Consider the following 110,633-nt stretch of genomic DNA (forward strand, 5'->3'; position numbering starts at 1 on the left):
CCCCCCCCCCCCCCCCCAACTTACAGAGTTGGCATTGGGGTTCGGCCAGGGCCCACGGCCGCCGGGGCCCCTGGAAGGCAACGGAGAGAGGTGAGGGGGGGGTCCCGCCGGCCCCTGGGCCCCCCCACCCCATGTGGCCACCGGCTCCCCCTGCCCAGCCCCGGGGTGGGGGGGCGCGGGGGGGGGGGGGTGGGTGCCTTACATGTTCATGGCGGGCATGCCAGGGCCGGCCAGCGAGCTGGGGGGGGGCCGCATCCCGCTGCCGTAGGTCTGCGGGGAGAGCAGGGCGTCAGCGGGACCGGGATGCTCCGTCCCTGTCGCCAGCCCCGTCCCCACCCCATCATTGTCTCCCTGTCATCTCCCTGTCCTCGTCCCCAAAGCCATTCCCATCCCTGTCCCCAACCCCATCCTCATCCCTAGCCCTGCTCCCATCCCCGTCTGTCGCCAGCCCTGTCCCCAACCCCATTCCCATCCCCATCCCTGCATCCTTGACCCCAAACCTATCCCCATCCCTGTATCCCTGTCCCCAACCCCATCCCCATATCCCTGTCCCCATCCCTGCATCCCTGGCCCCCAAGCCCATGCCCATTCCTGTATCCCTGTCCCCAACCCTGTCCGTCTCCCTGTCCCCACCCCATCATTGTCTCTGTCATCTCCCTGTCCTCATCCCCAACACCATTCCCACCCCTGTCCCCAACCCCATCCTCATCCCTAGCCCTGCTCCCATCCCCGTTGCCAGCCCTGTCCCCAACCCCATTCCCACCCCCATCCCTGCATCCCTGACCACAAACCCATCCCCATATCCCTGACCCCATCCTTGTATCCCTGACTCCAAACCTATACCCATCCCTGTATCCCTGACCCCAAACCCATCCCCATCCCTGTATCCCTGATCCCAAACCCATCTCCATATCCCTGTCCCCATCCCCATCCCTGTATCCCTGACCCCAAACCCATCCCCACCCCTGTATTCCTATCCCCATCCCCGTAACCCCATCCCCATCCATGTTTCCATTCCCATCCGCATCCCCACCCTTGTATCCTTGTCCCCATCCCTGTATCCCTGACTCCAAACCCATCCCCATCCCTGTATCCCTGATCCCAAACCCATCTCCATATCCCTGTCCCCATCCCCATCCCTGTATCCCTGACCCTGAAGCCATCCCCATCCCCATATTCCTATCCCCATCCCCAACTCCATCCCCATATCCCCATCCCTGTATCCCTGTCCCCATCCCCATATCCCTGACCCCAGCTCCATCCCTGTCTCCATACTTCCCAGTGCCCGTGCCCCGTGCCCTCACCTGGGGGGCCATGCCGGCCATGCCTCGCGGGGGGTTCATGCGCTGCATCGGGCCCCCCATGCCGGGATGCCCTGTGCGAAGGGGAGGAGGAGGTGTGAGACCCCCCCCCCGCCGCACCCCCACCCCACCCCACCGTGGGCGGGGGGGGGGACACGGGGACAGGGACCCCCCCCCCCAACTCACCCTGCGACCGCGCGGCCGGATCCATGGCGTTGGGCAGCAGTGGCTGGGAGCCGGGGACGCCCACGGGAGGCTGAGGAGGGAGGGGGGGACAGGGGGTCAGGGTGCTGCGGGACCCCCCCACCCAGAGGGGTCTGCACTCGCTTCGGCGTGGGGGGGGGGGTCCCTGTCCGCGACCACCTCACCTGGTTCGGCATCCGGAGCGGGGGGCCGGGGGCCGCCGGGGTAGCGGGGGGACATGAAGGGCTGCAAGAGAGGGGGCGGGGGGGTGAGCCGGGGCTGGGGGGCTGCGGCGTCACCCTGGGGGGGCCGGGGGGGGCTGGGGCACTGCTGCGGGCGCTGGGGGGGGGCGGCCGGGGGCTGCCGGGCTGGGCCCAGCCTTACCTGGCTGTGCGGCCCCAGCATGGGGGCACCGGGGTTGTGGGGCGGAGGGTTGGGCGTGGGGCGATGGCTGAGAGCCCGCAGGTCCCTTCAAGAGAAATAAAACACGGTTACGGGCGGGGGGGGCCTGGGGGGGGGGCAGCGGCCCCCGGGGGGAGCACCCCGGTGGGGGGTGTGGGGGGGGACACGGGGCCGGCCCCAGCCCAGGGCGGTGCGGGGTGGGGTGGGGGGCATGGGGGGGGGGGTGGATCTGGCTGTGCCGCGGTGTGAGGGGGGGCCCCCGGCTCGTGTAAACCCCCCGGCTGCACGCACACGCGGGGCTCAGGCGTGCGCACACGCTAAGGTCACGCACACGCCTGCAGACAGCGTGGGAGCACAACCGGGTTCCTCAGCACTGTGTGCGCGGGCCCCGGCATGCACACGGGCTCGCACACGCACTCCCATGCATGTGCTCACACATGGGTGCTTGCACGCATGCACACACCCCAGCCCTCTGCGCGCACACATGCATCATGCGCACCCGTGCACCACGCGCACGCACGCGGTGGCTCACATGCACGCGTGGAGCTCTGCAAGGACACGTGTGCACGCCCACATGCGCTCGCGCCCCACGCCGTGGGCACAGACACGCGATGCTCGCGCGCACGTACACGTGCACGTACGGCCGCCGGCACATGCACGCTCATGCACGAGCAAGCTCACACGCATGCACGCGTGCCGTCTCGCGCACAGGCACGCTCACACGCGTGCAGGCAGACGTGCTCACGCGTGCGCGAGCACACGCAGCAGGACGACACCCCCGAGCCCCCCCCGTGGGGGCTGCCCCGCCGCAGGCAGCGCAGGCGGGGGGGCACGGCCGCAGGGCAGGGCGCAGGCAGGCCGGTACCTGAAAGAAGGCGGGGGGCATGGGCCCCCCCGGCATGCCCTCGCCGGGGGGCAGGTTCCCCATCACCGGGCTGGGAGCCGCCGCTGCGCTCTGCGGGGAGAGGAGAGCTCAGCACCGGGGGGTCCCCCCCGGCACCCCCCCCGGCACGCAGGCGGTGCCGGATCCGGCTTCCGCAGCTGGGCCCCATCGCCGGTACGGCTGCGGCACCGGGGGCCGCTGACCCGCACGCTCGGGGCCACCGGCGTGTCCCAGCCCCAGGCCCACCCTGGCCCCCAGGTCCCCAATTTGCCCCCGAGCCCCCGGGCCGAGGCGTCAGCGCCAAGCCAGCCGCCGAGCTCGGCCTGCGCGAGCGAGAGGGCAGCGCGGGGAGAACCCGGCACGCTCCCCCTGCCAGCCAAATTGGGGGGCTGGGGGGGGGCTGCGGCCGGCCCTGCGGGGACCCCGTGGGGGCCGGCTGGGCCGGGGGGCGCGGGCAGGGGGCCCTGGCCCCACTCGCCTGCCGGCCCAGTCCGAGGGGAGCTGTTAAGGGAAGGAATGTGCCGGCTTTCCGGCTCGGCCCCTCCGCCACAACTGGTTTCAATTTGTAGGGGAGGAGGAGAAGCAGGGGGGGGACGACCTCGCGCTGCCCCCTCCGCCCGGGGGGCCCCGCGCCGCCCCACGGCCCCCCCAGCCCGCTGCCAGCCCTGCGGGGAGAGCGGGGCCCCCGGCTGCATTTGGAGGGGGGGGGCAGCACCCACTGATGGGTGCCAGGCTGGGGGCACCCACGGGTGCTGCCGGAGTGGAAATGGGGATGGGGACGCCGGGCGGGGAGGGTGAGACCCCGGGGGCTCCCGCGGTGGGCACGCGGGGCACGCCACGCACACGGGTCACGCCACGCACACGGGTCACACCTGGGAGACCGCTGACACGCGGCACACGGGTGACACCAGGCACACGGGTGACAGGGGGTGCCCAGGGGCACCCAGCCGGGGGTCCCCGCCCCACGGCGTGGCCGCAGCAGGGCCTGGCGCCTGCTGGGGTCCGGGGGCTGGAGGGGGGGGGTCCCAGGGCCCCCAGCCTCATTTCCCAGCTGCAGGATGCGGCCCCAGGGATCATTTGCAAGACAATGGGAGCCTTCGCAGGCTGCCAAAACCAACAGTGCCCGGGGGGGGCACCGGGGGGGCCAGGCATGGCCCCCCCATCCTGAAACCTCCCCCAGCACCCTGCACCCCCCAGCACCCCTCCTCGTTAACCCCCTTGGCCCCCACTGTGGTAGGGGACGGTGCCCCCCCGCCCCCACTGAGCTCTGGGGTGCGGGAGGGTCACGGGGAGCTCCTGCGTGGGGCGGGGGGGGGACACCTGGGGGATGTTTGGGGTGATGGGGGTGGCACAGGGCTCGCGGTGCCCGGCGTGGTGCCCACCATGGAGCCCACCACGGTCCCACCACGGTCCCACCACAGAGCCCACCACGGAGCTCATCAGGGAGCCACCACGGAGCCCACCATGGTCCCACCACGGAGTCATCACAGAGCCCACCATGGTCCCACCATGGAGCTCATCAGGGAGCCACCACAGAGCCCACCATGGTCCCACCACGGAGCCATCACAGAGCCCACCACGGAGCCCACCATGGTCCCACCATGGAGCTCATCAGGGAGCCACCACGGAGCCCACCATGGTCCCACCACGGAGCCATCACAGAGCCCACCACGGAGCCCACCATGGAGCCCACCATGGTCCCACCATGGAGCCCACCACGGTCCTACCACGGAGCCCACCATGGTCCCACCACGGAGCCCACCATGGTCCCACCACGGAGCCATCACAGAGCCCACCATGGTCCCACGACGGTCCCACGACGGAGCCCACCACGGAGCTCATCAGGGAGCCACCACGGAGCCCACCATGGTCCCACCACGGAGCCATCACAGAGCCCACCATGGAGCTCAGCACGGTCCCACCGCAGTGCCGGTCATGGTGCCCAGCACAGAGCCATCATGGAGCTCACCACGGTCCCACCATGCAGCCCATCACGGTGCTGATCACGGAGCCATCATGGAGCCCATCACGGAGCCCACCCACCCTGGCCCACCCCGGCATGGCGCAGGGGACCGGTCCCCGGCCAGCAGCCGCCCTTCGGTGGTGGTGGGGGGTCTGTCCCCATGGCCTGGGGCGTGCCGGGAGCGGCGAAGGGTGCGACGGCCGCAGCGTCACCCCCGCGGCCACGGGGCCGGCACGGCGCCCACAGAGCCGCCCCACGGACGGCAGGGCAGCCTTTGGGTGGGGGGCAGGCCCTGTGTCCCCCACCCGGGGACAAAGCCAAGGCGGGGGGGGGGTGCAGGCCCTGTCCTCTCTTGGGGACACCCCCCCCACTCTCCTGCCCCCACAGCACGGGGATGGCGCTTGACCCCCAGCCCCATGAAGGGGTCGGTGCTGCCCCCCCCGCCATGGCGGGGGCTGAATCGGGCCCCCCCCCCGGCACGCGGTGATGCAAAGCGGAGTTGCCATGGCAACAGGTTGGGGAGTTCCCGCTCCTCCTTGCAGGCTCAAGGTCAGGAGGGAGAAAATGGGGGGGGGACACGGGGGGGGGGGGGGGAGCGCAGGCTGGGGGCTCCCCATATGCTGCACCCCGGGGGGAGACCCCAAACCGCTGCCGCCACTCGTCAGACCCCAGCGGACCCCCCGGGGATGCGGGGTCAGCACCCCCACGACGCTGATGGCGGGGGCCCGATGCACCCCGGGGTGCTTGACCGAGCAGCACCCATGGGAGGGCGAGGGGCACCCGCTCCACGCCGGGGAGCCCCAGTTCACCCCGTGGGTACCGGTTTGGCGGTGGCGGTCGGTGGGCACCGGGATGGGGCCGCGGCCGTGCCGGGCATCCCACGGGGTGCAGCGTGGGGGGCTGCGGGGGCTCCCCCCCAAGCCGTCCCCAGCGCCCCGGCTCTGCCTGCCAGGCAGCACTGCCATGGCAACGCGGCCTGACCCGCGCCGCGTCCCCGGCGTCACCGCACCGGCAGCCTCATTAATTCCAGCATGGAAATCAGCTCTGCGCCGCGCCGGGGGCCGGGGGCGGCGACGGGGGGGGGGCCCTGCTGCAGCCCCGGCAGCCCCCGCGGTGCTGGCGCAGGCACACGCGTGCCCACGGGGCCCCGCCGCGGTGATGGGCGTCCCGGAGGGCGGCGGGGTCGTGTGTGTCCCCCCCCAAAGCTGGGTGCTGCTGTGGGGTGCTGAGCACCCGGGGAGGGGCGGGGGGAGCGGCTGCGGCCCTGCTCCGGCGGGATGGGGAGAGCGTCGGGGGCAACGCGTGCCCCGTGGCCTCCTGCGTCCCCCAGCAGCCCGAACGCCTGGGCGCTGCGTATCCCGCAGCGTCCCCCGGTGCCACGGGCCCCGTGGCGTCCTGCATGCCCCAGTGCATGCCACGGTGCATGCCATCCTGCGCGCCATGGACCCCGCAGCGTCCTGCATCCCCCGGTGCCACGGACCCCACAGAGTCCTGCATCCCCTGGTGCCACGGACCCCGCAGTGTCCTGCATCCCACGGTGCCACGGATCCCGCAGCATCCTGCATGCCCCAGTGCATGCCACAGTGCATCCCATCCTGCGCGCCACGGACCCCGCAGCGTCCTGCATCCCCTGGTGCCACGGACCCCGCAGTGTCCTGCATCCCCCGGCGCCACGGACCCTGTGGCGTCCTGCATGCCCCAGTGCATGCCATGGTGCATGCCATCCTGTGCGCCACGGACCCCGCAGCGTCCTGCATCCCCCAGAGCATCATCCCGCATCGCACAGCACCACGCATCCCACCGCAGCCCACACGGCACGGCACCCTGTGTCCCGCAGCATCCCACAGCGCCGTATATCCCACGGCATCCCGCATCCCACGGCCGTCTGCATCCCACGGCATCCTGCGCGCCACGGCACCGTGTATCCTGCAGCACCCCGTATCCCACGGCACTGTGGACCCCACAGCGTCCCACAGCGCCACGGATCCCACATCCCATGGCACCATGGATCCCACATCCCACGGTGCCATGGATCCCACATCCCATGGCGCCACGGATCCCACATCCCACGGTGCCATGGATCCCACATCCCATGGCACCATGGATCCCACATCCCACGGTGCCATGGATCCCACATCCCATGGCACCATGGATCCCACATCCCACGGTGCCATGGATCCCACATCCCATGGCGCCACGGATCCCACATCCCACGGTGCCACGGATCCCGTGGCACCCCGCATCCCTTGGCACCTCAGATCCCGTGGCACCTCGGATCCCACGGCATCCCGCACCCCCGGCACTGTGTCCCGTGCCCCATCCCAGGACGCGGTGCCCCCCCTCGCAGCCCCCTCCCAGCACCCCAGGACCCGGTTCCCCCCCGCACCCCCCGTGCCCCCCCGCAGCCCCAGGAGCGGGCGCGAGGGCAGCGGGGCTGTGGACTCTGTGCCAATCATTAACCCGCCGAAGGCTGGCGCCGATAAGGAGCGGAGCTGCCGGTGGCGGGGGGGTCCCGGTGGTGGTTGGGGGGGTCCCACCGAGCCCCAGGACCGTGGTGATCCCCCGAGGACACCAGGCGAGGTGGGGGGGGACACCCCAACCCCGCTGGGGTGCTCCCCATTTGGGAAGCGAGGGCCCCTTACTTTGGCCACGCTGCGGGACGGGGTCCGTGGGGTGGGGCCGGATTGGGGGTCCCCGTCTCCCGTGGGGTTGGAGGTGGGGACGGGCACACCGGGGTCCCTGGGGCGGGGGGGGGGGGCGCTGAGCCAGGCCCCCAGGGATTACCCCCCCTCCCCGCGCCGCCCTGCAAAATAGGTCACCCCGGCTGGCAGAGCCGGCGTTAACCCCGGGGCCGCCGGCGTCCTCGACACGGGGGTCTCGCCGGCGGGGGGGGGCAGGGAGTGGGGCGCAGAGCCCCCCCAGCACCGCGGTACTCACGTAGTCGTGGAAGGCTTTGGCCTCGCTGGAGTGCTCACAGGTTTCCCGGCGGTCGGGAGCGGCACAGTACAGGTCCCAGAAGACGCTGGAGGGGGGGGGACAGCGGGTCAGGACCCCCCCCGAAATGCATCCCCGTCCCCCCCACCCTGCCCTCACCCACCGCACGTCCCCCACCCACGGCTGAGCCCGGCCACACTCGTGTCACCGATGGCCGGTGGGGTGGGGGGGCCGGTGCTGGGCTCGTGTCGCCCCCCCCCCCCCGGCATGGCGGGGGCCTCCCGGCTCCGGCGCTGCCGCCTGTTTTCCCTGGAAACGGTCGCTACGGCCGGAGCGCAAATTCCTGGGACTTTACATCAGGCTGCAGCATCCCGGGGCGGGATGGGGGGGGGTCTCCCGCTGCCTGCGCCCCCCGGCCCGGCTGCCGGGGTGGGAACAGGCCGGCGGAGGGGCTGGTGCTGCACGTGTGTGTCCCCCCCCCAGCACCGTTTGTGGGTTGCCCCCCAGATTTGGGGTGTGGTGGCCGGGTGCTGGCAGCGGGAGGGTTAAGGGCCTGGAAGGCGCTGTGCCCCCACCTTCGTTGTCCGCCCCCCCCCCCCCATAAATCACCGACTAATCGTTTATTGGAAATGGCTAAATGCGGTGGTGGCGACACCGCGGCGCCCGGCACGGGCCGCATCCTGCAACCCCGCTGAGCCCCCCCCTCGCCGGCACGGCCACGTCAGGGTGAGACCCCCCACCACGACACCCCCCCCCCCCCCCACCGCCCGGCATCACCATCACCCCCCGGGGTGCTCCGCTGGGGCCCCCCCCGGGTGCGGGGGGTCCAGGCCCTGGGCTGGGACCCCCCCCTGCCGCCGGGTGCCAAATTGGATCCATCTGGAGGGGCCGGGCGGGGGGGGCCGGGGCGTAGCCGGGATGGGGGGGCCCCGAAATCGCTGATGGGAAAAGCAGAGCGGCAGGTTTATGGGGTACGAGGTGATGTGGCGGCAGCGTGGGGAGGGGGGGGGCGGCCCCCAGCCCCAATCCCAGCCCCACCGCCGTGGGGAGGGGGGGGTCCAGCCGCGCTCCCGGCCCCCCCCCCCGCCCCCCGCCACCCCCAGACTCACCACCACCAGGAGTGCAGGAAGCCGGGGGGCTCGCCCAGCGTGATGTTCTTCTCCCATCGGATCTGCGGAGAGGGGCGCGAGGGCCGTCAGGGCCGCGCCAGGCCTGACGCCCCGGGGATGGGCTCGGGGGGCCTGCAGGCCCCGTGGGGGTGGGGGGGTCCAGGAGGTGCTGCCCGCCCCCCCCTTACCTCCGACAGGAAGGTCTGGGCCGATTTCTGGGCCCCCCACGTGCAGCAGGTACTCGTAGACGTACAATGCCAGCCTGCGGGGACGGGGACGGGGTGTCAGGGCCAGGCACGGACCCCCCACCCGGGACCCACCACCCTGCTGCGGGGACAGCGTCCCCACGGCCGTCAACCGCCGGAGCGGCACGGTGCCGTCCCCGTCCGACAGACCCCAAAAGGGGGGACCCCGGGGGAGGGTCAGGATGCAGCCCCCCGTTAATAAATGCAGAATTAAGGAGGGGGATTCCATGTCACCTCCCTGCAAGGGACCCCCACGGGCATCGCGGGTGACGCCGAGCCCCACCGGTGACACCGGGCACCTCTCCACGGCAACCGCCCCGGTTCCCGGTTCCTGTCATCGGTGGGATGCGACGGGTGACACGCAACGGGTGACACGTCCCACGCAGGATGTGGCCGAGGGGGCCGGTGCCACCGCCGGTGTCCCCTGGCCAGGGACCTTCCGGGGGACACCGGGGACCCATCCCGGTGCTCCATCACCCCCCGGCAGCGGGGAACGGGACCTGCGGGGACCCCACGGGGGTGGCCGGGCTCAGGGGCCGGGGGGGGTGCAGCCCCCGGTTCTGGCAGGTGCCCCGGGGGGCGGATGAAGCCCCCGCCGGGGACAGCGGTGGCCCCAGCACCGGGGCACAGCGGGGACGGACACAGCCGGGAGTGCCAGGACACGCTGCCGGTGCCCCGGGGGATGGCACAGCCGGGGGGAGCATCCCGGTTCCCAGTACCCCGGGGGATGGCACAGCCGGGGGGAGCATCCCGGTTCCCAGTACCCCGGGGGATGGCACGGCCGGGGGGAGCATCCCGGTTCCCAGTACCCCGGGGGATGGCACGGCCGGGGGGAGCATCCCGGTTCCCAGTACCCCGGGGGATGGCACGGCCGGGGGGAGCATCCCGGTTCCCAGTACCCCGGGGGATGGCACGGCCGGGGGGAGCATCCCGGTTCCCAGTACCCCCGGGGGATGGCACGGCCGGGGGGAGCATCCCGGTTCCCAGTACCCCGGGGGATGGCACGGCCGGGGGGAGCATCCCGGTTCCCGGCAGATGGCAATGCCCAGGGGGAGCATCCCGGCTCCCAGTGGCCCCGGGGCACATCCCGGTTCCCGGTGCCCTGGGGAATGGCAATGCCCAGGGCACATCCCGGTGGTCCCGGTGCCCATCCCGGTTCCCGGTGCCCCGGGGGATGGCAATGCCCAGGGCACATCCCGGTGGTCCCGGGGCACATCCCGGCCCCTGGTACCCCGGGGGATGGCACGGCCCAGGGCACATCCCGGCTCCCGGCGGCCCCGGGGGATGGCACGGCCCGGGGCACATCCCGGTTCCCGGTGGTCCCGGTGCCCATCCTGGTTCCCGGTACCCCGGGGGATGGCACGGCCCGGGGCACATCCCGGTGGCCCCGGGGCACATCCCGGCTCCCGGTGCCCCGGGGGATGGCAATGCCTGGAGCACATCCCGGTGGCCCCGGGGCACATCCCGGTTCCCGGTGGTCCCGAGGGATGGCAATGCCCAGGGCACATCCCGGCCCCCGGTGGTCCCGGTGCCCATCCCGGTTCCCGGTGGCCCGGGGGATGGCAATGCCTGGAGCACATCCCGGTGGTCCCGGGGCACATCCCGGTTCCCGGTACCCCGGGGGATGGCACGGCCCGGGGCACATCCCGGTGGCCCCGGGGCACATCCCAGTTCCCGGTGGCCCGGGGGATGGCAATGCCTGGACCACATCCCGGTGGCCCCGGGGCACATCCCGGCTCCCGGTGCCCCGGGGGATGGCAATGCCTGGAGCACATCCCGGTTCCCGGTGGTCCCGAGGCACATCCCGGCTCCCGGTGCCCCGGGGGATGGCAATGCCTGGAGCACATCCCGGTGGCCCCGGGGCACATCCCGGTTCCCGGTGGCCCCGGTGTCCGGCTGAACCCCGCCGGCTCCCACTGCCCCGCGCCGGCTGCCGGTGCACCCCGCCGGGGCGGGGCCGCGGGGGTCCGCCCGCCCCCCGATTCCCCCTCCGCCGTCCCCCCCCGTTACCGTCCCCGCTCCCCCGGCGGCCGCCCCGGCAAACTTCCGCGCCCCCGGCCCGCGCCCGCCCCCGCCGCACTCACTTCTCGCGGGCCTGGCCGTCCGAGGGCACGCCGGAGCCCTTGCCCTTGGCGTACATGCTGGGGCGGCGGCGCGGCACCGGCTGTCAGCGGCCCCGGCCCCGGCCCCGCGTCCCCGCCGCCATCCCGGCCCCGGCCCCGGCCCCGGCGGCTCCGGCCGCGCACCCGCGGGGGAGCTTGAAACCGCCGCGCCGGGCCGGGGGTCCCCGCGCCGCCGCCTCCCCCCGCCCGGCTGTTCCAGCAACACCGCCCCCCCCCCCCCCGCCCGCGCCCGCCGCTCTTAAAAGGGCGATGGCAGCGCGGCGGCGTGGGGGGGGGGGGGACGGGGGGACGGGGGTGCGCAGGGGAGGGAGGGGCAGGGAGGCGGCGGGGGGGGGCCACGGGGATGGTGGGCACGGGGGGGCGTGGAGGGGCGGTGATATGAGGGGGGGCGCGGTGGTCACAGAGGGACGCGGACACGAGGGGGTGGGCATGGGGGGGACGCAGAGGATGGGGGGGATGAGCCTGGGGGGCACGGACACGAGGGGGTGGGCATGGGGGGACAGGGGCATGAAGGGGGACACGGACACGGCGGTCACAGAGGGACACGGACACGAGGGGGTGGGCATGGGGGGACAGGGGCATGAAGGGGGACACGGACACGGCGGTCACAGAGGGACACGGACACGAGGGGGTGGGCATGGGGGGGACGCAGAGGATGGGGGGGGTGAGCCTGGGGGGCACGGACACGAGGGGGTGGGCATGGGGGGATGCAGAGGATGGGGGGTGAGCCTGGGGGGCAGGGACGCGAGGGGATGGGCATGGGGGGACAGGGGCATGAAGGGGGACACGGACACGAGGGGGTGGGCATAGGGGGGACAGGGGGGCGGGGTGGGTGGGCACAGACGCGGTGGACACAGGGACGTGGATGGGGGGGGGGGGGACATGGAGGGCCACGGACACCAGGGGGCGGGCGCGGCCGCGGCGGACAGACGGACACGGACGTGATGGGGGGGCGCAGAGGGCCGCGCAGACGAGGGGACGGACACTGACACGAGGGGAGGGACACGGACACAGGGACGTGGAGACGAGGGGGTGGGCATGGAGGCACACGGGCACGGGGGGGCCCGGACACGAGGGGGTGGACACGGGGCACAGGTGCACGGGGGGACACAGACACGGGGGGGGGGGGGCACGGACGTGGGGAGCACCGAGACAGGGACACGGACCCTGCCCACGGACGTGGGCGCTCCCCCACGCACACCCTGCACCGAGCCCTCCCGCCCAGCCCGGGGGTCCCCTCGCAAGCAGGGGGGGTGACCCCACGCAGAGCCCCCCGTGGGTGCCGAGGCCCCCAGGGAGGGCCCGATCCTGGCCGCACGCGCTCCCCAGGCCGCCATGTTCATTGCACCAGCACATCACGAAGACCCCGACACCCCGCTGTGCTGCGGCCGCTTCACCGGGCGCCGCGATTGTGCACGCGTGTGTATGGCAGCGCACGCCTGTGCGTGTGGCAGCGCACGCGTGTGCGCGCGGCAGTGCACGTGGCGGCGCACGCCTGTCCGTGCTGCCGGTGAGCGCGCGTGTGCGCGCAGGCACCCGCGAACGTACATGGGGTGCGTGCGTGAGCGCCCAGCACATGTGTACCTACATGCATGTGCAAGCGTGTAGCAGCATGTGCACATCCGTGTGCGCCCACGCGTGTGCCGGGGGGGGGCATTGGATCCCCCCGCTTGGGTGCTCCGGGGGCACCGGGGCCACAGGGCTGGGGTCCCCCAGTCGGTGCCAGCAGGCGAGGCCGCGGGGATGCCCAGCACCCAGCTGGCCCCCCCCAGCCCCGAGACCCCCGGGGACCCCCCGGGCCCCTGGGGCAGGGAGCAGCAACGCGGCGGCACCCAGGGGCAGAGCCCTGCAGCACCCCAGGAAAGGGTTAGGGGGGTCTGGTGGTGGCCGAGGGGTGCTGAGGTGGGGGGTGCTGCCCCCTGTCACCCCCCGGGGCAGGCTACGCCCTGGCAGGGTGACACGGACAGCGGGACCCGCCTGTTCCTCTTCCCGCGGCCCTGCCTGCGCCAGGCAGAGAGGCGACCGGAGCACAGGCGAGTTGGGGTGCTGGGGCTGGGGGGGGGGTGTGGGGGGGGGGTGTGGAAAACCCACCCGCTGGGACCCCCGGGTGCTGCCCTGCCTGGGGAGAGAGGCAGCGGGGTGGGTGCCAGACTGGGCTGCGCTGGTTTGCACTGGGAGGGGGAAACGGGGACGCTCAGCGGGAACGGGGGGATGCTCAGGCAGGTGTTGCTGACCCCCCCCCGTTTCCCACCCAGGCGCCCGGCGGGGTGGAGGGGCCATGGGGCACCCTGCAGCCCCCCTAATGCTGCTGCTGCTGCTGCGCCACGCAGCCCCCTCGTCCCCCTGCTTCACCGTACCGCCGGACGCCCCTGCCCAGCTGGATTTGACCAACAGCAGCCATGAGTGCGCCGAGCTGGACTGGGGCCTCTTCCAGCAGCAGACCCGGCTGCAGCTGAGCCATAACGGCATCGGCGCCCTGAGCCCCTCATCCCGCGTCAAGCCGGGGCTGGAGGAGCTGGACCTGTCGCACAACCGGCTGCGGGAGCTGCCGGCCGCCTTCCTGAGCCCAGCACGGGGGCTGCGGCACCTCCAGCTGCAGCACAACCAGCTGCGGCAGCTGCCTGCCGACTTCTTCGCCAACGCCACGGCTCTGCAGAGCCTGCGGCTGGAGGGCAACCCCCTGCCCGCCGTGCCCCGCACCGCCTTCCAGGCCAGCCTGCGCTTCCTGGCCGTGGCGTGCCGCTGCGACGTGGTGGGCAGCGTCCTGGAACGCTGCGCCTGCTCCCAGCCCAACTGCACGGCGCCCCAGTGCCGCTGCCTCACGCCCCACCGCGATTTCAACGCCCCCGATTTCTACGCCCAGGAATGCTGGAGCAACGTGGGGCTGGTAGCCGGCATGGCTGGGGCCGCCAGCGTGGTGGCCGTGCTGCTGCTGGTTGCTGCCGTGCTTTGCTACCGGCGGAGGAAAGCTGCTGCCTCTGTTGCCACCGTGGGATGGGGTAAGCGGGAGTCCACCGCAGCCCCTCGACAGCCCCGCTACATCAGCCGGGCCGCTGAGATCGGCACCACCGAAGCCGCTGCCTCCCCGGACTATGAAAACGTCTTCATGAGTCCCTGCATCGCCCCGGCCGCTGCGCAGGGCTGGACTCCGGGCTGGCAGGAGAAGCAGTACAGGTGAGGCTGCGGCGCGGGGACTGGCTGCTCAGGGCATCGCCTCCCCTGCTGTGCTGTACCGTGCCATGTCGTCCCATGCCATGCCATACCGTGCCGTGCCATCCCGTCCCATCCCATCCTGTGCCATGCTGTGCTGTGCCATGCTGTGCCATGCTGTGCCATGCCATGCTGTGCCATCCCATCCCATCTCATCTCATCCCATCCCATCCCATCCCATCCCATCCCATCCCATCCCATCCCATCCCATCCCATCCCATCTCATCTCATCCCATCTCATCTCATCCCATCCCATCCCATCTCATCCCATCCCATCCCATCTCATCCCATCCCATCTCATCCCATCCCATCCCATCCCATCCCATCTCATCCCATCCCATCCCATCTCATCTCATCCCATCTCATCCCATCTCATCTCATCTCATCTCATCTCATCTCATCCCATCTCATCTCATCTCATCATCTCATCTCATCCCATCCCATCTCATCCCATCCCATCCCATCTCATCTCATCTCATCTCATCATCCCATCCCATCCCATCCCATCCCATCTCATCCCATCCCATCTCATCTCATCTCATCTCATCCCATCCCATCCCATCCCATCTCATCCCATCTCATCTCATCTCATCTCATCCCATCCCATCCCATGCCATGCTGCCTGGTGCCACGCTGTCCAGTCCCATGCATGCCACCCCATGCCACCCCACCCCACCCCCCCACGCCATCCCGTGCTGTCCCATCCCACCACCCAAGGCCCAGGCGTTTGCAGGGGCCGAGCCCTTTCCCCCCCCGCACCCCCAGAGCCGCCCCATGGTGTTCGCCCCCCCGTCGGGGCCCAGCCCCCCCTGCCCACCCCACCTCCCGGGCAGGGTGCAGTGGGTGCCACCCCTCCGTGTTGCCCCCAGCCCCCAGGTCCCGGCGGATGACAACTATTTCCTGGAGGTCGAGGCCGTCGGCAGGGACCAGCCCATCTACGCCAACACGCAGTACCACGGCGAGGACAGCGTCTACGTCGTCCCTGACCAGTGAGGGGCCGGGGGGGCCGGGGGGGCCCTGGGGGGGAAGCTCTGGCTCCCACCATCGCTTCTCCCTGGGGTTTTCCCTGGTGGCCCCCCAGCCCGGAGGGGACGGGATGGACCCTCCCCATGGATGAGGGCTCCATGGGTCTCCCACGGCTGGGACGGGGACGCGTGTGGTCCCCACGCACACATCCTGCCGGGGACGCCTTTCTCGGGGGGAGGGAGGGGTATTTTTAACACCCCCGCCCCCCTCCTTCGCCCCAGTTCCCACCGCAGGGCGAGGGCTGAGGGCTGGCGTTTCCTCCCGGGGCTGGCGGCCACCGACCGCGGGGACGCCTCGGCGCAGCATCCGCCGGCAGCCGGCACGCCGGAGCCTTCCCGGCCGGGGACATGCATGGGCCCCCCCCCCCGGGGCCATCTGGTAGAGCGGGGGGCCGCGGGGTGACCGTGGCCTACGGTTCCTCTTCCCCTTTCAGCTGCCGATGGAGAGTGTCAGGGTGCACGTGCGCGTGGGGACGTGCTGACGGTTGGGGACATCCGGGCACCGGGACCGCTGCTGCCTGCACCCCCCCTTTTCCTGCTAAATCTGCCAGCAGCCCGGGGACACGGGGGCACCGCGGAATGGCCGGGTGCCCCCCCCGGCCCCGCGTGGCTCCCCTGAGCTCCAGCCCTTGCGATGCTCCACCGTGCCCCATTAAACAGTTTAATTATCTTAAATTACCTGTGTAGCTCATGGTCTGCTGGGAGCCCCAGGCAGGACACGGGGTGCTGCTCCCAGGCCGCATCCGTCCCTCCGGCAGCAGCGTGGTGGCACCAGCCGAGCAGAGCCATGGCTCGTTACCTTTAACGGCGCTGGCGGCCCCGATAAGCGGTGTCGGTAGCACAGGGGCGGCCGTAAACATTAACCCAAAGCAGCTGCTGGAGGCTGGAGGTCCCTGGGGAAAGTCCATGGAGCTCCCAGAGTCCCTGTCCCCAGAGCCGGGGGTCCCAAGGGAGCAGGACCCTCAAGGACAGGTCCCCAGAGCCCCAGTCCCCAGAGCGGGGGGTCCCAAGGGAGCAGGACCCTCAAGGACAGGTCCCCAGAGCCCCCGTCCCCAGAGCGGGGGGTCCCAAGGGAGCAGGACCCTCAAGGACAGGTCCCCAGAGCCCCAGTCCCCAGAGCGGGGGATCCCAAGGGAGCAGGACCCTCAAGGACAGGTCCCCAGAGCCCCCGTCCCCAGAGCGGGGGGTCCCAAGGGAGCAGGACCCTCAAGGACAGGTCCCCAGAGCCCCAGTCCCCAGAGCGGGGGGTCCCAAGGGAGCAGGACCCTCAAGGACAGGTCCCCAGAGCCCCCGTCCCCAGAGCGGGGGGTCCCAAGGGAGCAGGACCCTCAAGGACAGGTCCCCAGAGCCCCAGTCCCCAGAGCAGGGGGTCCCAAGGGAGCAGGACCCTCAAGGACAGGTCCCCAGAGCCCCAGTCCCCAGAGCGGGGGGTCCCAAGGGAGCAGGACCCTCAAGGACAGGTCCCCAGAGCCCCCGTCCCCAGAGCGGGGGGTCCCAAGGGAGCAGGACCCTCAAGGACAGGTCCCCAGAGCCCCAGTCCCCAGAGCGGGGGGTCCCAAGGGAGCAGGACCCTCAAGGACAGGTCCCCAGAGCCCCAGTCCCCAGAGCGGGGGGTCCCAAGGGAGCAGGACCCTCAAGGACAGGTCCCCAGAGCCCCAGTCCCCAGAGCGGGGGGTCCCAAGGGAGCAGGACCCTCAAGGACAGGTCCCCAGAGCCCCAGTCCCCAGAGCGGGGGATCCCAAGGGAGCAGGACCCTCAAGGACAGGTCCCCAGAGCCCCCGTCCCCAGAGCGGGGGGTCCCAAGGGAGCAGGACCCTCAAGGACAGGTCCCCAGAGCCCCCGTCCCCAGAGCGGGGGGTCCCAAGGGAGCAGGACCCTCAAGGACAGGTCCCCAGAGCCCCCGTCCCCAGAGCGGGGGGTCCCAAGGGAGCAGGACCCTCAAGGACAGGTCCCCAGAGCCCCCGTCCCCAGAGCGGGGGGTCCCAAGGGAGCAGGACCCTCAAGGACAGGTCCCCAGAGCCCCCGTCCCCAGAGCGGGGGGTCCCAAGGGAGCAGGACCCTCAAGGACAGGTCCCCGGAGCCCCAGTCCCCAGAGCGGGGGGTCCCAAGGGAGCAGGACCCTCAAGGACAGGTCCCCAGAGCCCCAGTCCCCAGAGCGGGGGGTCCCAAGGGAGCAGGACCCTCAAGGACAGGTCCCCGGAGCCCCCGTCCCCAGAGCAGGGGGTCCCAAGGGACCGGGACCCTCAAGGACAGGTCCCCAGAGCCCCAGTCCCCAGAGCGGGGGGTCCCAAGGGAGCAGGACCCTCAAGCCCTGGACCCCAAAGCCCCCGTCCCCAGAGTGAGGGTCCCCATATCCCGCATCCCTCAAGCCCCTGACCCCAAAGCCCATGTCCCCAGAGTGAGGGTCCCCATATCCCACGTCCCTCAAGCCCCAGTCCCCGCTGGGAGCTGCCGAGGGGCTGGGCAGCCCAGGACACCCCCGGGATGCGCTGGAAGAGGGGACGGAGCAGAGAGGAGCCATGGGCAGCAGAGCCGCCCCGTCCAGCTGTGGTGAGTCCCCTGGGACACGACGCGTGCCGCCCACCTCCGCGGTGGCACAGCCCGGGGGAGCCGGGGTTTTTCCCCACCCTTCGGTGTCCGCGGGGTCCCACGGCTGGGGGTACCTGGAAATCGGGCAGCATCCATGTCCTGGCGGACGTCCCGCCCAGGGGGTCAAGGCTGCGCCCAGCACCCATCTCAAGGACACAAACAACTCAAAGGTCTCCGGGAGCATCGCCCAGGCATTACTCACCCGCCGCGGCAGCCGCTGGCAGGGTGGGGATGGGGCCGGCCCAGCCCCGGAAAGCCGTAAGGATTTACCGGCAAATCCTTATGGAGTCAGCTCCCGGCCTGCGGAGGGGGGCCGAGGGTCCGCGCTGCGGGACCCCCGGCTGAAGGCGACCCGCTGCCAGGCTTCGGTGCCGGCTCACCCCGTGCCGTCGGAGACCCCCACTACTTGTGCGGGAAAAGCAGCCAGCATCCCCGTTCCCATCACTTTATTTACATTATTAGATTATTTCTGTTGTATAGAAATATATAAAATACAAATACACGAAAAAAAACCTTTCCCCAAAAGGCATCGTACTATAAAATACAATAAGTTAGCAATAAATAAGAGGGTTGTATAAATAAGTCTCTAAGCAGAGGAGAGACGATGCTCGGACGTGGCGGGGCTGCGGCCCCCCGGGGGCAGACCCCCCCTGGCCCCTTTGGGCTCTCTCGGGTGGGAAGGTTCCAGCTACCAAATAAAATACGGTTTTAAATAAGGGAAGAGAAGGGGGAATAAGTTATTATGGTATGCGGAGGGGGGGTTCGCAATCGGAGACCCCGGGGCCGAGCCGGATGGTGGAGCCGGGGCTGGCGTGGAGGCTTTTCGTGCCACAGGGTCTGGTTTTTGGGATGCTGGCGCTGCCGGAGGCGGGCAGGCTCTGCCCCGTGGGGCGGTGACGGGTCCAGCCGGAGCCGGAGGCGATGCCGTCAGGCGCAGTGGCACCTGGTGACCAGCATGTCCTCGAAGAGGGTGGAGACCAGCCTGCCCTCGCCATCGTAGTGCATCAGCACCATGGGGTCGTAGCCGGCAGGCACGCAGCAGGGCGGCGGGGTGGCTTTGGAGAGGGAGTGCATGCGGGCTTTGATCTGGGCGTGCATGCTGGCCGGCTTGTAGTTGTGGGGGCAGGAACCTTCGCAGAACCTCATGTAGTAGCTGTTGGGGGCGATGACCCAGTCCGACCAGCCGATGTCCTGGAAGGAGACCTTGAGAGACTTGAGGCAACACTTCCCATCACTCTTCCCGCACTCCTCCTCCAGCCCCCGGGCTCTCCTGGCCCCCCGTCCCGCGCTCTCCTGGCTTTCCACCTCCAGCACCAGGGTCTCGCCCCCCGAGGTGGCCAAGAGGGTTGAGACGTCGGCCGTGAAGGCCAGCTCCAGGTGCAGCGTGTCCTCCGGACCGGCAGCCCAGGGCCGGATGGCCGCTGTGAGGTCCAGGCTCGGGGCGTCGCGGTCCAGCTCTTGGCTACGCAGGAGCTGGGGGGGCCCGCGAGCCCCCCGCAGCGCGTAGATGCTGACGCGGAGGGGCACCGGGCTGTTGAGCGGGGATGCGCCGGGGGATGCCAGCGACTGCTTGAAGAGCTTCAGCTCCGCCTGTGCCACCCGGAGCTGCCGGTGGAAAGCCTCGGTGCGGGAGAGGATGAGATGGTAGCAGTAGGGGCCGTGGGGGTCCTGGTCTCCCTGGGGGTCCTGGTGTCCGTGGGGGACGTCCGGCCGGTGCAGCACTGCAGACACAGGGAGGACAGCTGATGTAAGAGCTGGCAATCCATCCTGCCGGCCAAGGCTCGTGACCACCGGCTCCTGTCGGGCAGCCAAACCGCCGCCTCCGGGGAATCACCTAAATCCCGAGGGATGCCGAGGCCGGGGACATCCGGCTCCATCCTCAACCCTGGATCACGCAGGACCCACCGTCCCCGGGGAGCCCAGCCTGAGGGTCTCGCCGTGGGACGGCAGCTGGTGCCGGAGCAGGTGCCCCCCCTGCCCTGGCTGTCCCCCCCAGGCCGAGCAGCAGGAGCTGAATCACCCCAGATCCACCCCTAAATCACCCCAGATCCAGATCCACCCCTAAATCACCCCAGATCCAGCTAAAACCCCAAACGCACGGAGCAGCCAGCCGGGGCTCGAGGGACAGCACCTCCCCTCCACCCACCCCCAACCTGGCTCAAACCCTGCCCCGAGCGCCCGCAGCCGCCACCCACGCTGGCCAAAGCTTTCATCCCACATTTACCAGTTTTTTGCATTTTTAAGCAAAACAGCTTGAAACGGTGGCTCCTCCCCACTGCCGGGGCAAGGGAAATGGCTGGGACGAGGATGACCGCGGCCACCACGATTCATGCCCGGTCATGTCCCGGCACATGCCGAGGCAGCCGGGCTGACGTGCCCAAGCGGGGACACGGCGGGGGACACATGCGTGTGTGCCCGGGGGTGACGAGGGTCACGCGTGGAGCCACGGCCACTTACGTGTGGGGGTCAGGCGATGCAGGCGCCTGGTCCTGGGCACGGCTCCCTCCTCCTCCTCCTCCTCCCGGCTCCGGTTTCCCGTCAGCTCAGCCACTTTCTGCTGGTACCCGCCGCTGCGCTCTCTGGATGCTCTCCTGGTCCAGCTGGTGCCGGACCACGGGGGGTGCGGGCATCCCCAACCGCTCCAGGATCCCCTTTTTGATGGCTTCCAGCTGGAGCCTGTCCTTATCCCACGCGTGGGGCCTCAGCTCCACGCCGGCGAGAAGCAGCAGGAGCTGGAGGCAGGTGAGGGCAGCCCCCACGTCCCTCGGCATCGCACAGGCAGCCGGCGCTCCGGGGGGGGATTTATTTGCAAAACCTCTCGCGCAAAAGCTGGCCGCACAGCTCCCCGCGATGCTGCCAGGGGAATGAATGAAGTGGACCAGACCTGACTTTATAGGAGCCGAACTTTGCCCGCCCTCCGTCCCCCCCTCCCCGTCCCGGGCTGCGGGCGGGTGACGCTGGAGTAAACACCCGGCAGGAATCTCTCCTCTCCGCCTGGGATTTCATACAGGAGCTCGGATGGTGCTGGAGTTGGGAGATCTGCAAGCTGGTTTGCAGCAAATGGAATACTTTTCTCGGACACACGCGCTTCCCTTCCGCCTCCCGTTTTCCCTGCGGATCGCCGTGCCAGCTCACGGCTGGGGGATCCCCTTCACCTCCCCTGCCCCATCGGTGAGGGGCAAGCGGCCGCGGGCGACATCCGACGGCCTCAGAGGTGGCAGAGCGGGTGGCAGGGGGTGATGGAGAGGTGATGTGGGGGCAGGCGAGCGCTGCGGGCAGCATCGTGGCACGGCTTGTCCGTCCCCGCATCCTTGGCTGCCTTCTCCATCCTTCGCCTTGCACCGGTGCCCGTCGGTACGCGGGGTCCCCGTTAGCACACAGGGCTGAGCTGGGCATGCAGCCCCTTCCCTAAAACCCCCCCAAAGAAGCAGCGGAGCAGGGAAGCTGTGGCTGGGCAGCCCGGCTCATGCCGGCACGTGGATGGAGGAGGGAGCGGATCAGCAGTGGACCTTGTCTCACCGAACCAGGTGACGACACCGCGTGCGGCCGGTGGCAGGTGTGGCCAGGGGACGGCTCTGCCCCGCGTCCGGTCCCTCCTGAAGTGACGGTGGCCGGGGTTACATCATCCCCGGGCAGCCCAAAGGTGGTCGGGATGGAGCCGGGCACGCCGGGGTGGCACGGATCCAGCGGGGCCACGTGCGGCGGAAAGCACCGTGCCAGCCCGGGGCTGCCCGTGCACCAGGGAAGTAAAAACCCATGGTGGGAACAAGCCACTGAGGCCGGCACAGGACAGCCCATCTCTTGCCTTCTCCCAAGGGATGCTTTGACCAAAAAAACGTGAGCAGAGGGATGAGAAACCCCCGGTTGGATGAGGCAACGGGCAGGACCCCCCCCCCGGCGCTGGCCGGGGCAGGCGAGGCCGTTCCCAAATGTCCTGAAGTCGAGCCAAGTGCCTGGTCCTTAACTGCGGTCCCGCCACGGGCTGAACGTGCTCACAGTAATCCCATGATTTATGGCTCTTCACCCTCTGCTCCTCCTCAGGAGCCGGCTCCGGCGTTGCTCCTGCCCTTCTCACTCAGTTTCTCAAGGGGTTGCCTGAGTCAAAACCGATACAAAACCGAGACCAAGCGTTTCACCCTAGAACGCACGAAATGAGAAGTTTGTCAGCACAAGCAGTGTCACATGCGGGGGATCGCCCCGGGCTCCGGCTCCTCTGGACCCGTCCTTGCAGAGGGGTGGGTGAAGGGGGGCAGGAGGAGCCCACCCGGAGACCTCGCACCATTGCACCCTGCCTTTCTCTGCCCGCAGCCTCCGGCTTGGGAAGAAACCCCCCTGCGCCGCTCCCAGGGAGACCTCGGGGCCAGGTTTATCTCCAGCGCTTTGTCCCATGCGGAGCTGGGCACGGTCCCGCGGCTGCCGTGGGGGCACGGCGCCCGTCCCTCCGGCAGCTGGGCAGGGAACGCGCTCGGGGGAGCCTGCCCCAAAACATTGCCCACGGGGAGCTGGGCCGGGCGCTGGCTCCTCAGCCGGTGCTTTTGTTCTAGCTGGAGCTGTGGGATCCTTCGGGAGCTCCCTAGAGCACCAAGCCCCTCTGCGAGCCCCTCTCCTGGGGGGTTTATCAGCTGGGACGATCGCAACCCCTCAGCCCCCCAGCTCGAGGAAGAAGGGAGCGGGAGCGTCACCCCAGGAGCAGCACAGAGCTGCGGGTAACACCCCAGGGTAGAACCGCCATGCCACCCCCTCCGCCCCAAGCATCTCCGGGTCCCTGGCAGGCGCCAGCCCCACCGCCAGCACCCTCAACCATCTGCAAGGTGCCAAACGCGCTCATCCAAAGCCAAATCAGAGCCGCGCAGCGTGTCCGGGCACAGGAAGAAGCCCTGACCCACCAGCAGTCACATTGCCCGGCCCTTGAGCAAGACCCAGCAAAACCCTAAATCCTGAAGTTCTGCTTTTGCAATTAATTTTCTAACTGTAGGCACGTTGCGTGGTACGAGCCCCATCCACGAGTGACGCACGGTGGCTCGTGCTCGGAGAGCATCAAAGTTTGCCGAAGCCGGATGTTTTCCCCCCGAAAGGCGCCAGCCATGGAAGTTGGAGATTTACAGTCCGCCAACAGCCATAAAACTTGTGTTTTAAGAGCAGCGGTTGTGAATGCTGAGCAACCTCTTATGAAATGTCCCGGCGTGTCCTCACCAGCCTGCAAGATGCGATTGCACAGCCTCAGACCCGTGTGTAAACAGCATCCCACGTTTCCTCCGGTCCTTGCTGGGCCATTAGCGCATCGTCTTTTGCATCAGAAGGGCAGATTTATCCAGCGCTCCTCCGCACATAGCGAACAGGAGAGAAACCGGGAATTTCTGGCGATTAAAACATCGCATGGGGGGGCCAGCAGCTGAAAAGGCCGCTAGAAAGTCTAGTGAAAGCTCAGAGCGTGCACTGCTGAGCTTGGAAAGAAGCAAATAATCTTTTCGCCTCCTCTCCCCCTCTAGACATGAGGCGGTCGGCAGGGAGCATGGTAGGGGACACAGCAGATGCTGCTGCCATCCCAAGCGTTCCCCAGAGCCTCCGGCAGCTCCCAGCTGAGCCAGCGCCGGGGAAAGAAGCCACGTTGCAATGCTGAGATTAAACACCAGAAGAAGCAAGAAGGGGAACGTGAACAGTAGCCACTTCCCCATGAAATGCAAGCTGGCCACAGCCTTGAACTTGAACCAACTCGAGCAGGGCTGCGAGCGGGACCGGAGAAGCTGCTGGCACCGTGCAGGACTGCGGGGCGAGCCCCAGAGCGGCCACGCGTAGCTGGGGCTTTGCAGCTCCTCGGATGCAGTTGCCTCCCCAGCCTGATGCAATGGTGCCGAGGGGACGGCCCCGCGCTGCTCCGCCACCGCTCCCCCCAGCCCAGGCGATGGCAGGCTGACGGGGGCGAGCGCAGACAAGGGAGCTTCGGAGGGCTTCCATTCCCCGAAAACTGCCAAACTTCCCCACAGCCGCTCGCCCACGCACGCTTGCAGAAACCCCAGTTATTTTTGTAGCGCTCGTTATCGCAAGCAGGAGGAGGGGAAGTGCTGCCCTCCAGATTTTGGGTCTATCGGTTCCTTGAGGCTGTTGAGCAAGCGGCTCCCAAAAAGGTGCCGAGAGCCTCCGATGAAAGGCAGCGCTCCCCGGGAACCGGCGCACATCAGCCCCGGGACCGACAGAGCAAGGTCGCAGCATCCCATCGTCCGGAGCACCCCTGTGCAAGGCAAACGGCGTGGGACTGGGCGCTGCCCGGCACCCGCGGGACCTCACGCGCTCCCTGAGACCCCTCGGGTCGAGCAAGTCGGGTGCTGGAGGGGGGATATTTCTTGCAAAGTGCCGCAAGCAAGGTAGATAATACTTTCCCACAGTGTATTTTTCAGGCAAGGGCTAAGAAGGGAAGAGCAGCACGGCTTTCCCTGTGTGCTGCCACCACGGGAAGATCCAAGCAGCCCTTAGGGCTCGGTCTCTCGGGAAATTGGTGGCTGGAGGCAGCTTCAGCGCTTCCAGGAGTAATTTGGGGTGAGAAAATCCTTGGTGGAGGGGAGAAACCCAGCCGGCCTCCTCCGAGGTGGCCCATCGGTCACATCATGGACAAGGTTTGTTCCATCCCGTCTCATTCCAGGTCTGGAAATGGGCACAGAGGGAGGGGAGAGGAGGGCTCTCGCTCTGCTGCCAGCGTGGGATGTTTGGGAAGCCGCATCCCGTGCTTTCCCAGCGCTGGCCACTGTCATGATGAATTGGCAGAGTGGAAGCTGTCTTGACCTTTAACCATTTCTAAATAAAAGACAAACAGGATGGGTCAGGTGAGCAAAAAGCAGCTTTTACCCCGTCACGGCAGGAATCACCTTTTTCTTCCTTTGCTGCGAGTTTACAGCATCTGCTAAAAAAGGGACTTCTGCTCCACTTGGACAAAGAAGTTTCTGCCTTGACTGCACCCGTGGTCAACGATTAACTTGAATTCCCAGCAGAGCAGGAAATTACTCCAATCCAACCACCAAAAATGGAAATCTTGCTTGAGAGATCCTCACTCGCTGCCCCAAACACCTTCCTTACAGCGATGCTTTCAGCATGAGGAAGTTCTCCGCTTGCAACGAGCACCTTTCCTGGAACAGGCTCGCTGGCCAGCTGGATTTACACGTGGGGGTAAGGTCTGTCCTCCGGCCAGGATGCTTTACAGCTTGCAATGGTATTTCCCCTTCAGCAGACATAAATATGGTATAATGCCTTGGGAGCATCACCTGCATGAGGAGCAGCTGACAAGCTCAGCCCAGGCAGGATTGAAGTGATGGTTCTTGAGAAGCAGCTTTGAAAAGAAGCGTTTCCATCCCGTGAGCTTCTTTCTGTTCAAAGGGGGACGCGTCTCGCCCCTCTGACGTGCCGAAGCAGCCCTTCGCCTCCATTTTTAGCGTAGATGCAGCAGGTACCCCCAAGCTGAGGCTTTCGGGAGCATCATGCTCCCACGGGACGGCGGCGCTGAGCCCAGGAGCGAAGCACGAGGCAGCGGCAGAGCGAAAGCTGCAGCTCCAACCGGGGACCTGCCTTCATCAGGCTCCAAGCCACGCTCAGGAGGGACCCCGATGAGCTCTAAATCCTTCCTCCAAAAAGCTTTCCAATCCAGAGCAGGGGGGTGGGAATAGATGAAGGAAATATCCAACCTAGGCACATCCCAGAGCAGCATCTCTTTTACCAAGGAAAGCCTCAGGAGATGGCACAAGGGAAGGACAACCCAGGAAGCTCCGTAAAACCATAGCATTTTAAGAGTCTGGATGGTTTTTGAAGTGCAAGGCACAGTTCTGGATGAGGCATGAGAATGAAAGCTGCTGAAGAATTAGGTGAGGTTGCTGTTAGTCTAACCTCCAACAGAAATAAATGTATTTATTTGTGAAGCCGGGCATGGAGCAGGCTTCACGTGCCTGTCAGGAGGGAATTAGTCACCGGAGCGTGACTCGGGGAAGGGCTGTGTACACAGGGCACGCTGCTCCCGCACCGGAGCACCCACCGCAGCGGGAAGGAGCTGGAGAGGAGCAGCAAAAAGAGATTTTCCCCCAGGCCTGAGCCGTGATGCTCGTTGGGAACCGGCCAAGAAAACCCCAGCCCGTAGCAGAGGTCGGTGGTGAATATCCATTTATACCTCCTGGAAGGCTGGAGCCAGGCGATGAGGTACCTCCGAGCAGCAGGGAAAGAAAAGCATGGTTGAAATGCCACGGTGAGGAGCCCCGACACGGGGAAATGCTAGGCCAGAGCATCATCCCTGGCATGGAAAGCTCATACCGGGAATTCTCCGCTGCGCCGGGAGCCTGTCCATCCCCAGCCACCCAGCCCTGGGTGCGAGAGGCAGCGAACCCTGACCGGGACCTGCCCGCACATGCCTCTGCCGAAGGCAGCCAGGGCTGCTCCGAGCGGGCAGGAAATTCCAGCCATTCCCCTCTACCAGATCCGCAGCTGCGAGTTTCTGATTGAAGCTCTGGGGAGCCGTTCAGCACCGGCTGCAAGAGAGGGTGGGCTCTCCAGCACCTTTGCTTGAGGTCAGCTTTGATTTGCAAGCCAGGAAAACACGGAGGGCGAGCAGCCTGCCAGATGGACGCTGCCCAAAAATCCCACCTCATTTACGAAGGGTTTGGAGGGCTTGAGGAGTAGGGGAGGAAGAAAAGCGGGGGAACAGACCAGGCTCTTACAAGAAAGAATTAAGATTAAGATCTATGAGGAGCCAGTCCACCAAAGAGATCTCCTCCCCAGCTCTCTGGATCTGCATCCAAGAAGCCCAAGCGGGATGCTCCACGATGAGCTTCCTCGCTGCCAACCAGCGAAAGCGTCGATCTCTCCCTCCAGAGAGGTCTGGTTGCAAAACGACCTCATTGACACAGGGCTTACCCAACAGCATGACATCACTCTGGAAACACCGCCTTGCAGGAAAAGCTTATCACCTTATAAAACAAATTAAAACGAGAGTGATTTCATCAGGGGTTGGCTCACGGGAGAGCCTGTGTCCCCCCTGGGGAGCACACGTCCTGGCTCACCTTTGAGGAAGATCTCAAACCTCCCTGGTGCCCATCGCACACTGGGAACCGGCGAGTGTAATAAAAGCAGGAGAATACCGCAGCGCTCCAGCTCCGGAGAAAAGGCTGGAGAACTCAACGAGATCACCACGGCAGCTCGGGGAAAAAACTGTTCCCAGAGCTAGGACATCAAAAAAAGACAGAAAGCAGCAGAGATTCAAAAAGAACCATAAAGTTTTCCTTTCTGACCCCCCCCCCCCCCCCCCCTCCAGTCACAAACCATCGTTAACTCTCCGGACCAGCAGCACGGTCAGTCCTCACAGCCCAGTTTTTGGGCCAGGAGCACTGCGTGACCTCCCCGAGCCCCGTCGCGCCTTGGTACGCTGGGCTGGCTGCGGGCTCTACCAGGGGCAGCCTTCAGCCCTCGGCTTTAGCAAAGCCGCGCCTTGCGGCGATAAATCCGACATCCAACCTGCTCCGGAGAGCGGCTGGCGAGGGGTAAACGCTGAATCACCACCAGCATCCTCGGTGCAATCTCCACTCGTGTTGCAGGGACCCGATGCTGTTCCCTCGCTGGCGACGCCTCGCCTCCTCCCGTCGCGGTAAGATCAGAGGTGATGCAAGGCAGGACCAGAGGAAGCCCCGAGGACCGCGCTGAAGCTGTCGAAGCGTTGTACCCGTGCCAGGCTGTCCCGGTCCGGCGCGCCGGGGCGAAGCCGAGCTCAGCGCGGCTGCATGGCAGCACCATCTGCTGGGCACTGGCCCTGCCCCAGTTCGCTCCCAGTCGGGACCAGTGGCAGCAGGAACAGGGCAGCAACCTGAAAGCAGCCAACGTGGGGCTTCTGCCCGTCCTCAGCCCAAGCCAGGTCGCATCGCATCCCAACATGAGCGAGCCGTGGCGGCAGCTGGCTTACAGCAGCACTCAGCCGAGAGTGACGAAGCAGCCGGGCGAGGCAAGAAAATGCTCTTGGGGAAGATGGGGAGGAAAGCGGCGCGCAACGGTGCTCGAGCTCGCTGCGCCCCAGCAGCTTCCAGACATGCTGCTCATCTTCCCGCAGTCCTCGAGGGAGCTCTTCCTCCAGAAAAGAAGCGTGGTGGAAGAAATCTGGCTAGGAAATGCCTTGCAGCCGGTTCCCAAGCGGCTTAGGGAGCCTGCGAGGGACTTGCAGCCCGTGCATCAAAGGCAGCTTCAGAATCACAGCGACTGCTGCTGCTGCCAGGGGGTCACCTGCTGCGTCCCACAAGGCTTTGATGCCGAAACCCCCTTTGGCCAAGACGATGCCTTCGGAGAGGGGGAGAACCGCTGCTGCTCTTCACGCCCATGCGAGAACAGCAAAGGGCGTGTAAAGCAGAAATACTTTATTAACTGACAGATCTGGAAAAGACCGGAAAGATTTATGGTTCACCGGGCAACGCAGACTTTGCATGACATGGCTACGAAACTCAAGCTAAAAAGGAAACTGCAGAAGTCAGCTCCTCATGCATCCAACATCAGCACACCCCAAAGTTTCACCAGACTTTAACACCTTCCCCCAGGAGAGCGACCGTGTCTGGCCCTGCAGTACACTAACATCGCCAAAGAAGTTTTCGGCAGCTCTTTGAACCCCGCCAGAGCACGCGATTACCCTTCTTGTCTTCTGAACGGACGGCTGCAGGCAGACCCGCTCGCGGGCAAGTCTCCCAAACCATTCAGCTCTTCACCCACGTGCAGAACGTCCCCGACGCTCATGCTCCAGCCGCTGTGGATCCTGGAGGCACAAGCAGCGCAGACTGGGCCATACAGATGGAATCTAGGAACGGAGAAGGAAGAGTTATTTTGTTTGTTTAAAGTAATGCCATGGAGGGGTAAAACCAGAGTTAAAGTCTTGTCCCAATTCCAGCTTGGGATTCACAGAGGCAACTCTGATGCGGAGGACCGCAGCTCCGAACTCCGCTCCCCAAGACTTTGCCTCGCGAATAACAAGAATTTAAAAAATCCGAGTAGAATTGGTGTTTTCAGTGTGAGAAATGTACAAGGGGGGGTTATTCATCAGATCCTTTCACCGCTGCCTCACGAATTATCCAGCTTGGAGTGAAATGGGTAAGTCTCAAACTCACAAAGAAAAATTGTTACGTAGCTTTTTCTCCCAAAAGCTTTCAGGATTAGAGGCTCTCCAGAACTAACCACGCTGTTGCGTGCTTTAAAGTCTTCATGGAATCAGGGGGAGAACACACTCCCTGGGTCTCTGTGTCTTAATTACCAATAATGCTGAAAAATTTTTGCATAAATATTTCAGTGCAGCGCTCTGTTCAGAAGGGTGTCTCTCGCTCCATTAGGCTACGTGGTCTAAGCGAGGACTGGAAAATTTACCTCAAAGTACAAAGAAAGAACATAAGAGATAAAAGAAACACACATACGTAATAGATGATGGCAAGATAAAACTTCCCAATATTCTTCTGAATAAAAGGACACAAACATCCAAGATATGCAGCTGAGGTCTAAGAGAACGAGCCCAGGCAGCACCTATTCCCGTTCCGGAAAACGGCCACGCGGGACAGTGCAGGGGATCCGTACGGCCCGAGGGCTCCAACAGCAGCAGGTGCTTAGGGAATGCTATAAAACCAAACACTGTTATCTGGTCAGTCCGCGATCACCGATACGCAATTACCGCCCCACAAAAGGCATCTTTAAAAATGACGTCTTCCGACGACCGTGAAAGAACACCAGGAGTCAGAGTTAAACTCTTTATTTACTTTGAAACATCGGTTTAAGTTTTCAGTTACAAAGTCCAGTCTAGCAATAGCAAGCTGAAAGTATGTTAACGGTTCTTTATTACACAGCCCTTTTGTGACACACTAGATTGTTTGGTTTTACAAGGCACTGCAAGAACACACTGAGAAAAACAGAAGCCCCAACAGATTTAGAATTGTAGCTCCAAGAGTCCTGATAAGCACGAGATTGGCAACACCTGAGGTACCCAGACAGACAACTGTTTATTTCACCACAATTAACGGAGGACCCGAGAGGCCGAGTGATGCTCTAACACGCACAACGGAGTCCGAACAAAACACCTAACCTTAAAGAAGAGACAGAATGACCTTCACGGATTCGGCCAACCTAACCAAGAGTGACAACGAAGTAGCAAATACGCTGGTTTTGCCTTTGTCAGGTCTGAGCGTGTGTCAGCAAACCTCGAGAACTCGATTCAGTGCAGTTTCTGAAGAGCGTCCTTGGGTAAAGGGGATACCGAACGAGTTCAGCAGTTTCTCCCAGTGCCGACAGCCCAGTCTTTCCACCCACCTTACGTGCAAATGGCTCATCTGTCCCCATCACCACCACTCCGCTTCCCAAAAGTGAGCCCAGCACAGGACAAGGCACTCCCTGTTTAATCAAAGTAAACATTTGCGATTTAAGAAGCTGGTGCAATAGAAAACCTGAACGTGTATTTAAGTAGCACAGAGTTTTATTTAAGGGCAGTGTAAAGTTTCATTTCCTATGTTTAATTCCTATCTATGGGGAGGCATTTTTTCTCTACTTCGTCTTAAAATAGACTGAGCAGAAGCGGATCTCAGGTTGCAATTAATACGATGAAGAATTAACAATATCCGCAGCTTTGGAGGTTTGGCAGAATATCACTTTCATCACATAAGACACTAATCAGACATGAATACACGTTTTTTAAGAAAAAGTGCACTTTATACTGCAAAACATCAGGGTTTCTGGTGCAAAGATAACAAATCCATCTACGTCAAGACGTGTACTGATGGTATCAACTAGGGGTATTTTATCCAAGCCAACAGATACAGTTTGAAAAAAGCCTTCGCAACTCCAAAATTTCTCTCATTAAAATATTATTGGATAGCGTATTAAAGTAAGTAAAGGAGACAACAGGAAGGAAGTTACTTTGTGAAAGTATGTACAAATTAATTGCTGACAATTTTATTACCTGCACTGCGGGATGAAATCTGAAAATCATAATTAAAAAAAAAAAAAACCAAACCAAACACCACACACAAGGGTACTTTCTACATCTAAACATACTGGTTTCCAGTCAGCTTTCAAACACTACCACTCACTCGTAAAGTAGTTTAGTGTCTGAGCATCGGCCGCGTGCATGAAAAGATGCATGAGTCACGACAAGTTAAACCATGAAATAACATGGTCAGACCATAATCGCTGCTTTAGCCTAGCGCTAGCTCTTGTGTTAGTGGGGAGTTACCAATTCAACTCATTTACACGGTTTTCCCATTTTTGGTTTTAAGCAGCTCTCTCTACTTTTACACATTTCACAAGAAAGCCCCCACACAAGGTCACCAAATCACACGCTCAATCAAATGAAGATTATTTGAGTATTAGAAGAAACCTCAGCGGACTGTAACTTTTTTAGCCTTTTCATTAACAAAGGCAACAACACTGGGAGTCTGTGCTGTCCGTTTGCGAGTCTGCAGGCCTGGAAGCTCTTGGGCTTTTATTCCAGGCATGGCACCGCATGACAGTGGCCCGGAATAATCCCCTTTGCCAGCTGACTGAGGCACTAAAAGGTTAAATATTGCCTGCACAGGCGGCAGAACAGTGAGAGACACACTGGAGTTTGAATGCTACATCTAAGCGTAACTGCCTAGGTAAGTAAATACAAATAGTACAGTTTCCTACCTGACTTACCACAGTACGTGCAGTACAAACCCTACGGAGATAAAGGTAAGTTGACATATTAGATCGCAGCCCTGGTTCAATGAGTCTGTTTTCCTGCTGCGGGCAGCGGGCAGTACCCAACGCATCAGGCTACGCTCTACAACGCGATGCTGCATGCAAACGTCTTCTCAATTTCTACAAGGAGTCAGCCAGGAAGCATTTACCTCGAATTTACTCTAGACACCTTGCCTTTGAATTTCCCTCCTCTTTGGGGTAAAAGCAGAGCAACCGGTTAGTTTTCGTGAAGTCTTATGCTTTTGAACACCCTCAGTCAGGTCGCTCCTGGAAGGACTCTTTGAAGCTCAGCAGTTCTCGGCTGCAGTCTCATGTCACAACCACACTCAACACCTCTAACCATCTTCATAACCTCTTCATCCTTTCCCACTACTACCACGTTTAGGAGGAAGCAATCAGGTTGGGGAATACTCCAGATAAGCGTGAACTGCTCTATATGATCTTACAGATTTTGATATCCTTTCCAAAAGCTGCCAAAAAACCCCCAAATGGTTTCTGTACAATGGGTGTTTACCTTCAACCACATCACAGAATCACAGAATATCTCAAGTCGGAAGGGACCCATAAGGATCAGCAAGTCCCCCACGAGTCTTTAAGGTAAAGAAGCTTTCAAGCTCACAGTTTCTTTTTGCTGTGTTTTATAAAGTAGATTACCGTGTTTGATTCAAAGGAAGTATCTCCCGACATCAGTGTCGCCAAATTATGAAGGAGTTTACAAGTATCTGGAGTTCCTCAAAATCCTCCGCAGCATTTAATAACTGAAACAATTAAATTGTCATCACCAAACTTCACCAACACCTTAGCCCGTTCCTACTCCATGCTGTTGGCAAGTAGATAAAATGACATCAGACCCGATACAGTGGAACCTCCCTAATTCTCTCTTCCACACAAAATATTCTCACCCCCGTTTCTCCGTGAAGCGTATCCCCAGAGACAATTTTGCAGTCAGAGGATTCTAAAACTTCATCAGCTTTTACATTTTACAGATTGCAGGCACAGTAATTATCACTAAGCCTGAACTTCCTACACTTACTGACTAGCATGAAATTTTTTGTGGTTGGCAACAGGTCTCCCAATCAGTGCAAATTAGCAAATTCTATTTATTGATGATCTGGAAGAGAAAGCAGATAGTAAGCATTACACAAAACATCAGCTTTTTGAAGCTCTGCATCAGTTTGAGTCCTATTTCCAAAGAAAATATGCACCTATAAAAAAGGCATTATGAATTATTGAATTTAACAAAAAACTTTCAAAAAACCCAAAAGTATTTAATTTAGGTCAGATTAAATAAAATTAGTTTAATGCCATTTTTAAAAGTTTCACTATATAAAATTTCTCTACTACTAAGACACCCTTTACAAATGCAATCTGTGAGGACTAATTCTCAAAACCCCCAAAAGATTATAAAATAAATTATGTTTTCTAAGAAACTGATCACATGGAAGCTTCACAACAACAGATTATGAGGAAACGCAGAGCTTGAAGTAATGCCCAAAGGGAAGTATTTCCAGAAAGGAGATTTTTAACACTGACATGTAGAAGGTCAACCACTGCAGTCCCTAGACAAACAGCAGTTGCAGAAATTGGCTCAAGATTTTCCCCTTGAACAGCAGAGAACACCCCAGAAAGAATATCCATAGGTGCCCAACAGGACACACTCCACATGGATAACCTAGCCCGGAAAGCTGTTGTCCCTGAGCAGCCGCCGCTGCCTACCTTCCCTGCTGATGAATTTGGAGCCAGCCACTGCTCCTCAGCCTCGTCCAGGGGGAATCTCCCAGGCTGCCTGCTCGTATGCTCAAAGGAAGCATAAACCTTCAGCGGACACAGGCAGGTAGGGCACGTCTCGCTTAGAGACATTTCTCATCAGCGACCCTCCTCCAAGCCTTCCCCGCGGCTCCCCGAGCATGGCATCCACAGGCATCGCCGGCCCAACCGGCCCTTCCTACGGCCACTTCGATTCCACGGTCATTTTTTTTTGTTATCGCCTCACTAAGCTGTTAATCGTCCACTCCCATTTTATTCACAACTACATTACACGTAAATTAAATAGCATTACTGAAAATTGCTTAAATCCATCGCAGAACTTAGCAGAATACGTGAATTACTCCTCTTTTAAAAGTTTAGCAGCTAAGAAACACTGATGACAAAAACTTCTTACCAGATAAAGGAATAAACCTACAAGATAAGTAGCTCAACTATTTGCAAAAATGTGTCAAACCACGAATATTTAAACAAAATATTAAATATAATAAATTACTAATCAGAAAGTCTGCCTGCCTGCTGACAATCTGACAAGTGCTACTTGGTATCTGAATGCAAAAGAGAATGTTTACTTTGAAGGCAAACTCTTTTGATCAGGAAAGCCTGTATAGTAAATACAGTGGTAATTTCCTCGGTAAACCAGAAGTCTATCCAAACACCTTCATGCACAGGTCCCCTTAGCAAAGTTATCACAACTGCAGAAGTCTTCGTCCTCTCTCAAGGGTTACAAGCAGTGGTATCTCCTTTGTCACTAGACTTCTACTGGAAAACAGCAAGTTAATGGCAGCTCTCACTGAGAGATACGATAGCAGAATCATTCATAATTAGAAAAATTAAAATAATGGGATTTTAAAACGGTTCAAAATGTTGGTTTTTTTATATATATCTCTCTATCTTTGTAAAAGTATTAGAATCAAATCACAGACCTCTTCATTTAAATGGCCCCTCAATGAGACCTACCAGTCACCAATTACCAATTCTGCGCCTGTTCCCACTGTAACATCATCTGTCTTTCGCTGGAGTCTTGTTATTTGGAAGCAAACCCACGCACACGACTAGCGTCAACCTCTTTGAAAGTCCTGCTTAGAACCTGCATGCACGCTTCCCCAAATTAATTACTGGGAAAGTTCACACAAGAAGCAGCACTTTGTACCCTCCCATTGGGAGGGGGACACTAATAAACAGCCCGGAATACTCATTCTAAGCAAAATTCCTCGTTTTCAAATAATTGCCTCCGGTTTACAGACGGTGAGCATAGGTCTAAGATTTTAGATTTGATTTGGCAGAACATCTTCGAATCTGCACATTTGCATATTTAAGCCTATAATAAATCAAGGTGGCAACTTAGAATTTAAGTTAAACATTATTCTTCTAACCTTTAACAAGAATAAAAATTTATAACTAAGGAAGTTATAAATTACTCAACCTTCACCTTAAAAATAACAGCTAGCACCAAGAGTCTAGGATAAAGATCTCCTGCGGAGAAAGTGGCCTTTAGCAAAGCTATTTAACCGCTAATGATTTGTTTTATACACATAGGAAACAATGTGTTTTGTACAGGAGGTATATGGTTGACTTGAGTGAGGAAGGTGGCATCGAGAGCATAATAAAACAAGACATTTGGAAATATTTGGCGCAAGTTAGGCTCATACTGTGTACAAGGGAAAAAAAAAAATGCTATCTCCTGCTCCACAACAAAAGGAAGCCAAAACACATCCCTTCTATCTGCAGCTACCAGTTAACCAGTACGTTACAGAGGACCCTATGAATATTTGGACGATGTGGGGTGAGAAATCAGTGCCTAAAATATTTTTCCATTTCAGCAAAGCAATTTCGAAGACTCCTCGTCTCCACCAAGCGCTGTTTTACAACAGACAAGCCCACACCATTCCAACTTTTTTCAGTTGTACTTTTACATTATAAATTATAATTTGGGCCAACGAGGGAAAAAACCAAAACAAAACGAAAGCAAACCTTTCAACTTAAGAACTAGTCATTAGAAGACTGGGTTATCAATGCCCTGCACCTGAACACCAAGTCCAGATGAGAAACTTTCCATCTGCGCGGTATTAGCCTGGTCAGTAGCTGTCACTTGGCCGACAGATAAGCTCTGGATAAAGCACAGCATGCACACTTCAGTCACTTCAGGAATGAGTAGTTGCAGGTGTTTTAAAGAAGAGATTTTGAATCCTTTGTTGCCTAGGCTGAAATGCACACACTTGACAAAAAAAGTCCATTTCTAGAAGTGGAATTTTCCTTTTTGAAGTCTCCAATTCTGGGTCTGTACGTTTCAGACCGTTTTCCCCAGTACTTCGGTAGCAGGGAAAATATTGGAAGTGCAATTCTAGGATAGCTTCTGCCCACTTTCAGTGTTCATGCTGACAATTGATTTTGTCTTCAGAATGCTCCAAAACATCAAGCATTTCTTCTATTATAGCCTGTAGCGCCCGACCCAGCTGTTCTGCAGTATATGGTTTTCCCAGCGGAGGCACGTGAACAAAAGCTGACCTCCCGCGGCTCTGGTACAAGGAAGTGTAGTAAGTGAAGTCACAGAGGTATCTGGAATACAAGAATAGAGCTTATTTAGCAACAAGTGACAAATACAGCGCACAAACTGCAGGACAGGAGGGACTGTATATTCTTATCATTCAGCGTTGCAGCAACATCTTGCAATAAAGACTGGAATACAAGCCAGGTATCACGAGTCTGACTGCTTTAATCAAATCTAGGACAAAGAAACATAAAGATCTCTCTTTTTCCCCTGATGATTGGGTGACCACTGAAAAACAGATGGTACTGCCAGCCCCACGAGAAGTGAAAAGCGTACGAATCGTACGGGCCTCACGAGTTGAGCAGGAAGGGAGCATGCACTGCGGTAGGAGCCTATTTTCCTCCATCGATCACTGGCATCCCGTACCTGCCGGCATCCTTAGATATGGTGACCGTGACATCCAGCCCCAGCGCCGAGACTCTCCTGCAAACCGTGTCCATGTCAATAATGGAATCGATGCATTCTGGGCCACCTTCTACGCAACACTGAGAGCCTGGGCAGAACCGGCAGTTGTCTAAGCCTTTGTAACCTACGTTATGGCCACACTTCTCCAGAGTTACAGTTGTAGCCATACCCGAAACACCTACATGAACCACCAACTGCAAGAGAAAAGAAACGAGTTAGATCAGCCAAAATACAAACGGTGGAGCATCAACATCCCACCAGTCCTGGTTAAAGACTGATGGCGTTGTTACAGGAGTTCTTGCATGAGTACCACGGTAACAAGTCATTTTATCACTGAACTCGTGGTCCAGTACAGAACAATTCTTCTTGTTTCACCCCCTCCTGGCCTAAACTGGAATTTACTCAGGGTAGAAACGAACGCTGGCACGTTCAGAGCCAAGCCCACCGCTGGAAGGGCCCAGGTGGCACAGACTAACCGCGAGCTGTCTAGACAGCCCTTTGCAGCGGCCTCTTCACACCGACTGCTCCCATTAATTGGAGCACTCTATTCTGAGCTGTAAAATTCTACAAATTCACGCGTTCTCACGACAACAGAGGAAAAGATCTAGTGAGGGACTACCAGGGCGAACATACATTAAAAATGGGACTTCACATTATGCTCGTTGCTGTAAGCATGACCGATTTCAACGATTTGCCCTGTCTGTTCTCCTCCTGCCTTTACTCACTCACTTGTGGACTGTGCTTTTTCCATAATGCAGGAATGAGCCTTTGCACTGTCTGGTATTCAACTGGGACTTCATAGACGTGCAGATCCACGTCATCTCGCAGTCCTAGCTTCTCCAGCTCCTAAGAACATAAGGAAATAAACAAAACCAAGATGGTCAGATGCAAGCTCGGCAGAGGATATACTTCCGGAAGGTTTAATGGCAGAGTGAGTCTGCTGTGAGGGACTAACATCAGCTGACGTTACAGGCTGTGTAACCTTGTAAACAGCAGTGTAAAAAGAAAAAAAATCATAATGGGGAACAACAACAGCATCTCACCACCTGCGTTAACAGTCTTCACCCACAGGACCGTTTGTTTTGCTCTGATGTGTGTATAACAAAGAAATCAACATTTAACTGCCAACAGTTATCAGCAACACCTACACTCAGAAGAAGGGTTGGCTACATTATTTATAGAGGTGTATAGTCACGTTCACTTCCTGAAAGAACTAAGTATTATGTAGAGAAAGCAGAATTGGGAGGATTATATTCATCGTCTAATCTGTCCTCTCTCAGGACTGCTGGCCTGGAGAGTAAATTCACATTTGTTTCCAGATAAAGAGCTCTCGGGGTTAGGTGACAGTACCACCAGGCTGCGATCCTACGTTTGTGAGTCTCCACAAACACCAGCAAACACTCCTCGTACGAGAAACTGAAGCAACATTGGCACATCCTCCTCAACATATTTGTCTTATTTTGGCAGAATCTGGAATACAATACAGCCTGCTTCCAAAATGGAAACCAGGTTTCCATTGCTAGCTTTACCTATACCTAATATATTGTACTTAATTTTGCAACATGAGCTGTTACCATTGTAGTGATTCAACTAATGCAGTAAATTATTTCTCCCTCTCTAACGTTAACTAAAGCCATGCCTTGAAAACATCCCAAATATCCAGGCAATAAACTTAGCCAATTTCCTTTAAACCTTTTAAAACAGAAAGTGTCGGTTAAATACCTTGCAAAGACTTCTTTAAAACCAGAGGGAAGAGGAAAGATCTTTTTTTTTCCCCCCAGTATACCTGACTGGAAAGCACAGTTTCATCCCAACGCTGTGAGCTCCCTCTACACACAGCCCATGGTCCTGGGCACCTCTCCCTTGCTCTTCTTTGGTCTCTGTTTCAACAAACTCCAGTCTCACCAGTAAGGCTTCAGCTCGAGGCTCATTTGGTGCTTCAGACTTTACCAGCCTAGCCCCAAACAGGACCTCCTCAGAAGTGAAACCTTTCAAAGCCATCAAACCCAAACTTTCAAGAACTCAAGGAAAGGATACACCCACCATGGTCTGAAGCCTCTGGAAAAAAAAAAATGTTCTTAAACAAAATCATCAGCTGAGCTCAAAGCTAGGAGCCTTGTGCAAGTCTACACTGGGAAGCATTTTTCCAGTGGCTGAAGTGGCTTCAGCTACGGTGTTTAATGAGTTCCAAGAGCACCTAACTCAGATCAAGTCTCCCTCTGATGAAGACGTTTTTTGGCACTTTACAGCTGCTTTTCAAGACTGTTAAGTGACTGTACATGCCATAAAGCTAACAGCCTTAGTCAGAGTCCTCCCATAGCGCTCTCTCCTCTGGAAGGAAGCTGCAAGTGCATCCTTCCTTCTGAAGACAGAAGGAGCCGTGCGCTCTTGCATCTCTGTCACCAGACCTGTGTTTCAGTTAGAAGAACCAACTCCAGCTTTCCACAAGTTAATACACAGCAGAAGCTGGTCGTCTGGTGCTGCTCTTCTCCTCCGAGATACATGTCGGTGGAAAAATGCAAGCTTACTCATGCCAAAAGCTTGAAATGATTACTTGTGCTAACATCAAAGGGGCTGCATGCACAGCAAGAAAATAACCTGCAACTCTCACATCCATAAACCGCCGTAGTTGTTCTCATGGATCTGAGCTAGAAACAGCAATGTAAGAAGCCATCAAACTATCAAAGGACATTTCAAAATATTCTTGAATGATTAAGTTATCTCAATTTCAGGTTCGAATTCGGTGATCAGAGCCGAGAACTGCTCTTTCATGCAATTCTTAGGCTTTACGTTCCTGTGCACAGAGATCGTACTTGCAAACCACAGGCTAAGGAGTGCAGATTAGCTGTTTTCAACAAAGCTAACTCAATTTCAAATCTTATATTTCTCTAGGTTTAAAAGGAGAGGACAAGTTGAGGTTTTTGGACTCCCCCATTACAATCCTACCTCCTCTATATAAACATGAGCAGTATCTTGGTATCCTTCTTTTCTGTAGTTATCAGTACGAGTCGTTTCTTTACTGAGAAAAAAAAAAAAAACCAACCTTTCACACTTGTACGGACAGACCACAGACAGTGTAACAAGATTTAAGATAACTAAAACACGCAGCAAAGGCAAGAGTAAGACTTTCACGGACCAGCAGATATGAGCAACAACAATGATAAATCACTTGCTCTGGCTCTGAGGGCAAGTCTGATATTAAAGGCTTGCTGTATTGATTAGTGTCTGGCACACACAGACATTCATTACCAGAGATGGATGCTAAGTGATGTTTCATCACATCTTCTTTACACAAATCTGCCTTCAAAATGTTAGCTGGTTTATGTGGTGCGTTAATAAAGTAAGTAGTTTACAAATGAGAGTATTCAAATACAAGTCAGTCTCTTTAGGAAGATCTCCAGAACGTTAATTGGTAGGAATTCATCATCACTTCTCTAAAGAGTGTGAAACAGCTCCTAAAGATGAATTTGATCGTGGAAAGTTTTACCAGCTGTGCAGAACGAGCATCTACAGAGAGCAAGAAACCTCGGGCCGTATGAGCCGCACCGTCTCAGTGACAGCTACCTTCTCCAAACGCAAGCACACTAAACCTTACTTAACTTTACAAATTCACAACTTTCTTTTAACCAAACGCAGCATTCGCGCGCTTCCATTCAATAATAAAGATGTACGCTGGCCCCCAGACAATTACCCACAGCCTTGTATACCTGACAAATATAGAAAAACGAACATGTTTGACCGATTCCCTGACCCCTCAACAATGGTCGTCTTTGTGAGCCTTTAATATCCTTATCAGGTCTGTCTAGACACCCTGACAGCAATTGTCCTTAGTAATGTCAAAACGCACTCTGACCTCTCTCCTCCTCCTCCTCCTCCGGCTCAGCCAGAAGCACTTCAGGGGGATGAAGGCAGGAGCCCATCAGCTTCACAGTCCACGGGGCACACCTGTGTCTACACCTAAGACACACTGGGGAGGCCAGAAAATGCACTGAACAGAAAGCCCATTTCAGTAACTTCTCTTGAAAGGAAGGTCCCTCCCAAGCAAAAACTGCAGCTGAAAAAATTCCTCAAATGACATTAAAATGATGAAAAAAATGAAGCAAATCCACATTAATGCAGAATATTTGTACTGTAAGCCTTAAAAAAGAAAGCAGAAAGAAGTTATTCTTCACTCGGAATTTATAGGAAATCTCTCCCCCATGCGTAAAAATCTCCAAACATTTCATCTTCGCATTATTAGATCGCTAGCGCCACTATTTAAGGTACCCACGTGTAAAAATCGTTCAGCTTTCAAAAACAAACAGCTGTACTAGAAATTCACTGCAGTCAGAGGGAAAAGACACTCCGTACCCGTGTTCTATGTAAGAAGCCAAATAAAACCAAAAAGAAGACTGGAAAGAAAAGCAGAGAATTTTATCCTCGGGATGCAGGATAATAAAAGATGTAATAAACCAGAACTAGCTTAGCCCTAAAGCTAGGGAGGATTTACAAAGATTGTTTAATTGATTTTTCTTCTATTAAAATGCAGATCACACCGTCTGGGATTCAGAAACTCAGACACGCCTTTGTGTCCACTCAGCTCCATGAAGTCCCCTGTCTGAAACTTGCACAATGCCCAACTCGCATGTGCTCAAAGACATGCTGTTCCTTTTTGTCTGGGCCTCTCAGGGCTGAGACAGGGTAAGGAAAGGCAAATCCTCCCCGCTGCCTCAAAGTTTATGTTTTTTAGTTAGAAGCTAGCGCGAGCTATTAAACAGGACTCGGGAGGAAGACGGGCTCCGACGCAGCAGATCGCGCACCACCAACTCGAGTTTTATACTCTCAAAATACCCCCAAGCCCATAAAATGAATTTAAAATGCACGTGATTACTTCATCTATCAGCCGCACAGCTGAGCGGCCATCAGTGCCTCGAGCTGCCGGGCTGAAGGAATGACACGCCATTTCTCTTTACAGGAATTATACATTAGGTTTGTTTTTGTAAGCAACATCAGAACACCCACCACTCTTCCTGTCCCAGAAGCACAATACCCTTTTGTCTGTCTCCTCTAGAATAAAAGTAGCTTGTTTACAATAACTGACATTACACGAGTTAAGAACAAACCAAATCAATTAGCCTCACTACTGAATTTCAGTAACGTGCAATTTTTTTTCCACGTTACAAGTTTGCGTTTTTCCCCAAACTTAAGCTGAGCAAACCCTAACTCAAATATATTCATGTCCAAAAGGCTCTTGGAGGCAAAGGTTTCATCTTCTCATACCAGCCAACACATTAGACATCTGGACATTAGTTGGCTGTAATTGATTAGAGTTTGTGATTTAATTTAAAAGCATTCTGAAGAAGATATTAATCTCAGAGCTCTGAAGGGAAGAGAGATGTGTTGGGGAGAAAAATAGATTTAATTCCCTGGGCAACTGTACTAAAAGGTACCCTTGAATTCCCAGTAGCTTTGTCATAAACCACATCCAGAAGTGACAAACAAGGAAGAAGCGGGACAATGTGGCAGGACTGTCCCTAGTGTTTTGACAGCAAGCAACCCTAATTCCTTAGTTTAGCTGGGCATCTAGAAAGAGTTTGATTTCTTCTTCTTGCATCGTTTGTGAATATATCAGTGTTACACAGACGAACACGTTCATGCAGATATGCAACTACTAGTGGCATAAACTTGATTTGTTCGAGCACGTACGATCTGCTCGAGCAATGATCCTCCAACGAGCACTCCTGTCTCCAGCAAGGTCCAACTCCATCAATCAAGCATCACTCGCTGCGGTTTCTCAGCAGAGAGGAGGCTGGCCCCGGAGCAACGAACGCTGCCCGATCGCCCCACGCCTCCGGCTTCACCCACCGCAGCCCACCGCTGAAAGCAGGCGGCCGCAAAAGGAAGCAAGGGGAAAGGAGGCAGTGGCGACTGCTTTGCTTTGGAGTCAGAGTCCTGACATTCAGACCCACGTTGGACAACTCTGCAGTACACTTGACTCCGCAAGACTACCAGGTGGAAGCCTCATTACGGATGAGACTTGGCTTAAAGGTTAACCAACTTGCCCAGATTCAAGCTAGAGCTGAGAGAAAAACATAAAAATTCCCCTGGGTTTGTTTGCTTATTTATTTTGAATTCTCTACAACAGAGGAAGATTCCAGGCTCCCTGCCCCATTTAACATCTTTCAAACCTAGGGAGTTAGCCTATGAATTCCTTACTTGCCTTAGCTACGTTAACTCAATCTCATTAAATTCTACTAGCTAAGGGATTGTTCTCCGAGAAGTGAATAAAACATTATCCAGCTGACCATCTGGATATCTGGAGCGAGCTGGTCTCAGTTAATAAACCGGGAAGACGAGTTATAAAAGAGCTGCAAACTAAAATTTGTACGGGTGTGTTATCAGCACGGCTCTCTGTTTTAACTTGCTCGGAACGGAGTTATAGCATTACCTGAACTGCAATCCAACTGGCGTTAACAGCGTGCTCTCCAAACGGACCAAACCCTGGAAGAGAAGCAAAAATCCACACTGATGAAGTCATCCTTACAGGTTTGACTAAGCTTAAAGTTGCAAAGCAGTCTGCGCTTTCCTGGTTTATAAATCCTGCGAGAAACCCCACTTCTAATGCCCAATCCTTATTTACTTTACATCCAAGTACTAAATAAGAGACCTTCACAGAAATATTTGAACTACACACCTTTTACTGTGAAGGAAAACAATAGCTTGCCTCAAAAGAAACTCTTTTTTCCCAGCAGACACTGGGGAAGCGTATTTTTTTCCTTCCTGACCAGGTCAGAAAAGCTTGTTATTAACAGATAAGTTGACCGATGTCACGGAATCGTTATTGGATTTTCTATTCCTGATTGTTTTAGCCCACAGCAGATGCTTCCACAAATGCGGACAAGCCTGCCTTGAATATTTCTTCTCTGCTCAGGTCTTCACCAAGATCTCTGTTAGGATTAGTTACGCCTTACAAGGAAATAAACAAAATGCCGCTGACAACCCACCTACGGCAAGCAGCAAAGGTTATGATAGCATTATCAAAAATACTTACTCACCACGTTTAAATTTCCTAATGAATAACTTAGAGTTAACTAGTAATCCATAACATCTTTTCCTGAGCAAGCACACAAAGGTTAGGCAATTTATCTGGGTGCAACGTCAATATGCTTTAATTTAAAATGTCAGAGTTACCCTATGCACCTAATGCAATTAGGAGACATAAATTTTGTCTAACTCGTGAAAGGATTTGAGAAGGACTACAAATATTATATGACACGTTAATGGAAACATTCTATTTGCTATCAACAGTAAGCCTGAGGTTATACGGCACACGACGATGGAAGGAATTTGCACAGCGTGGGCTCGGCCACGCTGATGGATCTCTTACAGTCTAACCAATGTCGATATCTCCCCAAAATAAATCTTCCGAAGGTTTCCACAAAATCAAAATGTAGGTGTGTTTTCCTGTGAGCAAACCTCCAATGTTACTAAGGCAATCTACAACTGCAGCACGGGTGAACAAGTCAAATAATCGAACGCCCTTCCAGTTATTTCTGCAAGTCAGGGATGTCCTACACGACTCTCTGGAAACAAACAATCACGACCTGCTAGGTTTCATTCCTAAAGAAACCACGATAGTCTTACAAAAGAAATAAAATACATCTATTTCTTTTTAACAATTCAGCCACTGGAAGGCTGCAATTCTACAGGTGCCCACGCACATAACGTAGCCCTCTTACTGTGAAGCCAAAGGCAAACTGGCACAAATACGACAGTGGGCTATCGCTCCTCTGACTCATCTCCCACACAGATCCCTCGTGTTATCTCTTTCGCAGAAGATAAGCAACTTTGTCAGCAGCATCAAACTCCACCGAGCATGCCCAGGAGTTCCTCCGCATCCACAATAGGGCCCTCCAAGGCTCATTAGCAGTAAACCAGCTGCAGAGATCTTTATGGGATTATCTCCTTAAAGAGTTCTAAAAAAGAAATTGCACACAGATACTACTTATCCTCAGCGAACACATGCTCGTAACTGAGCAGGAACACAATGCCATTCCTGACTTTAAAACGGAATTTAGCGTGACATCAATGACAGATTATCCATATGGGTAGACCTGACAAGATAACCACTGTATTTTAGAAACAGACTTCCCCGAAAACAGGGAAAAAAGAGAGAGGAGAAATATTGCAAGCAGCGGAGTATTTACTGACGCAAGTTTTCTGTTTAGTCACTGCCAAGTGCAGCCACTCAGCAATAGATATGGGTTTGGGAAAGCCAGAATTTGCCACCTGCTTCTTCGTTCTCCGCAACTGTTCTCTGCAAAGACACTTGCCTCCAATTAAAACCGCTCCAGCGCATCGACGACAACGAACCCCTCGCCCCCGCGCTCGCTATTCAAACAGCTTCAACTTCAGCTGCTGGGGGGGGAGACCTGAATAGTTTCACCGAGTTCCCCATTTGTCACAGAACTGCCTTCCCCACAAATCAAGCCGGCCGTCCTTTGTACCCCAGGGAAAGGAGCCTGACAAGCTCTCGCCTGCGACGCCGGGGCCTTTCATTCCCTCGCTTATTCTTCCCCGAGGCGCTTCTGCCGCGCTGCGTGGGTTATTTTGATAACAGCTTGGACACCTTGACGGCTCGGGATGGGGCGGTCAGCCAGCAAATGTTGTGTGTCCCCCTCGGCATGCTCTAACTGCTTTTTCCAGCTCCTTGGGAGATTCAGCCCCCTCCTTTCCCCAGCCAGCAAACCCTTGGGGAGGATCAGGGCTGGAAGAAGGGGATCCCAAAGGCCCCCCCCCCCCCCCAAGCGTTAGGAAAGCCGCTGCAAAGCCCCTCACCAAACAACGTCCCCCCCCAGCTCCTGGTACCCCTCATGCACAGCAGACACCCCCCCCCCCCCAGGTCCCCCAAAGCCCCCCAGCCCCTGCCCTCCATCCCCAGGGCTCCCGCCTATCCCCCCCAACAGGGGACAGCCCCCCCAGCAGCCCCCAGGGTACAGCCCCCCCCCCCTCTATCCCCTCCTTAGTCACCCCCTGACAGGACAACACCCCCCGCGCCAGCTCCTGGCCATGCACCCCCTCAGTCCCCTCAGGGAAGGGGTCCCCCACCCACCCCCCCCAGCCCCATTTACCCCCAGACAGCCCCCCCCCCCCCCCTCCCGGGCAGCCCCCCCAGCTGCTCCCCTCAGGATCCCCCCCAGGACACCTCCCCGGCCGCCCCCGCCGCCCCGTACCCGTCACCACCACCGCCCGCCGCGGCTTCTCCATCGCGGCTCCGTCCCGTCCCGTCCCGTCCCGCCGCCGCCGCCCCGCACTGAGCGCGCCCCGCCCCGCCACCGAGCGCGCCCCGCCCCGCCGCCGCCGCCACCACCGAGCGCGCCCCGCCAAGCCGCCTAGAGAGGCCCGGGCGAGCCGCTTCCGCCGCCGGGGCGGAAGTCGCTCAAGCGGGAGCGACTGAGCGGCGGGGCCGGGCCCGGAGCCGCTTCACCGTAGAGCGGCGCCCTCCGGGGCCTGGGGGGGGGGGGGGAAGCCTGTGAGGGGCACGGCCCGGCCGCCTCAGCGCGGGCCCCGGCGGGAGTTGGTTAAACCGTTACAAAACGCTCAGCCTGACCCGCAGTGGGGGGGGACGGGAGACCCGGGGGAAAGCACGAACCGGGGCCTGGATCCGCGGGTACCGGGAGGGGCCGCAGAGGACGCCGGGAAGCCGGCGCGTGCCCCGCGGGGCACTGTGGGCGCGCTGCTGACTTCCCGCCCCGCTCCTCAATTACGGCGCTGTCGTAAAGGCGCGGACCGGGTGCTGCGGTGCCGCTTTACGGCCGAAGCCGGGTTCCGGGCTGTGATTGGCTCCGCCGGGGCCGCGCCGCGCACTGATTGGCCCCGCGCGGGGCCGGGGGCGGTTTGAGCGGCAGCGCCCGGCGCGGCGGCGGCTCCGCGGCTCAGGCACGATGGTGAGTAGCGGCGGGAGCGGCCCGGGGCCCGTGGGGCCGAAGCCTTGGGGCGGTGGGGTCGGGGCCGCGGTACCGGTCTCCGGCGGTGCCTGAGGCCTCTCTTCTCTCTTCCTCTCGCAGCTGCCCCTGTCCCTGCTGAAGACGGCGCAGAACCACCCCATGGTGAGTAGCGGCAGCCCGGCCCAGCCCCGGTCCCGCAGCCCGGCCTCAGGCTCACCAGTGCTGTGCGGGTGACACCGGGGCAGGACCCCGTACCGGGACTGGGCCGGCACGCCGTGACTCCCGTCTCTTGCAGCTGGTGGAGCTGAAGAACGGGGAGACGTACAACGGGCACCTGGTGAGCTGTGACAACTGGATGAACATCAACCTGCGGGAGGTCATCTGCACGTCCCGGGTAAGGCCGGACCCCCGCCCCGGGCAGCCGCTCGGGGTCACCCGCGCTCCGTGCCCCCGGGGAGCGTCCCCGAGGGTGCCCACCCTCCGGCCCTGCAGCCGGGCCAGCTCTGCCATAGCTCAGGCCATCAATCCTGCAGAAGTGTGACTTCTGCCTGAAATGCAAATTTAATCTAGTCATTGAGAATATCCACGGCGAAGGAACGCGCTCGGGCGCGCGCTCCAGCCGGGTGGCTTTCTGCACCGCACAGAAACGCCGTGCGAGCGTTTCCCCCGTGAGCGGGTTCTCGGTGTGGGGCTGGGGGCCACGGGACGGGGCGTGATAGCCCGTGCCGCGATGCTGATCTGGGTCTCCCAAAAACGGAGCCTTCATCTGTCACGTGCTGTCCGAGAAGCGAGGTCTGCTTCAAATGCTGCGCTAACTCTTATTAACTTTCTCGTCTCTCACCATCTTAACTCTCCACATCAAAATGGAGGAACCTGTTGTTTACTCGTGCTGGGGCTTTGCGCTGTCTGGTACTTTTGCCCTTGGCCAAAGGCGCTCCAGAAGATTGTGATCTGTGTTTTGGGCTTTGACCTCAGTCAGAAATGTCTGGTCTTGTCCCTAGCAGCCCTGTGCTGTGGGAAGCGGCAGCCGGATGGATGTCGGCTGTTGCTGCTCTTTCCCTGCCCCGGAACATCAGAGCTCCGTGGGAGAGACTGGCAGAGATCCTCATTCTTCTGAAAATCTCTCTGCAAACCCTCATACCTGTTGTCTCCACAACGGGAAAGTTTTGAGTGATATTGCTGGGGCACAGAGGCACGCTTTCATGTCAATATGACAGAGTAAACATCTCGAGCGAGGTTTGAGAGGGACCAGCGGGGCTTAGAAATTTGTGGGCGCACCTTGGCAGCTGGTGGGACAAACAGGGAGGAACCGCTGTCGAATTTAGCAGGAGGGGGACTAAAGAGGAGGTAGCAGACAGCAAAGCCTTACCCGTGCCTGCAACATGGGTGGCATTATCCTTTTCCTTGGGAAGTCGCTTCCTACAGCTCCGGTGCTTTGTCATGGAAGAGCAGTAGCTTACCTTTTTATTCCCTCCGAGCGATCTAGAGGGATCCCATCACGCAAGCAAAGCAGCCTGACTCATCAGCTCTGCCTCTGCCCACTTGAAAACACCGAAACGCCTCCACAGCCCGGCTGACGGCGGAGCTGGAGCCGCTGCTGGGGCCGTACTGGTGGCACTGGTGGGGACCGGCCGCTAGATGGCACGGGGCGGCGGCGGACCGGGCCCGGGCCCGGGAGGCGGTTGTTTACTCCGGGGAGGCCGGAACGAGGAAGCCAGGGAGCCTGGCTCCATCCCTTCCTGCATCCCGAGCCAAGGAGCAGCTAGGCAGATCCAAGGCAGGGTGGGGTTTGCTGGGTGTCTTTTGGAAGAGGGCTGTTTCTGTCTGTCTTGTCTTGCGCGCGAAGGGCTTGCCTGTACAGGCAGAGCCGCCCCAAATAACTCCCGGGGTGTGTGTGTTGGGGGGGGGGGGGGCGGAAACCGGCTATTTTATCCCAGGAGAGGAGGAATGAGGCGTTCTTGTTTAACCCACTCTTCTGGGATGTTACAGATGCCTCGTCCGCATGCTCCCACTTGAGAATCGCTGGGCTCGAGCCATCCCATCTGCAGCCAAACCCTGACGGAGCCGCCGCCGAGCTGGGGCTGTGGTGGCGGAGCGGGACGAGGCGGGTCCCCGTCCCTCCTCCCAGTTACATCATGGGCAGCCGAGTTGTTGTTCAGCTTCGACGCTCGATTCCTATTCCCACAGCCGCCCTCGATACGCGGGAGGCGAAGCCCTGATAGGTTGCGTCCTAGAAAAGCCCCGAAACCGCATTAAACAACTAACAAACAAAATACAGAGACGGCTGCTCCGTAACTGGGCACCTGAAGGCTTTCTTTTTTATATATATACGTATATATAATCTGTAAGCTCCTTATTTTCCACAGCTGCAGTTGCTGTGCTCTGGTGGCACACACCCCGCAGCCAGCTGGCTCCGGACCTGCCTCACTGCTCCATCCACACCCCAGAGCGAGGTGACTCCCAGCTGAGGCCGCTGGAGAAGAAACCTGGCCGCGCATACGCCTTTGCTGCAGCTGCGTTTTTCTTGCCAGAGCTGGTTGTTCGTAGCCGTTGTGTGTAACTTACCGCCCTTGCCTCTCTACTCCCGCTTTCGATTCCCTTCTTACACGAGAAGGGAAGGTGCCTGTTTCCTCAGCCTCTTCTTCCTTCATTTTTCTGCGAGTGTTTAGAGGCAGTTGTGGAACAAATTGAAACCACAGTTGTTCGTGGCTGAGTGCCCTCCCTGCCCCCAGGTTGTAGGGGTTTGCAGGAAAAAACCCACCCTTTTTCGCAGCTAGTTAGAGATAATGCTTTCAGAAAAGCTTGGCGGAACTGTCACACTCTCCAGAAGTGATGGAAATATTCAAAGGCCCCAAAAGTGACACAAAAGCACCAGGTTTATGTTCATAGCCTAACACGTTGCTCCCCAATAGGATGGAGACAAGTTCTGGAGAATGCCAGAGTGCTACATTCGTGGCAGCACGATTAAATACCTGCGTATCCCCGATGAAATAATTGACATGGTGAAGGAAGAGGTGGTGTCCAAGGGCAGAGGCCGTGGCGGGATGCAACAGCAGAAGCAACAGAAGGGCCGTGGTGTTGGAGGTGCTGGACGAGGTAATGATCCTGTTTGTTTTTTCAGCTCGGAGAGGGGTGAGCGGGATCCCTGCCTTTAAATTTCACCTCTTGTGCAAGGAATGGCTCTTGCTTCCCAGCTTTAAACGCGGGGCTGTGTGTCTGGGAGAAGCTGGGGCTGCTCCTGTGCAAGATCTAGCCGAGCAAGCGTGTTGCCTCGCTTGTAAGGCAGCCTCTGCCAAAGAATAGAAAGGATTCGTGCCAGGGATGTGCCTCCCTCGTTACTGGGGTTGGGCAGAAGCTTAAGAGAGTCTGAACTTGACTGTTTCTACCCCTCCTGGCTAGTTTAGGAGCGTGGCCCTGCAAAACTGCTGTCTGTTAGCTTAGCAAGTCAGGGAGGGAAACAAATGGCTATTTTGTTTGAAAATAGACTGTGCTCTGACCGTGGCAGTGGTAGAAAAACATCATCTTTTCTGCCATTATAATGGGCCTTTTGATCTCCTGACTTGTTCATCTATTTATTTATTTATTTTTAAATATCTGAGTGTTTGCGTTACTCCTGCTCGACGTGAATAATTCGTGTTTCTGATAAAAGGGGAGGTTGCCACTTACAAAGAAATAGGTCACCCAAACAACTCTTCCTTCCTTGTCCCACTTTGCGTGGCTAGGTGATCTCGGAGCACTTCAGCTTGGGGATATATTCGTTCTTTTCTCCCCAAACCGTCCTGCTGGAAGCCCGAGAGCCGTTTCTCTCCTTTCCTGCTCACCCCTCCCGCCACGTCTTTGCGATGCACTTTGTGGTCACCTGGCTCGGCCCCAGGGTTGCTCTCAGTACGGGCTTAGCCTGCAGTAGGAGCTGAAAATCCTGAGTGCGCTCACTTGCTACAGCAAAATTGGGTTTCGCCGGTGAAATCTTAGGTTTTAAAAGGAGCCCTGGGGACTGAGACACCGACGGGCAAAGACTCTCTGCGGAGCACCCTTAACGAGCTGCCTGCTTTTTGACTATGCAAGGAATCCTGGTAGGACGGCTGGGATCTACCTGGGGCCATCACGCCACGCTGGGACGCGCGACGTGCGGCGTCTCTGAATCCCAGGGACTTCTGGAGGAAAAACCCCTGCGATTTTTGCTGCCTGTGCTACCGCTTGGAAGCCCCGAGCATGCAGAAGTGACCTTTACAAATCTGAAGGCGCCTTTATTTTTCCTCCTTCCCTTTTCAGTGTCCAAAGCACTTGGCATAACAGCTTTTCTGGATATGGTTATTTGGACAAACATTTTAGCTGAAATATTTTCTCTGCTGTGGAAATATCCACCTTGCGGAGAGCAGAGCTGAGCTCTCTTTGAGGTGGAGTTCCCTGCTGTTTTGATGTGCAGCTTAAATTCGCTGATGGAATATTTTGAAGGGAAGCTTCGGCATTTGCTAATTAGCTAAAAGGTTTGGCTCTCATTACTGAGACATGAAGGAAGGAGAGAAAAAAAAAAAAAAAGGCAGGACAATTTTGTTGAGAGGCCAGCAGGCAGATGTAAAGCTATAATTGTGCACACAGTTGAAAGGATTATTGTTTCTGACACTGGTAATCCTTCATCTTTTACTTCTCGGCTTGCCAAATTCACAAGTACGGCAGTCTTTGCTCGGCTTTGCTGGGAGCAGCCGGAGCCCCTCGAGCATCCCGAGGACTGCAGGGTTAGGAGCAATTTTCTTTTGCCTCTGGCTTAGGCACGTCTCCTCAGCGAAGCACACAGAGCAGAGGGCTCTGGAGAAGCTCTTCTGCCTGTTCCCCAGACTGCATCTGCTTTGGGTTCTGCCCTTTTTGTGGACAGCTGGCAGGGTAAATCCACCGTCCCTTTATCGCTTGCATGCCACGATAAAAATGACTGCCTGCAATTGCTTTCTGTTTGTTTGGGGTGAATCTGAGCAGCGAGGGAAGGACGAGGGTGGGCTCAGCAGCTCCCAACGACAACGAAGGTCGCAGCTCTCGGGCACGAGGATGCTCGTACGTCTGCAGCAGGGCTCATGGCAGCCTCCCGGTTCCCGCTGCCTTCTGGCAGCATGCTGTACCCAGTGCCCGCTCTGGAACGGTGGATCACTCCATCCAGCAGCGGGGCCGGGACAGAGGGATGTATTTTTTTCTGGTTTTGTAGCAGTCTTCAAAACGAGTCGCTCTCTTCATTTTGGTTTGCCCTTACAGCTTTCAGGGGACGTAGTACAACCCGCTCATCCCACTGGATTTGAAATATGGTACCTCTCCCTCGGTTCCATTTTTTCAGAAGAATTTAACTTCAATTTACACCAGTAGCACAGCTAGCTAGAGGGCACGTTAACACACCGGGGAGGTACTGCTGAATGTGCCGGTGAGGGGGGATGAGTTTATGCACCCCATGAATCTGGAACTGGCAAGGGAGAAGTCTAAAGGTCCTGTCTCTGCAAAGACTAGAAAATAGGCTGGAGTTTGGGTAAAAGATAAATAACTGAAAAGCTCTGAGTGGTTGGGAGACGTTGCTAGCTTACAGTGATGCTCTTACCTCTGTGCTCTTCCTTTCTGCCCCGTAGGTGTGTTTGGTGGCCGTGGCCGAGGAATACCGGGCAGTGGAAGAGGCCAGCAGGAAAAAAAGCCAGGCAGACAATCAGCAAAGCAATGAGAGGCTGTCTGCGCCCTGGCCGGGGACAGTGCTGCGATGCCGTTTGGTTTTTATCACCTCAGGATTGCCATGTGTTCAAAAGCGTTACCTTTCTACTCTTCCGTCGGTTGATCAGTGCCCAAATCATGTAGTTTTGGAAGCCCCTCGCAATTTAATCTGGTAAAGTGGAGCTATTCGCTCCTTGTAGTCAGCAGGTCATTGGAAAGATTTTAAAAAATCATTCATGGTTAAGGACCTAAGTTCTGCCTTCCTCTGAGAGTGAAAGCACTATTTAATTTTTCAGGGTCACCGGGTTTAATTTCAAAGATTAGCCACGTACAGTGGTATAAGAACGAAGGCAAACACTTTCTGGATTGTTTGGATTTTTTTTTTTAATACTTGAAACTTGGGAAACTTGTTGCATTTGTAACAGATGTGAGTGTTTTGGTTTAAAAACACTGAACTTGAGGATATTGTATCTTAAGGGTTTGGAGGGTTTTTTTAAAACAACAAACTTTTAAGCTATTGCTTGTCTCCTGTTTCTGGCCGGTCAGTTCTGTCTCTCTCCTACAGCTTAAAGGAGAACTTGGGACGAACATTGCATTGGCCTTCAAGTGTTATTTCCAAGAGAGCTTTTGTGATAAATGACGGTTTCCCAATTAGTGTATTACTAATTTGACTTCGGAGTAGAAGTTTCCTTTAAAGGAAAGGGTTTTCCCTGTTTTTCTTGTGGAAGGCTGGTGTGCCCCTTACTCTTTGTGTTTGGGTTTGTTGGGGTTTTTTTTTGAGAAGCAACCGAGCTGTTCAGTTGATTTATTTCCCACTTTGAAAACTCTCTCCCTTGTGCCTGTGACACAAAGTCCTGAACATTCAACAGTATTTCTCAAGCTTATTTCTTCTGGTACCTAGCGATTGACTTCACTGTAAGTACTTGTCACGTCCTTTCCTACTCTCCGATTATCTTTCCTGGGGGACATAGAGCAGCGTGTGAGCGCGTCCCTCCTGTAGGTTAAGAAAGCTCCTGTGAATTCCCAGGTGGGGTTGCTCCAGTCTTCCATCCCACGGGGTGCAGGGTCCCACAAGCAAAATGCACCCGCAAAATATCCTGGCTGATCTGAATTGAATGTCTGCATGGGGGCACCGGGGGAAGAAAGAGGCTCTGGCTGTGCCTCAACCCCCTGAATGGATGAAATAGGTTAATTGTAGGGGAAAAGCTGATATTGTGACTTGTTCTGAACAGGTTTTTTGGTTTGGTTTTGTTTTGTTTTTTTACAACCGATTCCCATATTGAAACCTACTCTCTGCCATCACCACTGTATTGAGAACACGCGTAAAGAACATGCTTTTATATATACTTATTTTTTTAATGTTTCTAGAACTCGTGCGCAGTGGTGAGTAGGAATAAATCGCCAACCTCTACAAAACGACTCACTCTCTCTGTCTGCAGCGGCGCTGAGCCCTGCCTGACCCCGCGCGCTCCCGCAGCCGGCCAGCTTTGCCTAAACCCTTGCTTGAGCCCTGGTGTAAGTAATAAATCCCCAAGCAGACGAGCTAAACCTTTGGTTCCTAACAGCAGCCACGTGTTCTCCGTGGCCGCTGTTCCTCGGCAAGGCATTAACCGGCAGTGCCAGCACTCGGTCCCCATCCTGGGCAAGCCGGCTTCTGCCAAGGAGCCAATTCCAGGCGATGGGAACGGGGCACACGTGTCCTCCCTCCTGGAAACTCGGTCTCGACGTAAACACCCGTGTGGCATTTTAACAAAGCCTGGGCTGAGCCCTGTGTCAGACTTTCCCTTCCCAACCTGCTCCCTCCCTTTCGAGTCCCTCCAGCCACAGAAACTCCGTGTGCTACAGCTGCCCTGGTGAAAAAGGAAACGACTGCAGCGCTGTCTGGATTTAAGGTCTGTTCTGGCCAGATAAATCTTCACCACAACAATGGGACCTTTGGCTTCAGCTCAGGGTAGAGTCCTCCAAGTACGCCTTATCTCCTGGCAAAGCTCTGGGGTCAGGCGTTGCAGCTCGTTAAGTTCTGCTTTCGTTTAATTACAAGCACGAGCTTCAGCAGCCTTCCCTGCTTGCCTCCCCCCTTCCTTTTTCCACCTCTGTAGGAATATTTTTGTCCCGAGCCATGGCGCAGCCCCTGCGAGGGCAATTGGCCCCACGCGGCAGCAGGTTGGGGGGAAGATGGCTCTGCATAAGAGCGGCATCAAGCCTGGGCGATGATGCGACGCTCATCTGCGGCTTTGGGCCTTTTTGCCCCAAAAACAGGTGTCTGGGGCCATTGTGTGCTCCGACCCTGCCCCGTGGCAGCGCGGGGAGGCGAGCCACGGCTAGGAAAAAAAAAAAAAAAAAACCAAAACAAAAAAAAACAAACAGGGAGGAGCAAGATAAAAGCAACAAACAGAGAGGAGGAAAAAGGTCTGAGCCTCGCTGCTGGCGTGGGTGGGTGCGCGCAGCCTGGCAGGGCTGGAAAGACGGGGCTGGGTCATGGGGGACCCAGCAAAAGCTACCCTGGAAACCCTCCCTGCTCCCTTCCCCTGACATTTTTGTGGCGACCGGGCCCATGGCAGCTCCAGCAGCCGTGGGGCCATGTCGCTGGCGCTGCGGCACGGCGCTGCCGGCCGCCCCGCGGTGAGTCATAACTTCTGTGCCTCGCTGGGGAGGCAGCACAGGAATAGTTACACACCAGCCGCCTGCGACGCGGAGGGAGTGGCTGCCGAAATATTTCAGGGCTGCGCTAAGCAACTAAAAATACACGTCAAACCCTCCTCCTTCTTTTTCCTTTTTAAATGTGTTTTTCTTTTCTTTCTATTTTTTTTTTTTTTTTTAAATTCTTGGTTTTGCTTGTTGGAGGCCCCTGGGGGCAGCACGGCCCCTCGGGGCTTCCTCGGGGACCGGCACAGGTTTGGGGGCAGGCGCTGGCAGCCGGCGACTTCTTGTTTTCCCGGCTCAGTTCCTCTCTCCCTCTCTGCGACGATGACTAAGAGGCGGCTTCCCCTGTGCGCCCGGTGCCCGCGGTGCAAATCCCGTGGCGGCAAACGTTTTCCTGCTCGTTCCCTTTTTGGGCGGCGGCTCGGCGTGCCAGGAGGGCAGGGGGATGCAGGTGCATCCACGGTAGCTCGTGGGCATCTCGGCATCTTGCTTTGGGTCCAGCCCGCGTCCTCGGTGGGAACTGTGGGTGTCGAGCGGTGGCACGGCACCTTGTCCCGGCTCCTGTCCGGAGTGGGATCAGGCAGCACCGGTGTAACGGAGCTGGTTGTGCGCAGGGAATGGCCCTGCCGGGGCCAGGGAAATGGGGAGAGCGGGAGCCGTGCGGGGACCCGCCGCGCTCGGAGGGGCGAGGGTGCTCCGGCAAACGCGGTCCCACTCGAGGCTCGTCACGCCTCGCCGAGGTCTGGCGGTGGCGTGGATTCATCAGAAATCCTCACCGCCTGCTCCAGGGTAAATATAGCCCGGCTGGCAGGTGGCAAGGCGCAGCGTGACTCAGTGGGCGCTTGCGGGGCCGAGCCGGGCTCCGACGCCTCCGGGAACGGCAGCTTCGGCCCCCAGCCGAGGTGATGGTGGCACTGCCACCGGCTCTGTGGACGGGGATAGCCCCGCTCGTGCTCCCCACGGGTCTGCCCTCCCGGGAGGCGGAAGGGGCCACTGAATCATGACCCTCATTAAATGCTCATTAGGAAAATGAAGCTGCCGGCTTGCCGCAGGCATCGGGCTGCCACGGGCAAGACAACCTGCGGTGTCTCCGGTTTGGGGACAAGGGACACGTGGGACCAGCACCAGTGGTGACAGGCTGGGAGCATGTGGCGGGGGGGGGGACAGGGACACAGCAGGACGAGACCTGGGGTGCTGCGACCCTCGGGGAGGGATGCCGGGGGGGGTGCCGGGGTTTTGCTGGCGGGTGCCGGTGGCCGGGCCCGGCTGGAGCACGGCTCGTGGCTCACATCCCTGGCCGCCGGCCAGCCGCTCTTCCAGGGAGGCCCCGGGGCCGGTTCGTTCCTCCCTGCAACTGATTAAAGCACCTACAGCCAAAGCTGGTTCTCATTTCGTCCCGCTGCAGCCCGCGTTGCGATGGGGGGGAGGGAGGCGGGGGTGCAGGCAGGGTGCAGGCAGAAGCACATATGTGGATGCCCGCGGAGCGCACGCCGATGCCCGTGGGGTGCAGGCAGCCGTGCCCATGGGCGCGTCCCCAGCCGGCGGGTCCCTGTGCGGTGCCGGGGCGGGGGGGAGCTGCCCTCCCCAGTCCCTGTGTCCCCCCCCCCACCCCGGTCCCTGTCCCTCGCCGGCCCGGTTTCGTCAGGACGGAAAGTCTGAACCTGCCGGTCCGGCCGCCGGCCGCACCCCTGATGACGGGTTTGCAGCGGAAACGCGGACGGCGGCTTCACCTGCGAGCTCCGTGCCGGCCCTGGGGACGCCGGCGCTGGCACCGCCGCTCCCACCGCCCTCCCTGGGCCAGGGATGGGAGGACCCCAGGCACGGGGCTCGGTCACGCTCTGGTTTATCTGAGGTTTAATCAACCGGGTTTATTTGGGATTTAATTAACTGCAGCTGTGGGGGGAGGGTGGGTCCCCATTGGTCCCAGCCCCCCTTGTGCCTTGGTTTCCCCAGTGCCGGCACTGCGTGTCCCGGCTGGTGGTCACCCAGCCCTGGTTGTCACCCGTGTCCCCCCTGCAGCCAGGGCCGTGCCGTGGCCTGTGCCGCGCTGTCCCCACGCCCCGCGCCATGCCACGCCACGCCAGTCGGCTGCGGTCGGGCAGGCAGGACGGGCGCGCCGTGACAGGGCCTCCTCGCCGCCCTCGGCCACGCCGGGAGGGCAGAGGGCACGGGGGCCGGCGTGGCACCGGCACAGCTGGCACCGCGTCCCACTGGGCCCCCCGCGCTCCCCGGGGCCGACGTCGCTGATTTATCGCCCTCGTTAGCGTAGGCCCGGGACCATCTGGCTGCAATTAGGGGCAGCTCAGCGTCACCGCCGCGTCCCCACGGCCCCGCCGTGCTCCGGGCGAGCGATGCCGGGATCCCTGGGCCCACGCCGCGGGGGCCGCATCCTGCGGGCACGGGGGGTTATCATCGGCCATCGGCGCTGCCTTCCCCCCCGCGTGGCGGCTCCACGCGGGGACGGGTGACGTCAACCGCTGACGCCGATCCACCCCCTCAGCCGCCCGCGGGCTTGGCCGGCCGTGACGTGCGCCACCGCCGCCGCCACCGCTTAACTCCTTCCCCGCTGCCGGTGGAGCGGGGGCAACGGGGCTGGGGGGGGGCCAGGGCCGGTTCACACCACGGCGCTGGGCCTGGCCGGCGCAGGCCGGAGCCGCCATGGCGCGACGCCACGGTGGTTGGCCGCCCCGCCATGCGCCGGCGCGCACCGGTGCTGGCCAAGCAAACCCCGCCGTCCCCGGTGCCAGCGGGGACGCACGGGCGGCAAGGAATCGGTGACGGGGGGCGTGACGACGGAGGCGCAGGGCGTGACGGCGGTGGCACCGGGCGTGACGACGGTGGCACCGGGCGTGACGACGGTTCCCGTCCCACCGGGGCAGGGGGCGGGCGGGCAGGTCCCGGTGTGCCCGGGCACCCTCCGGTGCGGCCCCCGGCCCGCTTCAGCCCGCGCGGGTCCCGGCCCGGCCGCCCCCGCCGCCTTTATTCGCTCACGGCGCCCTTCGGCAGCCGCTGCCCGGTACCGGTACCGGTGCCCGCCCCGCCCCGCCCCTCCCTTTGTGCCCATCAGCCCCGGCGGGGCGCGCGCGCGCGCGGCGCGGGGGCCACGTGACCGCCCCTCCCCCCCCCCCCCGCCCTGACGTCAGCCCAGGGGCCCTCGCGCTGTTGTCCCGTTTACCCCCCGGTCGCCCCGGCGACGGCGCGGGCCAGGAGTGGGCGTGGCGCCGCCTTCCTCCCCCCCCCTCCCCGCCACCGCCCCGCCCCGCCCCGCGGCGGAGGCCACGCCCCCCCATGCAAACGAAGGCGGGCGAGGACGTCATCTGCAGCCAATGGGGGCGCGGCGCGGTGAGGTCACCGCGGCGGCGCCGCCGATTTAAGGGGGCGCGGGGGCCGCGGCGGCGGCAGACGCGTGTGTGCGCGCGCGCGAGAGCGGGGCCCGCGGCCGGTGCCACCGGCGCCTCCCCCGCCCTCCCCTCCCCCGGCCCGAGCGCTTCGCCCCGCTCCCTTCTTCCCGCCTTCCCCCCCCGCCCCGGCCCCGTTCCCCCGCAGCCGGGCGGGGGAGGAGGATGGAAACACCCTTCTACCATGATGATGTGTTGAGCGGCCTCGGCAGCGGCTTCGCCCCGTCCTCCGGCAGCAGCGGGCTCCTCCTGCCCTTCCCCGGCGGCAGCATGATGAAGAAGGACGCGCTCGGGATGGCGTTACCGGAGCAGGTGGCGGCGGCCCTGAAAGCGCCGGGCGCGGCGAGCGGCGAAGCGGCGGGGCTGCTGGGCTCGGCCGAGCTGGGCATGCTGAAGCTGGCGTCCCCCGAGCTGGAGCGGCTCATCATCCAGTCCAACGGGCTGGTGACCACCACGCCGACCAGCGGGCAGTTCCTCTACTCCAAAGCGGCCGCCTCCGAGGAGCAGGAGTTCGCCGAGGGTTTCGTTAAAGCGCTGGAGGACTTGCACAAGCAGAACCAGCTGGGCGGCGGCGCGGCGGGCGGCGGCGGCGGCGCGGGAGGAGGCGGCGGCGGAGGAGGAGGAGGCGGCGGCGGAGGCGCGGGCGAGCTGCCCGCCGCCGGCCTGGCCCCGGAGCCGCCGGTGTACGCCAACCTCAGCAGCTACCCGGCCGTCAGCTACGCCGCCGACCCCGGCCCCTTCGCGGCGCCGCCGCCGCGGCTCCCCCCGCCGCCGCCGCCGCCGCCGCTAAAGGACGAACCTCAGATCGTCCCGGAGGTGCCGAGCTTCGGGGAGAGCCCGCCGCTCTCCCCCATCGACATGGACACGCAGGAGCGTATCAAGGCGGAACGAAAGCGGCTGAGGAACCGCATCGCCGCCTCCAAGTGCCGCAAGAGGAAGCTGGAGCGGATCTCCCGCCTGGAGGAGAAGGTGAAGAGCCTCAAGAGCCAGAACACGGAGCTGGCCTCCACCGCCAGCCTGCTCCGCGAGCAGGTCGCCCAGCTCAAGCAGAAAGTCCTCAGCCACGTCAACAGCGGCTGCCAGCTCCTGCCGCAGCACCAGCACCAGGTGCCGGCCTACTGAGCCCCGGGGACCAGCGGCCTGCCCCGGGCACGGACTTGACTTCGGGGGGACCCCCGCCGCCGGGCAGGGGGCCCCGCGGGGGTGGGGGAGGGAGCGCAGGGCCCGCCTCGGGGGGCCGGGGGGGCCGTGGGGCCGCCCTCCCGCCCCGCAAACGGACTGAGCTCGGCGGCGGGGGGCGGCGGAGGGGGGGGGGGGGGGGAAGCTCGGGGCGCTCCCGCCGGGACTGACAGACCCCCTCCCCAGCGCCCGAGACATTCCAGTCAGGCCCCAGTAAAACCCCGCCATCCCGAGACCCGCCTCCGGCTGTCTGCTGCGCCGGGGGAGCGCGGGGGGGACGGGGCCCGGCGCGGGCAGGAAGCGGCGCGGCCGGCTGCCATCTTGGGGCGGGGGGGGGGGGGGGAGCGGGGACGGGGGCTGAGGGGCGACGGGGGGTGCTGGGGGGGAGTTTGGGGGGTCCCCGGGGCTGGGGGGCACTCGCACGCACACGCTCTAGGGGTCCCTGGGGGGTGAGGAGGGTGCTGGGGGGCTCCGGGGGTGTCGCGGGGGGGTCTCGCCGGGTGATCGTGGAGGGGTTGGGTGTTGGGGAGGGGGGCTCCCTTAGGCTGGGGAGGGGGTGTTTTGGGGTCACTGGGGCTCCCTGGGGGGGGGGGTGGCCGGGGTCACTGGGGGTCCCTTGGGGTGTGGGGGGGGGTCCCTGTGTGTGTGTGGGGGGACCGGGCTGCTGGTCCCGGCTGTGGCTCTGTCCTGGCCCTTGTCCTGCCAGGCTGCTGGTGGGGAATGGGGGGGGGGGGTCACCAACACCCCCCCAAACACCGTGCTGGCCCCCGGGGTCACCCCACAGCACCTGGCTGGGCCCCACCGCGGTGGACGGCGAGGCTGGGCCTCCGTGGCTCCTCCCTGGGCTTCGGCAACTGGCCTTCGCTTCCCGGCAGCACCATCGCTGCTCCTCCTCCTCCTCGGTGTCCCCCACCTGCAAGGCCTGGTCCCGGCTCCATCCCATGGAGCAGCACCCAAGGGACCCACTTTCCCAAGAGCATTTGGGGACGGTGGCCCCGACGGCAGGAAGGTCAGCCCGGCTGCCATTGGGCTGCTCTGGCCTCTTCCAGCCGTGGCATGCCGAGCTGTGCCGTGCCAACGCCGAGAATGGCCTGGCACCCGAGGGCTGGCAGGGAGCCCGGCGCGCTGTGTCCCTGCCGTAGGCGGTGGCGGGGGGAGCGTGGCCTCCCCGGGGACCCAGCGCGGTGCCAGGCCAGCTGCGGTTTGCCGGGAGGAAGCGGCCCCGTCCTGGCGTGGCCATGCTGCACCCCGGATGTGCCGCCTCGGCACGGAGACGGATGGGGCGTCCCCCGGTCCCCGCGGCGGAGCCAGTGCAGCCCCACGGTTGCCGCCAGCAGTGGGTGCGGTGTCGCTGTGTCCCCACATCCGTGTGCTCGGATCCCTTTGTCCCTGCATCCACAAGTCCTTGTGTCTCCGTGTCCCCAGGTCCCTTTGTCCCCAGGTCCCCACATCCCTACGTGCCCAGCTCCCTGTATCCTAACATCTCTGTGTCCCCAAGTCCCCACATTGCCATGTCCCCAGACCCCTTTGTCCCCACATCCCTGTGTCCCCACCCAGACCCTTGCCCTCCCCGGGGTGATGCAAGCCAGGGCCGGCTCCCGGTGCCCGGGGTGGTCTCATGGTCCAGGGGGGCTCAGGGGAAACTGAGGCATGGGGTGGGTGGGGAGGATCCTCCCGGGGTCCTGGGGATGTGGCGTGGCCCCCGCATCCTCCGGGGCGGATAAAGGTGATGGCGTGGCCCAGGGTGTGCTTGCTGCAGGTGCTGGGGAGCCGGGATGGGGGGCATGTGCGGGGCAGGTGGGGTCCTGGGGGCACTTGGGGTCTGTGCACCCTGCAGCACTGGGGCAGGGGGGTGTCTGGGGCCTTCCCCTGCCCAGCCCTGCAGCACTGGGTGGGGGTCCCGGGGGTATGGGGTCCATGTGCTCTGGAGCAACTGGGCGCTGGGGGGGGGTGGTCCATGTGCCCCCCGCACTGGGGAGCACCGGGGGGGGCCCTGCCCACTGAGCCCAGCCCCGGGGATTGCAGCGGGGCTGGATCCAGCCCTGCCTGGGGGGACCTGTGGCACGGGGGTGGGCTGCACCCACTCCCCGAGGGTCCCAGGATGGTCTCGCCGGGCTGGAGGCGAGCACCCTGCCCCTCCTGTGGCTGGCAGCACCATGGGGCAGGATGTGGCCCCGGTGCTGCCAAACCGTCCGGGCCAGCTGGCGCTCGCAGTGGTGTGGGTGATCCGGCAGCGCCTCAGCACTCTGGGGGCAAAGGGCCCCAGCACCCGGTGCTGCCGTGGGCTGTGCCGCACCGTGGTCTGCCGCCCTGGTTCCAGCCTGGGCCCCCAGCAGCCCCCCTGCACCCTGGGGTGCCTCGGATCGCCCGTCTCGGCCCTGGGCTCAGCACCATCCCGACATGGGGTGGCAGCAGGGTGGGAATGGCCCATCCCGGTGGGCCCAGCGGCTGTGGGGACCCCCAGCACCCAGCCATGCCGCCCCCACGGATGCTGGCACTGGGTGCCGGCTCTGCCATGGGGCATTTTGCCCCGGTGTCCTCCGTGGGGCCGGGCTGGACCTGCTCCTCTTGTGTGAACAGGACTGTGGTGGATGAGGGCACTGCTGTTGCTGCCCGGCAAACGCTGCCGCATCCCACATGTCCATGGCGGAGCCCCCCATCATGGGCCGGCCTGGGGGTGTCCGGTGGGTGCCATGAAGGCCGGGCTGGCACGTGCCCCTGTGCCATGGCACATGCCCACGCTGCTCTGCTCATCCCCGTGGCACTGTGCCCATGCCACGACGGCTTGAGGCGCTCTTCCCGACCCTGGATTTCTGGGATCTGATATTGGCTAAACCCCAGTTCTCTGGTGCTCTGCGTATGGTGAAACCACCTGGAAAATGAGCACCGTGACACCGGGAGCCGGGACAGGCACCGCTGCCCTTCCCGGGGCCCTGCCTGCCCCTGCCAGGGCCCTGCCGTGTCCGTGCTGACCAGCGCTCTCCTCCACGCTTTAGCTACAGGCCACGGCATCGATGCCAGCACCACAGGGCCTCTAGGCAGCTCGGGGACAGCTGTGTCACCGGCTCCATCCAGCACAGCCGCCAGCTCGGGGACACCCAACGTGTCCCCATCCGGCTCCAACTCGGGGACAGCCAATGCACCTCCATCCAGCCCGGCCGCGGCGGCGTCTCTGTCCAGCAAAGTGAGCGCAACGGCAGCTATCCCACGTCCTCCTGACTCAGCCACAGCAGCACCTCCATCCAGGACGCCAGGCTCAGTGGTGCCTACGACAGCTTTACCTGACACAGGTGCGACATCGGCTCCAGCAGCACCTACACCTTCATCTGACCCAGCCACGGCATCATCTCCCTCCGGGATAAGAGGCTCAGCAGCACCTACACCACCTCCGACATCTCCATCCGACAGGACCGTGGCACCGGCTCCGTCCCACCCAGCCATGCCCAGCCACAGGGCACCCATCCAGCTCGACGGCAGCGCCAGCCCCGTCCTCGCCCGGGCCCCCCCATCCCACTCCTGCTCCCAGCTCCCGCTGTGAGCCCGGGGCCCAGCAGCACCTTGGCCACCAGCTCCAGAACGACACTGGCCGGCAGCACCGGCACCGCAGCCGGCAGCTCAGGTGAGAGCTGGGCTGGGGCGGGGGGAACCGTGCGGGCAAGGAGCCCCCCGGACCTGCCCGCAGCCATGGGCACGGCAGCAGCCCCCATTTCCCCCAGACGCCTCACCCGGGGGCTGTGCTCGCAGGATGGGGCAGGGGGGCTCAGGGGTGCAGGTCCCCAGGTGAGCCCAGAGCCCCCCCGGGGGTCCCCATCCTCCTTGGGGGGCTGTTGAGAGCTCCCCCCTCTCTCCCGCAGCCCTTGTGTTGTGGGACCCCTGCCAGGGGGGGTGGGAGGGCCCCGGGCTGATCCCGGGTGGGTGGAGGTGACGCAGGAGCCGGTGCCAGGTCTGCGAGGGGTGGGATGGCAGTGGGGGGGGGGCAGCTGGAGCCGGTCTTGAGCCCCCCCCTTGCCCCGAGAGCCACCGTGATGCTCGGAGGCTGGGCACGAGGCTGAGGCTCGGCGGTGCCGGGGGCCAGTAATGGGGAGCAGCCCCCCCCCGCCAAACCCAACCCCAGCCTGGTCATCGTCATCTGCCTCTGCGTGCCGGCGGGGGGGCAGCGGTGCTGCTGGTGCGGCTGTGCCGGCGCGGGACCCCCCGATTCCACCGCCTGGACGAGGTGCCCGTGGTGTGTGGGGGGCCGGGGGGGCAGCGGGGCTGGGCTGCAGGTGCCCACCCTGCGCTCTTCCCTACAGCAAGGTGACGGAGGGGTCCCCCGTCTCCCACTACCCACCCAGGCGACCCCCCCACGCTGCTGCCTTGGCTCTGGTTTCCCGTCTGCCGCGCACTCTGCACCCTGCCTGGGGAAAAACCCCGGTCCCGGGGGAGGCCCCGGTTGCATTTTGGGGTCCCCCGCACCGGGCTGGAGGCCCCCAGGCTGGGCAGGGTGGGTGCGATGGTTGCACAGGGTGCTGGGGGCCGCGCAGCCCCCCCGGCGGGGTGGGATGGGAGGGAGCGCGCGGCCAGGCACGCACGTCGCCTTCCTTCTGCTCCGCTGCACTTGGCCAGGGCCGCGGCACGCCGCGAGGACCGGGGCTCGCTGCGAAGACTGGGGTTCACCGCGAGGCCCGGGTGCCGGTAAGGGGCTGCGGGCGAAGGCGGGGGGCTGGCGGCAGCGTGGGCCCTGGTGCTGGGGCTCGGTGTCCCCCGGGCTCGGGCTGAGGCTGCTCCCGGTGCCGGCCGCGGCGTGGGGGGCTCAGCCCCGGGGGACAGGGGGGTTCCACGGGTGCAACCCGCTGAGCCGCCCCCGGTGCCCCCCGGTTCCCTGGGGACGGCGGGTGACGGGCGCTCGTGGTTGATCATTAACGTGGCGCCGGCGGGATCCCGGCTTGGCGGGTGCTGCAGGCGGGGGCCATCCCCGTGGCCTCGGGCCCACGTCCCCCGGGGTCCCCCGTCCTCACCCAGCCCTCGGGGGCACCGGAGCGGGAGGGGGGGGCTTGGCACCCGAGGCGGGGGCTGAGCCGGGGTAGCCGCCACGGCCGAGACCCGGCGCCGGTAAATCACGGGCGGGAGGAACCCGCGTGTCTGTCCCGCTGGGGGGGGTCCCGCCGCCGAGCCCCCACCGGCCGCGGCTCCCGGAGCTCCCCCCCGCCCCGCAGGGACGGCGATGCGACGGAGCCGAACGGCGCTGCCCTTCCTCGGCGCGGAGGTGAGACCGGTACCGGTACCGGGGGGCACCGGGGGGGGGGGGGCGAGGGGGTGACCCCGACGGGGGGGGGGGTGTCCCCGGTACAAGCGTCCCAGCGCCGGGCCCCCGGGCAGCAATAACCGGGATGGCGACGCTCAGCAGAGTTAATTATCCCCTTAATGGGCGGTTAATTATTATTCACCTCGCCGTAATTGCGCGCCGGCTCCGGGGGTTTTTCCGGGGGGGGGGGGCCCGGGGGGGGGTCCCTCCGGTGGCGGGGGGGGCCCAGCGGCTCCGTGCGCTGCGGGCCGAGCCGCTCCCGCTGTAACCGGCTGCGCCCTTCGTCCCGCCCCCCCCCCCCCCCCCCCGCCGCCGCCGCGCGCGCCTCCGGTGCCCCCGGGCTGCAGTGCGGCACCGTGCCCAGCAGGGGGCGCCCGCGCGCTACCGGCGCCCGGTGATGGCGGGGGGGGGGGGCTGCCCCGAGGGAGGGACCCCCGGGGGGGAGGGGGGACACAGACGGACACCGGGCAGCGCCCCGGGAGCAGCACCCTTGCAGAGCTCGCCGGTACCGGTACCCGCGCCCCTCACCGCCGCCCCGTTTCCCCTCAGCGCTACCGCGACGCTCCCGAAGCCGCCCCGTCGGGAGCGGGGGGGGCGGTGGGCGCCGTCCGCCGCCGTTCCTCCGGGACCCCGCTGCTGCTGCCGCCGCTGGGCTGCCGGTGGGCGGAGGCGGCCGGCGGCCCCGAGCCCGAGGGCGCCCGGGTGGTCTTCACCATCGAGGAGAGCGGCCCCGGCAGCGGCGACGAGGCCGAGCCCCCCCGGTAAGAGCGAAACCGGGGTAAGGAGGCGTGGTGGCGGTGGTGGGGGGGTGTTTGCCGGCCCCGGTGGCATCGGGATGGGGTTACCGGGCAGGGCGCTGCCGCCGGTGCCGCTCCCGGTTTCAGCACCGGCGGGCGGACAGCGGCCCCGGGGAGCGGCCCCGGGGCACCGGCACCGGCGGAGCGCCCGGTGCCAGCGGCCGCTGCAGCCCCGCTGGGCTGGGGACAAACCCCTCTGTCACCGGCCCCGGGATGTCCGTGCCGACCACCGTCTGTCCCCGTCACCCCCGTCCCTGTGCCCCCATCCCCACCACCCCGTCCCCATCCCTGTCCCCATCCCCACCCTCGTCACCCCCTCCTTGTCCCCATCCCCTGTCCCCACCTCCTCACCCCTTCCCTGTCCCCATCCCCTGTCCCCACCTCCTCACCCCCTCCTTGTCCCCATCCCCATCCCCACCCTCCTCACCCCCTCCTTGTCCCCATCCCCTGTCCCCCACCTCCTCACCCCCTCCCTGTCCCCAACCCCTGTCCCCGCCAGTGCCACCGCAGGCCCAGGCCTGGCCCTGCCCGGAGGTGACCCTGCTCCCGCCCGCCGTGGCCCGTTCCCGCTGCCCAGGGTTATTTTTGGGCCATTCCCCCGCCCGTGCCTGTCCCCAGCTCAGGGACAGCATGGGGCTGGCACGGCCGAGGGACCTGGCTCCGGTGTCACTCGCCGTCCACCCCCTGCACAGACACGTGTCCGGCGGGGACAGCCGCAGCCAGGAGGGGACGGGGACGGGGACCGGCTGTCCTGGGGACGGGGACCGGCTGTCCTGGGGATGGGGACCGGCTGTTCTGGGGACAGGGACCAGCTGTCCTGGGGACGGGCACCGGCTGTCCCATGGCCCGTCCAGCTCTGGTGTCCCAGGGGCTGCCGGCTGCCAGGCAGCCAGGGGGGGAGCTCTGCCCCCACCCCAGTGTCCCCCGATGTCCCCGATGTCCCTCTGTCCCAGCGTCCCTCTGCCCTGATGTCCCCATGCTTGTGCTTGCAGTCCCTTAGAAGTGAGGGGGGACCCCTCCACCCGGTCCCCACGCCAGTGGGTTTCGGGGTCCCTGCAGGCGCTGCCGGGTGGGTGCCATCTCCCATGGCCGGGCCAGCGGCTCCCACACGGGTGCCACCCGCCACCGGCTGGGCCTCATCCTGCTCCTCCCTGTCCCTGAGCACAGCCCCGCACCGGGGCTGGGGGCTGTGAGCCCTGGGGCGGCTCTGGCTCTCACAGGTCCCTGGGTGGCACCGTGGCACGGCCACACCGCGTGTCCGGGGTGCTCCAGGCTCAGACATGTCACTCGGTGGCACCGTGGCATGGCCACACCGCATGCCCAGGATGCTCCAGGCTTGGCTGTGTCCCTCAGTGGCACCGTGGCATGGCCACACCGTGTGCCCAGGATGCTCCAGGCTTGGCTGTGTCCCTCGGTGGCACCGTGGCACGGCCACACCATGGGCTCAGGATGCTCCAGGCTCAGACATGTCCCTCAGTGGCACCGTGGCACAGCCACACCGCATGCCCAGGATGCTCCAGGCTCAGCTGTGTCCCTTGGTGGCACTGTGGCATGGCCACGCCACATGCCCAGGATGCTCCAGGCTCAGACATGTCCCTCGGTGGCACCGTAGCACGGCCACACCGCATGTCCAGGATGCTCCAGGCTCGGCCGCATCCCTCGGTGGCACATCTGTGCTGTACGTGCAGGATGCTCCGTGTTTGGCTGTGTCCTTCAGTGGCACCGTGGCAACTCCGCACCGTGTCTCCGGGATGCTCCGGGCTCAGTCACGTCCCTCGGTGGCACCGCGGCTCCCATACGCCGCGGCCGCTCGGGGCTCAGCACGGCGCTTTGCCGTGCGTCCGGGCAGAAGCACCCCTGCCCTTGTGGGAGCAGCTGCTGCCTTGGGGACAGCAGCGTGGCCGGTGGCACGGGGCCAGCGAGGGGGCACATGGCCGGGCAGCCGGGCGCACACCGGGCCAACGCAGCCGGGGGGGGACCCGCTCCATGCGCCGGAGGCCGGAGCCAGGCAGTTGTTTAATTTCCCAGGCTCGGGCGGGAGGGGGATGGAAAGTTTCCCGGGGCCGCCGGGGCCAGGGCTGGGACAGCCGCACGCTTCCTGCTCCACACCGGCGGGCAGCGTGGCCTCGCCGTCACCGCCACCTCGGTGCCGGGGGTCCCTGAGCTGTGCCATGCTGCCCACCGCGCGCTGCTCGCCAGGGGCTTCGCCGGCAGCGTCCCCCTGCCATTCCCCCCGCAATTCCCCCGTCCTCTTCAGGAAGCTCCTGATGAACCAAAGCATCCGCCTGCAGCGGCGCTTCACCGTGGCGCATCCCCTCTGGTAAGGGGGGGACGCTGGCGGCTCCCGGCGAGGGGCCGTGCTCGGGCCTGGGGGGCGGGAGGAGGCACCGGGCTGCGCTGCTGGGACGGGGTCAGCGTGGACCCCCCCAGTGCTGCGGCACATCCCCAGGGCTGTGGGCCCACGGGGACATGGGGGACGAGCGGGGGACGGGGGGGGTCACCACACAGCCGGGGGGCTGAGGCAGATGGCCGGGGAGCTGCCGGCCGAGCGTGGCTGAGCACGGGCGCACTCATTGCAGCCACGGCTGGGCAGGGACCCGGTGGGTGCGACGGGGGCCTGCCCCACGGCGGGGGGCCGTGGTGGGGAGAGGAGGGGGGCTTTTCCCAGCACCAAAGCACCCACTGTGGCACAGCCGGGCACTCACCACCCCCCGCATTGGAGCTACATAGGGTTTGTTTTGGGGTCCCCCCTGCCCACGCCTTGGGGTGCCGGTGGGTGCCGGCCCCACCTGCGCGGGAGCCGTGGGGATCGGCAGATCCCTCCTCAGCAGCAACAGCATCTATTTATAGCGGCCCCCGGCCCCCCCGCCAGCCGGCACGGCTCGGCGGTTATTAATGCCGACAGCCCGTCACCGAAACGAGGGGCTTTAACTGGGCACCAGCCCCACGGCGGGGGCTCGTGTCCCCCCTGCCCGCCCCGGGGGCTCGGGGCTGTCCCCTGGGGTGGCAGCGGGGTCAGAGGTGGCGGCACGGGGCTGGGAATAGACGCGGGCATCACCGGCGGGGCTGGCGGAGCCACAATGCGGCTTTGTGTCCCCGGTACCATTGGGGACACGAAGCAGAGGCAGGAAAACAAGGGGCTGCGGGACGGCATGACGCGGTGCCTGGCCGGCACTGCCGCTGCCGGGGACAGCCACGCCGCGGGGACCGGGGCTGCCGGCGGCGTTGCCGAAGCGGGGAGATGCTGCCAGGCAGCCGGTGCCCATCCCGGAGGCACTCCTGCATCGGGTAGGTGCCGAGCTCCCAGCGCCGCGGAGGGGACGGGGTGGCCCCAGTGGCACCCGCACTTTCCCAGTTCACCCAGTGCTCCGGGGTGGCTCGTCCCCGTCCCCGCAGCGGTGGCGGTTGCGGGAGGGGGACAGGCTCCAGGTCGCCCTCGCCGCGGCCCCACGCGCAGCCTTTCCCATGACCCCGGGGCCGGCGGAGCAGGAGGGGGGGTGAGGTGGCCGCGGCCACTGCGGGGACACCGCAGGGTCACCGTCCCTGTTGCCATGCCCCTGTCGTCGTCCCCCCCATGGACCTGCATGGCTGCCGGGTGGCTCTGGTTGGGGTGTCCCCAGGCCACCACCAGCGTGTCCCCAAGGGCCAGGACTTGACTTCCCCGGCAGTTTCTGTCCTTCAGCGTCCCCTGGCTCCGTGCCGTGGCCGGGACGCTGTCCCCCCCATGGGACACGGCACCCCGAGCCGGCGCTGATGGATGCTTTGGGGCTTTCGAGGACTTGGGGCAGTCGGGGACCATAGCACTGGGGACAGGGACAGGGCGGGCAGGGGCCGGCGCTTCCTGGGGTCTCTGGAGCTGGGGGCTTCAGGGCAGGGGGGGTCTTGTCCCACCTGGGTGACACAGGACAACCCGCCTTCGCTAGCCGGCGTCCCCAGCCCCAGCCCCAGCCGCGCTGGCAGGGTGCTGAGCGGCTCCAGGTGCACCAAGTTGTGCCCATTCTTGGCATCGGGGTTTAGGAGCCGGTGGGGCCAGGCTGGGCGGGGGCCGGTGTCACCACGGGGGCCGCCGAGCCGGGGCGTGCTGGGCTGAGCAGGACGGTGGCACGGAGAGCCCAGCAAACCTGGCGGCATCGCCCGGGCTGTGCCCCCGCAGCCATGGGCCGAGGTCCCTCTGGCCACCCCCCCCCCGTGCCACCCTTGTCCCCTCTCTGCTTGCAGCTTCGACCTGGAGAATGGCCCCCCGGGCCGGGGCGCGCTGGACCCCCAGGCCAGCCCGGGCGCGGGGCTGGTCCTGCAAGGCACCTTCCCCCACGGCCAGCGCCGCGAGTCCTTCCTCTACCGCTCCGACAGCGACTACGACCTGTCCCCAAAAGCCATGTCCCGCAACTCCTCCATCGCCAGCGACCTGTGAGTGTGTCCCCCCCCGAGCCCCCTGCGACCCCCGGTCCCCTCCCCAAGGCTGACGCTCCCTTTGCTCCTACAGGCATGGAGAAGACATGATCGTCACGCCGTTCGCCCAGGTAGGTGCCGTCCCCGAGCCCCGGCGAGGAGGGGACGGGGCCCTGCACCCAGCGCCGGGGTGGGTGTCCTGGGGGGGTCTGCCTGGCCCCAGCCCGCTCTCGCCCCCCAGGTCCTGGCCAGCCTCCGCACCGTCCGGAGCAACCTGACCCACCTCCAGGACCGCGCCGGCATGAAGTGAGTTGGCCGTGGGATGGAGAGGGCGAGGGTCTCGCCTGGGTGGGGGACTCCGACCCATGGCAAGGCGGGGGGGCACCGCCCTGGGGGTCCCGGCCGCTCAGCCCCCCCGTGTTTTGCAGGCGAGCGTCGAGCAGCAGCCTACCCTCCGGGAGCAAGGCCAGCCTCGCCGGTGAGTGCCGGGGGGGACGAGGAGGGGGGGATGCTTTTGGAGCCCAGCTGGCTGCCGCTGTATCCCCAGGGATAGGTCCCCCTGGGCCCTGGGGGGTGCAGCAAGGCCCCCCCCGCCGGGACAGAGCCGCAGCTTTGCCCTTTGGGATCCATGTCTGGTTTTCAGCAGCTCCTCCCGCCTGGCTGCCCTTCGTGCGCGGCGGCGGCAGTGGAAAGGCTCCCATTGACGTCAAACCTTCCATTAATAAAACCCCGGCAGCGAGTGGGGCCCCGCGGGAGCCTGGCTGCCCCAGGGCTGGCTGTCACCCCACGGGGACAGCGTGGCACGCTGCGTGCCGGGGCTGCCGTGCGACGGGGATGGTGTCACGGGGCTGAGCCCCGCTGCCCAGGGATGCTCGACCCCGGTCCCCGGCCGGTTCCCCGCATCCCCCTGTGCCCCCGGCCGCCCCGCTCAGGGGGTGATGTGAGCGGCCAAGCCGGCGAGCCCCGGGGCTTGGTGCGGCACAGCCACCGGCCAGGGCTCAGGGGGCCGCAGCCGGGACCCTGTGTGTGCCCCCGTGCCGGGTGGCCGTGCCGTCGGCAGGCCCCTTGCCGAGCCAGTGGGTGCCCCCAGCAGAAGATGCCCACCAAAAACTCTCCCGGGAGACCCTGGAGGAGCTGGACTGGTGCCTGGACCAGCTGGAGACACTGCAGACCAGGCACTCGGTCAGCGAGATGGCCTCCAACAAGGTAAGGGGCCCTGGCACGGAGCACCCCCCCATCACCCCAGGGGGCACGGAGACCCCTGCACCGCAGAGTCCCCCGGGACGGGCAGCCAGGGCTCCTGCCTGCGCCCTGCACCGCTGAGCCCTGCCCGCTGCCCGCAGTTCAAACGGATGCTGAACCGGGAGCTGACGCACCTCTCAGAGACCAGCCGCTCGGGGAACCAGGTCTCCGAGTACATCTCCAGCACCTTCCTGGGTGAGGAACCCCCCGGGGACACCGCCTGCGGTCACCTCTGTGCCGGTGGCAGGGCGGGCTTGGCGCCCGCGGGGACCCGGGCCCAAATCCTGCGGCACCTCGTGGCACCGGCTGCCCACAGGGACGGGGACGGTGGCTGGTCCTGCTTGCTTCTTGCAAAGAAATTAAATACGGGGAGCAGGGCGGGGGGGCTTTCCCAGGTGTCCCCATGGGATTTGCTGCCTTGGGGGTGTCACAGCCTTCGTCCTGACCGGGAGCACTGGTGTATACTGGTGCATGCTCGTGCATGCCAGTGCGCTGGGGCCGTCCCTGTGGCCCCGGGGGTGCCCAGGGCAGGGTCTGGGTCCCACGGCAGGCGGGTGGCCCCGTGCGGGGGGTGAGGGAAAGCGCTGGGCATCCCCCATGCAGCCCCCCCGTTGCCATGGCATCGAGGCGTTATCCGCGCCTGCTGATGTCATCGGCGTGACCGGGAAGGATGCTGGGGGAGGGGGATGGGGCTCCCCCACTGCTCACGGCCCCCCCGTGCCGGCCCAGACAAGCAGCATGAGGTGGAGATCCCCTCGGCGCTGGCCAAGGACAAGGAGAAGGAGCGGAGGAAGCGCCCCATGTCCCAGATCAGCGGTGTCAGGAAGCTCACGCACGGCTCCAGCCTCGCCACTGCCGGCATCCCCCGCTTCGGGGTGCGGACGGACCAGGAGGAGCTGCTGGCCAAGGTGGGGCCCAGCGTGGGTGGCCCGGCCGGCCGTGGGGTCCCCGGTGCTGGCCCCTCATGGCCTTCTGTCCCTCTGGTCCCCAGGAGCTGGAGGACACCAATAAGTGGGGTCTCAACGTGTTTAAAGTCGCTGAGTACTCAGGCAACCGCCCGCTGACGGTCATCATGTACAGCATCTTCCAGGTGAGCATCCCAACGGGATGTCCCCGTCCCCATGCCCGGATGGGGACAAGCCACCTCCCGCTTCTCCGCAGGAGCGCGACCTGATGAAGACCTTCCGCATCCCCGTCAACACCTTCATCACCTACATGCTGACGCTGGAGGACCACTACCATGCTGACGTGGCCTACCACAACAACATCCACGCTGCCGACGTGGCTCAGTCCACCCATGTCCTCCTCTCCACGCCCGCGTTGGAGGTGAGCCCAGGTCATCCAAGGCCACCAAGTGTGTCTGGTGGGGCCATAACACATCTGCGATGCCTTTTGCCACCATTCCTAGGCTGTCTTCACAGACCTGGAGATCATGGCTGCCATCTTTGCCAGCGCCATCCACGATGTTGACCACCCCGGTGTCTCCAATCAGTTCCTCATCAACACCAGTGAGCCGGGGTGCAAGGATGGAGCTGGGGGGGCATGAGGACCCCGGTGTCCAGGAGCCACCCCGGGGTGACCGGTGCCATCTCGCAGACTCGGAGCTGGCGCTGATGTACAATGATGCCTCGGTGCTGGAGAACCACCACCTGGCCGTGGGCTTCAAGCTGCTCCAGGAGGAGAACTGCGACATCTTCCAAAATCTGAGCAAGAAGCAGAGGCAGTCACTCCGCAAAATGGCCATCGACATGGTACGGGGCGGGCCTGGACCAGCTCAGGGTGGGGGGTCGGGGCTGGGGGGCTTTGTGGTGGGGTCAGGCTGAGCCCCGTTCCCGGCTTGCCCTGCCCAGGTGCTGGCCACAGACATGTCCAAGCACATGAATCTGCTGGCGGATTTGAAAACCATGGTGGAGACCAAGAAGGTGACCAGCCTGGGGGTGCTGCTGCTGGACAACTACTCCGACCGTATCCAGGTGGGTGGGGAAACCTTCCTGGCCTTGCAGGCGTTGGTCCTGGCTTGGGCCAGGGCTGCCGGCACGTCCTGTCTGGTGCCACCACCCCTCCCAACCCCAGTTGGCCATGGCCAAGGGGGTTTGGGGCACAGGGGTGGTGGCCCTGGGGGACAAAGGACTTTGGGTAAGCGACACCATGGCTGCGTCTGCAGGTCCTGCAGAACATGGTGCACTGCGCCGACCTCAGCAACCCCACGAAGCCCCTGGAGCTGTACCGGCAATGGACCGACCGCATCATGGTGGAGTTCTTCCGCCAAGGCGACCGGGAGCGGGAGAAGGGGATGGAGATCAGCCCCATGTGCGACAAGCACACCGCCTCCATTGAGAAGTCCCAGGTGGGGCAACGGCGCAGGGCCAGGGCGGGGGTCACAGGGCCGGGCTCGGGGCTCAGCTCTGCCTTTCCCCAGGTGGGCTTCATAGACTTCATCGCCCACCCGCTGTGGGAGACGTGGGCCGACCTGGTGCACCCCGATGCCCAGGAGATCCTGGACACGCTGGAGGACAACCGGGAATGGTACCAGAGCATGATCCCGCGCAGCCCATCCCCACCGCCCGAGGGGCCCAGAGCGTCCCCTGCCACCACCGACAAGTTCCAGTTCGAGCTGACGCTGGAGGAGGAGGAGGAAGGTGAGTTGGACACGGAGCCGGAGGGGGCCGAGAGCCCCTTGGACGAGGACAACAGCGGCTCCAAGACGCCAGCCACAGATGACTCGGAGCTGGCTGACACCGAGCACCTGTCACCGGGCCCTGGGGACCGGGACTTGCCTGTCACCCACCCCAGGGACGTGGACAACCAGCGGGCGCTGGAGGGGACGCTGCCGAAGAACCGCAGTGGCGGCGGGCACTCGGTGCTGGGGCCCGAGGGCAGCCAGGGGCTGTGCCTGGACACGGAGGGCAACGTCACATTCCTGCCCCTGGGCACGTAGTGACGCCGGCCGGTGGGTCCCCTCGCTGCCACGGGGATGTGGGACCAGGCGCTGCCCCAGCAAAGTGCTCCCTGCCCGTGGGATCCGTGGCTGCCGGGATGCGGAGGGACCCAAAGCATGTCCCCGTGCGGGAGCTGGGCAGGTCCTGATGGGTGCGAGGACGCTGCTCGCCCTCTCCCAGCGACTGTCCCCTGCTCCCACCCAGCGTCCCTGTGTACAGCTGCCGGGAACAGTCCCTGTCCCCTTCAGACAGGGCCTGGGGATGCTGTGCTCCTGCCCCATCCCAGCCCTGGGGACATCACGCCCCGCAGGGCTCCGGGGAGAGGTCCCCCACGGGGCCAGGCACAGCCGAAAGCATTTCAGCGTCTCTGCGGGCAGCCCCTTGCAGAACAGCAGCCCCACGGCGGGACGGCGAGGTGGGCGAAGGCTGCTGGTGACAGCCCCCGGCACGAGGGACCTCAGGGTGGCCAGGCACCGGGGCACGGCACGGGCACAAGTCAGTGATTTATTTATTTGGAGACAGGTTCACTTTTTAAAGCCTTTTCTAGCTCACTTTTTAATATGAGCCTCACCTAGGTGCACTCACACGCGTTCCTGTGGCAGAAAGACAAGTTTCTGCTCTGCGATCCGCACTCAAAATGCTGCGTTTGTACTTTGCACTTTGGGCCCCGGTGGGTGCCATGACCCCCCCCCAACATCTCCGCAGGGGCCGGGGCAGCCCCCAGGGTCCTTTTGGTTTCTTCTTTCACCTTCCAGAGATTAAACCTGGTTTGTTCCCTCCCAAATGCGAGCCTTGCAAGTACCTTTTTACCGTGCCGCTGCCGCGGGAGCCATGGTCACGCCGGTCGGGACAATGTCCCCAGGGACTGGCATGGTTGGTGGCTCCATCTCCTGCTGGGTACCGGGGAGGGCCCTGCTCTGTGTTTGAACAAAAGCGAGCTCCTCCCTGGAAACGCCGATCCATCACTGGCAAACACAACCGGCTAAGGTAAATATTTAATCGCCGGCTTGACGCGGCACAGAGCCCATTCCCCCGCTCTTCCGCATTGCTCCCAACGGTGATTTATATCTGCAAACACGTCCCCACCCGTGGCACTGCTCTGGCACGCAGGGCCCCGCCGGCTCTCACCCGCTGCCGGCCCCGTGCTCCCCCCTCGGCGGTGGGGCTGCAGGAGCCGGATGCTCCTTTCCCAGCCCAGCTGGTTTCCAGGGCTTGGCCGGGAGTGCCGGGTGCCGCACGGGCTGGCGGGCGGCTCTGTGCCACCCCTGCCTCACAGGCGGGTGCTCGGCATCACCCCGAATCTCCCAATGGAGAAACAGGGACCAGACAAGGCTCCGTGCTCCCAGAGCTCCCCGAATGGCCTCATGCTGCCCTCAGATCTGGGGCTGGGAGCAGGCCACGAGCTGGTTGAAAAAACCCTTTTCACCCCTTGCTTGGCTGAGGGGCTGCGGCACCCATGCACCAAGGAGGGTGGTGGAGCCCGGAGGAGGTGGGGAGCAGCACCCAATGGTGGCCGCATCCATTGCTGCATGCCTTGACGGACTGCCTGTGCCGCCCCGCTGCTGTGGGTGCTGCTCCGGGCCATGCCCCTGCTGTGGGTGCTGCTCTGGGCCATACCCCTGCCATGCCCCTGCGGTGGGTGCTGCTCCAGGCCATGCTCCTGCTGTGGGTGCTGCTCTGGGCCATACCCCTGCCATGCCCCTGCAGTGGGTGCTGCTCCAGGCCATGTCCCTGCTGTGGGTGCTGCTCCGGGCCATGCCCCTGCTGTGGGTACTGCTCTGGGCATTGCCCCTGCGGTGGGTGCTGCTCCGGGTGGCTCCAGCGCCCACCCGGAGGGTGCCCGCCCGTGGCCAGTGGGCTCCAGGCAGAGCCCCAGCAAGCCAGGGGTGCCCGGCTCCGTCCTCCCATGGGCCACGGCGTCCTCGGTGAGGCCCCGCGGCAGCGAGGAGCTGCACAACGACAGAGGCCCTGAGTGCCTCAGGCCCCAGGCGCTGCCGCGGGCAGGGCCGGCCTCGGAGGCCCCCGGGGCCTGCGGGGCTCCGGGCAGGGCCCGGGCAGGCCCGGGCGAGGGCAAGGCCGGCGGGCAGGGCAGCGCCGCTGCCCCGGGGCCTGCGGAGCCCCCGGCCGGGCCCCCGCCACCCTCCCGCGGGGCCGCCATATGCTGCCTGCCCCTAATCCCCGCGATCGCCTCAGGGCGAGGGAGGACGCGGGGGCCCGGGCAGGACATGGCCGCCTACCTTCGCCCCCCGCCCCAGCTGGGCCGGGCGCTGCGGGCAGCGGGAGCACCGGGCCTCCGCTCATGCCCCTGTCAGGGGATGGGGGCAGGCTGCCCGCGACTGCAGGCCTGAGGAGGGCCGCGCTGGCCGTCGCGATAGGGGGTCATATCGTGACAGGGGAAGCTGTCCCTTGAGCGGAGATGGCTTCCCCCCCCCCCCCCCCCCGAGTGGGAATGGTTCGTCCCGCGCCCCCCGCCCGGGGAGGCGGTGGTTCAGCCCCCGGCCCTCGGGGCGCCGCCGGCCCGCACCACTGCGCGCTGCGGGGGGGGGGGGGGACGGCGCCCACCACCGCGCCGGGAGGGGGGGGTCTGCTCCCCCCTCCCCGCCCCACCGGCGCGGCACCCGCCGGCCGCCCGTCACAGCGCGCTGCCGCCCAATCAGCGCTTCCCCCTGGGGCCCGTCCGCTGACGTCACGCTACATTTACATACCGCGCCCCGCCTTCCCACCCCCTCCCTCCACCCCCCCCCGCCACCCCCCCCCCGCGGCGACGTCATCCGGGCTCTGCAACCGGCGGGGCGGCGCGCGCCGCTGCTGCAGTTGCTGCAGGAGGAGGCGGCGGCGCGAGCGCGGGCTGGAGGTGAGCGCGCGCCCCCGCGCCCCCCCCCCCCCCCGCCCCCCTCCGCACCGGGCACCCCCCGGGGCACCCCCCCGGTACCGGCTGCAGCGCGGCGGGCGGGGTTGCAGGCTGCAGCGGGGGGGGGGGGGGCGGCTGCAGCGGGGGGAGATGCAGCGGGGGAGCTGCAGGGTGGGCGGGGGGGGCTTCTCTCGGTGCACCGGGGTGCGATGGGGACCGGCCGGGGGCACCGGGCTGGGGCCTGCGGGGAGGGGTGGGGGCTGAGCCCCCTCCCTGCAGCACCCTGCACCCCCTCCCTGCAGCACCCTGCGCACCCCCGCCCCCGCAGCACCCTGCAGCACCCTGTGCAGCCCCCCCAGCAGCAGCACCCTGCGCTCCGCAGCGCCTGCAGCACCGGGCGAGCACCCTCTGTGCAGCCCCTGCCCGGCATCACCCCCCCCGCCCCGAACGCTGAGCACCCACCCCGCAGCACCCCGCAGCACCCCCGAAGCGGTGGCCGGGCTGGGCACGGCATGCGGGGGCACCGCTGCAGGTGCCATTTTGCAGGGGAGATGCAGGAGAGGCTGCATCGCCCCAGCTGCACCCCTGCCAGGCTGGCAGCCCCCGCCCCGTGACGGCAACCGCAGGGTCCGTGCACCCCGCGTTGGCTGCGGGCGCCTTCCCGGGGTCCCTGCGCCGGGGGGTGACAGGAGCCGGCCCGGCAAAGCCCTTCGGGGACAATCCCGGGGCCGAGCGGCCCCGCTGACGGCAGCGTGCCTCGCCCTCGGCGTTGTTCACCCGCCCCAAATCAAAATGTGATTCAACCGTGCCTGCGCCGGTGGGAAACAGCTCCGGACCACGGCACCGGTGCCAGCCGGAGCCCGGCGTCGCGCGAGTTTGCAGCCGCCACCCCGGCTGTTGCCGCGCCGTCCCCGTCACGGCCTCTCCTCCGCCTTGCAGATGGCGTCCGCTACCGATTCCCGCTATGGGCAGAAGGAATCCTCGGACCAGAACTTCGACTACATGTTCAAGATCCTGATCATCGGCAACAGCAGCGTGGGGAAAACCTCCTTCCTCTTCCGGTACGCCGACGATTCCTTCACGCCCGCCTTTGTCAGCACCGTTGGCATCGACTTCAAGGTCAAGACCATCTACAGGAACGACAAGCGCATCAAGCTGCAGATCTGGGTGAGACCCCCTGGGGGTCCCTGCCGGTCCCCGCGCCAGCACGGGGGTGCGCGGCACGGGGAGGATGGCTGGCGTGGGGCTGCTCCGCCGTTTGCCGGGGCTGGAAGCGCCGGGGGTGATGCCGGGGGTGCCCCCAGCCTCGGCTGGGCTGTGGTGCTGGGGGGTGGGGACGACGACGTGTCCCTGGGGACCCCGCTGTGGCCTGGAGCGCCCCGAGGGGTGGCTGGACCCTGCAAGCCGCCGGTGTCCCCGCGTCCCCGGGGGTGACGTGCTGCTCTCCCCCCGCCCCAGGACACGGCCGGCCAGGAGCGGTACCGCACCATCACCACCGCCTACTACCGTGGCGCCATGGGCTTCATCCTGATGTACGACATCACCAACGAGGAGTCCTTCAACGCCGTGCAGGACTGGTGAGCGCCTGGGCAGGGGTCCGGGGACACCCCCCCCACCCAAAACCATCCCCCACCCCACCCGGCATCCCCCCGGCGCCGTGCTCTGCCCCCCGGCGTGATTTCCCTCTTTGCCTTCCCCGAAGGTCCACCCAGATCAAGACCTACTCCTGGGACAACGCCCAGGTCCTGCTGGTGGGGAACAAGTGTGACATGGAGGACGAGCGCGTCGTCTCCTCGGAGAAGGGCCGCCAGCTCGCCGAGCACCTGGGTGAGTCGTGGGGGCCAGCCCGGCGCAGCCATCTTCCCCCAAATAATTTAATTAGGGGCTGAAGTCCCTCGCTCTAATTCTTCTGCTTCAATAGCAGCGGTGACTTGTCACCTAAGGAGAAAATAAAAAAAAAAAAGGTGTAATTAAGCCGTGAGCTCCAGGGTGTGATGCTGGTTTTTATTACAGCCCCGCTGCCCAGAGGGGCCGGGCGAGGAAAATTGGGCGTCCCCGGGTGGGTGCAGGGCAGGTTGGAGCCGGGTGGTCCGGGCGTGCGGCGCACACAGCCCTTCAATATTTAACGAGGGGAGGAGGAGCTGGGAGAGGTTTCTGACGGTGGCTGGGTGCAGGGCTGCAGCGGGGCGGGGGTTTGCAGCCCTGATGTGTGTCCCCCCCCACCCCTTCCCCTTGCCAGGTTTTGAGTTTTTCGAGGCCAGCGCCAAGGACAACATCAACGTCAAGCAGACCTTCGAGCGGCTGGTGGACATCATCTGCGAGAAGATGTCGGAGTCGCTGGACACGGCCGACCCGGCGGTCACCGGCGCCAAGCAGGGTCCCCAGCTCACGGACCAGCAGGCCCCCCCGCACCAGGACTGCGCCTGCTAGGGCCAGCCCCCCCCATACCCCCAAAAATCGGTCAGTGCACCCCCTACCCCCCCCCCCGAGCCCCTCTTCTTGGGGGTCCCGCGGGGGCTTTTGCTGCTGATACTCCGAAAGGGCTGCGGCCCCTCTAGGAGCCTCCCCCCCGTTCAGTTAGGCTGTGCCCCCCCCCCTTAATTTATTTTTAAGCCTGGGCTGGTAGAAAACTCCCCCCGTTCTGCTTTTAATCGCTCCACGAGCCCCACTCTCCAAGAAATATTATTTTCTCTCTCTGCTCGCTGCTGCCAGCTCCCGTTGCCCCCGGTGCCGTCCCTCCCTGGGGTCCCCGGGGAGCAGGGATGGGCCCTGCCCGGGGTGGGGGGGCTGCGCTGGGACCCCAAACCCTCAGGTCCCGCTGGGGCTCCCCGTGTCCCCCTCCCCAGCCCGGCGGAGATCCCGCCCGCCCGGAGAGCTCCTGGGGGCTCTTTGCACCCGGCTCTCCCCCCCCGCCCCCCCCGCAGATGGATGGATATTTCCTAACTTGTTTATTTGTATAAATAGATGCTAATTTATGCTCCCGCCGTCTTCCTCCTTGTACATAAGAAAATCTCCTTGTAAATAGGCGTAGGAAGTGACGCTGTGCGCGTGACCTGCTGTGCTGTGGCTGTGTTGGTGCATTTAGGGGTTGTTTTTTTTTTTTTTTTTTGTGGTTTTTTTTTGGTTTTTTTTTTTTTCTTCTCAGTGTGGTAACCTTGCTTGTGAATATCACTTTTAAAAAAAAAAAAAAAAATCTCTTATTTAAAGTTTAAAAAAAAAAAAAAACCACGAAACAAAACAAAAACAAAAAAAAACCACGAGCGAGGCCAGCCAAGCACACTGTAGCAAATTAGCCCCGGTTCAGGGACGGGGACCTTTGCAGAGCCCCCGCTTTTGGCTCGTGGGGGGCGAGCGGGGCTCGGAGGAGCGTTGCTAATTTGCTGCAGAGCCTTTGGCTCCTCGTGTGTTCCTGTAGTACCGTGCTTCTGTGGAGACTGTGAATAAGTGGATATTCCTGTAGCGATGACGGACCCGGAGATCTTGCTGCCCTCTATTTATTTTTCTTGGAGCGCTGTGTCTTTATTTTACAGATTTTTTTTTTCCCTGCTCCCCAACCATGATAGCCCCCCCCCTCCCCCCCCTTCCCCTTTCCTATTTTTTGTGAAGTTTACTTATGGAAGAGTTACACTGTACTGTACAAATGTCAAAAGTGTCAAAAGAGTACAATTTCCTAAAAATCACTGTATTAAAGAAATGTTGTGAAGAAATAAATCAATGCTGATCACCGGTTCCTTGGGGTCATTGCAGGCCCTCTGCTCGGTGTCGATAATCTCAGCTCTGCTCCGCCCTGCACTGGCGCGCTCGTTGCCGGAGAGGCGCAGAAATGATCTGGTTTCTTAATTAGCATTCACCAAATGGCTCCTGCTGTGGCTCGGCAGCTTGGCTTGCTGCGGTGGGAGGGCTGGCATCCCCCAGGGATGTGTGGCAGGAGGGATGAGGAAAGAGCTGTAAGGCACGGCTTTAGAAAAAAGGAAAGAAAAAAAAAGATCACTTTTAGGCAATTTTCATCGCTGCTGGAAATAAATAAGTTCCCAGGTTATGGAGCGAGCATCCAGCTTGCCTGGGGAGCTGCAGGGCTGAGAGGAGAGGGGAGCTGTGGTCCAAATCCTGCAAAAACTTGGCCTTAAAAACCCCCAACCACCTCCATGGTGACTCTGCCACCGTCAAACACGGCGGCGAGCAGGCGGCAGCGATCACGCCGCTATTTTTATAAACCTCGGGTGGCTGCAGAGCCCACGCGCGGCGCCGGGGAGGTGGGTGCAAAGCGGAGCGAAGGGGAGATGAGGCGGAGGCTGGGGGGAGCCGAATGACTTCTCCCTTTGGCTGGAAGACAAAAGCAGCGGGGAAAGGGCTGAGGAGCTGCGCTGGGAGCAGAGGGGCAGCACCCCCCTGCCCAGCAGCCGAAGCAAGGCAGGGACAGCGGTGCTGGCTCTGCAGAAGAGCAGAGGAGGGCATTGGAGGGGAGCAAGGGGCCAGCCTTGCCCTGGAGAAGGGGAAAAAACCCAAAACCCTGGCTGCAGCGGAGGGGAGAGCACTGGGGACCTTCCCCAGGGTGCTGAAGGCAAAGCGTAGCTGCAGCAGCTCCTCCCCGCCCCGGCAGCGCGGGCTCTGTGGAAGAATACAAAAAAGAAATCGCTTTACAGGCTAGCCCGTGACACGCGACTCGTTAAAAATACCCAAGCCCACGACTGCAATCAGTAGATGAGCTGATCAGCAAGAGCCGCAGAGGGCGGTTGCGGTGGTCTCCGGCTAGCGCAGTCCTTGGGTGGATTGAGCCGCGTCCGCCGCGATGCCCAGAAAAACCGCTCACCGCGGGCAGGAGCCTCCGAAACCGTTGCAGCCGCCGAGAGCAGCTGCCTCTTTACGTCCCGGCATCGCGCTGGTTCTCACGCGGCGAGTTGTGCTCGGCGCCCGGGGGGCTGCCAGGCTAGAAAAGAAGAGAAACACGGCACATTCGGCACGCGCCCGGCTGGCCGCAGCGGCGAGGCGTTGCTGCCGTGTGGCACCGCGGTGCCGGCACTCACCCTGTGTTTGAGGTAGGAGAGGTAGGTGTCCCAGCCCAGCGTGATCACGTTGATGTAAACCACCCGGTACTTGGGCAGGACGAAGAGGAAATTCACGAGCTGCGCCACCGGCCAGACGCACCAGTCGGCCTGCCGGGAGCAAAGAGCAGCCAGGCACTCCCCGCCGGAGCCTGGTCCCCACCGGGATGGGAGGGAGAGCTCGGCGGGGGGGGGATATTTACCTTGTAAAACTCCCAAAATTTCTCCTTCAGCTCCTCCCAGCTGTGCTCTAGAGACTGGCCCTCCAGTGTGCCCATGCCTGCAGGGATAGACGGACGTCAGTGGGGATGGGAACGCTCACACGGCTCCCCGTGGGGGAGCGTGGCTGGGAATTGCCATCTCAGCTGTGCTGGACACCGAAAAATGCCAAAAAAAAACCCCCACGGTGGGAGGGAAGGGCAGCGCCGGCACCAGCCGGAGGGAGGGAGCCCCGGGAAACCCACATCCACCCCACCAAGGGAGGGTGACGGGTGTCATGCCGGTGCCCACGCGCCGTAACACGTCACCGGCAGCGTGGGCCACGCTCAGTTCTTGGCGCTGCTGACACAGGGCGGGTGCCGTTGCGTACCAAGGAAGTACCAGGCGCCCAGGGCGGGCGATGCCACCAGCTGGTCGATGAGGACTTTCTTCAGGACGGTTTTCAGCCCCCGCACGCCCCGCGCTGGGAAGGCAGCGTCCAGCCAGAGGTACCAGTAGTGCATCAGCGGGCCCATGCTGCAGCCGACGGCAAACATGCGCCCTGCAACACAACACCGCCCCGGCGACCGATGAATTATTTATGGGACAACCCCGCCGGGCCCCCCCACCGAAAGCGGATCCGGCTCTGGGGAAGGCACAAAGGGAGTGTGGCTTCGCGTAGTGCCAGGGAATGCGGCCCCAGTTCATAGAATCATTGAGTCATCGAATCATTGAGGTTCGAAAAGACCTTTAAGATCATCCAGTCCAACCATAACCTAACACTACCAAGTCCACCACTAAACCTATTAAGGGGAGAGTAATTAATTTCATGTTTCCTGGCTTGGTGGCTGGATTTTTTTTTTTTAATGAAAGTAAAACTAGAAATCACTAAGGTTGGAAAGGACCTCTAAGATCACCAGTCCAACCATCAACCCAACACCCCCATGCCCACTAAACCATGTCCCCAAGTGCCACCTCTGCCCATTTTTGGAACCCCTCCAGGGATGGGGACTCCCCCACCTCTCTGGGCAGCCTGTTCCAATGCTTGACCACTCTTTCCATGAAGAATTTTCTCCTAATATCCAATCTAAGCCTCCCCTGGCACAACTTGAGCCCATTTCCTCTCGTCCTATCACTTGTTCCTTGGGAGAAGAGCCCGACCCCCCCTCCCTGCCCCCTCCTGTCAGGAGCTGCAGAGCGATCAGGTCTCCCCTCAGCCTCCTCTTCTCCAGGCTGAACACCCCCAGCTCCCCCAGCCGCTCCCCACCAGCCCTGTGCTCCAGACCCTGCCCCAGCTCCATCGCCCTTCTCTGACCACGCTCTAGCACCCCAATGTTCTTGTAGTGAAGGGCCCAAAACAGGACACAGTATTCCAGGTGCGGCTTCCCCATTGCCGAGTACAGGGGACAATCCCTGCCCTGCTCCCGCTGGCCACACTGCTCCTGACACAAGCCAGGACGCTGCTGGCCACCTTGGCCACCCGGGCACACTGCTGGCTCATGTTCGGCCGCTGTCGACCAGCTCCCCCGTGACACCGAGCATGGGTTAATCGCTGTGCGAGGCTGCCCTGCGTCACCCCCCAGCTCATGCATGTCCCCCCCGGGTTGTCACCTGTGCGGGCCCACTGGGGCTCAGCGTCCGGGTGCCGCCGGCGGTGCCAGGCCTGCTGCAGCGTGTCGCCAGCGGCCAGCAGCGTGCCGGAGCTCGCCGTGTTGGTCAGCAGCAGCAGGCGACTGGTGAAGAGTGGCTTCCAGCAGCGCAGGAGCTGCCGGCCCCATGCCGGCATCCTGGGGGCAGCTCCCCCCGGCCCCCTGCCATGGGCATCAGTGGGGATGGAGCTCCCCCCAGCCCCCCAGGTACCCTGGGTATAACCCCCCCCAGTGCCCCCAGTCACTCCTGTGCCCCCCAGTCCATGCCGAGCTCCCCAGTCCCCCCAGTTCGCACTGCTGTACCCTCCCAGTTCCCCCAGTCCCCCCAGTTAGCACTGCTGTACCCTCCCAGTTCCCCCAGTCCCCCCAGTTCGCACTGCTGTACCCTCCCAGTCCCACTGTGCCCCCCAGTTACCCGTGCTGTCCCCTCCCAGTCCCCCCAGTCCCCCCGCTACCCTTGCAGTGCCCCCCCAGTCTCCCCGCTGCCCCCCGTCTCCCTTAGGCCCCCCGGTGCCCCCGCCGGACGCCCGCCACTCACTCCCGTTATTCCTGCACCGCCACGACTCCCCCAGTGCCCCCCGGTCCCCCCATGGACCCCCCCGGGAACCCCCCCGGCTCACCGACGCGCGCTTCCGCCACCGGCACGCGGAAGAGGGGTCGCGTCCCGTAACGGGGCGCCTTCCGCTTCCGGGTCCGCCATGACACCTACCGAGGCATAGGCGGCCGCCATGACACCAAACGAGGTATAGGCGGCCGCCATGACACCTACCGAGGTCTAGGCGGCCGCCATGACAGCTACCGAGGCGCAGGCGGCCGCCATGACACCCACCGGGGCAGCAGCGGCTCCCCGGGGCCCAGCTCCCGCTCTCCCCCCGCACCGCGGCGGGGCAGGGCCGCCCCCTCCCCACTGCCCCCCCCCCCGCCCCATCAATCCGGAGCCTCTTGTTTTTCCACAAAACCATCCTTTTTATTCGCTGCTCGCTCGGTGCTCCCACGCCGTTGTCCCTCAGCGCCTGCAGCTGGCTGGGGCCTTCCGGGCCCCCGAGCCCCCACAGGCTTCGGGCTTCTCCCCCTGCCAGAGAGCGGCTGATGGAGCCCCGGCGGGGACGGGGACAGGGACGGGGACGCGTCCCCCAGTCCCCCCGGCCCCCCTGTCCCACCTGGTAGAGGCGGCAGATCAGCCCCAGCAGCGAGGCCTGCGCCTGCGCCTGCAGCTCGTCCGTGTGCTTCTGCGGTGGGGGGGGAGATGGGGCTGCTCAGGGGGGTCCCTGCGGTGCCGCGGCACTGCCTGGCACCCTGGCACCCCCCGGCACCCCCCTCTCCCCCCCGCCGTACCCCGTTGACGACGATCCAGGGCACGTATTGGTGCGGGGGGTCGAGCGCCTGGGTCAGCTGGGCGTTGCGGTGCATCAGGGCGGCCCCCGCATCCCCCTGCACGCAGGCGGCGATGCGGCCCCCGTCCAGCTGCGGGGCGTAGACCTGCAGGCACTGCCGGGGAGAGGCGGGGGGGACACAGCGGGGAGCTCAGGGGGACGGGGACAACCCCGTGGCGGGCGCGTGGGGGGATGGGAGGGGCACGTACGGCCTCCAGGTTCTTGGTGACGGAGCTGCCCGACTCCAGGCAGAAGATGACGGGGAAGTAGGTGCTGAAGTTCTGGGCCTCGTGCATCAGGCAGGCCTGTGGGGACGGGGTGGGTGGTGAGGGGCTGCCGGACCCCTGCCCCATGCCGGCACCGTGGGGACAGGGACCGTTGCCGTCACCTCGATCATGTTGCCCAAACACTCCTCTGGGCCGTGCTGGCACTGGAAGTGCCACTTCCCGCTGACGTTCCTCTCCTGCAGGACCAACCGGTCTGAGCGGGGCCGGCGGCGCCGGGGCGGGCGCCCACAGCACTGGCTCGGGCCAGCTCCTACCTCGGCGTTGCCGTAGGGCACCAGGGTGATGGTCATGGCCTCGGCGGGCAGCAGCAGCCAGGTGGTGAAGAGCTCCTGGACCAGGAACTCACGGCACGCCGGGCACAGGCTCTCGTAGTAGAGGCTCAGCTCCACAGGCGCAGCCGCCGGGCGCGAGAGGTTGGCGCAGCGGCTCTCTGCCTGCATGCGGGAAGGTTTTTTTGGGGGGGGGGGTGTACGGCTGCAGCCCCCCTCCCCATATTTGCAGGGGCTGGGGCAAAGCTCCTGGGATGTGGGGCAGGAGCGGGACGAGGGTGTGGAGGGCTGGGAGGGAAGTGAGAGCGGCCAGGGGCCTCCTGCAGCTTCAAGATCTTGTGTGCTGCTGGTACGCAGCGGTGGGGCTTTCCGCAGGAACTTCCCCAAAATATTTTGGGGGAAAACATATCCGGTGGGGCCGGGACATGCCTGAGTGGGGATACAGCCCGGCACCCACTGCTGGGTGGTGGCTGCAGCCCCGCGGGGCTCACAGGGCGCTGGTGGACGCCCCCATCACAGCGGTGTCACCATCCGGGGATGTTCAGGGCGGAATAAGCTGAAAAGCTGTTTTATGCTGAAAAAGCAGAAGTGCCAGCAGTGCCCGGGGAAGGGCTGGGGTCCGGCTGTGGCATGGCGCTTCGCCGGGGATGCCAGGGAGCGCCACGGTGCCAGCGCGGCACAGGGGCTCTGCGCATCCCTGTGGCGTGCCAGCCCGTGCCGCAGGGATGCTCAGAGCTGGCGCTCGCACCAGATACCGCGACCGGGCGATGCCCTGACATCGTCCCCGCGCACCCCAGCCCCGCTCACCGGGCGGGTACCCGGTCCCGCGCGTGCCGTTTCGGCGGGACGTGTCCCCACGTGCCGGGCAGCCCTGCCCTTGCATGGGCTGCCAGCACGGGTGGGCGGCCGCGGCAGCCCTGGCACCGGCGGCTCTGACCTGGCAGGCGACGGCGATCTCCCGCGAGCTGCACCAGAGGTGGGCTGGGTAGTCACAGCCGGGGAAGGCCACCCCGAGCCCGGGGGCCGGCAGAGCCACCAGCGCCAGGAGAGCCAGCAGCACCGCGTGGGCCATGGGGACGGTGGGGTGGCACAGAGGCGAACCCGTCCCCGCGAGGACTTTTAAAGCTCGGCTGCGCCCGCCTCCGCGCGCCCTTCCTGCCCAGCTCGACCGACCTCCTCATGTGACGCCGACGCTGCTGACTCACACGGGGCCGCCCGGCTCTGGCCACTCTGTCCCCGCTGCCCCGAATCGGGGCTTTGGGGTCGCAGCCCCTCACCCCGGCCGCTGCCGCTTCCCTACAGGTTGCGACAGGTCAGGGACAGAAACCCAACCCTGAGCAGCCCGCGCTCGGCCTCTCCCAAACGGGCAGGGGGGCAGCCCCGTGTCGGCCCCTCGCCGCTGTCGGCCGAGCCCCCCGGGGCTGGGTGCAGGCACTGAAGCACCCCCAGGCCGGCAGCACCGGGTGCGGGCAGGGGGTGCTGCCTAAAACAGCCCCTGGGCTCATTTCTGGGGCCGAGCGTGGAGGAACCTCGTACTTTCCCCACTGTTTATAGCCGCCGTTTCCGGCTGTTTCTTGCCCCTTCGGGCTCAGCTGCTGCCTGCTCGCCCAGCCGGCGAGCCCGGGGCTGGCCCCCATGCACCCCAGCCCTGCAAGAGCCTGGGGAGCAGAGCCCTGGCACAGCCTGGTGCCAGCCGAGCGATGGGTCACATCCTGCACCCAGCCCAGGAGATGGGGCACAGCCCCACCACCCTCCCGCCTCCGCTCCCCCGGCGTAACACCCTCCACAGAAATCCCCGCAGCCATTTCATTAATTCTGTTTATTTCTTCCTTTTTTTTGTTGTTTTTGTGGGTTTTTTTGAAGTACCGTACAAAAAAAAAATCCTCTTACAGTAACAAATACTGGGTTTACATTAGTAAACATCGACAGAAAGAGCATAGAGAACTACTGCTGGTAACGAACAGCTGAAGTGGCAAGTTATTTATTATTGCATATACCTAGGAACTAAAATCTCAGGAGCGCTCAGGCAGCCGCCACGTCCTCTCCGAGCACAAAGCCGCCGGTGATGAGAGCCCTCGGGGGGGTTACACCGGGGAGCAGGGAGCATCCTGAGCTGGGGCACGGAGGGACAAGATCCGAGCTGTGCCCCGAGGAGCGGGAACGGCCACGTTGCACCCACGGGACGTGGGTGCGTGGCTGGGTTTGGGGACACGGGGTGGGGAGGGGAGGGAGGTCACAAGCAGCAAAGCACAGCCCAGGGCCTCAAAACACATCGTTACCGGGTTCATCCGGCGGCGCAAACAGCACGAGCGAAAGCATCAAAGGACAAATCACAACTAGCTTATTCTGGAGGAGCTGCGCTGCAGGCAGGGAGCTCGGGGCTTGGGCTGCCGCCCCAGGGAGGGACGAGGGCAAAGCTGCGTTTCGGGGAGCCAGGACAAGCACCGTCGGGGAAAGGCAGCCCTGGGGAAGGGCATTTTCCTCCTCATTGCACACAGGACCTGCGAGCAGAGCCCCGTCGGGGATGGGCCACGGTGATGGGTGCCAGCAGGCAGGAACGGCGGTGCTGGAGGATGCAGAGGGGCGACCGTGGCCCCGCGTGCCCACGCCGAGCTGCCCACGCTGCTGGGGAGGAAGAGGCTGCAGCTGGGCGGCAGGAAGGGACAGTGCGGGGAGAGCAACAGAAATTCAGCAGAAAGGGTAAAAATAACGCTGTCACGAGAAGCTGGAATTTCCCCGGCTAGCAGAGCCGGGGCGAGCACCAAGCGAAGTGTCAACCGGTGACGGCTTGAAGCCGAGACTCTCCCAGACGCTCGGCAGGCCCTGGCACGAGCCGGGAGCAAACCCCCCCGGCAGGAGCGGTCCCGAGCTCACGTTGGTGGGGCGGTGGGGGGACATGGCCCCCGTGGGGTGAGCGGCTGGAGGATCCTACCCGCCTGCAGCCTGCCCTGTGGGGCAGGGACGTGCTGGGAACACAGGGACGAGCACGGGACCCGGGCAGGACCAGCACAGAGTCCCCAGGCTGGAAATGTGCCGCTGCAACTGGTTCAGGAGCCTGGCAGAAAGCTTTGGGGTGTTGGCGGGGCCCCCCCGGCCACCCCACAGACGCCGGGAGGCCTCTGCAGAGAGGGCTATGAGCACCAGACCTCCCTGCCCCATTCCACGTGCTCTCATCTCTCACATGCCCGAGCCCAAACTATTTCCTTAATTATCCCCGACAGCTTTTGCCAAGCAATCCCCAAAGCCAAACGCAGCCTCTCCCGGGCTGCGTGCCCCACAGTTTCCCCGAGCCATCGCCTGCCCCTTCCGGGGCACTTCGGCACCCGAGCGCACTCCTGGGCTGCGATGGGTCAGGGACGGCACCGCTGCCCTGCGTCCTCAGAGCGCCAAACGCCGAGAAACCGGAACCAAAAAACACGGCCGGGACCCGGAGAGGGCATGCAGAGCAGGGAATGGGGTCTGTACAGCCAGGCATAGGAGAGCTGCCACAAGCAACGGGAATGGGACGTTTGCTCCAGCAATTCCAGATCCAAAAGGATCTGGGGACCGGCCCGGAGCAAGGCGAGCAGCAGAGCTGACCAGGAGAGGAGGGACAGCGCGGTCCCCGACGCAGATAGCCTGTCGAGGGCAGCACGCAGGCAGAGCACGAGCACACAGCACCCCGCAGATCAGGCGCAGCCCGAGTCACAACACAAAACAGAAGCGTCAAAGCCTACAGCATCCACCAGCCCGTCCTGAGGACGCGGCCTCCAAAAGGGAAAGGAGCCTCTCCAGCAAATCAGGAGGACAATTAATGCTTTCTTCAAGCCGGGCAGGCAGGATAACCCAGTAAAGCAAATGCCACCATGGCCTCAACTTTTAAAGCTCTTCCAGGGCCACCTCCGTTGCCCTCGAGCTCTCTGAACTCAGCATTATCCGAAAAGACGCAATGAGCCCTGCCCGTGCCAGCCAGCTGCGATGGGCAGCACTACAGCAACCCCGGCTCTTTCACCCCAAGTCCCCATACAGTACTCATGATTATAAGTGCTTTGCATACATAGTTTGACATCATGCATATACATTTCTAGGTGCTAAGGCCCTTCCTTGGCCCAGCGGAGACACTGTCCTCCTGCAGCGGAGAGGTCCTTCATTTTGTGTAGGGCTCGTAGTGTGCGTCGGATTCCGGCCCCCTCCTGCTTCAGCTGGTGGGACCCGAGCCTGCAGCAGCCCGGCCAGCTGCCGCCCACGCGCTTGCGTATCGTAGTGGGAGTTCAGCAAACACCAGTACTAGGGAAGCAGCCGATTACGAAAAGAACCGTATTTACAGAGCTACAGTTAGCTTCAAGGGGTTACGTCTGCAGAGATTCACCGAAGACAGACGGAAACAACGAGCTGTGCATCCCACATATTCTGCTGGGAAAAACACGGGTACCAACACGGATTTCACAGCTTAGTTGGCACAACTAAGGCGAGAGATTCATCACTAACCAGATCCTCCCTCCCCAGACAGCAACACTCGAGAGGTGGTTATGACACCAGGGAACAAGACGGTGAGGCGGGGCACGGCACGGAGCAGAGACCTCGGCCGAGAAGCCCCATGGCAGGTGGGGTTTCTCCTGTCTAAATGAGTCTCTGCACGGAACAGCAGCACCCCTCGTACCAGACACCACTGCAGCCTGCAAGATCGCCGAGGGAAGTGAGAGTGGAGGATGCACACGCTCAGCTGCTCAGCAGAGCCTCCTCCTCTGCCTCCTCCGGCATCCAGGCCGGGAGCCCCTCACTCAGAGCAGCGCTCGCGGCCGCTCGGCCGGGGCAGTGACCGACGCCGTAGCGCACCGAGGAATCGGAAATCTAGCTCTACAGTGATGCGTAGCGGGGCGACTTGCCAGCAAGAAGGGGATCTGATCTGCTTATCGGGGAAGGGGAAGGGGCTGTGCTCGCCCACGGTAATTCAATCACAACTGGATCCCACCTCCTAGAGGCTGGAGCCCACTGGGAGTCAACAGCCCCAGCCTTTTTGTCCCATCAGCCAACACGGGTTTCAGCTACAGACCAAAAGGGACACCAGGAACGGTCACAGACATCTCAGAGGCTCTGGAGGGGCAGGAGCACGGAGACTCAACTATACAGGGTGCAAGAGTCCAGAGCCAGAAAGCAGCGCCCTGGGGAGAAGCTGAAGGCAGCTGTTGTGTTGTGTACGGGCTGCTCATCTGGCTGGTGGCTGGGAAAGGACCGGGTGAGCGAGCGTGACATTCAGGGAGTCATTGTGCTGCACCAGGGATGTGTGCTTGTAGTGCAAGACCAGGTCCTTGAGGGAGGCGTAGAGGTTGTAGGGTTCGGCAAACCCATAGCCGGTCGCTGTTTTGTAGATCACGCAGTGCTTGGTGTCACCGTCCACCCTGCCAGGAAGACAAGGGAGCACAGGTCAGCGGCAACGCCAGTGCCCCGCGGCACGAGGGAGCCCCGCTGGGACAGGGACAGGGACAGCACAGTACAAGCGGGCGTCACCGAGGCAGCCCAAAGATACATCTGGCGCTGGCAGGAGGAGCCAAGGCAGATGGGAGACCTTGGAGAAGCCCAGCCTGCCAGCTGACGCCTCCGCCAGCCTCCAGCATCTGGCAAGAGAAGGGCAGAGCGATGCGGGAGCACACAGCCCATGCCAGCTCCGTCCCGCCACGTCTGCTTGGGGGTACTCACACCACGGAGCAGGCGTAGCATCCCTTCTGGCTGCTCTCGCGGATCAGGAAGGTGCCGTCCCGCTTGCCGCACAGCATCTCTTCCGCCTGCAAGCGGTTGATCTTCCCCACGTACCACGTCCGCTCCTCGTGGTGGGGCAGCTCCTCCTCGTCATCCATCATGGAGTACTGGCTGCAGTCGAGCACGGGAAGGGTCAGAGCCCCTCGGTTTGGGCATGCGGCCCCCACACCTCCCCTCCCACTGCTAACTGCCGCCACCCCACCCGGCAGGGAAGGCGTCCTCAGCTCCCAGGCAGGCAGCTGGGACTTGCCTGCGGCCCCGGAGCAGGCAGAACCGGCTGCGCAGCCTGCGCTCCTGCAGCCCCCCCCCCACCCCACAACGCGCGAGCAGGGACACTCACTCCTCCGTCTCGTTCTTGATGCCCAACCACTCGTTGATTTTCTTCTGCCGGGCACCCTTCTGCGTCAACCACCTGGGGAAGGAGAGGCAGAGCTCAGCGCAGGCGGTGTGCCCGGCCTGCGGCATCTGGGCCAGACGCCGCTTGTGCAGCCATCACCAGAGGGCAGCAGCCGTCCCCTTTGAGGGACTGCTGCGCGCCGAGGCTGCATGCCGCAGGGCTCGCTCCTGCACAGAGCAGCCCGCAAGCCCGGTCGGACAAGCCCCAAAGCCCTCAAGGAGCCAGCTAGATGGCTCCCAGGCCGGGCTGGAGGGGCAGCAGGGCCCACTCCCAGCCCTCTGCAGAGGCAGGCACTACGTACACCAAATACTGGTCCCGCAGTTTGCGCAGCTGCATGAGGTCTGGCTTGAGGCTGTTCATGCGCTTGTCGATCTCCCGGTTCTCCGAGGCTTGTTTCTTCAGGTCCTGCTCCAGCTTCATCTTGCTGTCGTGGATCTCTGTGATGCGAGACTTGAGCTTCTCCGAGTTCATGAGGATCCTGGGAGAAGGAGGGGGGTTTAGGCTGCGAGCCAGAGTGGGGGAGGCAGAGGAGGCAGCGGGCCAGCTCCAGCCACAGCACGCTGCTGGAGAGGCGAGGATTGCGCACGCCTCGGCTCTGCGCTGGGCCGGGATGATCCTTCCAGTCCCCAGAGCCCTTCCCCAGGCAGGGCAGGTCACCGTCACCCCCTCTCCTCACCGTTGCACCTCCTTCTCGTTGCCCTCCCGCCGGAAGCGCTCGATGTACTCCTTGCTGCATTTCTCCTGCGTCTGACACTGCTCCTCAAAGATCTTGATTGTCTCGTTGAAGGCCTCGATTGCCGTCCTCTTCATCTGCAGCTCCTGAGTAGAAGGGAGGGGAGAGCTGAGGAAGGGGGAGCATCTGGGCAGGTTTCTGCCCATTCGTATCCTCTCCTCCTCCTTCCCCAAAGCAGCACTGTCCTTGCTGCACCCAAAATATCCCCCCCTTCAAAGCGTGTTCTCTGGGGAGTCCCTCAAGTCTGGGAGCAGACAAATGGGGCAGCGGGTGCCGGATCTCTGCTCTCCTCTGCGCAGAGCAGCGTGGCTGCCAGCGATCAGAGGATGCCAGGGCAGCCCAGGGGGAAGGCAGCGCCCGCATACCTGGGAAGTGCGCGTGTACTCCTCATACAGCAGGTCGTACTCCCAGCTCTTGTCCTGGTACTGCTGGTGATAGACCTTCAGCTGCTCCCCGACGGCTTCCACACTGTCCTCTTTCACCACTTGGTCCTGCCATATGCACAGCCTCAGTGAGGACTTGCTCCTGCCCTACAGCAGCCCCCCCAGCAAGGCAGCTGGTCCCACAAACCCCCCCCCCCCATCGCCCCACAAAGCAGTGTCCCAGCACGGGGGAAGGGGTGGGACATTGACATCTACCAAAGGGCTGGGGATGGACGAGCAAATGCCCCCGGTTCAGGCTGTGCCAGCCAGCCGCATCCCTGTGGCACAGGCCTCACCTGCTGGTACTTGGAGATGGGGTAGAGCAGCCTGGTGTCCAGCTTGGCGTTGTACTGGGCAAGCGACTCGTGCCGGTAATGGGTGATGAGCTCCACCACTGAGCCAAAAGTCAGGGGCTCCGAGAAGCCGTACTTCCCATCCCGGTGAAAGATCTTGATCAGCTTGTTATTGCCTCCCTTCCTGTAGCGGGGAGGGGAGAGAGGGCACTTACCACCACCCCAGCACCCTACACCAGCCTGACGTCTGGGCGTGCGGGCAGCCGCAGTCACTGGTGCCGGCAGCTCCAGACCAGAGCAGCGGGGGCTCTCGGGGGACCCCAGCGCCCTACCTGAGCGTGAGTGTGTACTCCCCTTGGATCTTGCTGGAGGCATCGCGCACCAAGAAAGTACCATCTGGAGTGTCCCGTAGCTTCTCGTTCACCTCCTCCCTGCAAGGAACATGATTGTCATGGCCTGTGAGGTGCAACCAGAGCTCCCTTAGATAACTTAGAATCAGAATCACAGAATTGTTGAGGTTGGAAAAGACCTTTAAGACCATCCAGTCCAACTGTTAACCTAACACTACCAAGTCCACCACTAAACCAATTAAGGGGAGAGGAATAATGAATTTCATGTTTCCTGGCTTGGTGGCTGGATTATTTTTAATGAAAGTAAATTAAAAACTAGGAATCACTAAGGTTGGAAAGGACCTCTAAGGTCATCAGTCCAACCATCAACCCAACACCCCCGTGCCCACTAAACCATGTCCCAAAGTGCCACCTCTGCCCGTTTTTTGAACACCTCCAGGGATGGGGACTCCCCCACCTCTCTGGGCAGTCTGTTCCAATGCTCGCCTGCTCTTTCCGTGAAGACATTTTTCCCAATATCCAATCTAAACTTCCCCTGACACAACTTGAGGCCACTTGATGGACAGGGCACCCAGGACGTGAGCTGCCAGCCACCCCCTTACCGAGAAATGTCACCCCAGTACCACTCGGCGTCCTGCAAGGGCATGCTGTTCCCGTTGGCCAAGCTGGCAGCACTGGGCTTTGGCTTAGGTGGTTTTGGAGGCAAGGCTGTAAGAGACAGAGTGTTGAAGCAGGGTGAGCCCAAGTCCCAGCTCCCCGTGGGTAATCCCTTGGAGCACTGAGTCCCTCTCCCTGCAGGGACCATCCTGGGAAGCCCCCCTCGGCCACCGTGATGCCAGAAGCTGCTGCAGGCACGTCTACAGCAGCAGATGGGTGCCTCAAGCCAGCCTCCAGGCACAGCTGAGCTGCAGAAAAAGTCCTCGGCAACGCGCTCACAAGGGCAGAGACTCTGCACCCACGGAGCACAAACACCAGCGCCTCGAGCCCCAAGGCAGGGGCATCTCAGTACCTGGAGGCAACTGTTCCGGCTCCAACTCCTTTGTCTGCAGAAGCATCTCCAGAAACAGCACGGAGAAGTCAGGGCTCAGCTCTGGGCTGCAGGGAAAGAGGAGCCAAGATCAGCGGTTGCGGGGGAGATCTTGGCACTGCTCCCGTGCCCGCCGGGCAAAGGGGCAGCCAGGGTCGGGCTGGTTCATCGCAGCGTGCGGCCCAGCTGCCAGATCCCAGGCTGACACAAGCAAGAGCTCTGCCCTGGCTTTGAGTCCCACCGCTGTGCGCTGCCAGCAGTTTAATCCCACGCACAGCGAGGCAGGGGCTGCGGGCAGCCCTGCTGTTATAGGCTGGGCTCCTTGTCCTGGCACGCACAGCGGCTGACACTTGGTACGCGGCCGGAGCCCGAGAGCCTCACGTACCTGGCGCCAGGCAGCCGGAGGAGAAGGGGGCCGAAGATCTCTCCCAGGGCCCGAGGGTGGAGGCTGTTGCTCTCGGCCTGCTGCGATACCTTCCCCAGATGCCGGAGCAGGAACTGCAGGGTGAGCGTGTTCTGGAGTGGGACCGCAGGCGACTCCAGGGCCAGCAGCAGCTGCTTCCGGCAATTCTCCGACTGGGGGATCTCTGGGGAGAGAGCAAGACACGATGGAAGGGCTGGGACAGCCGGCACCGCTCTCCACGCTCTGGCTATGTCACAGCGTGGGAGCGCTGTCGGCAGCAGGGGCCACGTGCCAGACCCCATAGGGACAGGTCTTATTTTAAGACCCCAAACGCGTCTGTCCCGCCCAGCCACCCATTCCCGAGTGCAGCCAGGGGAAGCCCTTACCCTGCAGGACGCGAAGGATGTCTCCGTGCACGGACACCGGCACCACGGGGGAGGGCAGGTCCTGCAGGTAGCCTCGCAGCGCCTCGCCCAGGGAGTGCACGTCGAAGGGCTCCAGGTCACCCAGGGTCCAATCTGCCAGGACACAGATTTCCCTGGATGGTGGGCACAGCACTGGGCACCCAGAGACCATCGCGCAGCACCTGGCCAGCTATCATGGGACATGGCAGCCCGGCACCACGAGGGAGCTCAGGCAGCCTCAGGCAGCTGAGCAGCCTGCACGAGGGAGGATGCCTGGAAGTGCCCACTGCATCCCAGAAATAAGCTGGCTCTGGAAACCCAGGCAGGTCCCCCCTGGAAGGGGGTAGAGGTCATTTTGGGTGCCCACACCCTTTTCCCTGAGCCCTGCCACAGGAATCCTGGGCACGCATGACTCGTGTCACAATCTTGTTCCCTGCTGCTGGTAGAGACAAGTGCAGACTGACCAGCCACACACTGAACCCAACGGGGAAAACGTCTCCCTCGAACCATGTCGTCCCACGAATGCAAGGCGTAGGTTGTCGGGACGGCACATAAAGCCTGTCCCAAAAGCAGCGCGGCCAGAGCTGACGGCACCGCGTAGTTGGGGTTTGCAAGAACGTCTGTGGAAGGGGACAAGCCAGCGCGGTGCTGGATGAGGCCCAAACCCAGACGAGAGGCAGACAGTTCCGAAGGCTCCCCGGCAGAGACATCAGCTGTCGGCACAGCGGAGCCAAGGCTCCGGCCACCAAGCTGAGCTGAAAGATCCTCCCCTGCTTATTAGCGGTGTGACAGAGCCAGAGAAGCCTCCGCCAGCCCATCGACAGAGCACCCTGAGAACGGGGCACCCCAAAGAGACAAGCGCAGGGGTTCATTTGTCAGCCTGTGATTCTCCAAGCCGGCACTGCATCCCTTTGCTCCAGCCCACGGATGGTGGCAGGAATCCCCACCTCTCCTGTCCCTTCCACGCGAGAGGGGAACGTGTCGGGACGGGGACGGCCCAGCCCCACAGGCAGCGTGCCGGGAGTCAGGAACTGCCGGGGACAGGCGAGCCTGGCCTGGATTGCATTACTGCTGGCGCTGTCACATCCACTAATCTCCTCCATCTGAGCCGATTCGCCTCCTCACCACGCGGAGCTGGTTCTTACCGGTTCTCAGCGCCTGCCTCAGTTCGGAGCCAGATGTCCTGTACAACATCTCGCTGTCTAACCCTGCGGAAGCGGGGACACTGCTGTTAGCTGTGAGCCGCGCAGCTCCCAGCGCACACACCATTTCGGTGCCAGCCTGGCAGCCGTGCACCGGCCGGGCAACGGCTGCGGCACGGCTAACCAGGCCTGGAAGGGTTCTAAGCCAACCTGCAGATGCTGCTGCAGCCCCCTTAGCCCCCAGGACACCTGAATCGGTGGCCCCATTTCTCCCCCACAGCACAGATCTGGGCTGAAAGCACTTCCCAAACCCCAGCACCCACCCGGGGCACGTAGGCGTCCTGCATGCAGACCCAGTGCCCTCACCCCAGGCCTCTGCACAGGATGACACAGCGGGGTCAAGCCTGGCCCTGGGGAACAGCAACTCAAGCCAGGGAGGAGCGTGAGGCCCCCCTCTTCTGCAGGCAGCTGCGTCCTGCACGTCCCATGGAGCTGGGTCCAACACCAACAGCTTTTAAAGACAGCTGCCTCCCCCTCTGCCCTCGTTGGGGGGTTTTGGGGGGGTATCAGCCCCGTGGTGCTCAGTGTCCCCCCCTTACCTTTCTTCTCAATAGCTTCCACCAGCTTCACCATCAGCGGCGGCGCAATCTCTGGAGGGCTGAACTGCTCCTGCAACTCTGGGAGAGGAGACCCTGGGGGAGAGGGAAGGAGAGAAGGGGTCAGCCCCAGCTCAGCCCCCAGCAGACGTTCTGCAGCAGGGCCAGGCCGAGGCACGACCAACGCTGCTCCCAATGGCAGCGTCTGAGAGTAAGAAAAGCTGTGGCCCCTGCCACAAGGCCGCAGCCCACGCGGACACCGCACGGAGACAGCAGGGAACCTGCGAGCTGGCCCAGAAACCGGCACAGCACTTGTTGAGCCTGGCCTCGCTCGGAGCCTCTGATGATGGGGTGTGCGCAGGGAGATCCCTGCTGCTCCCTGCGGAGGCTGGGAGGCAGAGCGCGTCTCCCTGGGCACCCCGGGCAGGCAGCGCAGGGGTTACCGGGGCTCCTGGAGCTCAGGCTGGGTTCGGTCCCTGCCCAGCACAGGGGCTGCACAGGGCTGGCGGAGGAGCACGGCCAGGGAGCTCGCTCGCGGTGGTGAGCTGTGATTAATCCAACGATTCAGACAGAACGCCATGTCAGCAAATTCCTGCCCTTGATTGCTCGTTTAACATGGAAACCAGCCCTCTGCCTCCCCCTCCCCGTGAGCCCACAGCCTCTGTGCAAGCTGTTACAGGGCGCGGACAGCCCGTGGCACGGGACCGGCGTCCCCCCCTTTCCCAGGGGATCTATGGCCCCGCATCGTGTGGCATTTCACTGTCACCCCCAGGAGATCTTGAGGTCCTGGCTCCGGGCACCCCCCCTTCCCTATGCCGGAGGGGTGATGCGTGCCGGGGCAGGAGCACGCAGGCCCGGCTGGGCAGCTGCCAGCGGGAGGCTTGCCGAAGGACGAGCGGTGCCAGGCCCCATCTTGCATCCAACCGAGCACCAGCCGCTGCGGGAGGCTTCTCCGGGCCGGCCCACAGCACCGGGCAGACCCTGGGGAGCCCACGGTGGGTGAGGACACCCGGCATGCTCCACTCTGGGGAGGCAGAGCCAAAAGGCTGCTCCCCATTGCGAAACAGGGCTCTGTTGTCATGGATGTGACCTGAACTCGCCCGGTGTGGTCTCACCACAAGGCGTAGCAAACCGAAGTTCCGCACCCAGCTGAGCCTCCTGCACCCATGGCTTTGCAGGGAGACGGAGCAGCTCGTGTCGGTGCTTCGACTCAGCAGCCGCGGAGCAGGCACCCAGCAGTTCTGCAAGGGCCTGTGCTGCTGGGGGTAACCCCCCACTGGAGAGAGCCCCCGGGCACGGGAAAGGGCCCAGCGCGGTGCTGGTTGGGGCAAGGAAGCTGCAGGCAAGCTGCCAGGTTGGCAGCTCCAAGCCTGACCCTTGGGAAGGGCTGAAGGGAGAGTAAATACTGGTGCTGCCCACGTGGCCTGGACAGGAATGTGCTGCTTCAGCAGGCAGCAGCTTGCCTTTTTTTATCAGGCAGCCTGTGCCGGAGCCAGCAGCAGCTCCCGAGCCTGCCGGGCCTCCGGGCTGGGCCGCTGCGAACAAGGCCGCTCACAGCACGGCCGGGGCAGCTGCGGAAATATTTCCGAGCCGCATTTTCCGCTCGCGTTCTCTGCGGAAGGCAAACACCAGCAGCTCGTAAATTCACCGGCAGAAAGCGCCGGGTCTCACCGCTCTGTGGGGCCAGCCCTGCTCCTGGGCTGCGTGACAGCCGTGGTACTGGCCCCACTCCGCGTGTGATGCTGGGGGGGCCACGGGATCCCTGCCAGCCAGGCCAGGACCTGGGGAACAGGGCAGAAATGCCGCCAGCTATGAGCTTCGTGGGGCAGCCAGGAAACATCTCTGCACCTCCCGAAGCGCAGACCACGAAGAAATAACACGGGCTTGGCTTAAATACAGTTTCTCAGTTGCAAAAATGCGTCTCCCCACCAGCATCGCGGCAGATTGCGTGTGAAATGGCCCCGGGTGTTTGAATTGCCGCCCCGCCTGTGCCCAGGGTGGAGGCTGGCTGCGGGGATGCACCCAAGGGGACAGGGACCGGGCTGGCACCCCCCTTGCATGCCCCAGTACCCGACCCTCCCTCTGCTCCATCCCTGGGCAGGATGCAGACAGGCTGGCTTTTGGTTTCTTTCCCAACCGCGTCTTTTCTGTGTGTCGGGAGCTTTGGCACGTATCTTCCTCCACATCCCAAAGATCCCCACCCCCGCGCAGGGCAGCGGCTTTGACCACCCAGACACACCTCCACCAAGCCCTGCTCGAGAAGAAGAGGAGAGAGCCCACGAAGGCATAAATACAGCCCCCGAGGGAGCGCAGGGCTGGATGCAGGCAAGGCCGATGCATCCACCGCAGAGCATGCCCCAGGCTCCCAAGAGGAGCTGCTTTCTTGGAAAGGCAGGTTGCGAGTGGGATGACTCAGGTCAGCGGCTCTTGCTGCCAACCCAAACGCACGGCCCGGCTGCATTCCCACCCTGCGGAGATGTTTCCTGGGGTTGCCCCTCCGGCTCCGGGAGCAGGAGCACGGGAGGCAGCTACGGGGAGCCACGCACCCAACCCCACCACCCTGGTTTCTGAGACAGGGTCTTCTTTCCATTCCTTAAGACCCCAGAGATGTCTCACACAGCTAGAAGCATCTGATGGGATAGCCACGGCTCCCAGGCAGAGAGGGACAGGGAGGACGCAGGACTGCCAGCTGGGAGCATGCTCTGATGCCCGCCAGCTCCTGCTGCTGACCCCACTCCTCCCATGTGCACCAGCACGAGGTCTTCCGCAAGGCACGGGAAGGCAAAGCGCGGCTGTCACGCCTGTTTGCCATCTCAGAGCGCCCAGGGCCTGCTGAGCCCCTGCTGCAGGGCTTATGTGCCTGGGAGCAAAAAAAAAAAAAAAAAAAATAGGCAAAGAGAGGGCAGCTGCAACAGCTCTATGGGCAGCGCCGAGGCATGGCGGCTCTCCCAGCTCCCGGACCGGGTCCGTGCCAAGCACAGCGCCGGCTGGGAAGCAGCCGCAGGTGCAGGGCAGCCCATGCCCTGCCCGAGGGCGGCTGCCCAGCCCCAGCGAGAGCTCCGTGATCCGCAGGGAGGGACGGGTGCCAGGCAGACAAGCAATTAGCTGCAGTTCTCGGAAATACTCTTTTAGACCCTGACTTTTCTCCTCTTGCCCAGAGACAAGTAATTGTGTGTCTCAGCGGGGCTGAGCGGCTCTTGGCAGGGAGCAATGCCCCAGGCGCTCCAGAGGCAGAGGCAGGGAGGTGGCTGGGAGAGGTCAGGACTTATTCCTAAAGGGAGGGAGCGGGGCAAAACCCTCAGCGGCGCAGGGAGAGGGACCGAGGACCACGGGGATCCTGGCTGCTCACGGGCCAGAGAGGGAGGAGGATCTTGCAGAGGTAAGAGTGGGACAAGGCTCACCCCGAGAAGCTCTGCTAAGCAGATCAATAAGCTGGAGGAACAACGTGCTTTTCTCTTGGCCAGGACCGAGCATGAGCCCACAACTCCCAGCCAACTCAACCACACCGCTGCTGGCAGGGCATTCCAGCGCTGCCGAGCCGGGGGCTTCACCGCCGTCCTGCAAAGCCACTCACACCCCCTCGTCCGCCGCACGCTGGGAGCGGAGGCGTCTCAGAGCAACACGGCAGGCATCAGGGCTTACCTTGCTCCAGAGCCTCCTGCAGCCGGCAGCCGCTGGCCCCCGGTGTGGCGGGCAGGGGTCTCTGCACTCGGGGCCGGTGAGAAGGGACGGAGATCTTCACAGGTCCCACGTACTCCACATACGTGCCGGGAAAGTCACCCTTCTGCTTGGTCCGCTCGTTGACGCCCAGGATCCACCCGATCTGATTGGGGGTCTGCTCATCCCCGTCTTTGAAGCCCAAGGCTTGCAGGGCCCCCTTGCTCACCACCAAGATGTCCCCAGGCAGCAGATCAATGTCCTCCTCGCGCTCCTTGCGGTAGGGGTAGAGAGCGCGGTACTGGAACCCATCGGTGCTGCCCATTCTCTCTGCTGCGGGAAGAATGGCTCTGAACGGCGAGGCAGCACGTTTCGGGTGGGAGAGGAGGGGTCTCAGAGGCAGCTCTCCCCCATCAGCACTCTGAACGTCTCTGTGTGAACCAGCACCCCAGGAGCCCGGTGTGGGTGCCCCGGCGTGCTTAGGTGCAGCCCCTTTTCCTTAGCTTGAAACCACGATTCAACCAAATTATGGAGCAAAGGGAGAAGGAGACAAACATAATCCAGCACTGGTGAGTGGGCATGCAGCAAAGAAACAGGAGATCAGGGTCTGCTTCACCAAAAAAGAAGCAGGTTTCTTGGAGTCTGGTGGGCAAAAGCACGGCACGCTTCCAGCCCAGAACAGCGGGGCATGCTACGTCTCCCTTTCCAGTGCCTGCAAAGAGAAGAAGATTTGTCACTGCACAGCCAGGCACCCAGCACCCTCCCAAGACGCCAGCATTCAAAGTAGGGGTTCATCTGAGCAGCTGAGAGAGGCAAGACTCGTTCCTCTCCTGCCTACCAGCTGATGCCGAGCCCTGGATCCAACCAGGACATGCTAATACCAATTTACACTCCCAAAAGCAAGAGAGGAGCCAGCGGCTGCGGGCAGGAACGCCACCTCCTCTCTGCTACAGTCAGGCACCAGCTCTGCATCTTAAAGAGGTTCACTCCTGCTTCTTCAGCTTACCCTCCTCGCAGCACTTATGCAAACAAGAAGACAACAAGTGGGACAAAACAGCCTTTATGCAGGAACTTTTGCATACAGAAAAGGGTGACCCTGCACCCACCAGCTGGAGGCCCTGAATAGGAGCAAAACAAACAGATTTAACCTTTCCTTGTTAAATTGATTAAGTTTCACAGTTCACCTTTACATCCCCCCATGCAATCCCCCCCAAAGTCATTTTCTGAAGTTAGTTGCCCACAAATGTAGGTTAACCAAGCTTTCAGCAAAAGACTTTCGAGATGCTTTTGCCATTCCCACAGAGCAGCACTTCAAAGCTTTGCTCTGAGCAAAGTAAATTTTTGAACTTTTCAAAAGCAGCAACAGCATCAAGTGCGGGCACGGGTTCTTTTCGCAGAGATGGAGGTGAGGTGAGTGAAAATAATCTTCAGAAGCCTTGAAGTCTACTTAGAGCTGCTAACTGCCTTTCAGCTATGCAGAGAGAAATTGAAGAATATGCTGCCTGCCCTGCCCAGAAATCCACCAGAAAGAACAAACCTGGGTTGTAACATGTTGTTGAAGGGATGTATGAGCTGGGGCATTCCCACCAGCCGAGCACGTCCTCTTTTCCCATCCCCTCCTGGCTGCACGGGCCAGTTTTCCACCTCCCCCAGGCAAATCTCAGTGTTCCAGTTCCCGCAGCCACAGCATGCAACCAAAGACCAGACCTACAAGGCACCGGGGCAGCCAGAAACCAGCCTTCCCAGGGACACCCTAGGCCTGCTGAAACGCTGCAGGTCCTATTAATGGCTTGAGCTGTTTTGGCCCAGAAACCACCAAACCCAGCTCAAACTCTCGAGTCTCATCTGAAAACTATTAGTGAGCAGGAAGGCGCTTCTCAGGGCTGCGGGAGCCTCTGCAGAGGGAGGCGAGGAGGCAAAGGGAGCCAGGGCACCCTTCCCGGCGGGGTCAATGCACAACCAAGCACGGCACGGAGCCAAGGCTGCTCCGACCGCTGGCTGGGCTCTGCAAGATGCACTGATGTTGGTGATCTGCAGTATTTCAAAATAACCCTTTCGGGCCAGCGACGTGTTACAGTTCACATCAGCTACAAGTCCCCCTCTTCCCCTTGCACGTGCTACCACCCCTGCACGCTACCAGAAAGTCTGAGATCGGTGCAAGTGCCCCGTGAGGAATCGGTTTCACCTCTCTGCAGGCAGGCTCTCCAGCCCAGCACCGCGCTGCGGGCTCCTTCCCTTGACAAAGAAGAAAGGCACAAAGAGGCCGTGGTACACGAAACCCGTGCAGCAGCCAGGGCCCGTGCTAGTTGCCCGAGCTCGGGCAAGCGTCCCAGCTGGGCTGTCTTTGCCATGAACGAGCAGGCGCTGCCCTTGGGGAGGTAGGACACTTGCAGCCAGGCTCCGGCGGGTGGGCAATGCGACTGAGCCTGATCCGGGTCACTGGAGAGCTTCTCCGGAGCTCCAGGAGCAACACCAGGCTGCAGGACTCACGGAGAGGCCCTGGGGACAGGGGGTGTTTGCGGGAGAAGCAGCACATCCCAGCACAGCTGCCGTGCAAGCTCCCACTGTGCTGAGATGGCAGCCGCAGGGAACTCGCAGCAGAGCCCGCGTTTCCCCAATTCAACCAGCCCCGGCCAGGAAAATATTACTTCATAATCCAGAATATAAAGAGAGATTTATGACCAGGCTCACTGCCTGCCCCTCGCCCCTCTGAAGGCTGCCTGTCAGGGTCTGACGGAGCCAAGTCGGCAGCGCCGGGGGCACTGTCTGACTGCCACGGGCACAAGCGGCCGCTGCCTGCCGGGAAAGGCTCCGGCAACTCCCGCTCCTCCCAGAAAGGACAGACCCCGTAACGCACCCCAAGGCAGGAGAGCCCAAACCCAGCGGGGTCGATGCTCGCGTGCAGGCACCTCCCCAGCTTCCACCCGTGGATCCCAGCCCCGACTCCAGGTGCCTCAAACAAGCCGGTGCAGCCGAAGAGGCTGGAAGGACAAAATGCTCAGCCCTGGCAAACTTGTTCAGTAGCTTTTAAAAGCAGACCTGCGTGGAGGGATGGGAAGAGGAAAGAGTTGCTCCGGAGCACCAAGTCTCTCCAAAGAGCAGGTCCCGCAGCTCCGGCGACTCCTTCCAGCCTCCTTCCCTGTGGTGGGAATGCAGAGCTCTGTGCCACTCCGCTCTCCACGTCCCAGAGGGTCACTGGGCACACAAAAAAATACTCAGAGCCAGCCTGGTCCCGGAGCAGCCTCACCTGCCTTCCCCACGCTCAGCCCGCGCGGGGATCAAGTGTCCACGAGTGGGGATGAGGAGCCCCCCGGGAAACCCAAATCCACATGGCTACCGCCAGCGCTGTCCTCTCTGGGGGAAACACTTGTCCTCTGTCCTGCCACGGACCCGGCGAGCAGCTTCCCAGGCTGAGCTGCGTATGTGGGACGGCAGCCGCCGGTCAGGAAAGCTCCGCACCCCACGGAGAGCAGCTGACCGAATCGGCGTGTCTTTGGGAAGAGGGAACGCACAGTTCCCAAAGCCCTGAAACAGCTCTTTGGAGGGAAGGCGAGTTGGGGAAGGCAGCGCCGAGAACCCGGGACACGCACGAGCCTGTCGGCTGGAAGCACACCTCCGAGCCGGGGCTCGGTGTGCGCAGGAGAGGGAGCAGCTTGCCAAAAGATTTCAGCTGGGCCCGGCTCCAGGTTCGCTCAGCTCTCGGAGAGGAACCTTGTGCGTCCACGCTGGCGAGCGCTTGCTTAGGCTGCTCTGAAAATCCCATGCATCAGACATCTAAATACCTTCGGTAAATCTATCTCAGCGCCCAGAAACAATCTCTTGATTCATTAACTGCTGTCAATACTTTCTTTGTTTAATACATCGTTTTGAAACAAAAAACACATTACAAGTCTTTTTGTGTGTGCCCAGCACATAAATAGAAGCATCTTAATGTTTCAAATGTGGTTCCTGTGCTTTTTAACCCAGTTCCAAGCGCAGTTCAAAGTGCAGCTTGACTTGAAGTGAGACTGAGTGTGTTACTTTCCCTCCAGTGAGGCAAAGAATGCATAAAAATATTTAAAAGAAGAATATGCTTACAACGATCTACAGAGCTCAAATCTTTCCAAGTTACATCAGATCCTTAGCAAGCAAAAAACCACCAAATCCAGTTTTGAACTGTAAAATGCTACATGTTAACGGGTTACAAACAATGAAAACAAACCTTTCCTTTCATAAAAGGAGAAAATAGTACAATGCAACTAGGGATGGAAATAGAAATGGACACGGAACCGCCTGCCACATCGTGCCCTATCGTGATAACTGCTGCTGCATCGAGTCTCTCCGACCTACGCAGCCAAGGCAGCTCCGCTGGCCTCGCACCCCGCCGCAGCGGCAGAAGCCGGCGGTACCAAGCACATTGTGGGTCACACTGCATCCACAGGCACCCGAACCACCGAGCAGCACCGGGGCGGAGAGGGCGAGAGCTTGGGAACCCCTGGTTTACAATTCGGGACAGACAGCGCAGCAATCCCCTGTGCTCCAAGGCAGCTTCCCAGGCCGTCTCCCTGCCCGGCCCCGCCGAAGAGCCTGAACGCGGCCTCGAAAGGCTCGAGCCACACGCGAGGCCGTGGCGGAGGCGGCAATGCCACGACAAGCCGCGGGGGAAGGAGCGGGGCCAGCCCGCGGGGAGCTGGCACGGGTGGGAGGCAGAGCTGGACACGTCCCACCGGCTGCCCCCGGGGAAGCGGCCAGAGGAGCCGGGAGAGCCAGAGCCGCACCGGGGGCTCACGCTGCCGGGCTGGCGACGGCCACGGCGCTGCCAAGCCAGCTGGTATTTCCCTCCAAACAGGGAAAAGCGGCAGGGGAGCCGAGTTATACCCTGAGTCGTGGCCAAGCCAGCCCCGCTGTCCTGAGAGCGACCGCATCGCAGCAGAGGCACGGGGCAGCTGAGGCCGTTTTCACCTCTTTTCTCACCAAGAAATGCTCCCCACGCAGCCGGCAACAGAGCCCCAGGAGCAGCAGCATCCTGCCCACGGCCACCGGCTGCCCTTTGCCAGGGATACAGAGCATTTGCTGCTCAGACTTACTTTTCATTAAATATTTTGCTTTCTTCACTGAAGCCCAAGGAAGTGAAGGAATATCTGAAACGTTTCACTGAAAAAGTAAATGTTATGGTTAGCAGGGACCCGAGGAGCCTAATAAATCCCTGCCTCGGGACGACCGATAACTACCCCATTTTCGAGAGACAACTGGAGGTCTCAGCGACCTCCTCTTCAAAGGCTGGACGATCTGAGCGCGCCTCAGGCAATCTGCAGACCTACTCTAAGACCTCTCTTACTGTCTGGAGGTTTCTCCTGACATCGGACTTTCTGGCTTCAGTTGAAGCCCGTCCTGTCTCACCCACCTCGGGTACTTTCTCCTCCTCATCACAGGAGCCTTTTACTTGGCCAGAGACTTTTACACACCAGCACCGAGCAGAGAGCGACCAAGCGCCCTACACCAGCACAGTCCCTTTGCTCCAGGCTCCCTTTACACCAGCCCCCAAGCAGCAAGAACGCACTATTTCCATTTTAGGACCATTCATGGGGCAGGATTTAGGGCTTGGGTTCTTTTTTTCCCCCCAGAAACAAACCCAAGAGCCATATTTTGGCTACTTCCCTCAAAAATTACAGTTGTAAAAAAACTGAGTACATAAAAAGAAAAAAAATCCAACTGCTCTTGCTAACTCATCTGCTTAAAATCACACTCCCCAGGGTATCTGGAATTTATATGATGATTTATTAGCAGCTCTGCACAGCGCAGCAATCAGATGAGGTAGCCTACAAGGTGAGCAGTAACCATGCTAGCAGACCAACATTATTCGGGTATTGGCTGAGAGAGGTAAGACCTTCCAACTTGAGAAATCCACTGTTCCTTCCTCTGTTTGCTTTTTATCTTCCATTACTCGGTTACTTTAGCTCCAAGCTGCGGCTCCAGATATTCCCACAGGAATTAAAAGAGCCCTCGATATTATAAATACTCTTTTTCATTGTAAACACACCCCAGCACTCGGAGCGAAGCGCCGGCGCTCTGACACGGCTCCAAACTGGCTCCACAAACCACTCTGCTCCTCGCCGCATTCCAGCTGAGCCACGGTTTCTCTTCCAACCCAGAGCTTTTGTCCAGCGAGACCCAACTGCGGGCAGAAAGGATTTTCCTGCGTGCTTAAAACCTTGTTCTAGAGAGTTAGAAACCGAGGGTTTGGGGCAGCGATCACCTTTAGGAGGACCGAAGCTTCGCCATGAACTGCACAGGCAGATCAAAGCACGATCTGCCCACGTCAGAGAAGAGAGTCACCAAAGAAACCAAACCATCGCTTGGACTTTCCCACATCATGGAAGAGTCGATGACTGGAGCAGAGGCCAACCCAGCCTCGGGGACACACCAGCCCTTCGCATGTGAGGGAAGGGCGGGGAAATGGCCAGGAAAGCAGTGATTTAGGCTATATTTACTCAGCTGTCTCCATTCTTTGCTCTCACAGAGAAAGTCACAGGGCCAGTTCCCCAGTGGCTCTAAGAGCTGCTTGGGAAATAAAAGCCATGCATTAACGGGGAGGAGAGGCGGCCATTCCTCTGCCACGCCGGGCAGGGGTGCCAAAAGGCGCAATGCTGGTGCCACTCCAGCTCTCTGCAGCTCTCGCAGAGCTCATTTTAGACAGGTTTTCCCCCCAGCTTTTATGTCCCATTGAACACGGACCCTCAGTTTGGGAGGTACGTGACCACGGGAAGCTCCCTGTTCGAGGGGCTGAGAAACGTCCCCAGCATTAAAAAAGACGCAGGGCACAAACCTCACTGGGAAGAGGTGGGCTGAGCACCGTCCCAGAGCCAGGGCTTTGCGGGCAACTGTGTCTAGAGCCAGCAAAGCCACAGCCACCCCGAGCCGGCCTCTGGCATCCCTGGGCCATCCGGCCCCAGCCTTAGGTCTGCTGGGGCAGAACGGCGGTGGGACCAAGCCCTTAGCCCAGGCTGGAGCCGTGCAGCCCTGACAGGTCGCGTTTCTCCGGCTCTGCCACCCAGAGAGGGTGCCCAGGCCCCCTGCCAAGGCGGGGGGGGTCCCTGCACTGGCACCACTGCAGGGACAATGGCACAGAGGTCCCCGTGCTGGCACTGCTGGGGACGGAGACAGCTTGGGGGGATCGAGGGGCACAGCCCTTGCAGAGCGAGGGGACAGGGACAACCCTGACACCACGGTGGGGGACCCAGCTCCGGCACAGGGGCCCTGCCCTCGCACCTCGGGGCGGGGGGACAGGGCCGGCCCGGGGGTGGCACGGCCCGGGGGTGACACTGCCCTGGCAGCGGGGCACCCTGCGCTGGCACCACCGGGAGGGGGCCGGGGACAGCCCCCGGTGCTGCCCCCGGGGAGGGGGCAGAGCCTCGGCCCGGGGGGCCCGGCGAGGCGCTCCCACCCAGGGCCCCCGGGGCGCCTCACGCTGAGGGGCCGCGCTCACCGCGGGTCCCGGCGCCGGCCCGCCCGCCAGGCCCCGGGTCTGGTTCCGATCCCGGTCCCCCCGTCTCCCCCGGTCCCGGTCCCGGTCCCCCCGGCCTCGGCCCACCTCTCCGCCGGCCCCATCCGCCGCCGCTCGGCTCCAGCCCGCTCCTGCCTCCCGGCCCGGCGGCAGCCTGGGAAAGGGCCCGAGAGCCGCCGGAACGGCCCGAACCCGCCCCGGAAAAACCCGACAACTGACGGAGAAGAACGAACCTCTCCGAAGCCTCGGCGGCCCCGCCCCTTCCCCCGGCCGCCGGCCTCGCTCGGGGCCACGCCCCTCGCCCGGAAGAGCCGCGGGAGAGCGCGGCGGCGCCCCCTAGCGGCGGGTTGGGACCGCGGATCGGGCACGGCACCGGGCACCGGGCACCGGGCAGCGGGCATTGCAGCGGGCATGGGGCACCGCCCCGGGGCTGCACCGGGCACCGGGCATTGCATTGGGCATTGCAGCGGGCATGGGGCACCGCCCCGGGGCTGCACCGGGCACCGGGCATTGCATTGGGCATTGCAGCGGGCATGGGGCACCGCCCCGGGGCTGTACCGGGCACCAGGCATTGCACCGGGCATTGCACCAGGCACGGGGCACTGCACCGGGACTGCACCACGCACCGGGCATTGCACCGGGTATGGGGCACCGCCCCGGGGCTGCACCAGGCATTGCACCAGGCATTGCACCAGGCATGGGGCACTGCACTGGGGCTGCACCGGGCATTGCACCAGGCATTGCACTGGGCATGGGGCACTGCACTGGGGCTGCACCGGGCACTACCCCGAGACTGCACCGGGCATTGCACCGGGACTGCACCACGCAGCAGGCATTGCACCGGGCATGGGGCACCGGGCATGGGGCACTGCACTGGGACTGCACTGGCCACCGGGCGTTGCACTGGCCAAGGGGCACTGCCCCGGGGCTGCACCGGGCCTGCACTGGGCATGGGGCACAGCACGGGGGCTGCACCGGGCATGGGGCACTGCACCGGGACTGCACCGGGCTCCAGGCACCGCACTGGGCATGGGGTGCTGTGGACCTGGGTTACTGCATTGGGCACCGGGTGCTGCACCAGGAACTGCACCGGGCACCAGGTCCCGCATCGGGTGCTGCAGTGGGTGCTGCAGACACTGGGTACTGCACCGGGTACCGCATGGGGCACCGGGCCCTGCACCGGGCACCCACAGCCCAGGCCCGGGAGCCGGGCTCGGTGCCAGACGTGCTGCTGGGGGGGCCACGTTCCCCCAGCCCTCCCGCCGGCCCGGCGAGCAGAGCCCCGGGCGAGCCAGGGCAGCTCCGTCACCCACCGGCCCCCGTTTACCCCTCGCCATCACCCCACGCAGCGGGTGCTCCCCACCCAGACCTGCTCCGGTGCCGGCAGCGCCGAATCCAGCCCCCCCGGCTGCAGACACCATGCTGTGGGTCATCGCAAGGAACAATTTTAATACAACATAAAAGTTCCCGAAGGTAAGAACAGAGCCAGGCGCTGGGCAGGAAGACACGGTCCCCTTGGCTTTTAAGACATTTCCCATTAAAAAAATTCCTTTTCCCACCGTATCCACGTCACCGGTGCACAGCCGAGCCCCCCTTCCCGCGCTGCCGGTGGGCAGGGGGTGCCTGGTGTCTCCCCCAAACCCCGCTGCCTTCCTGAGACTGGAGGAAGAAGCAAAGGAAACGCCGAGCAGCTCCGGCTGCTTGTTTCGGGGGGGTAAACGGCGCCGGATTAACGGGGGGAGAAGCAGGATACGGCACAAAGTGCACGCGCACAAAATAACCCATCACGCAGCCAAAAAATCCGCCGGCTGCTTCGGGCTAGGAGACGCACTCAGCGGCGGTGGGAAAAGCCGGTACATGCATTACCAAATGGAAACATTTATATCATAGAAAACCGTAGAAATGGGGGGGGAAATGCCTGGTTGAGCTGTAGTTTGTTGGATAAAAGCGACAGGGGGGAAGAGGGGGTGAAATTTCCAAATTACAAATGAAGCAGCAGCACAGGTGCTCACTGGGTTGGGGTTTTTTTAGAAAAAAAAGAAACATTGACTTTTTACGGATGTCCGTGTGCACCAACTGACCAACACTGTGGGATGTGGTGGCAGAAGAAACGCAAAGAGCAAAAACCGACCCTAAAAATCCCGTTGATATTTGCACTAGATCGCTGACCCCGCGGGGAGGTCTCTGCTTTACCCACCTGGAAGGGCCGATGGAGCCAGGTGGCTCCAAAAGGCTCCAAATAAAAAAATTAAAACCTTTACATCCGCTATGCGCTTATAAAATGAACCATACGCATCGTTATATGATGAACCACATGCATATAAAATCACCCATACGTATCCCAGCTCGGACCGCCAGTGTTTGGGGGATGTTGCTGTGGGTTTGGGGTTTTTTTTTTTATTTTAAATATTACAATTTCCCCCCTGACGGGGGTTTCTTAGGAGATTTGGGGTGTTTCCA

The 110,633-nt window shown here is 62.2% G+C and overlaps 11 protein-coding genes across 11 annotated transcripts in view; 5 read left to right on the forward strand and 6 right to left on the reverse strand.

The window, feature by feature from the left end:
• The window catches only part of SSBP4 (single stranded DNA binding protein 4), a 13,741-nt gene extending 2,581 nt beyond the window's left edge, over positions 1-11,160 (reverse strand). Inside the window, 14 exon segments of the mRNA XM_075723859.1 lie at positions 25-70; positions 203-270; positions 1,305-1,375; positions 1,488-1,557; positions 1,670-1,693; positions 1,695-1,730; positions 1,869-1,910; positions 1,912-1,953; positions 2,752-2,841; positions 7,670-7,754; positions 8,776-8,837; positions 8,964-8,999; positions 9,001-9,037; positions 11,105-11,160. Of these exon segments, the coding sequence (XP_075579974.1) occupies positions 25-70; positions 203-270; positions 1,305-1,375; positions 1,488-1,557; positions 1,670-1,693; positions 1,695-1,730; positions 1,869-1,910; positions 1,912-1,953; positions 2,752-2,841; positions 7,670-7,754; positions 8,776-8,837; positions 8,964-8,999; positions 9,001-9,037; positions 11,105-11,160 (765 nt within the window).
• Positions 11,161-13,445: 2,285 nt separating this feature from the next.
• LRRC25 (leucine rich repeat containing 25) lies at positions 13,446-15,346 on the forward strand. The gene is made up of 2 exons (XM_075723860.1): positions 13,446-14,317; positions 15,223-15,346. The coding sequence occupies exons 1-2, from the start codon at positions 13,446-13,448 to the stop codon at positions 15,344-15,346; spliced, it is 996 nt and encodes a 331-aa protein (XP_075579975.1).
• A 3,548-nt stretch (positions 15,347-18,894) lies between these two features.
• GDF15 (growth differentiation factor 15) lies at positions 18,895-20,738 on the reverse strand. Its single transcript, XM_075723888.1, is given in 3 exon segments — positions 18,895-19,688; positions 20,425-20,530; positions 20,532-20,738. Coding segments are annotated over 3 exon segments (1,107 nt in total).
• A 14,755-nt stretch (positions 20,739-35,493) lies between these two features.
• On the reverse strand, positions 35,494-45,631 carry PGPEP1 (pyroglutamyl-peptidase I). The gene is made up of 5 exons (XM_075723761.1): positions 45,598-45,631; positions 42,813-42,865; positions 37,115-37,231; positions 36,347-36,579; positions 35,494-35,988 (listed from the first exon to the last, which is right to left on the reverse strand). Exons 1-5 carry the CDS (start codon positions 45,629-45,631, stop codon positions 35,796-35,798), a joined length of 630 nt encoding a protein of 209 aa, XP_075579876.1. The 3' UTR covers positions 35,494-35,795.
• Positions 45,632-46,296: 665 nt separating this feature from the next.
• Positions 46,297-53,385, forward strand: LSM4 (LSM4 homolog, U6 small nuclear RNA and mRNA degradation associated). Its single transcript, XM_075723559.1, has 5 exons — positions 46,297-46,311; positions 46,432-46,473; positions 46,607-46,705; positions 49,224-49,407; positions 51,915-53,385. Exons 1-5 carry the CDS (start codon positions 46,309-46,311, stop codon positions 52,001-52,003), a joined length of 417 nt encoding a protein of 138 aa, XP_075579674.1. The 5' UTR covers positions 46,297-46,308; the 3' UTR covers positions 52,004-53,385.
• Positions 53,386-58,164: 4,779 nt separating this feature from the next.
• Positions 58,165-59,192, forward strand: JUND (JunD proto-oncogene, AP-1 transcription factor subunit). The gene has a single exon (XM_075723773.1). The coding sequence runs from the start codon at positions 58,197-58,199 to the stop codon at positions 59,151-59,153; it is 957 nt and encodes a 318-aa protein (XP_075579888.1). The 5' UTR covers positions 58,165-58,196; the 3' UTR covers positions 59,154-59,192.
• Positions 59,193-67,462: 8,270 nt separating this feature from the next.
• Positions 67,463-73,860, forward strand: PDE4C (phosphodiesterase 4C). The gene is made up of 15 exons (XM_075723901.1): positions 67,463-67,611; positions 69,510-69,698; positions 69,775-69,811; positions 69,922-69,986; positions 70,109-70,158; positions 70,771-70,886; positions 71,024-71,117; positions 71,652-71,830; positions 71,914-72,012; positions 72,084-72,248; positions 72,331-72,430; positions 72,519-72,673; positions 72,773-72,895; positions 73,087-73,269; positions 73,342-73,860. The coding sequence occupies exons 1-15, from the start codon at positions 67,463-67,465 to the stop codon at positions 73,858-73,860; spliced, it is 2,223 nt and encodes a 740-aa protein (XP_075580016.1).
• A 3,785-nt stretch (positions 73,861-77,645) lies between these two features.
• Positions 77,646-79,142, forward strand: RAB3A (RAB3A, member RAS oncogene family). Its single transcript, XM_075723517.1, has 4 exons — positions 77,646-77,879; positions 78,171-78,289; positions 78,415-78,539; positions 78,952-79,142. Exons 1-4 carry the CDS (start codon positions 77,652-77,654, stop codon positions 79,140-79,142), a joined length of 663 nt encoding a protein of 220 aa, XP_075579632.1. The 5' UTR covers positions 77,646-77,651.
• Positions 79,143-80,301: 1,159 nt separating this feature from the next.
• On the reverse strand, positions 80,302-83,738 carry MPV17L2 (MPV17 mitochondrial inner membrane protein like 2). Its single transcript, XM_075723741.1, has 6 exons — positions 83,564-83,738; positions 82,344-82,514; positions 81,958-82,034; positions 81,737-81,865; positions 81,523-81,639; positions 80,302-80,670 (listed from the first exon to the last, which is right to left on the reverse strand). The coding sequence occupies exons 1-5, from the start codon at positions 83,736-83,738 to the stop codon at positions 81,574-81,576; spliced, it is 618 nt and encodes a 205-aa protein (XP_075579856.1). The 3' UTR covers positions 80,302-80,670; positions 81,523-81,573.
• An 869-nt stretch (positions 83,739-84,607) lies between these two features.
• IFI30 (IFI30 lysosomal thiol reductase) lies at positions 84,608-86,602 on the reverse strand. The gene is made up of 7 exons (XM_075723819.1): positions 86,468-86,602; positions 85,516-85,695; positions 85,363-85,437; positions 85,184-85,279; positions 84,937-85,089; positions 84,762-84,830; positions 84,608-84,673 (listed from the first exon to the last, which is right to left on the reverse strand). The coding sequence occupies exons 1-7, from the start codon at positions 86,600-86,602 to the stop codon at positions 84,608-84,610; spliced, it is 774 nt and encodes a 257-aa protein (XP_075579934.1).
• A 3,789-nt stretch (positions 86,603-90,391) lies between these two features.
• Positions 90,392-101,173, reverse strand: PIK3R2 (phosphoinositide-3-kinase regulatory subunit 2). The gene is made up of 15 exons (XM_075723470.1): positions 100,676-101,173; positions 97,037-97,129; positions 96,441-96,503; positions 95,278-95,409; positions 94,874-95,075; positions 94,471-94,556; positions 94,064-94,169; positions 93,444-93,542; positions 93,115-93,295; positions 92,762-92,887; positions 92,340-92,482; positions 91,965-92,141; positions 91,607-91,678; positions 91,207-91,377; positions 90,392-90,908 (listed from the first exon to the last, which is right to left on the reverse strand). Exons 1-15 carry the CDS (start codon positions 101,013-101,015, stop codon positions 90,716-90,718), a joined length of 2,184 nt encoding a protein of 727 aa, XP_075579585.1. The 5' UTR covers positions 101,016-101,173; the 3' UTR covers positions 90,392-90,715.
• Between the last annotated feature and the right edge of the window lie 9,460 nt (positions 101,174-110,633).

Source organism: Pelecanus crispus, chromosome 20 (assembly GCF_030463565.1).
Source record: "Pelecanus crispus isolate bPelCri1 chromosome 20, bPelCri1.pri, whole genome shotgun sequence".
In the NCBI taxonomy this organism is placed as follows: Eukaryota; Metazoa; Chordata; class Aves; order Pelecaniformes; family Pelecanidae; genus Pelecanus; species Pelecanus crispus.

Bases quoted from the DNA above. Each gene is read 5' to 3' on its own strand.
- LRRC25 (XM_075723860.1), top strand. From the start codon at position 13,446: ATGCTGCTGCTGCTGCTGCGCCACGCAGCCCCCTCGTCCCCCTGCTTC. The intron at 14,318-15,222 runs GTGAGGCTGCGG...TGTTGCCCCCAG, and splicing joins TGGCAGGAGAAGCAGTACAG to CCCCCAGGTCCCGGCGGATG.
- PGPEP1 (XM_075723761.1), bottom strand. From the start codon at position 45,631: ATGGAGAAGCCGCGGCGGGCGGTGGTGGTGACGG. The intron at 42,866-45,597 runs GTACGGGGCGGC...CTTCTCTTCCAG, and splicing joins GCGGGCGGTGGTGGTGACGG to GGTTTGGTCCGTTTGGAGAG. The intron at 36,580-37,114 runs GTGAGTGAGTAA...TTTCTCTTGCAG, and splicing joins GGAAAAAGCACAGTCCACAA to TTGGTGGTTCATGTAGGTGT.
- LSM4 (XM_075723559.1), top strand. The intron at 46,706-49,223 runs GTAAGGCCGGAC...GCTCCCCAATAG, and splicing joins AGGTCATCTGCACGTCCCGG to GATGGAGACAAGTTCTGGAG. The intron at 49,408-51,914 runs GTAATGATCCTG...TCTGCCCCGTAG, and splicing joins TGTTGGAGGTGCTGGACGAG to GTGTGTTTGGTGGCCGTGGC.
- JUND (XM_075723773.1), top strand. From the start codon at position 58,197: ATGGAAACACCCTTCTACCATGATGATGTGTTGAGCGGCCTCGGCAGC.
- PDE4C (XM_075723901.1), top strand. From the start codon at position 67,463: ATGCTGCCCACCGCGCGCTGCTCGCCAGGGGCTTCGCCGGCAGCGTCC. The intron at 70,159-70,770 runs GTGAGTGCCGGG...GGGTGCCCCCAG, and splicing joins GAGCAAGGCCAGCCTCGCCG to CAGAAGATGCCCACCAAAAA. The intron at 72,674-72,772 runs GTACGGGGCGGG...TGCCCTGCCCAG, and splicing joins GCAAAATGGCCATCGACATG to GTGCTGGCCACAGACATGTC.
- RAB3A (XM_075723517.1), top strand. From the start codon at position 77,652: ATGGCGTCCGCTACCGATTCCCGCTATGGGCAGAAGGAATCCTCGGAC. The intron at 77,880-78,170 runs GTGAGACCCCCT...CCCCCGCCCCAG, and splicing joins GCATCAAGCTGCAGATCTGG to GACACGGCCGGCCAGGAGCG. The intron at 78,290-78,414 runs GTGAGCGCCTGG...CCTTCCCCGAAG, and splicing joins TTCAACGCCGTGCAGGACTG to GTCCACCCAGATCAAGACCT.
- MPV17L2 (XM_075723741.1), bottom strand. From the start codon at position 83,738: ATGCCGGCATGGGGCCGGCAGCTCCTGCGCTGCTGGAAGCCACTCTTC. The intron at 82,515-83,563 runs GTGACAACCCGG...GTTGTGTTGCAG, and splicing joins GCCCCAGTGGGCCCGCACAG to GGCGCATGTTTGCCGTCGGC. The intron at 82,035-82,343 runs GTACGCAACGGC...CTATCCCTGCAG, and splicing joins GGGCGCCTGGTACTTCCTTG to GCATGGGCACACTGGAGGGC.
- IFI30 (XM_075723819.1), bottom strand. From the start codon at position 86,602: ATGGCCCACGCGGTGCTGCTGGCTCTCCTGGCGCTGGTGGCTCTGCCG. The intron at 85,280-85,362 runs GTGACGGCAACG...CCGTCCCCACAG, and splicing joins GTTTGGGCAACATGATCGAG to GCCTGCCTGATGCACGAGGC. The intron at 85,090-85,183 runs GTACGTGCCCCT...TCTCCCCGGCAG, and splicing joins TCACCAAGAACCTGGAGGCC to TGCCTGCAGGTCTACGCCCC.
- PIK3R2 (XM_075723470.1), bottom strand. From the start codon at position 101,015: ATGGGCAGCACCGATGGGTTCCAGTACCGCGCTCTCTACCCCTACCGC. The intron at 93,543-94,063 runs GTAAGGGGGTGG...TGTTCCTTGCAG, and splicing joins TACTGGGGTGACATTTCTCG to GGAGGAGGTGAACGAGAAGC. The intron at 90,909-91,206 runs GTGAGTACCCCC...TCTTCCTGGCAG, and splicing joins TGCTACGCCTGCTCCGTGGT to GGTGGACGGTGACACCAAGC.